The sequence below is a fragment of the Polyodon spathula genome, chromosome 16, assembly GCF_017654505.1.
Source record: "Polyodon spathula isolate WHYD16114869_AA chromosome 16, ASM1765450v1, whole genome shotgun sequence".
Taxonomy (NCBI): Eukaryota; Metazoa; Chordata; class Actinopteri; order Acipenseriformes; family Polyodontidae; genus Polyodon; species Polyodon spathula.
Genome location: NC_054549.1, coordinates 30,696,427 through 30,840,605, shown reverse-complemented (window position 1 = coordinate 30,840,605; position 144,179 = coordinate 30,696,427). Strand labels below are relative to the sequence as shown.

Sequence of the window (144,179 nt, the reverse complement as noted above, 5' to 3'; positions counted from 1 at the left end):
TACAATTGTTGAATAATCTGTGCAGTATTGTGTCTGACTCGAAACGTTGTTGGAGGCGGGGCGTCATTCAAGCAGGCACGAAGTAGATTGGCTGTTGCGAAAAAAACTAAAACATGGTTGGGAGTTTGACTGGCTGATTTTGAGGGAGGGTGTTGTTTGGATCCAGCCGATGACAGAACTGTGGACCAATCGTGTTTTCCCTGTTGATTTGCTGTGCAGTAGCTGCAAATTGGGCCTTCATTACAGTGTCCTGGATTGATTTTAAAATGTAATTCACAGTTAAGAACTTCACAGGTCCAGCGGGCATCTATGCAAAATAGAAGCCTGTTAGATCTGAAAACTGATTGGCTGTTCGCACTCAATCGTTTTCTAGTACATATTAAAACACCCTAAACACCCTGTATTCACTTTTCATTTGTTTAACATGTGTGTTAGACAAATACATTTAAAAGCACCAATGTTGTACTAGAGATCAGACATGATTTATGCTTAACTTTCCTTTTTTTAATAATTTAAATTATTTCTTTTAAGACATTATTAAATGGAGCATAGTTTTAAAACATTTCTTGTTTTATTTACTGAGATTGTCTGTAATTAACATGATTTTACTAAGTCAGAAAAAAACAACATATGAATCCAAATTAACATGTATTTATACTAAAGTAATACAAAAATGACTACAAAAGATTTAGAAGTGAGTAGTTTTTCGAGATTTACGATTATACTGCATTTGTATTTTTGAAATATCACTGTCCTGGTCACAAAAGCAAAGTTTGTGGGGAATAATAGCCATTTTCTATACTTTTGAGGCATAAGCAATTAGGAAATAACACTTAGTACCCAGGAACAAAAATTGCGTTACATAGTGTTCTTAATGCAGGTGATGTCAACCACATCTACATCGAGAATAAAGAATGCTAGAAACTCAATATGGTATGGTTTATGTCAGTTGATTGGTTGAAAGCTCCTCAGCAGTCCATAATGTTCATGTATAGCAAGGCTTTTTACAGTAAGTTGGAAGTCGGGTTGATTTTCTTGATGGGAGTTGCTTACTCTGGGAAGACCTGTGCATGTATGGCTTTTTTTTTTACAATCAAAGATCTAATGTGCAATACAAAAAAAATGGGGGGTAAGAGAACATCTGTCATAAAATAATGCATTTTAGATGCTCAAGAGAGTTATTTCTAATCAGACATTGTTGCAGTACATTAAGGAAAGGCTATGCCTATTAAATTAATTAATGCTACTAATAAGCACTGTACTAATGGGGTTCTAAAAAGGTGCCATGCAGGGTTAGAGGTCAAATATATAAAATATATATGTGTTTGAGTAGAAGGGAATGAAATACACACATAAATAGATTAGATACAGTTTTGAAGCCCATGTATAATCTAAAAGTCAGTAAGTCTGTAACAAAAACAGATATGAGTACTGTCTTGTCTTCACCACAAAACAATGGCTGACTTTAGGAAGTGTCAGGTGGCAAAGTTACCCTGCATCTCTTGAAGGGTTTGGCTATTTAATCTGATGCTGTAACATGGTATGACATTTATGAGTACAACTGAAGGGGTGAGTTAACACCTCTTTTAATGCCTATTGAGACACTGTAGGTGGGTGGGGGCGGGTGACTGAAATCCTCAGGGCATATTTGTTTATGTGGCAAAACTGTGATACTGCTTGATGTATGTGTGAGGATGTTGTGTTGATTCTCTCTCAATATACAATGTACAAATGGTGCGCTGATGAAAAATGAGTTTGTTAAAAAAAAAAAAAGAGTTGGAAGGTCACTGTACTGACCTGGATGGAAGAAGTGCAACATTAATCTTCCAGTGCAAAACAGGTTTGGCATTTAACTTCAGTTGTGTCCAAAAGAAAAATAAGTGCATAGGCTTCCTGACCTTTGTAATGCAGCAGCTGCAAATAACTTGGGGCAGAGTTTTCCATAATGCTTATTACCTTTGTCGTTCAGTTCCATCTCAACTGTCAAGTACTGACAACTTGTTCTAGTTAATGCCACCTTCAACAGATGTTGTAGGATGCTTAAGACCCGAAAGACTTTATGCATAAAATGACTGGAGTGTTGTGTTTGGCTTTCTTGGTTTATGTGTAATGTCTATAGACAGTTCTATATTATACATATGCCTCAGTAAACTGTGATTCAGTTCTGTTAGTAGTGCATGCACTTTTGATGAATGCAAACTTTTGTGGTGCAATATTCTGTGATTGTCTGTGATGAGGCAGTTTCTTTCTGTAGAGAACACACTGGTGCAACCTATGTTAGATGATTTCAGAAGTGTGTCCCTACTAGACTTACAGTGACATCTTTCAGAATATTGGAGGGTGTGATTAATGAGATTGAAGGCAATGTGTTAAATGTCTTGTGAAGAAAACCACATTTTCACAACCTAATGTGATGCTATGATGAATTTATTTGTCTGTGTGAATAACACTTGAGAGAAACATAGTAATGTTCTTGTTTTACATAAAAAGATGGCCTGAGCTTCTGAGATTTATTCATAAAGCAAAAAATATTTTCATGCATTGGTCATAAAACTAACTTTAAACAGACTTTAGTGGACTCATAAGTGACTTGGGGATAACTGCTTTTGAAAAAAATATATACAAAAAGGCATACATCTGTTTAAATATGGTGTTTTAACTGTATTCATGATGACTTCATTAGGAATAAAACACCTACATAATCTCTTGTCGTCAATTGCCTATTGTTGACATTCAGTTTTTGGATAAATGATGTAAAGCTTAATTGTATGCCCATAATGCAGGACCCACGCCAATTCCACAACAAGTACATTACCGGTATATTCTCCAGCTGGCAGGGTTCTCATTATGATCCTTGACTCAGGTTGGCATATTTTTTTCAGATACCTTACATCGAGAAATCAGAGGCATCGTGTTTCATTAGCAATAAGGCTATAGGTTGTGTTTGTGCCGTGCAAACAGACCACTTGGCACAATTAAGCAGCATACAATCTTCCTTACTGAGACGCTAGTCTTTCTAAGATTAAATTGTAGCTTTTGATTTTATGTTTTGTCTACTGTTCTCTGTGACATTATTTCCATTTGCTTTTTCCAATGTTGTCTTAAAAACACAAACCTATCTGTCAACTTACAATCTCATCTTAACACTTATTTTTACTTCACCAAAATCTGAAATGCTGAGCAAGCAATGTCATTATTAGTGGTTTTTCTTTTCATGTGTTACATAGATGACATTCAATTTTCAAACCTCTCTACAACAGCATATATGCATGACATAAAATAGATCTTGTCTTGGATCATATGATATGGTATGATCCTTGACCTGTTGTCTTTTTATCGTGATATCACCAATGCTTCTTTTGTTAACATTATGTGTCCCGGTATTCCCAATCGAATGCTAATATCTGGGTGTGTATGGCATTTCTTCCATCTAGAGTTGACTCTCAAATCCCTTGTTTCAAGAAAGCAGCTTTAAAAGTTTATTCGCCCACAACCAGCCAACACATCATGACAATGCTGTCAACTTTGTAGTGGATTTCATTTGAACCTCTGAATTTATTTTGAAGTCCTCCTACACGTTTACTGTGTCACTAATGGTTTTTGTGCCAGGTTAAAATAATATTGTTGTGGTTGAATTAACCTCAAGAATTGTTAAAAAAAGAAAATGTCATTGCTTTTTCCATTTGTAAAAAAATAGAAGACACTTTGTACAATATACAGAATCATTAAAACAATCTAATGTAATCTTATGAGTCTGTCCTTTTGTCTGCTGGTTTCATTACAGTAAATCATTCATTTTTCAAGCTCTGGATTTTAAAGCTCCTATTAATTCACATTAAAATCACTTACAGTAATGTCTACGCTGCATCAAAAACATAAAAAAAAACAAAATCACAGTGAACTAGAACTGCAGAACAAATGACAATGATAAGAACTACAAAGCAAACTTTGACACAAAAGAAAGACAACTCATGGTATGTTAAACAAAGATGTGATTCAGATTGGAATTAGGTACAAATCCTTGAAGAAATGCAGTGTATGAGAAAATACATTATGGAATTAATCTTCTTGACAGCCAGGAGTCTGTTGAACCATATCTGCAGAGAACAAAGTCATACATTATTACATGCTAACACTAACAATGTACTGGAAAAAGAAAATGCAAATGCATTCTGTTATTTATGGGTTTTTTTTTTTTTAGTTTGCACAATTAGGTTAGAATAAAATTAAGTAAAACATTACAACAACACATATAAAAATAGAAAAAGGTAATCCACATATTTATTTCACAACACCCCTGCAAATTGTTAAGGTGGCTGACAAAAAAATAAGAAAGTACAGCCACACTTACACAGAAACTTTGCATAGGTTTGATGAAACTTTGGTTCTAATTTTGATATATATATATAGATATAATATTATATATATAGATTATATATATATATATATATATAATTATCTATCCACGTGTGTCTACATGTATGTTTCTCACCTACTTTTTACATTTCTATTTTACATTCCCCTTATTGTACACATCACAATCAAAAAGAGTGGTTCTGGGTTCTGCTAGCCCTATATTTATGCAGACGAAGACTAGGTGGGGCAGAGTTGAAAGGTCACACTGTCACATGATTAAAATGGAATAAGGAACGTATTTTAGTGTTGGCACTTTGGATGCTTCAGACAAGTTCAAAGCAAGTTAAAAACCAGGTAAAGGTAGGTTAGATATATATATATATATATATATAAATATAGGTTAGAGAATATATATATATCAGACAAGACCCAAAACCACTGCCAACACAATGAAGTATAAAATGGAAAAAAGCTTTTCAGATGACATCAGAAGCTATTTAATCTTCACTTTTGATTCTGACAGCTTGATGAAGTGAGAGTATTGGTGTATTGACTAAGTGATGTTTTTAGACTAAAGAAATAGTTAACAAAAGCAATGCATCATTTTATTATCATAGTGCATGTGCATTAGATATTTAAATGTGGCTCCCAAGATATGTCATTAGATTGTCAATGCAGAATTATTATTTCTATTAAAGTAAAACATAAGAAGTTGGCTGATTTTTTGTTTGCCTGTCAGCTTGCTATCTGTCTGTCTTCAGGACCTATAGGCTTTAAGAAAATAATGGTGTAGACTACAGGGAATAAATAAAGGGCTATTTAGGATGTAATACCTATGGTCACACTGTTCGAATCAATCTAACTTGCCTTCTGCCCAAAGCATAACACAAATATCAGACTGTAAGGAACCAGCTGTTCTTATACAAATAGTACAGTAAATGCTCCTACTGATTACTGGTCAGTGCTGTGAGCCAATAATAACAGGAAAAGCCGAAACTCATTATTACCTTGCAGGAGGCTCAGATATGGCTCTACATTGCCTTTATAGAAAGTCAACATTTCACAAGAGATGAAAGTTAGCAACTAACTATGCCTTCCAGACATATGGGACTAAGGGTTGGCTCAGTTCCATAGCAAAGCAATATAATAAAGAGATATTTAAGAGTCTAATGGATTTTGACTTTAAGGTTACTGGTTGTAACCATTATACGCATTCAGTGAAGTTAGGCTTATAAGAAACGTTAAGTAGATTAACAGAAATATGATTTTTCTTGAAATAATGGATTCGATAGGTAAGTAATAGATACAAATGATCAGATCAAATTGATTTATAGTGCTATTGCTACGCCAGTAAAGTCTTTCAGACTATTGAAGGCTTTGTGAATGATAGATTTAAAAAAGAATCTAAATAAAAAAACCTCCGTGTAAAGTAAAATAAAAACATATACAGAAAACAGAAACAAACCTTTCTGTTTATATATAATATATATATATATATATATATATTATATATATATATATATATATATATATAATATATATTATCTATAGTATAAAACAAACTATAATTTTAAATTCTATAACTCAATGAGTCATTGAGTACATCCACAAAAGATTCAGTTTTTGTTTTCTTTGGCATTTAACATTGTGTCTTTCTTCATTCCTGCATGCAATGAGATAGGATATAGTTTAAACAATGAATGGCAGAATGATGTTCTGTCACTGTCAAGTGTATTTTGCTATAAAACATAATCTTACTGTTATGGAAAAGTATCATATTTAATGAATAATGACAGTCATTGACTGCTATAACATTTTCTCACTGGCATTAATATTTACAGTCACTTCCCGAGTCTCACTATGATTTAATATATATATATATATATATATATATATATATATATATATATATATATATATATATATATATATATTATATAATATATATATATATATATATATATTTCCGAAATAGGAATATCTGTTCATTTCTTGTTTTGCATTGTAGTTATATTTAAAAGCAGCAATACAACCATTCTAAAGAAGATGCATAGCAAATTAAAGTTACATGTAAAGTGTTTGACAAATATAGTTGCAGAAGGAAAACCTTATTTTAGGCAAAAAAATAAACTTGGATTACTATATTGAATGTTAATTTTAATCGGCGAAATTATGATGTTTAAATAAATTTGGAGTAATAGTATTCATGTTTCTTTAATATGAAAAGCTTTATCATCAGAGCTTTACTCAACATAATTTTTTTTATAAACAAAAACGGTTGAAAATAAGGCACTGATAAAATGTATAATTGCAATGTTATCGTGCATGTTCTGAAGAGTCCTTACCAAATTGGTTTGATGTAGTTTTAGTGCTGTGATCCATTTAAAAAATAGATTTACAAACTATCATTAAAAAGGGATTGCAAACAGTGAGTTTGTCATCTGCTTGTCTATAATAAAATACCATTCCCACTTTGTTGCAGTTTTTTTTTTTTTTTAAGCTTCACTGCAGATTCAGAAATGAAATGACTGCAGAAACAAAAGCTGAATGCTGTATTTTTGCAATCAAGCCCAGCTTTCACATTTTCACTGAAAGGTCTATGATAACTGATTAAGTTTATATGGTTCGAAGCTGAAGTTAAAGCTACCAAAACCTTCGGTTGAATGAAGACTCGAAGATGCAGCTGTCTACAATAAAAATACAGTTCTTGCTAAGCTCAAGTTTGACAAGTTGTTGACAGGTGAGCTGAAGATATACAGCAGGACTGTTATGTTTCCTCTGCACTAGAGGCCAGTTATCAGACAGCAGAGCTCTGAAACTGGGTGATGGAAAACTAAGAGTCTGCATTGGATTGTGGAGTCAGAAATAGACACATGAGATTGTTGGATCACTGATACTTCGAACTCTAAGTGAAAGTGGATTGAAGTTGAACAATTAACTTTTTTAGCAGTGAACATGTACAGTAGGTGCTTTCAGTGCTGTTATAGAGCATAATAACAATCTTTAGTTTTGGATGGATTCTAGGATTATGGTAAGAAGCCTACATTCAGATTTGGGGAAGGGGGGAGGTCTCAGAATAGACCAGTTTTGGGAGAAACCTCAAAACTTGGGGAGGGACCAGCCCAAGTGGGTTTGATCAGAAATACGGAGCAGCATTTACAAGGCTTATTTTCCTTTTATATTATTCAGTCTCGAGTTCAGCAAAATGTTAAGAGTTTTGCTTTTGTCTAACCAAATGAGATTTTCAATTTCACTTACACAGGGATGTGATTTGGATGTCTGATTAACTAGCACCATAGACAAAGAAAACTATATGTCTATAGTTCTGAGTTTTTTTTTATAGACTGTATTCCTAGGTAGAAATATGGTGGAGATCCATCCTGAAAAAAAATACTTGTTTTGAAAAAAAACTATGATTAAATAACATGTAATTGTTGGAGATTGTAGGGCTGAGGGATAAATAAGTGTGTCAAATAAATACATGTGCTTGCTTATGGAAACAGAAATGCAACTTAAAAATAAAACCTCAATGTGTCAGAAAAAAAAAACAACATTTTGACAACAAAGAGGGTAGAATGTTAAACTAGTTAAATAACGGATTGTGCAATAAAGATGAATGTTTCTTCATTGTATCATTAGAAAACCAAATCGCAAAAAAGCAAAGACATTAAAATGGGCAACAGATGGTCAACACATGGGGGAGAGAGCAGTAGTGATAAAAATAAAGGAGCTGGAGATGGGACAGACGGAGGAACCAGCTCGAGAGGTAGTGAACATGCTCCATGCTTTATACACTACCAGACTGAAGAGGATTTACTAAAATAAAGCTGCAGAGCTGCAATACAGAGATACAGAACTCAGAAGGTGTAAACAGGATTTTGTTTGGCAACATTAACAGTGACTGTAATTACAAGGGTCTGTGATGATACGGTATACAGCCGTCATATGTGTCGTGGAAATTCTAATAAAAGGAAGAGAGACTGTGAGTTCCAAACACACAAGCCTTTATTTCTTAAGTTTGCAAACTGAGAACACTCTCAACACACAGGGTGCTAGATAATCATAGAGTAGTGTTCCAACATACAGAGTTAGATCAGTTTCTTATATACCTTAAAACTGTCAGTAAGGCAGAGGGTTAGCCAATGATGATTCAGATATTAGCATATAAGGGAAACAATTTATAACTATGCATACATGGCATATAGCTAAGCAAGCAGATAACAGAATGGCTGTTTTGGGTGTATGTGCAAAGAAATGCGTCTGGTTCATCCTATTATCCATTGTCTCACAGCTGCAGCTGCAGTGTAGACAAAACTTTATCTTAAGCAAAGCATGCAAGGTTATGCGAGCAAGGTTATAGGAGTGCAAGATGCCAGTACTTTTTCATGTCGAGCCAATCCTATTTTCTATAACATTTCTATTACATATGACATTAAGGGAAATAAATAGGGACAGGACAAAATAAGTATATTTTATCTCTAGCTTTATCTGGTAATGAGTACTTTGCATTTTATCAGTCTAGTACTGTACCTGCACATACATTCATCTGATTTCTCTTGAAACTTTACAGGTTTGCTAGTATTCTGCAGATAACATGGACAACATAGTAAAGTTTGTGTTTTTGGCTGACTGAACCCTGATGTTAGAAAAAGCTTCACACAGAGATCTCCAACTATGTGGACAGCACAGCTCCTTTGCAGATACAAATGGAAATGCTGACATAGAGTGTGTCTAGTAAGTGTAAAAATGAAAAGCTAATAACCAATATTAATTGCTATCTATATAATAATACCAGGGTCATGAGTAGGCTGCAGCTTGTCAATACCTCTGCAGCTCGTATTATAACACAAACTACGGCTGAACAGCACATTACCCCAATTTGAAATCACGTAATTGGCTTCCGGAGCGATACAAGGTTTTATTACTGACCTACAAGGCCCTACATACTCGTGCTCCTGCTTATACTGCAGAGGTGTTCATTTCATAAGTCCCTAATTGTGCCCTGCTGTCGCAAGATCTTGTATTACTGGTAGAGCACAAAGTTAGACATGCCTTCTCAAACTATGTGCCAAAGCTACTAGGAACTCAATTGCAATAGTATTAGGGACCCAGATTATGTTCAATACCTCAAAAACTACAGTAACTTGAAGACTTATTTATATAGTTTGGCCTTTGCAACTGCTCAGGCCTGTACTGTATTTTTGTATTTTGATAGTGTAGTTTGTTTTCCATATGGACAGTGCTGTGAGGTGTGTCTCACACAAAAATCATTGTATAAGTCTGTTTCTTGTTGTTCTTGTTGTCATGTTTTAAATATTGGCTTCTCGTTGTTTAACATGTTACAAAAATGTAACTACTGTCAACATTTAAAATATAGATGTATTTTAATAATATGAAAAGCCTACTGACTTTTAAACCTCATATATAATCTGCCTTTAACTACCTTTTAACTACATTTTTCAAGGCAGCAGTCAGTCAACTAACATTATTGAACTGACCAACACTATTAATTCTGACGGGTTTTCTTTCAATGCAATGTAATTAGGCTATAAGGTTATAATATTAAGGTCCTAACACCACAAACAACAATATGCTTAAATGTCTACTTTTATTGAAGTGAAATACTGATAACAACAAAAAGCCATGCATTCATTCCATATTTAATTAACTATATTGCCGTGCCCTTTCAAATGATTTAAATGAGTGTCCTGCCTTTTATTTCCATCACCCTTTCATTAACTAGCAGATCTTACTATGTCTCTAAAATATCACGCTTGTTAAATACAATTTTCACAAGCACATAACCACCTTTAAAGCATTGAACCCAGAATGACTCAGCAGATGATTTTTTTAGTAATAGCCTTTTCTCCAGTGTTCATGAGTTGCATCCTGCTTAAATATCTTCAAACACACAATGCCAGGTGCTCCTTGTAAACAAAAATATGAGCAAGGTCATTTCAGGAAGGCGTAGAATATCTATTCATATTGCACATATATATATATTTTGCTTTGATAATTACATATTTATTGTCCACATATTATCAACACATTGGTTGAGATGCTTGAGATGCGGTAGTGTTACCGCATGTTACCATGGAAATTCATAGGCATAGGCAGAATAGCCTCCTGTTGAATATATATTATGTATTCAATATCTATGTATTCTTATTTTGTCGGCAGTTTCAGTAATGACTTTTGTGACACACTAGTTTGTCTTCATAAATATCACGTTTCATTTAGCATTGTTTATAGAAACAGCTATGTGTGATACCAAAGCATTTACATAAACAGTATATTTGCTATGTGTCTTTAGGTCCTAAACTTAATGAAACTGGAATGGTTATAATCTTCACAGGCTGGCGTCTTTGTTTTTCAGAGAACAGTCTTTGGCTGGGTGCAGACAACTTTCCGACAGATATTAATAGCTGAGCTTATTGATAAAACAAACCCCAAATGATCCTGAATCCTGATTAGAGGCAAACACTCACATAGCATCAGTAATGCAATCCTTAACATGGCTGAGCATTTATGTAAGGAGTCAGGGAACACAGCATTGCATGACACTTTGTATAATATGATCGGTTCTAAATTACTGAATAGACTGATTGTGTTTGGTTTCCGTTCTTGCAGCCTCCTTTTTTGGGTTTAGAAGTTATTCTAAGATGGGTCATATCATTTTCAGATGTTTCTCTTAATTATCATCCCAAATGTATGTCTGGATCTTTTGTTTATCAAAGGATTAAGTATAAGCGGGAGGATAATTAAGAGTCACACTTTTGTATTCGTCAGTTAGAAATTCCAAGGCTACAAGCCATGGAAGGTAGTTGTGGTTATAACCAAGAACACGTGGAATTCCAAATAAGAAAATGTGTGGAAAATTATGTTATTACATTTCTAAATCATTTGAACTATCAGTTTAATAATAGCTACCCTTTAACTCAGAAGTTTCATCTAGAATTGATTACTGTACACATTTTTTTGGTATCCCAAAATGTGTGTTATCCCGCTTGTAGCTTTTTCAGAATCCCGCCACTAAAATTCGGATTAAAACCAGGAAAAGTGAACATATTTCCCCTTTTTGGCCTCCTTACACTGTGCAGTATAAATTGATTTTAAGATGTTGCTGTTAACTTACAATGCCCTGAATAGATTAACACGTAGTTATTTGCAGGAGTTACTGACTCTGTATCTTCCAAACCGCACTCTGAGATCACAGAATGTTGGGCTGCTGATTATTCCACAATAGCAACAGGGGAGGGAGGGCTTCTTCTTGTAGAACTGCTTAATTATGGAATGCTCTGCCTTTGTTTGTCAAGGAAGCTGGGACCGTTAAGTACAGACTAAAAACGCACTTTTATAAAATGGCTTTCTTATATAACTTTAAAATTGTTGCTTTTGTGTTATTATTATGTGTATATTGTTAATTAAATCTGTTATTTAAATTGTGACAGTTGTATTCTATACAAATGTATTGTGGTTTGTTCTTTTTTCTGCTATGTACTGTACAGTGCTTTGGGATACTTTTGTATAAAAAGCGCTATACAAATGCAATAAATAAAAACATATAAAGTGTGAATCAGGATATTAGGTATACATGTATGTATAATTACAGCTAGTATCTTTGCAATGTTTAAATGCTTATACATTAGGTTTTTATATATATTGATCAATGCTTTTCATATTCTATGGATCTCCCAATGAAACTTTTTTTTTTCAGTAGGTCTTTAGAAAGTTTGATGTCAACACGGATGTTTTAAGTTGTTTCATCTCAGCTTTTACAAACCAGCTTGTTTCTTAAAGTGATTGCAGCAAACACAACAATGTAACAAATATGACCTCTTTTGAACTTCAATTAGCCAAATAGGTCTCCGATGTGCAGTTTTGAAAGAAACACATGCTGTTTTCACTTTAAAACATACTAGTTGGTACTACTTTAGCTTAAGGAAGCTGTCTTTTTCTACTGTATGCCTTATTTTTGGGTACTCTGTTTGCACTGACTTCCTGGGTCATTTCATATCAGAAGTGGCTTCTGGGTCAAAGCATGTTATTGGGTGAAAATATGTCAGTCAATAGGCGAAGCAGCTGGTTGGTAATGAAAGGAAGGAAAGCAGTGAAGGGGTGGGGACAATTTCATCCTCCAGGTGAAATGACCAAGTGAACTGATCTTTTTTTTTTCTTTTTTTTTTAAAACAAGTGTAGCTGCATATATCATGTTTTTTTTTTTTTTTTTTTAAAGATATTATATCTATAGCTACCCTCACTTTAACAACTTGTTGAAACTGACCAAGCAATCATGATTCCATGCATGCTTTCCTGAGTGATACAGTATACCAGCTCAAATGGAAACTATTATCTTTATTCTAATAAAGATAATACTTTGTAAAACACCTTTTTAAGAACTAAATATATCTTTAAAAAAAAAACTAAAAGTGCCAAAATATTTAGTTTGTTGTAGACTTTCACCCTGTGTGGAGTTTTGTCTGACTGGAGTTAGAAATAGTAAGTAAAAATATAGTGAATATAGTGAGTCAATGAGAAGTCCCCACAAGAGTGTGCGTGTGTGTGTGTTGCAATGTGTTCATTAACTTTATTACCATATTCTTTTTGTATGTGCAGTTCTAAGAATATCATTTAGCTTCCACTATATATTAGAATGAGTCTTCAAACTCACAATGTAGTACTGGGCACATCAGTATAGAAATTTATATCCCTAAAGAATCTAGGCATGTTATGCTTCAGGAATTGTCTACAAGCAGAAAGATCCTTTGGCTCAGTTATCCAATGTGATGTGCATATTTACAAAGAGTTGCACTTTACCACACACATCAATCGCTTTTTGTTCAAATCATTTTGGTTATGGATGTAATAGTGATTGTATATAAAACATGTGTTAGTGTGTTATTGTTGAGCTTGTGGCAATCATTTTAGCTGCTACTAGTATATTGTGTATCCTTACCTAATAAACATTTCCTGCTAATCTGTTTCATTTCGGGAGGGAAAGTCTAATATATAAAAATGTTATTACAAAATATGTACTGTACATACAGTACCATTTGCTTTTATACATCTATACAGGTACTAGTTTCATTTTTAGAACTACATTAAACTCTATTGTATGTAAGTGTAAGTATTTCTAATGTAAATATCTTTCAGATAAAATGTGCTTTCTTACAACTTGGTACCTCTGTGCCCATTAAATTTGTTAGTTTTAGTGCACTGTGACAAATACAATTAAGCCAAACCCTATTCCATTGTTATATCATCTCACCAAGAACGAATAACTCCTGCTTTTTTCATTTTAAATGTTCTCTTCTGCATCAGAGAGTGAATTACAATTTCATCTTATGAAACCCTTGGCTGCTAACCTAATATTGAAGGTGTTGCCGATTTTCCACCCCTCCCTCTTCCAATCCATCCCAAGATCTGTTCAGTCCCTAACCCACCCTTGAGGTACAGTCAGCATCACATTGCACATAACACATGTATATTGGTAGTAGGTTAACCCTCACTTGGCTGTCATTTGGATTAATGTACTGCCCAGTCTAGCGACGGTTGTTATTCATAAAGGCAAGGCATGGCATTGCAGTGTAAAATAAATCTGTATGGGTTTTTACAGTTGTTTTTGAGTATTCTGATTCTAGTAAACATAAAGATTTATAACCTAATTGCATCAAGATTATACAATAATCTTTGTTGCAACTCTGTGTGGTTTAAGTCTACACTTCTGCTCAAACAGCGCAGAATGAAACAAGCTGACTCAATGAGCCGAAAGACAAAAGTGAACATATAGACATGTGTTTAAAGTGTAACGCATTTCTTGTGAGTCAAATCCAGCTTGTGTATACCACGAAGAATGCTGTGTAAGTCGAGAAAGTGCGTGAGAAAAACAAGTGGCATGAGCTGATGTATGACTCATTATAAAATAAAACAAAACAAACCTGGTGTTCATTTCACAGAATAAAACTTGGACAACAAAAACACATATTGTGATATTATTAATTACCAATACTACTGCTCACTAACAGTGCATCTTATGAATTGTGTCTACAGTTATGGACACAACCACCTACAATTTTAGGATTGTGGCATAATAATAAAAAATCCCTTTATGAACATAGTTTAGATATCTATTTTAACATCACGTAATCAAAGAAACTATAAAATGATATCGCGAAAGACTACCGGAATGTAATATCACATGTTTCAATGTTATTTTTTATCATCAAAAGTATTTGGAAAACTACAAAGCGGTATTTAAATCAATATGTTAAAGTAACCTTATTCAGCAGGTTTCATTTGACTTTATGAAGCAACATTAGTTAATTCTATGGGCAGATACAAAACCTTCGGCCACAGCTGTGTGTTTTAGATTAAAACTTTAGGCGTTTACAATTTAAATCAGTATATGCAATTTCAAGTACCAAGTAATTTAACTTGAACTATGTCTATTTTTTTAATGACAATGATACTTAAAATCTTTTGAAGATTCCGATCAAGTCCATTAAAAATCGCATGGTTGAACACAGGGTTATCACTGACTGCAAAGCTAGAGCCCTAGCTTGCCCAGAGCAATATATTACCATGAGAGTAAAATTAGATCCCATAAGAAAATCATGCATAATGTCTTGCAGTTAATTACTTGGGACTATTTGAAGTTCTCTATTACTTAAGGCTAACAGAAAAACGGTTGACTAAACTATTGCCAAACAAGAAAATGCTTCATCCATTCAATATTTATTCTGTTCACAAGTCTTTGACTCATTTTCTGCTCAATTTCTTAAGGTCATACTATGCAAGAGGTCTGTAAAAATTGAAATCCTGGAGGTATAGCCATTTCTGTGCTGCCAGGTGGATTAGGTTGTGAACTTGTGTAGCAATAGGACATATTTTTCAGATTTTGATTGCGGTAGACAGGAAGGTCGCCCTCTTTAGTGATCAGGTAAGTGGTTGCCCTTTCTGGGAAGGAAGGATTGGAATTACTGTCAGCTCCACAGTGTCACTGTAACATTGCCTAAGGAATAGCAAATGGTGAGAACAGTGGCTACTAAAGTTCTCCATTTTATTTGCAAAAGAGAAAGGTTAATCTTAAGCAATGTCAAATTGAGCTCTGAATTCACCACCCTGAAAAATATAGACCATAAAATCTCTGTGTAAAATTATACTCTCAGATTTCAGATAACTCTTGGGGTAGGGTGACCAGATTGCCAAAGCTCATAACCAGGGCACATGGAACTAGAATAGTTTTAAAACTTTCCAGTTCAGGGCCACGTTTAATGACGTGTTATAGCCATATGTATTGTGATTTTTACCTTTAGTGTCTTTCATTTTGCGTACTTTTAATTTGGTAGTAATGTATATGAAAAATATAATTCTGTAATTATATTTTAATATGACCACTGAATGTTTACGTAATTAACGTAGGCAGTGCTCTCTGGCATCATTGAAGACCAGGACTTTTTAAAGTTTTAGGGAAAAATGCTGGGACATCATTAGCATACTAATGTAGTCAAAAGCATGACTTAACCTGAAACTCATCTATTTCTGTACATTTTTCAAGCAACTAGTTGCCATCATTTGTATAGAGGAATTGCTTACATTTTTACCAGGTATCCCTGATAAAGTGGCCAGTGTTGTACATTGAAAGCAAGATTGAGGTAGTGTGAATACACTACTTTGTAAATTAGTAAAAAAACATGTAATAATAAATTAGTAATAAAACGTGTCTCATTTTTATTTATAGCCAAGACGACAGTGTGCCAGATCATTTTTTATTTTACAGTGTGACAGTAGAAATAGCTTCTGCTGGAAAAGAATTTACACCATGATATTTTTGTGTCTGTTTGTTTGTTTTACTTTGCAGTGATCCAATAATTAATCAGCACACTAATGACACATTGTGAAACAGTATATTTTATTATTTCAAAATGTATTTATTTTTAGTTTGCATGTCACAGGATTAATTTATAAACCTGTTTTATTGCCTCCTTTCATAAAGTATGCCTGTTTTCCTTTAGGGAATACATGGTGCATTTCTGGTGAGTACAGTATATAATGAAATCCTATAAAGAATGTAAGCAATTAAGTCTTACAGTCCCTTTATTAGAACCACTGTTCGAAATCTCACTGCTATCAGATTACAGGTTGCAAACAAATAGGAGAATGGACAAGTGCTTTTTTTTTTTTTTTTTTTTTTTTTTTTCAAACTTTTGGCACAAATCAAGGTTAGATGCTACCCATCAGCCCCAGTTCATCCAAAACTCTGCTGCTCGCCTTGTCTATTCTGTGCCTCGTTTCTCCCACGCTACACTGTTACAAACAAAAAAAAAAGTTCTTAAATACTTTTAGACCCTGGAGTGAAAGAGTTACATTACATTCACAACAACCCCATATTGGCACAAAACACACATACAGGCATAAAAAAAATACAAAATAATAATTATTCATAAATTCATCTTGCGCTATGGTAATCAAGCAAGAGAGTTTTTGAAGACAGATCTATTACTGTTATGGTATATTCTAGCTGATGGAAATCAAGCTCATTTGGGCATGCTAAGTGGCTGGCAAAGCAAAAATTGTTTGAAAGATCAAAATATACAGCTCCAATCACTTGGCTGCAATCCACAGTGTTGTACAGGACACTCCCTACTTTCAATATAATATTGGTAGTAGAGTGAAGGCTTGACTGGAGCTGACTGTGGAAGCCTATACCGACTGTGCCAAACATGAATCAATTGTGTACTGTTTTTCAAGTACAGTAATTAATCTTTCAATGCAATTGTAGCTCTTTTGATGCTGCTTGACTCAAAGTGTAAATAGTTGATAAGCAGACTACTGAGTGATTAAGAAAATGGGTTTTGACAGTACTATTCTGTATATTAATGATTGCCAATCCTCTTTTTAATATAGAAGTACTGGTAGTGTTTTGAGATGCTTGTTAATGTCCAGTTATTCGGATGTTTTATGAGACTTGTGTGTTGAGACTATTATAAGTTTGCAAAAAACACGTTTGCTGTTCAGATCTGTCTTTCCTCAATTGCAGACACAGACCATCAGGTGGTGCTATGTACTAAGTAAAAATCACATTAGAATAAATAAAGGATATGAAATGAAAAAGCAAGAGATATGGTATTTCTGCCATGGACCCTTTGTTCTCCTTTCGCTGATGTACGCCCATGACAGGAATGCCATATCTCATGGTTTTTCATGACGTGTCTTATTTATACTATGCATACATACATCAATACATACAGTAAATACCTATTTTATTTTGTTATAAACATATGCCGTTGCACCAGTTCGTTTCTGAAGGACTCTATTAAGCTGTTTTGTTTTTATTTATTATAATTTACTGACATCGCTGTGCTGTCAGTACAGAGCAGCGGAACCTGATGTAGCCTACCGATATTTTTAATTACCAGTGATTGTATAGGCTTACTAGTCACTAATTAATAAAAACATTTTTTTAAAAATACATTGGTTACTTTATCTGGTCATTTATTTTATTTTATTTTAATGTTGCATGTCATATTTTTAATGATATATTGATATCCTGTTTATGCCACGAATATTTAAAGGCAACAGTACAGAGTAGGCAGTATATAGCTTGTCCCTTCTGATAGGTGGGATGAGTGTGGAGAAGAGTATTCTTCATCCCCAGCGTTAAGTCTTTTTGAATTTCCTTTATTAAAATATCCTCATCTTACAATAGTTTGTATTTTGTGATTATTATCGTTTTGCAAACTGTTGGTTTTAAATGATATGCTGTATGCTTATAAAATGTAAACATCACCTGTTCTCTTCTCCATTACCATACCTTCACACAATATCCTTGATTGTAATTTATTTTTTCAATTGCCTGCTCCTTAAATGAACATGAATATGCAGATGAAAAATTAATTGTTAGTACCCACCTTTCTCTAATTTTTCATTCTCAGCCAATTAGCGGTATGTACTTTAACTTAAACTTCTGGAATTGAACTGCTTGGTGTCAGCAGTAAGGTCATACAATACAAAAACAAGCAGGACAAAGGGCCTGGAAAGGATATAATCAGCCTTGATATGACAAACTATTACAGGACTGCAGAGAAAACACATCACTTTGTCTGCGGGGAGTTGCCCATTTATCATGGAGCAAAAAAAGAGTTTATAACATAAGATTAGGCTGTTTCAATCTTGCATTAAAACTTGTTTTTTTTTTTTTTTTTCATAAACTGCACAAAAGATCTATTCAATATCAATGATTTTTTAAATATTGAAATCATTTATCACACAGATGATATTACTATATAGTGGGGGTGCTATCCCCAGTGGCTCACTTTCAAGCACTTTAGCCAAGGCGTAAAACACATCACAAGGTAAACAGAGATTCACAATATGACATAGCAGGAAAAAAAAAAAAAAAAATCTAAATTAGGGCCATTAAGTAGCACCACGAAGTAGCTGGTTTATCACTTGGATTTAATTCATCTACTAATTTCACCATTACATCCAACATTTTTATGTATGTATGTATTTATTTAGTCAGTTCAGTCTAATTTGAGGCAATAGAGAATTTATTTTAGTCTTTACTCTTGGCTAAAAGGCCTTCAATACCTGTCATATGTGACACTTTGAAATTTGTCAGGTTAATGCAACTATTGCCATTCAAAATTTTTAGAGGGGGGAAAAGCAATTGAAAAGCATATTTGTAATTTGATATAATATCAAATTTATGCATATTACTGGAAGAAATACCAACCCATCATAGTCTGCATCTGTTTAATTGACCATTATGGCTATTGAAGTAATATAGCCTAGAAATATATTGGAAATATTATGATTCATTTCTCAATTACTCAAGCTGCCCCTGGTCATGCAGAATACCTCATGGGATAGAGTTAACAGTTGACAAAAAACTTGACAAAAACTCAGTCTAAGTACAGAGAATCAGAAACGATAGATGAAACAATCGAACATCCCACACACAGAAATCTTGAGTACAATTACAATTGTAATTGCTATAAGTTATAATGAAACATCTACTTACTCAGTAATTGTGTTCTTCATTGTGTGCTACAATGAAGGCTAATTGCACATTTGCAGATTTTACCTTTTTCCGTTTACCATAGGAAATATGCTCACTTTATAATGGAACACGTGAAAAGAGCTGCTATTAAGAATTTAGATTGTACTTTTGATGTGGATCATCATAAACTATAAGATATAACAACAGTTAGTACAGTAAATTGTCACAACCAAAACTAAATAACTAGAGAAGTGTTAAGGGAGACTTGAGGCTTGAAATTCAGATCTGAAGAGGGGGGGCCCCCAGCTTTACCAGTACAAACCACTCAAGTACAAAACCACTCAAGCACAATTCAATCTGGCACTTTGGACATATTTCACTACCTGTTGAAATGAGATTCTGTATTAGCAATGCATAGTTTTAGTTTATTTAAACAAGTTATTGAAACCAATGTGTGGCTGTTCCCAAACTGTCCATTACAATTCTGAATAAAATTCTGGAATTTGGAATTGTCCCTAAAATTACTTGCCACTAGATTATAAAATTACGAACAGAAACGTATATATAAGAAAATATAAATAAAAAATCAATATTGTATTTTGCATCAGGGACATGATGGGAGAAGTTGGAATGGTTCCGCCAGTTCTAAACAATGGTTGCCAATGCCTCCCTCTGATGAACAAGAAAAAGTCAACTTGCTAGTCAGCACTAAACAGCATGAGAGCTTTGATAATTTCCTAGGTTTTCCATTCTTCACTTGAAGCTAACCACTCACCCCCTAATCAAGAGACTAACCCCTCACAGTGAATCAAAATCTGGAAATGTGACACGTCTGGAGATTGAGATTTGGATCTCAAACTCACAATAACCTTGTTATGCAACTGCAAGGAAATTCATGGTTAAATTAAATTTAATATAAGCATTTCCCAGATATGTCATTCAGACTATTGTTTGTGTGGCATGCTGTGTGATTGGGTGTTAACACCAATTCCAGAAAATTCTTAACCAGATCTACTTCAAAGCTTGTTGATTGGGCCACAGCACAGGCAAAATGTGGTGTTAACTCTTTTGGAGCTTGCCTTCCAAAATGCTATCTGATTGTTTGGTTTCCTAAGGTGTCATAAAACTTATCAAGTCAAGGTACAGCGATTATGCAGTTTTACCATTATTGTGTAAAAGGTTAGTTAAAATGCTTTAAGAATCATTTTTAATTACATAACTTGTAGACTGAAGTTTATTGTGTTTTAAATGAATATTATAAACTAATAACTATTTTTGAATATTATCCTTCAATTGTATTATGTTGTGCTGTATATGCCTGTAATCATAATTTTGTATAGAGAATAAAACTGAAATGTACTGTATAGAGGCCCAGAGATAGACTGCAGTTCAAACAAATATACTGTTATTATAAATAAACACAAAATAAACTTGCACAAGGGCAAAATTAAGGGATATAAACACAAATAAAGCAATACAAAAACAAAACTTGCAAAATTAAGGTTTCCAGGCTGGGCAATGCCTTCACTGGATTCACAAATACAAAAACCTACAAACACCAACCTGCTTCCTCAGCTCCCTCCTCTCAAATGAGAAGCAGAGGCCTCCTTTTATGTCAGGTGGCTGGGCACTGATTGATCGTTAATTAACCTAATCAACTAATCAACCCCAGCCACCTGAACATAATAAACCCAGGCAGGTAGGGGAAATTAACCCAATCCCTGCCAATTTAAAAAGGGCAGAGCTTTGCTCTGCCACAGCTTCTCTAATGAATGTAACTAAAGTTAGATTGAACAGGAGGTTTAAATGATAAATGTAAAATCCTTGGATAATGAAATAGGTTAGGTTCAATTTCTAACACACCCTTTTTGTGCAACAGAAACTGTCTATCAAATACTGTGAACCAAAGAAAGGACCGACAAGGACTTGTTTACAATACAAGGGAATGCCTATACATTGGGTTATTTAAACTCAAAACAAGGATTTTCGTGGCTCTCTGGATTTGCTTTTTTCTCTCTTTAATGTCATCGCTCTCAACTCATCAAACTCTGAAGTTCTTCAATGAAGACACAATGATGTAATCTTCAAAGCTGTTCAGGAGAAGATGGGCTCCCTCTGGAACAATAAAAGCTTTTGCCTATACACTTCATGGAGATGCTGCACTGTACTGCCACACAACTGAATTCCACAGAGAGGACGACGGTGTTAAGAAGACTTTGTTTTAAAGAGTGCACCAACAGACTAAGTATTAAACTTATATTGTGCATTTACAAATAACTGAACTAAAGCCATGCTATTGATATTGTCACAATACCTATTGTGCGTCTATTCAACTAGATGCTGAACATTATACATGTGTACTTAGCCACTTGGAAGGTGGCACATGTATACGTAAAGTGTGACTGAACTGAACAATGCATGATGAACTACTAAAGACTATTTCACTAAAGCAGAACTCTATGACCAGAGAGGACATCAAGGATTCATTATGAACATTTAACAATGCATTACTTTTCCTTGAATGTTTTATTTTGTTTTTTTCTTTATACATATGTTTTTAACTATGAAGCCTAACCTTTATTCTTCTTCCTTTGAGAATATCAATAAATGTAATAATAATTTGGATTGTTAGGTTTCTTTTTGTCTTATAACAAATTCACATTTATGATTGATTTGAAATATTTAAACATACATAATATTAATTATTAATCTCTTTGCATCATTGTCATCATCATATTTTCAAATATTATGGTTGATAATTACATTATAAGCTATAATGGGTATTTTCTTTAATGGTAATTGGCGAGGACACAGTTGTGACATAAATCCTAGATATACAACATAAATATGCATGACACAACCCACAAGGGCCTCTGGTTGGTGAGAAATTGAAAATGCAGTTCCTGTTTAAAACGATATTGATGGAATATTGGTTACATTATATAAGGTGAGTAAAATATTTATATTGACACACAACCAAGTCAATCTGTTTTAACATCATGTTATACTTGCAGGAGGATTCCGTATTTTTTACCGTTCTCTGAGACAGCTCACGGGACAGGCTTTCTCCCATATTTTAAACTTAATATTTTTCCAAAGTAGTTTGCTAATTTGTTAAGTTCTAAATCATAGTGCCCTTAGCACAATACCGGAAAATATATATTATAGTTTAGGACCTAGGGGAAGCCAGTGGAAGACAACGCATGCGCTTCTCAGGGTTGGTAATATTGGCACTGCAGCTTCAGGAGACCAATTAACTACCTTGAACCAGCGCACAATATTGTCCTTCTAGCACAGTACTGGCTGCTGTCAAATCTGCAACCTATGCTTACAACCAGAGCCTCAAGGGCAGAGAGAATGTTTGAATTTAATGGCTATGAATATTGGTTGCCTCTGATGTGACCCAGACCTGGGGCAAACATATTTACTCTGCAATACAATGTTAAATTATTATTATTTATTTTTTTTTCACAATTCTCATTTTAAACTATTCTTTTTTTCCCATAAAGTAAACATTATTTGACAAGAAAACTGCTCTCTTAATGGCAGCAGAAGCCTATTCATTCATTTAAAAAAACTATTTCGGACACCGCTCAATATCTCCCTTATTTTGATAACGTAATGTTGACATGTATGTCATATATGATTTTGTAATTCACAGCTCAGGAAATGCAGCCATTTGCAGGCATTGCAGCATCATTGTATTTAAAAGGTAATCATGCAATTGTTTTTCAAATATGAAATTAACAGTCAGCACAATCATCTCCAACTCAGTGAAAATAACTCTAATGAAATGAAAGTAAAACTACAAATAAACTGCACTGAACACATTTTATGTATGTACTTGTTTACTTTTGTATTGACAGATTTCAGCCTAGTACATTAAACATTTATAGACCACCCCAAGGGTCGATACTATAGAATTCTATATATATATATGTTATGGTCTGCATATTTTATAAGCCACCTGTATCCCACAAAGATCCTTTCCAAATTAAGAGCCCTGTTTTGTGATTTAACTGCATGATGTTAAATAGGGTGAAAATTAATATATCATTGTAGGGACAGAAACAACAGTTATCTCAATTTTCTCTCCTTCATTTGGGAGCATTCTTAACACCTGCTTAGCTCTCACTTCACTTTGTGCCTCCTTCAATGACTTGGGGCAAAATATAGCAGAAAATTGAGTTTATGTTTGTTTAGGAACAAGTACATTATGAATGTTACATAGTTAGAAACTGGGCTGGGTTTTCCATATTATTTTATTAAGCTGTATTTAAAATGTTCATTCATTTAATGTAAACAGACATTTAAAGCATATTCATTGTGTAAATAAATGTAATTAAAAAAACTATAGATGGGAAATCTCATTTGTCCACAGTTAGTGTTACATTAAAATCTTACTTGATGCCAATGTATCATATTTACAGACTTTATATTTATCATTATAAAATGCTAAGGTGTGATCAGACAATCAGAATGGAGGATGAGCAGTCTGAACTACATGGTATAGGGCTGCTTAACGATCATTCGATTCCAGCAGTATCTGCAATCTTGAGCATTTTATTTATTTTGTTATAGCCCTGGCCATTGGCTGTTTAACACCTAAAGAATATTAGGGCCATAAGCAGGATACAGCAGCAAGTAAAGCATTAACTATTATAGGGTTTTTACACCTGTACATTAGCATATTAAGTGAGTAGGATTATATAGCTAATTATTGACAGAGTATCAAGATTTATGGGGGGAGTGCTGTAACTATCTTGCCAACTTAACAATGCATTAGTAAGACCTCATGTAGAATATTGTGTTCAGTTCTGGTCACCTCGCTACAAAAAGGATATTGCGGCTCTAGAAAGAAGAGCGACCAGAATTATTGCGGGTTTAAAAGGCATGTCATATGCAGACAGGGTTAATTTAATCTATTCAGTCTTGATTCAAGCATTCAAAATTCTAAAAGGTATTAACAATGTCAACCCAAGGGACTTTTTCAACCTGAAAAAAGAAACAAGGGCCAGTGGTCACAAGTGGAGATTAGATAAAGGGGCATTCAGAACAGAAAATAGGAGGCACTTTTTTTACACATATAATTTTTGGACTCTGGAACCAACTCCCCAGTAATGTTGTTGAAGCTGACACCCTGGGATCCTTCAAGAGGCTGCTTAATGAGATTCTGGGATCAATAAGCTACTAACAATCAAATGAGCAAGATGGACCGAATGGCCTCCTCTCGTTTGTAAACTTTTTTATGTTCTTATCAACACTTTTTATACTATGCTTTTTATTACAGTTTATATGACTTAAATATAATAACTAGATAGTACAGCCACATTGCATAGGCAGCATTTGACAAACTACTTAGGGATTCCCACATAAGCCTTCATAGTAAGACAAAGTGGGCTTATAATACTCTCACAAAGTTTAATATTGTGGTTAATAACCAATACTAAATGTAGTTGTTTTTCTTTGGAATTATTAAAATAGTGTAGTCTTTAACAAAGAGCACCACACTAAATTATAGTAAAATTCATTCGGCTCTTCATCAACACAGATCTTTGCTAAAAAGAGCTAAACAACTTTGAGATACAGTACTAGCTGTGAGCTCTCTAATGTTGTTTCATCTGTAAGGGAGTTCATTAATATTGCATTAACTCCCAATAAATTGAATTATTTTAGTTTTTTTAACTATAGAATATTGGTTGAAGCCATTGTGTAAAAAGAAAAAAAAAAGATGGTTACACTGAGTAACTGTAGATATGCGACCCTGGCCAATGCAAAGTGCACACTATCCTCTTTATCATGGTCACCTATTGCTACCTACAAAATTCTACAATGAAATTTCTCACATACAATATGCTGTATTGTTATATTTTCATAAATACAGCCTAATAAGTTAATCTTTTTATGAACTGTAAGAACAGGCTTTCGGGTAAATTGCAACATCCTTCGAGCTGTTCAGAAACTATAAATTGTTCTTGTAAAATGCAAAGTGTCCTATTTTTGAAACAGTGTCGGAAAACTGATAATGTATGCAGTCATAAGTTACACTCATACAAATTTGATATATTTTCATCATGGCTTCTGTCTCTCAAATCAGTTGTGCTGTATTTCAGTCATCATTTTCACCATGCAAAACTACTTTTATCAAGCAACAATGACCCACCTTTGCTAAGTTACAAGTGAAATACAACGTTTCTTCAACAAAATGTACATAGTCAAGAAATATATTGTAGGTGGCAGTATTATTTTACAAGCCCTATTTATAAGCTATTCGATTTTTAGATTTTAATAATTGACGGTGCCTGTTCTTTTTTTATTTTTGGTTTGGGAATAGCTTTAGATGCATCAAATTCTCCTGCAGCAGTGCGTCATTCAAGCATAGTAGGTTATTTGCAATGTACTGTAATCATGTAGTTACACTGCAAAGTCTTCATGATATCCTGTAATTATTTCCTGTCACTGCAAGTTGTTCCACATCTCTAACAATTCAGAGCCCTAACTGGAAGGGCTCTCTCGGGTAGCAATGGCATACCATTACACTGTACTACAAAACACAGCAAAGCTGTAAGGTAGGGTAGTGGCCAATCAGTAGTAATTCATAAACAGGGAGACAATTCACCTGGCTAGCAATTAGTAAAAGAAAGAAGTCGGAAAACAAATGATTGGAGGTACTTTAAGATGAAGGAGGAGAAGCAGTTTAGATATCCTTATCAAATTCACTTGACAGGCAAGATAATGCTGATTTTCAATTACATTTTTTTTAATAGTATTTTCCTATGAAAGCCACACTGTGCAGACATTTGATCAAACAAGCTCCTCAACTGCATTCTGGCCTCAGGTTTTGGCAAGTAGCATCCATGTATTTACACAGCCTTGGTGTGAAGACTGTCAGTCCTGTTTATTGGGAGCTTACTTAGAGATATCAATCTGTTGTATGTTGGAAAGTAGTCCTACAGTATTTTCAGTGACTGTAATGTGTAAATATAACATGCTTATTAAAAGAAGGTGTGGTTTGTGTCTATATTGTTTTGTTTGTTTTGGAGGAGGTCAGGCAAGGCTAATTTTCTGGTTTTTCAGGAGTTGTCATGAAGTCATTTGGCCTTGCATTACTGCTGTGCAAACAAATTCAAACTAATAAAACTCGACATGCTGTGGCACCAGGCGACAGACAAGATTGTAATTAATGTATGGTAATTTACATTTTATTAAAAACAGAAGTCACCCTCATGGAACATAAGAGGGGGTATTGAGTGACTGATTCAATATCACTTTAAAATATCATGTCCAGTGCATGTCCAGGATCACGTTGTTTCTCTAATGTGCCTTCCCAAAAGAGTTCCAATCACATATTTACTGGATCCAGAGAGTATGAAATAGGGATCTGGCAATGGAATCTACATGGGATCTTATCTGTGATTCAGACAGTGATGTCCAGTGTACAATTAAATCAATTCTCTCTCAAACCGGTGAGCTGCTGTAGCTATTTGGTATATATGCACACATAACTCGTCTTTGATCTTGAAAGCGAAGGGGCCAAACAGTTGGAAAGCTGTCATTTCCACTTCCTCTAACTGCTGAACTGAACAAAAACAAGACTTTCCACAGTACTGCACATGCTCATTGAAACCAGCAGGGGGCCAACATGAATCATTTATGAAATGAATACCAGAGAGGGAGAACAGGCTAGCCTGACATCCTGCACCAGAAATTCAAATCATATCTCTTTACCTAAAAGATATTCTCTCAACCCTAACCTTCAAAGTCACTTTCATTTGAAGTTTGTGAGGTTTGGTAGCAATGATGTAGGGCTGGTCTCCTCCTAAATGGAATGAGGTTTTGGCAAATATGAAACAATAACCAAAATGAGCTAGCAGAGAGCTTTACTTTAACTTGCATGTGTTTGCTTGAAGACTTGGAGGTTGCTGGTTCGATTCCTTTCTCAATCTTTCCTGAACTAACCTGAGGAAATAACTATACTGAGTCTACTGTTTCTTATATTTAGTAGAGAAATCCAGCCAAGAAGTGTAAACGCTGAATTGACAAAGGAGAAAAATAGTCTAAATACAAAAATACAATAGTAGAGTAAAACCAGATAGATAACATAATGTACAGAGAAGCATATAGCCAAGAGTACATGTTATTAAAATGATGAACAAAAAAGTCAGAATGCTACAAATAACTAGGGACACACTTGAGGCTGAATACAAATAAAAGACATGAAACATGCATAACAGAATGTGGAGAGAGGGCACAATGAATGCATTGAAATGGGACTATGTAATAGCTAGCAAAAAGGCACATGTATAATTCAGATATCAAACAAAATCACAGAAAAGGTGAATAAAAATACAGATTAAATAATCATAAGTTTTCAGTATGAAACGTGACACACTGTCAAAATGAAAATATTACAAAGTTAGTATCAGGTATGACCTCCCTGGGCATTAACACAATCCTGGCAGCATTGATGCATAGACCTGATCAGCCTCTGAATAGATTGCTGTGGGATGTTTCTCCACTCTTGCTGTGCAGATGTAGCCAGCTGGCAAAGGTCGGCTGGTCACAGTTGTCTCCTGTGGATGGCACTGGTGATTTGGTCCCACAGATGTTCTGTTGGACTCAGGTCAGGAGAAAAAGCTGGCCATGATAAGACCTTGACATTGCTTTATTGAAGTTGTGCAATTGTAATCCTAGCACTGTGTGGTCTTGCATTGTCCTGCTGGAAAATCAATACTTCTGGATTGGCTTGCAGGAACAGAAAAACTGTTGCCTCAAGAACTTTGTTAATTTATTGCTGAGCAGTAAGGTTGTCCTCAATCTGCACCAAAGGCGTTCTTGTGTTAAAGGAGATTCCTCCCCTCATCGTCACACTTCTACTGCTCCACCGACTGGCTTGAACTATGCAACAGTCAACATAAAGCTCACCACGACGTGGTGGGCTGGTGTGGTGACCTTTTGCCTTGCAGGTAGTGGCCTGTCCCTCACAGAGCTGGGTTCCTGGTTTCTCTGGTCTAGTCTGCTGATTGTTGAAGTTGAACATCTCATTTTCCGGCAACTTCTCTCACAGACAGACCACCTTCAACCATGCCGATAGCAACCAGGCAGTCTTCATTAATCAAGCTGGTCATGGTCGTATCTTTCACTGTTCTTGCGTAATTAAAATCAAGTCGTTTCAAATGGCTATTTATACAGATTCTTAATCAACTAATTTTGGCATAACTCAACTCAAATGCCAATCACTGAGCACCTATGTTTTTATGAAATTACATGACTTGAGCTCAGTATTTTGTTATCCCAAGGAACAATACTACTCAAACAATCAACAAACCTGATCTGCTCACAATTTAAAATGTAAGTAACATATATATATATATATATATATATATATATATATATATATATTATATATATATATAGATATATATATATATACTGTAAATTCCACTATAATTAACCAAATATTTGATATTTTATAAACTACACACATTCAGTCATGTGTGTAGTCATACCAGTAATTTATGGTCATTAACGAAACATACATGGTCGTTTCTTTTTGTTTGTATTTAAAAGAAAAAAACGAATTTTCATTTTTAAATTTTTTTCATAGTCCACCTCCCATGGATGTTTGTAATACACAATGGTTACTAAGTTACCATGATTCTGCTGTTTACTTGTTTAATATTATATAAATATATATTATCTATATATATAAATATATATATAAATATATATTATATTATATATTAAGCAAAACGCAGTTGCCTTGTAGCGGTTTTCTTCTCTGTAATAAAGATTGTAAGTGGGACGGGGGAGGAGTTTGCTGCTCAGTTATCCTGCAGTCAACAGCCAGGCGTGTAGCAGAGCAAACCTACTCTGTTCGGACAACAGCTTGCATATTTCAGTACCATTCAGGAAGGCTCAAGCGAATGAAAAATATCTGCAGTATTTGACTTGCTGCATACGTACGTCTCAAGAATCGCCTTTTCTTAGATCATCGAAAGGTAAGGGGTGCTTTTATTTCTTATGTTGCGTTGGTCTTTCTCAGTTAAAATTTATGGCTTTTTAGAAAATGATAAATGCATGCTAGGAAAAGAGCACTGAAGTGCTCGTGTTCTTTTGCCCTGACCACTGCTCAGCAGAGGGAGAGTGATTTCTCTGAGGGCTAATGTCGTTTTAAATGGTGAAATATAACTCTCTAGATGTTTGGCATTTGCCACCAGGTTTAGGTGTTATGCACCAGACACTGTAATAATTCAGACTCACGAACTAGGTAGTGTCAAAACTGGTATGCTTTTTACTCTGGTATTGTCAGACAATTCATTTACGTATGTATTTTGTTTTGGTGGTAATATAACATGTCAAAGCATAACTTTCACAGAAAAACAAATTTCTATCAAAAGTAATCAAATATATTACTATTCTGTACTTTCCCAGCGTACTGTACCTGTGCAGTAGGTTTGGGAAGAATAAGGGGCCAGTAGCACAAAATAAATTCCTAAGTTCTTTTGCTGAGCACATGTTTATTGAGAATACACATATTTCATTTAAAAAGTGTCTTCTGCCTGCTTCACCATTCGTTGATTAAAAGTGTTTGGCTTGTGGGTGAATTGTGCTGTCCATTTCCTCTGCTTTGGAATAATAATAATAATAATAATAATAATAATAATAATAATAATAATAATAATAATAATAATATTCACAATTTAAACAGCTGTAATATAACATTCCATTGTATTGAATTTATTAGTGATTTGGGATGATGGATTTATAAAACAAATAACTACTCCCCCCCCCCCCCCGTTTTAAAAAACACAGTATTTTGGCAGTATATTAATTTTGTATGCTCAATAATAAATATATGTAGTCACCTCCTGTGTGTGTGTGTGTGTGTGTGTGTGTGTGTGTATATATTATTTGTATTTGTTTATTTTTCTCACACTGAAATATGAAGAGATATTTTCATTTATTTCTGTGGAGAGTAGGCACATTGCATGTTAATAGCTTTTTAAATAGGTATTTGACAAATCCAAGGGAGAATGAATAAACCCTAACAGGAATCACAAATATTCTCACCAGAAAGCTAAGAACTAATATAACATAAGCTGTTTGTAATTGCATTCTTCACACTTAGTCTGGCAAAATGATGGTTATTTTGTCACTTTGTGGCTTGATTTCCGAATCAGTGACTTAGTAAACCCACCATGCATCTGCTGCCCTGTCAATTCACGTAAAGCTAGCCATCTGCCGAATAAATATGTGACTTTTCACATTATATCATAGCCTCTGTAGTAAGTCAATACACAGTTCATAGTTGAAATTGTCTGTTCATTTTGCCTGGCTTTAGTGTTTAAGTATACCTGTAGTCATGTAAGCATAGGTACAGACCTACATGTACAGCTACGGCCAAACATTTTGCATCACCCCATACAAATGAATTAATTTCAATGGAACCTGCTGAATAATGTTACGTTAACATATAGACTTGCATATAACTTTATAGTTTTCCATATACTTAACGGAAACTGACAAAAATGTAAACATTTGAAATTTTGAAATCTAACATGAAATACTGTACTACAATTATAGCTTCCGGTAGACAGTTTCTTTCATTAGCACACCTTCTTTATTGCGTATGCACTGTTATGTTCCATTGCAGTAACAAGACATAGGTGGCTAAGATTGTATCGTCAGTGGAGTGATAATAGCAATGCTAAATGGAACAAGCAATTTGGTGTAACAGCAAGAACTCGGTGTGGTCTGATGGGGTCAGCTGTGTGATCTCAAAGTGTACATTTAGCTAATGCCTCGACACCTTCTTATTGCTCTGTTGTTGTCGGTGCTAATAGCTCTGGGTGAGCCATAACCATTCAGCATTCACAGCCATGTTTCTTTCCGCAAATACTTTGATTAATGCTGCATTACTGCTCAACAGTCTCAATCCTCTGCACATTTTAAGTGAATTTGGCTCAGACCCAGCTCAGATGCTGGTTCGGCAGAATAATCTCTGAATGGAATATGGATTTAAATATCAGCGGAGACTCATAATTACTGTATATATATATATATATATATATATATATATATATATATATATATATATATATATATATATATAAAGCACACACAAAAACACACTCATTTAAGCACTGATGTGTTTATTTACCATTGAAGCTTAGGTGGTACAGAGCTTTTCAGTACGGTAAGTAGATGGTTAACAAGAGAGAAGGTGTACAAGTCCAGACAGGTTACAGTCAGGCAAAGATAGACAAGACCAAGCAGGCACAGTAAGCTAAGGAATAAGACTGCCCTAATATGTGTACCTTATCAGATGAAGGGATGTCTTGACATTCTCCACTTTCCACTGTGGGCAAATTGCTTATGTAACACTATGGATTTGCCCAAAGGGAATATATAGGTCATTAGCCTTTTCCCAAGGAGACCAAAAGGCTGCCATGTAGTTTCAGATTAATACTTTTTATTCCTCCATTCAGGACAATAAAGGGTACAGAAGATCATGATCTGCATTCACTTACAAGCAAATGTCATAGCTATATTGCTTGTATCTTATTTGATTAGTTTTATGAAAGTAATGACACAATTACACTTATATTTTACAACAAGCTGAGATCTAAGGTCAGTGTGGGAGCAAGTTGAAGGAATTATTTTATGCATTGACCTTTATAGTTTAAACGTTTTTCTTCAATGTTGAAATGGGCAGGTGGATAATTCAACTCCCCCACCCCCACCCCCCAGTCAAGTAATCCAGTTTGTCTACTTCTGTTAGACAAAACCTCTAGTTCAGCATTTTCTGTCACAGGCTATTATTACAGCACACTGACATAAAGTCTCAAAATATGAAAGGGCTGGATTTATTTAAAAAAGGAATAAAGTACTTTTCCGCTTGATGATTGTCAAGGAAACCTATTTCATTTGTGGTGTAACAGCAGATGGTTATTTGTGTTACAGTAGAAGTCATAGAGAGGTGGTTATAAAGCATTGTTTGACAGCTCATTTTGATTTGGAAAATGCTTGTCTCATCAAAATGTTACTTTTTTGCTCTTTAGTGTAATGCTTCTCTAAAATGTGCACATTGTTTATGAATAAGTAAGACATTTCACTGTAGTAGGGCTTTGAACGGGATGAGAAGCAATGGCATTATCACAGATCCACTGAAACTAAGCAGACCTCAGTTTCACAGTGCTGTTTTTTCTGTTAAGTTCAAACCAATCCTCACTCATGATTTCACTAGATGTGCTTACAGTAGAAACAGAAATATGGAAAACATTTGCTGTCATAGTCTATTCAATGTTTCAAGCTAACTGCATTTGTTTGAACAATAACCGTGTTGGTAGTCAATATTGAATCTGTCAGTGACTGAATTAGAAAGATGTATTTAGGATAAATTGTTCACATAGCTTTTCGTCTAAAAAAGCAACTCAACTTTCATTGGGACCCCTAATTAAATCTCTTGATATAACTCCATTTGAATCTGAAGGTGATTTAGAAATCAGTATATTTTTTTATCATAATTGTTTAGGAAAATAAAATGTTCTTATATGAATAAACAAGTAATATATCATAAGTAATAATAATCCTTATTTTTTTATGGAGCAGTGTGTATCTATGTACCTTTTGTTATATAACATAGTTTGATAAATATGCACTGTAATATCAGCATTTCTGTTATTAGAAACTGCATATTCTTGGTTCTCAGTGCCCTACTCATGACTTCCAATGCTCTTACCTGGCTTTATGCACAAGTTCAACAACATTTTGACATCCACAGTTTCTGTGTTGTCATGTTTTCTAATTTGTGCCATGGTTGATAAAACTGAAATCATGTTGTATGTGACCTGACCTTTACTTTTCCCCATCAAGATATATCTGAAGGTCTTTATAATATTGATGTAATCTACTTTACATAATGCAAATTTTTGTGTTAATACAGTCATTTGCATTTAGTCAAACATTTATCTAGAAGTCAATGACAGCATCATTCTCAAAGTGTTTTTCTTACTAAAGTTCTTAGCTATGAAAACGTTGAAAGTAAAATGTTTGACTTTGGCCTTTTACTCAAATCCGTATTGATTTATTTTTAATATCCAGGGTTTAGATTTTTGATTAAAAACACATTCCAGAGCTACACATTTTGAGAGCACTCAGAACATTTTAAATGACAGGCAGAACAAAACGTGTGGGCTATTGATTTTACTTTTATAACTCTGGTGCATTAGAATGACATGCTGCAATACACAAAACTACTCAAAATAAGTACTAAGGGCAAGCAACAAAGAAAATAAGTCAAAGCCAATAAGGTAGTGATGGGGAGTAATTGACCTGCTCAACTCTTCATTCATCAATTGCACAGAACAGAAAAAGGAGACAGGAAAAACCCTGCCGGTTTTGCTCTCTAATAAGATACCCCATATTTAATTCGAAAAAATATAAATATTTAAGAAATAAATCCCCATTGTTGAAGGCTCAATTGTCAGACCACATGTAAAACATCTCCAGGAAAAGGCATAGGCTTTAATGGAAGTTGAGGTAAAACTACCAGATGGTAGAACCTTCATTGAGGGCACTATCATTATTTTAAATTATTATAATCTTTTTTTTTTTTTCCCCAAAAAAACATTTAAACCCTGAATTAATCTGATACCCTTCTGTGGAGTCATTTAAATAGCATCGACAAATTTAGGGAAAGTAATGCTAGACAGGATTTTTTTTAAAGAAGACTTTTCATTATATGTCATTGTTGCTTTAAGTTTAACTGGACATGTAAGGGACTTGTAACATGTAAAGACACGCTGTCTGGAAACTGAACTATTTGTTGTTGTTGAAGCATGAAATACAGGTCGCAATGTAGAGCGTATTCTGAAGTTATACAGTAGCTGTGCATCTCGTGAACCAGCATCAGCGAATCAGATGCTAATCTGTGCTGTTCTTCATTAAACTCATATGGACTCCACTAACTAGAGATCCAATTATTGGGCAAGACATGGGAGATTTGTGAAGACCTCTGTGATTTTAAAACAAATTCCTGAGGTCTTAAGATCAGTGAATAGATGCTATGTCATCTTGGTAGGCTCCCACCACAAAATAAATATGTCTTTCATTATATTCAGGTAGACTTCAACTACCATATGTCCTTTACGTGGTCACTGACTCATCCCAGTACAGATACAGCCTTACAGTATGAACTGATGTCTCTAGGCCTAGTATTGCACATTCTGCTTGTGGAGGCAAAATGGTTGATTTCTAATGTATCAGGAGACCTTTCAAGCTTTTGTTACAGTAACATGCTACAGTATTTATGTTGACTACAGTGTTTGTTATTTTGTTGTTAAACTGCTACTGAATTGCTAGAAAGGTAAATGTTTCTGTTTTTCATTTAAGTGGAAGTAAGGAATATAGACCATTTCATAGATTTCATCTTTTTTTCTACAGAAGCCTGAAGGCCCATTTGTTTATACTTAAGCACTACAAATTATAGAGCATTATCATCTAGATGATGTCCTTGAACTTGAACTCTGAATACATTGGACATGGTTGGCAGTTCGATTTTTATGCAAAAGATTTCCAACATTCCTAATGTAGGCGACTATATGATTATGTGTCTCACTGAGTGTATCTAGTGTCATAGCTGATGTTTTAGACTACACACGAACGAACAGTATACAGTATGCTCTTTTACTCGTTTTAGAAAAGAAAGTCACAATGTATTTCAAAAAGGATAACATTCTTTTTTTAATTTTTTTTTCCTTGTCTTTGGCTTTGGTACAAGATAAAATGAAGTTCAGCAATGTTAATAATGTCAGTTTTATGAGATACTTTTGGACACATTTGAGACATTTTATTATGAGAAGAACCGTTGGTGTCTATCCCTTTGAGGACAGACACATATGTATATGTTTGCACACTGGAAGTGAATGGGCACATACTTATTAGTTTGCTGCACATAATTCAGCTGTTTGAAGTCTTGCAGTATTTGCTTTTATTCAAATGCAATTTATAACAATTTACATTTTTGAATAAGTTTAAATATAAATCAGTGCATTTGATTTAAATATAAATCAGATATGAATGTATTCCTCTGCAAAGCAAATGGCTAAACTTTTCAACTTAACCTTCAGTTTCCTGATTTAAGCCTTGAATCTGTATTCCATAATGAATCTGTATTCCATAATGAATCTGTATTCCATAAGTATTTCTTCCTTTTGTTTTTTGTTTTTTTACATTTGTCTAAATGTTTGTCAAATTCTTACAAACAAGTCTCCATTATTTGCAGGGTGTTTTAGGTTACAGATACAGTAAACTCTTGCTAATCTGAATGCTGGTGATATCTGTAGAAACTAGGGCTGTAACGAAGGGTACATTGACATCACCATAGCTACTTATTTATATTTGTTTGAAAATCCTATTATTTTACAAGTAATCCATATACATGGAATAAAGCATTCACATGTAGTGCTTTTTTGCTCAAACCTTTTGCTCAAAAAACAGGAATAAGAACTGTAGTTATACAATAACCTTATTATTATTTATATATTTAAGTAAGGTTTAAGATGGTTTGGCCAACGCACTCCAAATTTGTCTGACCCTACCCTATGGCAAAGTACACTCATTGGCCCAGGTTTGGATTCACATTTTGTTCTTGCCTTGCACTGCCCTTTTAAAAGCAAGCTTGACCTCTTAGTCTCAATCACAATTGTTTGAAAATGGGCTGAGATTGTCACGCATCAGCCTGCTATTTCATACTGTCCAACAGAAAGTGCAGTAATCCATCAACAGACAGGTGGGTTCCATTATAACAGCAGATGTTGACATTTGGATACTATATAGTAAAGGAAAATAAACTAATATTCCTTTTTTATTGCAGTGAGTCAGATTTTTGGAATACGATAAATAATTAATTATATTGATGTTGGGTTTCCTTACATTATTATTGCATCCTGCTCTTGTCAGTGCATCCACAGATTGATGACTGGGCAGGGGGCTATAACATATGATAAATGTCTGAAATTAAATTAGATCAATATTGGTAGGGGACTCAACATGAACACAGGCTGTGACAAAAGTGTATCCAGTGATAGTATTTTGTCAGTACTTTTTGTTTAAATTTCTAGGTTATACTTTCTTGGTAATACAGTATGAAACCCATCATTTCAGGGTATCCTCAGGAGCTCAGGGAATGTGGGTTACTCCCTGAAGATACATATAAACCAGTGAGAAAGTGAGAATGTTGGGGCTGCATCTGGATGGAGGAGTCATGCAAAAGGGTAAAGTTGGCTAAAGGGCAATCCCTATTAGCCATTCCCAATGAGGTTATTGGAGGTAGCCTAATAGAGTTGGCGCATCAGCTGGCTATAGCAGGGGAGTGCCAGAGGTTCCAACTGAAGCACAAGCCTGTAAAATGGGCGTGGTGGGCACAGTCAGCGAGCTTGCTTGGGAAAGTGCACACAGTGGCAAAGTCTAAATAGAACCCTTATGCCATGCAGCTGCAGCTTCAAAAACAAGTGACAAGAGCACTTATCTGCAAAGAGGATTCAGACGGGGTTATAGAGGACTCTTTCTTCACAAAACAAACTCAACCCATTGAATTAATGGAACATCATTTATTTCCAGTTGAAAACCTACAACTTTGAAATATAGTATACAGTTGGTACAAAGCTTTGATAATATTTCAAAGTTTTCTTGGCAGTCTTTGTTGAGCTGCTGTGGCCCCAGTTTCAGGGCTGGTTTAAAGACAGACAGACCTCCACACCTACTGTTATGGGGAATGGACCATTACATGCTGCAGACCGGTTTCAGCCAGGCCAGTGATTTTGATTGTATAAAGACTGCATTGTTTTGGTTGGTAGGCCTTATAAACTACTGCTGATGAACATGAAGAGTAGCTGCCATTGCAGGTCTTATATATGATGGCTATCCCAGAAGGGTCTTAAGCTTAGAGAAAGCTCTGAGAGTGTATGACGGGGTGTTTTGCACTTATATTTCTCGAACTTGCTTTGCATTGCTATTCTTTGCATAGAAAATGTCACACAACATGGGTGTCTGATAGATGGACTTGATGTTCACCTATGTAGAGTATGGAAGCATTCTGACAAAAATGGTAAAGCCCCTACCATACTTTAAAATGGTATACATATGTGTAAAGTTATGACTAAATCTATACTGTAAATACTACAAAACAATAAAACATGCTTTAGCTCATGGAAAGTTACTGGGTGAATGCACATTTCAAGCAACATCTGATGACAGTAGTGATTATCTGGGATAATATGCTAGCTGATATATTTCTTCTAAAGTTTAGTTAATAATGCAAAGGGGTTAAATATTTCAAAACAAATGTGATACCACATCTCTTGAGTTTACACAGGTCAAACCTCCAAAGGTTTAATGTATTAATGTTTTCCTCAGAAAAGTACATTTTTAGCTGTTCAAACTTCATGCTCACTTTGCATTGAGTCACTGTGAGAAGAAAAACAGTTGTATGGCAAACATTTGTATTAGGCTATAATATATTTGCCTAGCATTAGACAGACATTTTACTCAGCATATTTGTGATGACACAAGGTTGTATGAAGTTGGCTAAAGCCAGACATAAGACTGAAAGCAAAGAGAAAAGCTAAGTATTTTGTTAAAAACAAAATGTTACAGTTTAAAAAACGTCTATAGTCCTGCTAGTAAAATGTTGCAGTTTGTATATGCTGATGTTAATGTCTAGAACATGGTTATCAGGTGAAACGTCATAAAGAACAGCTTCTCATAAAGTGACACATGGGCTGCAGCTGAACCGGTAAAAAAAAAACCTGACAATGATAGATAAATTGATGGATGGCTATAGTAGTAAAACTCGCTGCATTTGACTAAGACTGACTGGTCTGTTTTAGTATCCATTAAGGTGCATAACCTCCCTTATTATAATAAGGTTAAGTGAACTGGATGATACGCTTGTATACACCACAACACCATCATGCGTGTCTGTCCTTGAGTCTGTAGGGGAACCATTGCAAAGCAGCAGAAAACAATATTCAGACTTAATCTCCTACAAATGTTGTGCCACATGCTACATTCTGCATCAAAGAACCCAGTTAGACTAGTAGAATTATGTTGCCAATAAGATTTTATCAAAGTACAAACACCTTCAAAACTGATTTCAATAGATGGAATTTTTTAGGAGTAGAAATTACCTTTATACTGTAAATACAGTATAATTGTAAATCTCGAAAAACTACTCACTTCTAAATCTTTTGTAGTCATCTTTGTATTACTTTAGTATAAACACATGTTAATTTGGATTCATATGTTGCTGTTTTCTGACTTTATGTGAACGAAAAGACACACATTTGCCCATTTTCCCATTGGAAATAGTGATATTTTGAAATATCACTGTCCTGGTCACAAAAGCAAAGTTTGTGGGGAATAATAGCCAATTTCTATACTTTTGAGGCGTAAGCAATTAGGAAATAACACTTAGTACCCAGGAACAAAAATTGTGTTACATAGTGTTATGGAAGATAAAATAAGTGTCTCAGAATGACACATACTGGTTTAATTTCCTTACACCTAAAGTGTATGAACGTAAGAAATAGTTTGGGCACAATATTTGTTAATATGATTATAAACCATATACTGTTTCGGTAAATTGTCTCAAAAATGTATATTACTCAGTGAAATCAATGTTTTGTTTTGTGGTATAGCATTTCTGTCTGCACAACTGAAACTTTGCTCTGTTGATGATCTTTCCACTGTATTTCCATATACAGCCCAATATCAAGCAGGCATCACAATGTGCTTAATTAGAGACCAAGCACCTAGCATGTCCCTGTTGTAATCTATCAGTTTGCATGCTGTTGCAGGACCATGGACAGAGCCATACAGTACGTTCAGGTCTTATTGATGAAAATGTAATGTTGTACTGAGTCGGCAAATCTTTATTTAAGAACCAAAATCATTATGTTAGAATTCCAAGGGAGCTATTCATATCTGTTTTTTCTATAAGTGCATATACATCCCCAGATAATGCTGCATGCTCAGCAGAGTGAAAAAGTATGAACATTTTGGGGGGAAGTACAAGGGACTCTCTCTATTAATATTTTTGTCAAAACAGTGTGGATTTAACTAGAATCTTGCTGAATTGTTAATTCAATTATTTCTTAATCATAGCATTTAAAAAATCTAAGAAATGGTCATATTAGTTACCATAAGCATATTTGTACTGTACTCAAATGTAGAAAATACACATACACTCAACTCATGTACTATTAACCCTAACAAGATCAACTTTGTGAATTGCTATTTTGAGCCCATGCAATTCAAATACATCTTTATAATATGACTGCTGACCCATTTATCAAAATTATAGGGCTACAGTGATACCATCATTGTAAGATTTAAGATTCAAATTAAATGAGCAAGCCAGCAGTCAACTTTATTTAATATGTATCAAATCAGACCTAAATAAACAGATCCATCTTCTGAAATACTTTTCCCAGAGTAGTTGTCAGATGTCATTTAACCCATTTGAACTAGTTTAAGTTGGAGTGCCCCAACCAGCTTGCAATGATGTTAAAGGTTATAGATAAAATCTAGCTCTGTAGTGGTCACAAGCAAGTCTTAAGTGCTTTTAAAATAAAAAATAAAACATCTTTCAGTTCCCACTGATTCAACTGTTGTATTTCTGAGAGCCCTGGTGAAATGAGTGGTGCAATCTCTGATGCCTCTTTGGTGTACAAAAAAGGTTGTCTCAGAAAAACTAGCTGATGTGCATTGATAATGGTTTGGGAATGTGCTGTTGTTTCATATCTGCAAGTTGAACTTGGGAGTTTTTGTCTTGGGGAAGTATAGCAAATAAATAAATAAATACAGTATATGTTCACATTTCTCTTTTATTAGGAGTTGATCTCAAAACAATACTGATTGTTAAATTGTGAAAAAATAAATAAAACTACTGTAATATGGTACTGTAAATTACCATAGAAAATATATGGTATAATATGATTTGTAAATGGTAAATTAACGAGTAAGTGATACTAGTTAAATGTATAACTTACTGTAGGTGCTGCATTTAGTTACATACTAACACAATATACATTGACGAAAAGGTACTGCCTGAGGTGTTTGAAAAAAAAATGTCATTGAGATTAGAAATAGGATGGTAGCATGTTGCCAAGGGCTGACTAAAGTGTTTGCAGTGCAATGCTACAGTAGTTGTAGGTTATCCTTCAACTACTTCCTACAAGATGCTGACTGTTGATTTTTAATCAAACATTTAAGCCTTGAAGCGTTTGTTTGTGATTTCTCAAAATGAGGAACGCTGTAACATTGATCGCTCTACCCTACTCACATATAAAAACTATTTTAATTCAGCACTGGTTTTCCTATAACATTAAAGTAGATAAGGTGCTGACTGTGTAAAAAAAAATAAAAAATTGAACTTTCAGATCGAGTTGCATTGGATCACGTTCTACTTCCTATCAGCCAGAATGACACATGCTTTTAATTGCCAGTTCTCTAACTAGAAATGGTATGCTCCATGTTCACAGATTCAGTTGTTCCATTCCAATGGTCTGATCCATGTTCACAGATTCAGCTGTTCCATTCCATTGAATTCTGCCATCTAACTAGTTAGTCTTCTGTGCTGTCTTGAATTACTCAAAATGTATTACGCTTTTAACAAATGCATAATAGAATGAAATGTATGTTGCTTTTGTTTTAGGTTTTGTAATTCATCCTAACTCCAAAACACACAAACACAATTCTAAGCTAAAACTCATGAGAAACTAAGTCAATTAGACAAAAGTTTCGCCTAGTGCCTTATTGAATACGTGTTATTATTTTGGATGTTTCCATTGTCCAACTGTTTTTTTTTTTTTTAAATACGTAAATAGACCTCTATTATTTTGGGAGACAAATATTTGAATAATTGCATGCATGTTCAGTATGCTAATCCAAAACAATATACAGTACAATACTGAAGGAGACAACATCAAAATAAAGACAAGAAAAACACTAATTCACACGAAACCATGAAAGTGTAGAAAGAAAGAGGAGACACATATATATATATATATATATATATATATATATATATATATATATATATATATATATATATATATATATATATAGACTTCTTCTGAAGAAGGGTCTGCCCAGCGTTTCGATAGGTTGTGACATCACTTTTATATCTTTAAATCTATATTAATTCTAATTAACATTATTGTATATAAACTTATATTTATATTTTTATGCAACAGTGGTGCTGAGGATCAGCCTTGATTTGGCCTGCTCAGAGCATCAGCATGCATAACTTTTGAATTAATTTTGTTTATTGATTTTTATTTTTTTTACTTGTATATATTTATTGGAATTAATTAGTTCTTTCTAATTAGTTCATTCTTTTCTGTTGAGTCCCGCTGGCATAATCGTGTTCAGTCTATTAATCAGTGCACTTTATTTTATTCTTCTATATGTCGCATTGTCTAATTTTAGCTGTTCTAATACAACAAACTTTACATCATTTATGTCATGTCCTTGAGTGCTGTACTATTGGTTCATTCATTTTTTTTTATATTTCTAATTAATGAAAGAAGGTTCTGAAGTTGTTCCAGTCTCTCCAATATATTTTATTTCATCACATTTTTCACAGGCTATTCCATAAACAACATTGCTATTTTTACAGTAGATATTAGTATTTAGTGGATATGTGTTGTTCTTATGTTTAATTATATTTTTACTTTTGTCCATGTATTTACACACTTTACATGTACTAGTGCAAGTATTTGTAGAAACTATTCTGTCAGTTATTCTTTTATGTTTACTCTGAACTAAAATATCACCTAAATTAGCTTCTCTTTTGTATGCTACAACTGGGGCCTTAAGAAATACTTTTTACAATTTTTCTGAATTATCTAGAATCTGCAAGTGTTTCCAAACTATATTAGAAATACTGGGCAAAAATTTAGAGTAAGTCATTACTAATGGGACTCTCTTGACCTTTTTGTCTTTATTTTTATAATCTAGTAGATCATCTATTTTTAGTTTATCCACTTTTCTTAACTCTGTCTCTATAATTATTTCTTTGAATCCTCTGTTTTTAAGATTTGTTTTTAATACATTTCTGTTTTACATAGTCACTTTCTTTAGAGTACAGTCTTTGTATTCTTATTCCTAGACCCTTTGGGATTGCCCTTTTAGTGTGTATTGGATGTGCAGAGGACATGTGTAAATACTGGTGCATGTCAGTAGGTTTACAGAAGAGGTCAGTCTCAATTGAACCTACTTCAGGTTTTACTATGGTATCTAAAAATTATATTTCTTTTCTTGTCCATCGAAGGTACAACTTAATATTACTGTGTATTTCATTTGCCATTTTATGAAACTGGAAAAGAGATTCCCTTGGGGCATGTGGACTCCAGCAACACCAGTATGCTGATGAAACACAGCTATATGTCCGTGTCTCAGGCAATGTGGAGGAGTTGAGGGCTGGACTGGAGTGCTGCCTATCAGAGGTGGATACCTGGATTAATATTTACTGGTTAAAATAAAACCCTTCAAAAACAGAGTCTTTATTATTGAGATTGACAATGATTCTCAAGCTGCTTGAGAACAGCTTTACCCCTCCAAATACCACACCTAATACCAAAGCTAGGAACTTGGAAGTGATTATTGAATCACATTTCATTTACCCCCCAAATTAATTAGGTGGTTATTTTGTCTACCTTTCTCTTGCGTAAGTTAAAAGTTATTAAGCCATTTTTTTTTTGCCAGGTTCCCTTTTTTGGACAGTTGTGCAAGCCCAAAGCTGGATTACTGCAACTCCCTTTATTCAGGCCTTCCTGTGGTCCAGCTTAATAGACTTCAGAGGATTCAAAACATGACAACATGTGTGTCTGGGACTGCGCTGTGCTCTCACATCACTCTGGTTCTGAGGGAGCTACACTGGCTCCTAATCCGTGAGAGAAGATCCTTTGTACTTAGTCCAGCCTATCTTCAAACTGTTCTTCCTGTTAGAATCAATACCAGGACTTTATGCTCGAATGGTTCCCTCCATACCCCACCCCCTCCCCTCATGAAAACTGAGTCCAGTATAGTTACATTAACCAAGTAGTATTGCAACCTTGTCTTACTGTTCTTAAAATACAGAAGAATTCCAGCTTGCTTATAGAAGTCGTCCTTTGGTTGTCACATAGCTGCTGGTGCTGTGTGCTTCACCTGATCTTGCTTCATTAAAGTGAAGCAAGCATGGGCCTAAAGGCTGGCGCTGATCCACAGGTCCTCTTGGTGAGATGAAGAGGACGTGAGGGAGAAGAAGGTGAAAGAGAGAGACAGAGAACTGGACTTGAAGCAGCACTTCTTCGACGATGATGTAGAGAAGAGAACAATCCTCTCCATGTCTTCTCCCTTGCTAATATCTGTGATATTGGTTATCATACAGAAAGCAGACAGTTATTACAAAAAGGTTACCAAGAGGACATTTTCATTCGGGGTCTGCAGCAACAGTGAACATCTTGGTTAAAGAGCCTCTTGGACTGCAAAGAGTCTGTGTCATGCCACACAACCCGGACTTTACTGATCACAGAAATGTACACTGGGAAGTGGCAAGTCAGCCTAAAAGGATCTTTCCTAAAGAGAGATACTGCTCATGTTACACAGGCTGAAATTACAGAATAAACTATACATTTAAAGTAAAAAACTGCTTTTTCATTCCACAGTGTAGCAACAAATGTGTTTTTTATTTATTTTTTTTTAAATTCATATCAATACAGTTTATTAAAAGATTGTATCAACATTCTACACAGAACATCTACTCTAAACTAAACAATGGAATAAGTTGCAGCTTTACATAACATAATTGTACTAAGAAAGATTGCTTTGGTCATTCAGGAGTGGTTTTTGGGTACTTTAGAATGAATGAGGTAAATCATATTGTCATTTCTATTATCTTTTATTGAAGGTGTATATCAAAGCTGTATTCTAGATGCCATGCCTGATAACATACTGTGTTTATAACCAACGCATAGCATTCAAGAGAATATAATCAGAAAACGGCATAGTGGGTAATAAATCCACACATTGTTCAGGCATACAAGACATGCCTTCATTTCTTTCATATTAAAAACAATTATGAGCAAATGTAAAAAGAAAAAAAAAGGCTTGTTTACAGAGATATGTGCTTAACTTCTGTCTGGAAAAAGATTGCCTGGCAGATATTTGGAATCAATAAAGTTGATCAAACTATACATTTCTTATCAGAGCCTTTGTCCTGTTATATATAATTTATGTTTTTATTTTGAATCATGTACGAATTTAAATACGAATATAAATTATATTTATATAATATATATATATATATTATTATATATATATAATATATATATATATATAGATATATAATAATATATATATATATCTATTAGATATATATACGATATATATATGGGCATTAGGTCTCTGTCTGCTTTTTAAAAGTCTGTTCTCCACAGGTCACATTAAAAGGAATGCATTATGTGATGACCTTGGTGTAAATGAATACGAAATTGAAAGACAGACATATGGGATTTTTGGAAACAAAAGAGAATCATTGCTTGAATCATTGACCTTCCTGCATGGCTCTTCCAATAGTTCTTTGAGGATGTTGTATGTGCTACTGAAATACCTGTGTTTGTATTATTAGACCACTATCAATACAAATAATAAAAACAAAAAACAATTATACATCACAACTGAAAACTGTGTTGACTTTTTGACTAGTGGTAGTGTGTGTATATATATATATATATATATATATATATATATATATATATATATATATAGATATAGAGAGAGAGAGAGAGAGAGAGAGAGAGAGAGAGAGAGAGAGAGAGAGAGAGAGAGAGAGAGAGAGAGAGAGAGAGAGAGAGAGAGAGATGGTTCAAATCGCAAACATTTAAATGATATTGTTAAATATGTGAGTTAAGCTCTCTATAACATTTAGGAAGACTGCCCCAATGGAATGAGTTTTGTCCAGTGGCTGCTGCTCTAGTGTAGCCGCCCCAGCCTCAGAATGTGAGATGTGATGCTAGATGTAATAGAAAACTTTCATCAGAGTAGATGCTCTGTTTACTGTATATAACCCAGCCCTAAAATCCAGGGCAATCCTCTTTTACTTTTAGACAGAATATCAAACAAGAAAACTGAGTTAAACAGACAGATGGAGACACTTGTAGTTCTTGACTGTTACCAGTAAGTGATGTACAGTCATTCCGTACACAAACCTGTCCAAAACCATAAACTATTGATAGCAGTGACATATCCATCTATTGCATCATTACAAATAAGTAGGCCAATAAATAAATGAAAACATGCGTGTGTAAGCTTTGCATGGCCTAAGGTACACACTAGAGAAAATAGTGAATCTGCTCAAAGATGTGTAAATTAAGCCAGTGGACTGCTGACTTACATAAGCTGCACAGATCCTCTGTAAACGAAAGATAGCACTGGTGCAATTAAAAGTGGGTTTGTCAGACAGAAAGCTACCGTTAGGAAAAGTAGACTTACTCACTGGAATAAAAGTCATTGTAGTCATCCCCAAATGATTTATGTCTGTAGGAGGTTTTACAGACTAAGTCAGTGTAAACCTTTTAATTGATGGCTAGAAGATCAAAGTTCTGAGGCTTTGGCAGGGATAAAGGATAAATCCCTGATAATGCACTACAGGCTGGCAAGAGTAGAGAACAAAGGGTTCAACACAAGCACCATCATCCTGAAAGCATTTAGACAACTGCTTTTATATTTGCACCTGTCATCCAAATTCTAAAAGTACGGCAAGGTCAAGAAGATTACAGAACTCACTACAGTTCTGTGGGGATTTGAAGATTGTGCTTTTGAAATCAGATAAGCATGTATAATCTGTGTGCATGTGTGTGTTTACCTCTGGACAAAAAACTGTTTTAAAATGTACTTAATTATATTACTGTCCAATTAGCACAAAGCCATGGGAGATTTTTAAATATGCTGTGGGTTTTCTCTCCACAGAGTTCGGTAAGCCAATAAATAATCTAAATCTTACGCAAATTATCTGTTATGCTTAAATTAGGTCGCTGCATAATCTTCTTTGTTCAAGACTGGATAGATTCAATTCTTTTAGCCTGTCTGCACATGACATGCCTTTTAAACCCAGAATAATTCTGGTCGCTCTTCTTTGCACTCTTTCTAGAGCAGCAATATCCTTTTTGGATAAACTGGCTTTGTGTTAAAATCCACAGCACTGAAGCTTATGTGACCCTCAATCATGTTCAAATTTACATTAAAATAGGAGTGAATTTGTACTATTCTTCAATAAACACTCTATGGACACTGCTTAATCGGAACCATGTACCAATTTCTATGTATTTTTAGTTTTAGCAGCAGGCACTCCTTAAAGCTTTATTGACACACTGGCCTCTGTTACTTTATAAAAAGCTATAACAATACCAGAATTATTATACAAATATATGTGATTTTATACAATAATAATAGCAGTTGTAAAGCAAGCAAAGTGAGTCTGTTTTATAAAGCAGCACATGTTTTTTTTTTTTGGTGAAAAACTAATTATAAATGTTTTACTTAGTTTGATGAAAGGCTTAAACACATCAGCACTATTCGTTTGCTAAAAACAGCACTGACAAAAAAAATGAACTGAAAAAGAAAAGGCATACATTATAGTGCTTTATCTCCCAAGAGCTTTTCATTCCTGGAGGTCTGACTGACTAAGCCTGACTGAACATCTATTTAATTGAGACCTGAGAGATCAGTGCCTTAAGGTTACAAAAGGGGTAAAGAACTACAAAGATTTTTTTTTTTTTTTTTGGGGGGGGGGGGGGGGGCTATCATGTGTAGGTGAAATTAACATTCTTTATATCTTTTATACTTTGTTATCTCAACTTGTGGCATGTAGCAATGCATGTAAAATGATTAACATTCTTTCCCTAAATGTAGTATTCAGTATGTTACATTGTAATATTTTTAACGGGTAGTTATTTGGTGAAATCCTGTTGATGCAAATATATTGGTGCTTTTGGGATGGTTTTACCATGGCCTTTAACTGGTTACAAATTTCGGCAATTTATTAAAGGCTTGCTGCAATTATTGAGTTAAGACAGTTAGGTGTCATTTGCTGTGGGGAAGTTGGCCCCCCAGACGATCTGAGACGATCTTGTGCTCAGAGTCTCAAGGCATCGGCAGCATTCATTCATTATTGATATCATGAAGAGTCAAAGGGAAATGTCGAATATGGTTGCCACAGAAGGAAGAAACTAATAATATGTCCAGGTAAAATCATTTATACATTCTCTAAAGAAAAGGTACCATAGATTTGAAAATGAGATTTAAGCTCACATGTAGGGCTGAGCTGTGCGTTTTGGGGTTTCAGTTTTACCTTATTTCGATTTTACATTCTTGTAATTTCTTTAAAAAAAAAAATACAGCCCATCCTTTACGTGATCAGGGTGAATACGGCATTATCAATAGTATTCAGTATTGCCATTCTCGCAGAATATAATTTAAACACAAAATGAAAAAAACGTGGCAGTGCATCATACTAGTTTTAGAACGGTACTGGAATGCATAGCTGCTCTATAAACTCAACACTGTCTATTTCACAGTGCACAAGCAGAAAATGATATTAAGTTGGTACTACAGTATTACATATATCCTGGTTGACATTTACTGTTAGAATTACTGTTTTAAAATGTTACATTGCTTACATTTGCATTATATGGAATTAAATGATTAGGCAATTCTACACATAACAATCAATTGATTTTTTTTTTCTAACATATTTTCGCCATATGCAAATGTTGCTGTTAGTTCGGCAAATGAAAGGTTCTTTTCATGCATGAAAAGGGTAAAAACATACCTGTATACAGCTACTGGAGACTGAGTGATCTTTTGGTTATTGTGAGCCAAAAAAACATTAGACTTACAGACTGGTGCTGACAAATTTGCTAAGATGAAAGCGAGACGATATTCCCTATATTTAGTTTATTCATGATTATCTGTGTAAACATGTTGTTTTTAACACTCTGAAATAAGGAGTTAGACTGCATTCTTACCCCTGGCTCTTTTTGTAAAGCCCATAAAATACATGACATTTCTTTTTATTTTTTTCAATGATCTGTGTGAAAGGATAGCGTCACAGCCAAGGCTAGTGTTTAACGATGCTGTTGCACACTTTTATTAAACATAGAACAATGAAACAAACACAAAGGCCAAAATAAAAGGTTTAAACAAAGCTAAACCACACTTGTACGCTGAGCATTCGCCTTCACTACTAAGCTACGTTTGACGCACAAATCACAAAAATAACACACAGGTTACTCACCCTGATTCCCTCTCCCAAAGAAAGGATTTCTGGCTCCTTGGATCTGTGGCTGGAGCTTAATCATCAACTTTTCAATTATTCACTCCAGCCACATTCACAAGTAGAGTTGGCAGGAAGAGATTAACTCCTTCCCTGTCAACTCAACACAAGCCATGTACAGGGCCTCTGCCCTGTCACACTCTGAAATGAGTAGTCTAATTAGTGTCCCTAGCAGCTACTCTAAAACAATTTTTAAAAATTATGTTGTATCACTGTTTGTTTACATTTATACTTAACTGTGATATTGGAAGCTGGTAGCAGACAATTCGGTTAGCGTTAAAGCATCTACCCACTTTTAAAACAAACGTTCAGTGAAAACGACAACCCTAACCTTACACATTTTATACAATAAAATGAGTCTTAGTAGAACGACATTTCCGAGTTTGTTACAAACCAGTGCCATGCTTTAAAAACATTTGCATTGTGCATTTATTATAATTTATTTTAAGAATAAGAACAATGTTGACAAAGCGTGGCATGCTATCTCGTTGTCTCATTGTAAACTGGCCCAAATACTGCCTCAATACTCTCAATTATAATGGTATTTGGGACAGAGAATGTTCACAGTGTTGACACCCCCCAGTATTTTTCTGAAATGATGCCCCTGAAGGCAGCAGCCCCACTTTGTTTCCTCAGTGGTTTACTTCAATCTCATATAGTTGAGACTTACCTCTTTCCTGATCTCATGAAGCTTCTTTCATCCTCCTCTTGATGGGTTCTCTCACCCAGCCTTGGTTGACCTCTGGCAGCTGTCAGAAGTCTCAACTTGGGCCACAAGGCAATATCCTTTTCTGCACTTATCATTTCCTTAAAGACATTTTAACGCTAAATCATTCTGTCACCTCACACACTATCTATAATGCACTAGAGCTAATAACCTGAGTACCCTCCACAATACCCAATAGTTGTAATAAAATAACATGAAGTACCTCTGTGTATTACGAGTACATTTTATATAATATCTAATATCCAAATGTCTGTCTTTATCAAGTATTAATGTCATTGACTTTGAAAGAATCCTGTTGCATATTTTACAAGTGTTTCTGTGTCAGGTTAGTATATCAAATATGTTATTGTTGTTGTTTATTGTAACATATACAGTGGCTCTCAAAAGTATTCACCCTCTTGGACTTTTACACATTTTATTGTGTTATAACATGGAATCAAAATTGATTTAATTACGAGTTTTTGCCACTGATCAACACAGAAAAAGTCCATAATGTCAAAGTGAAAAATAAAATCTACAAATTGTTCTAAATTAATTACAAATACAAAACAGAAAATAAGTTTCTTGAATTATATATATATATATAATATAATATATAACATATATATATAGAATATATATATATATATATATATATATATATATAATTAGTATATATTCACTAGTGAGCAATGTTAAAACAAACAATTTTCCCTTGATGAAAAACACATTCTTCTTTTAAAAAAAAAACAAAAAAAACAGTGTAGGCTAGTTATGTATTTTAGGACCCCAAGTAGAAATATATGGGTTAATTTGAGGACTTTCTTTTTCTTTTATAGAGCTCTTCCCTCAGGTTGCGGTTCTTGTCATTTTGTGCCATATTTATTTGTATTGTTCTTTATGTTTTCAGAGGCTGTATGTTGAACCCAATGTCTTAGTTGTTTGGATTAGTATATCTCAGAGAATGTTATTCATTGCTACTTATGGTCAGTGTTTGTACTACTTGACAGCTACTTTGATCTTTTTGAATTTGCAGATGTGGTAATGCATGTGGGTGGTGACAGCATGGCTCTGTGAAGCTATGTCACCAGATGGATGAGACCTTGCCTACCAATCTTTAAGAAAATACACTCTCATTACACAGTACAATGCTTCGCCAATTATTATAGACTCGATCTCTCGATTCCCAGATATCATCTACAGGATAGTGACATTTTGCTTCTTGTACATTTGTTTAATTTCATTCAGAACTGTACTGAAGACTATTCAATTGTTAATGATACTAATTGCCAACTTTTTTTTTTTTTTCTTCAAAGCAGACTGCAAGCTACAGTAGTCCATACGGACATTATGCATGTATGTTCTAGTTTTGAGGGCTGGATTGTCGTGTTCTGCTACAGCATAGTGTTGCTATTAACTGCAGCAAGATATTTTTAGAATATTAAGTATATAGCACGTTTAGCATTCCTGTGATGTTTGGAATATGTTTCCTAAAATAATCTTCAATATAAAGTACTGTATATGAAATTATTATGTGGAATTGAGTGTATATGTTCAACTTATTTATGAAGGTCTCTAGGTGGGTTTACTTTGCATTTATCATCTTTATGTGTTTTTAACCTATAAGTAAGAGAGCAGAGCTGCCTCCTTCATTATTCAAGTGAGTGATAGTAGTATTTTTGTCTCCCTTGTCTTGAATGACAAATGTTCAACAGACAAATTCTTTGTCAAAAGTGTATTAGTGGGGTCTATTTACAAAAAAAATATACTGAAATCAATATTTAAAATGCAATTAAGCATAGAGTAGTTTTTGCACATTTTCCATCTTCAAAACCAATTTTCATAAAACAACTATACAATCAGATTTGGGTCAGACGAAATGTACAGCATTTTAATTACAGAATAATCCTTGTTTTTAAACTTTATCTTGCTTTGCGTTATCATTTAAAGGAAGTGGCTATTGTTCCAATTGACAAGTACTGAATTATATACAAGAAGAGAATTACATAGTAATAGTAATAAGAGCAAGCAAGCTCTTTTGTACTGACAAGGAATGATAAAATACATGTTTATAATTGCATTGCGGTACTCTAGGGTCATGAGATATGCTGAGATATTACAACTGGATACCTAATTTACATCAGCAGCCATTGTAATATCCTTATATTTTGTTTTTCATAAATAATATATGTTAATGTTTAAATCTATAATCACCACCAAAAGGAAGAAATGTCAGGTTCTATTACACAAACAGCTAATATATATATATAGTATTTGTACTGTTATTTTTTTGTAATGGGGAGAAAAAGGGCACTTCTAATAGGCTATATTTTATACAATCAAAAGGAATTTGGTTCTTGTTCATTGCAGAATGTAGGTGTCCTTTCCTAATGGCATGCTCAATAAAATATGAAAGCACTGATACAACAGACTTGAATCTTTGTGGGACTGTCATTTGATTCAGTTAATTATTTATACGCAGGGATGTAAATTAATGTAAAAGAAGTTTAATTATCATTCATAATCTCAGCAGTAATATAACCCTCACCATTTAGAGCTTAGTGGCATGTGAAGAAGGCAATATGATATTGAAGCATTACAAAAACCAAAAAAAAAAAAAAATTAACTAGTGCACAGTATAAGGAGCCTCAATGGCTTTCTTAAAAACTATTTAGGAAAACACACACACACACACACACACACACACATATATTATCCTTCTGCTAATAGGAATCACTCACATGTTTTAGCTTTTGTTACTGCTTCACTATACATTGGTAGAAACTTGACACGTGATCTACATTACGTATTTCATTTTGCTTGTAAACCAAAATGTCCTTTATGTATTTATTTGCTGTTTTGATGCAAATATTTGGTTTTGCGCATTGTATTTCAGGATTTGAAAGTATTATTTAATTTTGCAGATTTATATGCAGTTTTGCAAATAAGAAGACAGTTTTTTAACAGTTTTTGTAACTCAGCAAATGGTTTCAATAAATGTGTTAAATTAATTGAGGAAAATTGTAACATGAATTAATTATTTATGAGAGCTGATTAAACCCCATAGAAAAAAAAAAAAACTAAAAAACTAAAAAAATGCTATTAAGACGTTTGTGAATTACAGTGGAATCAAGGAGCAAAGTTTTTTAGAGAGATAATAACACACCTCCAGCCTTAACTTCAGTTGTACCATCAGGCCATACTTAATTAACCATGTGGTATGGGCTTCAGGAGTCAAAAATGTGAAATGTATTTTTACATCATAGTGTCATTCACAAATCTACTTTGGCTAGATTCTACAATGAATGTGTAAATTCAAGATGAAATGAATGTGCATTTAACAGGGTAAGGGAGTTCTTTGTGAACCTGTGTGTACTGGAAACAAAACACTATTGACTTCCTAGTAGAAAAAAGTTAGTGATCATATTAGGTGAGGTCTTTCTCACCAGAATGAAGCCACCAGGCAGTGTGTCTCCCACATTATTGAGTGTCAGCGACCTGACCAAGCAGCTTTACATGTTCTTCACATCCAGAACTTTACAACGACAGAAAGACATCCTAGAAATGTCATTGTGGCCAACACTTGGTCACAATGGGATCTATTCAACTGAGCTATACAAAGGCATATCTAATACTGAACATCTGAGAATCAATGTCATGAAAATCATGCAAGTCTCTTTAGTGCATCTCTTACTGTAAAAATATGTAAGGCCAGAAAGACACCTGTTATTAATTTAAACAATAGTGGTGTTGTTATCGATTTAATGAGATCCAATGAAACAGTTGTGGAATGCATGATTCATTTGTGATTATTACTTTGGGATTTAATAGTTGAAACACATTTTTCCAGGTTAGCAGGCTGTTTTGCATTTTAAACATGAAATAAGATACATGACTAAATACTTTATATTTGCTGAAAAGTTAACAGCAACTGTCAACCCTATAATGCTGTAAACTTTGATTTTACCAAAGTGAAGATTGATGATAAAATGTGAGAGGGAAATGCAACATGGCAAATGGTATATGAGTGCCTGTTTTAGGCACAGTATTGATTATCGGTACTATGTTTTTTTTGTTTGTTTGTTTGTTTTTTTTTGCTAGAGAATAGAAAAACAAAGTTCAATATTAAAATATTCTGAGATTTTCCATCCTGCTGCAAACTATTTGTAGTGCAACTTTCTCTACGTTTATATGGTTTACTGTTACAATCCAGTACAATTATTTTTGTGTTGTGAGTCATATGCATGTCCAATATATTCCTGCAGAGATAGACATGAAAACAAGTTGCTGACTGTAACGTATTGTAAATAATTAATTGTAAATTAACTAAAACAAATCCGCTTTCCAATCGAATAGCATAAATAAGTGCTGATGGTTAAAAACAAAAGCTGTGAAATCTGAACAGTGGGGTTTTGTTGCATATGTCTGAAGAATGTGATCAGGAATGGTTCATAAAAATAAATAGCCCAATGGGTATCATTGATGCATTGATGTAAAGTGGATTATATATCTGCTAATCAAAAGACTGGTTACATCTTGTGATCAGTTGTCCTTTTATGCTAATCGTACTAATTCAGTGAAGCAATTTTTCTCTACAGTCTTATTTCATTAAATACTATTTTGAGAGAGCTGGTAATTCCAGTAAAACTGGATCTTAAATATCACAGTTGCTGAAATGTATTGAAACTTGATGGCTAAAAATAAGAAGCCAGTAACAGTCAGCCACTCTGGAGACCTGATGTTTGAGACATATGCATACAGACAGATATATAAAATGTTCCCTTATGGCCTCTGTGGCTTTGTATTCTCTTCATTTGGGTTAAATATCTGTAAAGCTGCCCTGTTGTTTCCTGCAACAGACCTTGAATAAAGAAATAAAAACCATCATCTCAAATAAACCCTAGTTCAGCTGTGATTTTGTGGTGCGTAAATACAGGGGGTGGTCTTGTAGCATTCTTGGAAACATTTCCATGTTTCTGGTAACATTTCTGCACAATGAGTCATAAATGAAAGATTAGTTCCCGTTCAGTTGGTTAGTGGGGATAACAAGTTTGTCAGCAAAACTTTCAAAGCGCGTGTTTCTGCATGCGAACCAATCGACAATATTTGATTTCCGTGTGAAACTGTAAGTAATTTATTATTGTTTTTCTTCACCGAGTTAATTCTGTATAATAAACATTTGATAACTTTTGCTATTTAAGTCATCAAATAAGATAGTACAAGGAACAGTTTGTGCACAATTTGTTGTTGGATTGTTTTAGTAAAAATAACGCTGCAGTTATTTTATTAATTGTTATTTCAATTGAACTAAACAAGTTGTACGAGTGTAGTGTCCAGAACTATACTGCTGCCCCTTTAAGTAATACAATGTAACCAGTACAGTAGTTGCGCAAAGGCAATGCTTCCAAAGGTACCACGAAATGTTCCTGTCAGGACAACTGATGAAGTCAGCACCTCACTTTTTTTAAAGTAAACAAAAATGCTTATTCACTGCCAAATATGTACTACTTTAGATGATGTGTAATGACTGCAGTATAGGATGCTGACCTTAAGGTTAGGGTTTCGGTGTAGGGAGAGGATTATTCACTGTTTTAGTAATAACTAATAAAGTGTGTGTGTGTGTGTGTGTGTGTGTGTGTGTATTAGTTTAAAATGTGAAAAAGGAAAACTTTTGTGTCGGTTTTGTTTTACTGAATATGACTTTCTAGTACACAGGTGCCTAAAGGGTTAATAAAGTGTTATAAATGTATTGACTTTTTTCCCAAATATTATTATGTTATACCAATTTCAGGGGTAAACATACCAATTTCAATAATTTCAAAATCTGCTACCTGGATTTCACATTCATTTTTGCATCTGGAGAAAGAAGTTAAAAAGCTTTTGAAATTGAGCTTCATTTCATAGCATGGCATTCTTATAAAATACATTTACAAACATTTGGCTTGCAAAGCTAGAGTTCTTGATACTTTTCTTTTGATTAAAAGTGTACATTAAAGTAAACTCCTCTTTTGGAAAAAAAAAAAAAAAACAACAAAAAAAACATTTTAGTGCTAAAGTGTACTACATAGCCAATAAGGTTTTGCACAGTAAGACTGCGCTCATAATGTTTTAGATAGAGCTGTAAAATAAGTGACACACATACCAGACCTTTATATGTCTATTGCAATAGCTGTTAAGCCACAATTGACAGGAGAGGCTAACTCTCTTCAGTTTTAAAAATCTCCTGATTTGATTAGCTTCATGCTTCATGGATGGTGCAGTGTTTAGACAATGTGAAATTTATAATTACTGGATTCTGCTAAATGGAAGCCCCCAGTAAGCCCCCTTAGTAATAGAATCATTAGCAGAAGGGCTGAATCCAAATAAGGTGAGACATTGCTGTTTTTCTTTCATGAATAACATCTTATTATACTAGTACTTTATTTTTTTTTAATCAGTGAATACGAAGAAATGTATTTATAGTATCATCTCAAATAAAACACAAGTCAACATCAGCCGCTCTGTCAATAGTATCTGAGCAGAAGTGTAACATTGCAGACAATCTATACCCAAGTGGTTACCTTTTCTAGCTGAATTCCATCCCATCAGAAATTTTCTGAGTGCTAGTTTCTTCCACAGAAACAATTGTTTAAAATGAGATTGAGAGACTGACTGCATTGTTGTTTGCATGGGAAGACAGGTTACTCTTTAAATGAATACTACCTGGAAATGTGCATCATACGCATTACTGGACATTTCAGTAGCAATTGTTTGAATGAGGTTTAGTTGCTAATGAATAAATAAAATAATTGGCTGCAACCACATCTTTTAGCTTGAGAACCACGTAAATAAAGGATATTTCGTGTTAAAAAAAAACATTATCTATATAAATGTTATATTATCCGTCATGTAAAAATAATAACATGAATTGTATTTATGGTAGCAGCAATAGAACACTAATGCCCGTCTTTTGTTGTTTGCATTAATCATGCTTAGTCATACAGAGCCAGTGGAACTGGTGTGCAGGGCAACTGTTTCCTCCTACTTAGTGCATGTCTCATGGCTGAGAAATAAGGTTAACTCCCGTGCTGCGAAAACCTGAAAAGGTCCTAATTATTATTCCAGGCTTTTTTCAAGGTTTCTCAATGCAGTAATGACATGCTTTTGTGTACACATCATTGGTTTATAACACACAGCTCTGGTCATCTCTCTGATACATCCTGTATATAAATAAGTATTCCTGTATAATTTGCTCCTGAAAAACCTTGGAAATGTGCTTACTGAATGAATGAATGTGCAGTTGCACAACATTCAGGTTTGTTTAGTTTGTTTTTAGCACTCCTGTAACCTTGGTGATGCCTTGAATGTCGTTCAATTGGCTGCTACTTTTTGGCTGAACCATTTTGTTTAGCCCTCAAAAACAGCTTGTCAAGCCTTAATTGCATACCTCTATACAGGCAGTGCTGATTATTTTAATTTGTTTTGTAGATGTCATCGTTATTTTTATTTTAAGCGCTTTACAGAGGTAGGCTGCGAACTGTGCATTATATGCAGAGTCACTTACAATAGGACATTGATTTAATATCTCATGCGCAGGAAGTTAAGTGACTTGGTCAGGGTCACACAGTGAGTCAGTTAGTGGCAAGGTGGGTTTGAACTGGTGACCTTCTGGTTTCAAGCCCTGGACTTTAACCACTGGACCACACTGCCTCTTTTTTTCCTTTGGATGGTTCCAAATTAAAGAGCTTTTCTTTCATTCCTTCTATACCTACATATAGGGCACATTTATGTTGCTGCAAAATTAATTATCCTGAGTGCAAGATTGTATATAATTAATAGGGTACATGTATACATATACAGTAACTGAATATTAAACGGTTAATACATAGTTATCACTGAGTATGATTGTGCTTGTGTTGTTTAGGCATGATTTGCTGGTTAATCATCTATTGCGGCAAAAGCTGTTTGCAAATTCCTGAACTCCATGTGCTATTGATTATATCCCTGTCTAAACACAATGGGCATCCCATTACAGGTATATTAACAACTTTAAAGCGATTTCTCAACTCTTGGAAAATAATCTTCAGATCTTAAAAGGACTATGCATATGAATTAGTGTTTGGGTGTTTGTTACAAGATATGCATTGCAATGTTGCTCTCTGTGCTGAGCTTCTATTCATTTCATTGAGCAACGATGTGTTCAGCAGATTTGGTGTATACAATTGAGGTAATCTGTTTTATCAGAACCTTTCTCTACCCGAGTTACATTTGAATGGTTCAAAACATGCGAGATAAGCCCAGAACTTTGGAAGTGACTCCATCCAAGTTAGCACATTAATTCAAAGCAATTCCACTTTATCATTTTAATCAGTAGGCCAGTTTATTGAACACAGTAATGGCAATTTACAATGTTTCTATAGGCTTGTGTTTTAAGGTGTCTTCCCATGAATATGTAAAGCCTTTGCTGAGTAGGTCTGATTTATGTGCTAATTGTTTGGATTCTCTGAGGAATACAGAATAAAGAAGTGTATTTTCTGATTGGGGTTGGTGCAGACACATGTGCTCAGTAGATAGCAGTTACGCATCTTGTCCCAGCTGAGACAATGATTTCATTATCACATAGCTTTAAATTCAACTCAGCTTGTTGATCAGTACACTGGGAGTGATGCTTACATTTGTAAAAAGTGACTGAACGTAACGAGTCTGTAAGTATATTTTTGGGTCTTGCATTATTATTATTATTATTATTATTATTATTATTATTATGATTGTAGGGAAGAACTTTTATAATACTATATAGGTTTTGTCATCTGGCTGACATCAGTATTTTCAATCTTTCTTTGATTAGCATACAAATGTACAATGGATATGGAATGCAAATGCACTCTGTTGTATATTCTTGTTCTGTATTACAGTTTTAGCTTTATGCACCTTTGCATTTGTTTTCTGATTAAATCTTGCACATTTTTCAGTATGGCAAAAGGAACATTTTAAATATATTAACCTGTGCAGCGTATTCAATAGAATACTGTACTTTAAATTAAAAATAAATACATAAACAAGGAGGGTAAAACACAGATAATATTTGGCTTTTTTTTTTCTTGGGTTATGCAAACCATTGATCTATAATGTATTAAATGTGATTCCCAATGTGGTTGAGAGCAACACAATACAAGGTTCAAAACATCTTGCCTTTCTGTGATTTAGTATTGTTGAACATTATATAGCCTACCATGTGCAGTCAGTTCAACTTCAAGAAATATTACAAAGTTTAGCGGTTCAGTCATGGAGATGAAAACAGAAATGAACAAACTAACACAATCTGGTTGCTTGGAACAATGTCAAGTTTTAGTTCTCGGTTGTGGTTGAACAACTGTCTTAATAGATCCTAGCAACAGGAACAAATGCATATTAGGTCACTTATACAGCACCTCACTAGTCTGTTTGAAAGTAAAGTATTATAAAGCTGGATCACTTCACTTTATCATATCATACGCTGTACGGGTTTTTTTTTTTTTTTTTTTTGTTGTTTTTGCATTTGTCGTTAGTTTACAGACGTATTCATTAATGGGTGACACATTTACAATCTCCACATACTGCAGCATTTTATAATGTAAGGCAATTGATGTGAGCAAGGCTTCGTTATGTGTTTTTGTTTTTGACTTTTGTATATTTAAAGGCTTACAGAATGGCATTGTGTGTAAATATATTTGATGAATGTATTTGTTAAAGGCATTCAGAAAATACTGTCTGTGTGTGTATCCACTTCCCATAATACTCCATCTAGCTGGACAGGGAAATGATTACCTGTATCAAAAGGAAACTGGTTTTATTTTAAACTTTAAGATCTTGAATTCTACTGCACATTCTCCATGGAAACCTGTCCTAACTCAACCAGATCATTGACATTATTTGGAACATGGACAATTAAGTCTCTTCGTAACAGTTTTATCCATGCATGGCATGCAATTGACACTTGTTTCAACGTGCAATGATTCCAATGTGAAATAAAATGTTTTGTCTTTCCTGTAAAAATAAGAGATGATTACATGTTTTCCATCTCTTTCTGTAGTGTATTATTATGACAAAAAGAAATAACTTACCCTGATTAGCACTAAATGTGGACCGTCTTGCCCAAAGTAACATTAGGTAGCCCAAGATAACTGGTAAACAGGGTCTGTGAAACCAACCAAAAGTGCCTGGGTACATAGTTGGCCTAGTTGAATGGTTTTGAGATTAATTTATGACAAGAGAGTTCTGGAATTATGCAGTTGGAAGACAGTAGCCTAGAATAAAGTTCATGTTATATAACAGGTAACTCAAAATGTCCTTGAGTTGTGTACGGTGCTCAAACAACCCACACAGTCTCAGACACTGTATACTCCACACACAACTACCAGCCTACCCCTTGTTATAATGTCCTCTGACTGCAGCTCAGTGAACCACCACTAGAGCACCATCTCCCTATACTGTAGCTGTCATTGTATCCACTCCTCCATCACTCCTTTACATCAAGAGTGTCAGTCATATCTTCACCAACAACGAGGTTCTCTGTGTTTTACGCTAGAGGGCAATACCTAGTTAGAAACTGCTCTGACTATAGATTAATATCAGGGTTCAGGTCACAGGCTAAAACTAATGAATAACAAAAGGGCAAAGCTAACTTCTAGCAAACTCTTTTGTGTAAGGCAATAGCTCAAAATAAATAAATTGTGCAGTAGCATATATCAATAAGTTAAGAAATGGATACATGCATTATGCATGTGCAGGTGGTTTTATGTTTTCCTAGTTATTATAAAAAGTAAGCTGTCGTTTTCTTTTTTTAAGGAAAGAAAAATATACGGTAGGCTACTATTTGCTTATGTCAGTAATAGTTAATAAAACAAAACTTGGGGTAGCCTACAGTTTGACACATAAAAACTGGATTTGATTTATATTTTCCCAGGACATTTGGCAGCTTTAACTTGAAATAAACATGACAAGAAAGGTTTGTTTTCATGTTTAAAAGCTGTTTATAAGCCACTTCTCTCGCACATTTTTTTAAAGAACATATTCTGTGGTAGAAAGGTAATCCTTATGCAGCAGTATGCGATGCACAGTAATATTATGACCTTGGCCAAACCGAACATGCAATGCAGTTGTTTTGTTTTCACACATTGCAGAGAAAAAAAAACACAATAATTCAGTGATAGTTTCTAAAGAAAACGGCAGGCATTTTTACTAAAGTGCATGTGTGTATTAGATTTGTCAACTCCTCGTTCTTAAAAAGCTCCACATGGGGTTTGTATTTGTCTGTGCAGGAGTGGGAACGCAGCTTTTGGAGCTTGAAACGACAAGTAAGAGAGAGTGAAAATGACCAGTAAATGGACCATCCCAGCTAAGTACTGAGCAGATATGCCAGTGTTGAATAATGAACGTGAGCGGCTTGAGTGTTTTAAGCCTGGAGGTAGCCAACAGGAATTTAGGAAGTGAAAGAGAACAGGCTATATTGTGATGCTGGCTTCTCTCGCTCTGTCTCTATCTCTGTATTCCCTCCCCTCCACTGACATTGTGTGTGTGTGGATTTTTTTATAGACCACAATATTTTGTTTTTTTGTATTATGACAGTTTGACTGTGTCCTTAAAAATGCATATTCCCTCTATTTGCGGGGTAGCAGCGTTGTTGCAATTGACCATGACCTCATGACATTAATATGAACCTTGTTTAACCGTTTGAAATCTACATGTTAAGCCAATGTGTGTCTACTTTAGGATTTTACAAGAAACACATGTCTTTCAAAATAGATTTGCTTGCTTTTCTTGGCGACCTTGTTCCTGCTGTTATCTAAATAAAAGAACCTAAAGGTATCCTATACTTTGTTCTGTGCCTTCTCTAGCACTGAACTGGCATAGTCGCTCTACATTCAGTGATATTTTGGAATTAAAGGCAGGTGTTTGTTGTTTCTGTACAATTTAATTTACAGAGGTTTTAAAACGCATAAATTATTTTGGCCATATAGATTAACCTGCTAGTTGATGTCACACTAAAGAGGCGCATTTTATATTTATTGTGCACGTTTGCACATTTTGGCGGTTGACTAGCAGTGATTTTTTAAAATATTTTTGTCAGAAAAAAATGTGGTTTTAAGCCGTGGTATGTATCGTGATGTCAGGTGACCACAATCTGCCTCCTACCGTACTGTTGTTCTTTTCTTTCAAACATTTCTTGCTATATGAACTCCATCTGTTCCAGCTATTACCTCTTGGTAAAGCATGCCAAAAGATACAAGGGTGTGTGAAATGAAAAGGGAACTAAAAATAAATCATGAGCACAACTTGGCAACTAATGCAGTGGGTTGACTCTCATGCCAATAATGAATTTGAAATGGTGGGTGTGATAAGTGCGCTTTTGAAGAACAGATCTAAGATCTAGATTTTTTTTTTATTATTATTATTATTATTATTATTATTATTATTATTATTATTATTATTATTAAGAAGCAATGCTGCTACAAGACTTTTGTTCTATGATTAAATGTTTTAAATTCCCAGTAACCCAACTCAAAACCTTTGACATACATCAATGCTAGTGGTACAGTATTCTATTTAATATGATGCTGGCAAGAAATCAATACTTGATCTTTAATCTCATTACATACAGTCATTAGACAGGGTGTTATTCCAGAGAAAATGGAAATGCTAGCTGTAATTTCTCATCATATTAAACATTGGACATTAATATGCAAGTGCTGTGCTTTTCAAATAACAAAAGTATATTCTAATGAATGTACAGATGAGGAATGTATCCCTTCCTCCCTTCTCAGGAGAAGAGGAGACTGTTCTTTTAAATATGGTATATATAATATATATGGATAATATATATATATATATATATATATATATATATAGGAGAGAGAGAGAGAGAGAGAGAGAGAGAGAGAGAGAGAGAGAGAGAGAGAGAGAGAGATTAATTTGTAAATAAAGCGGTGCCAGGGCGCCAACAATGACAACAATACCATTCTTAAGAACCGTATATTCAAAATCATCCACATTTATTTGAAAGAGTGTTGTATGTAGTAGTGTTACATCTACATCATTCACATATAAAGTAGTAATATGTGCAGAAAAAGTAGTTGTACGTGCAGAAAAATGTATTCCAGGCAACAGCAGGACAATAGATAAATATACAAATATATGAATAAATAAATATTAAAAATATATTAAAAAGAAAATTGCACAGGAATAGCTGAGGTTGCATCTAACACAAATTTGCAAATTTCTCTTTTGACCAGACCTACAAGTTTCATTTTTAGTACTTCTTTAACACATCTCGCTCTCGCGTTATTTTCTCCTCGCTCTCGCGTTATTTTCTCCTCGCTCTCGTGTGATTTTCAGACACTGCGAGTTGGTGGACGGACAGATAGCTGTTGTATTTTCAGCAGTTTAATATCACTTAAACTGAGCAAATGGCAATACTACAGCAATGATTTTAATGTTAATATTGAAGTATAGGCTAAAGTATTTTTTTTTCATGTAAACTTATTGTTCTTTGTTGAAATGTATTCATTTTATCAAACAGAATACATTTTTTGAATCAAGTAAGCTGTACACACACAATGTATACACAAATTATTGTACACCAGATTAAGTATTTTTTTTTTTGTTTTTTTTTTTACTATACTCCATACAGTATAGGCCTATGTGTCTCTGGAAGTGGGTTTACCCTAACTCGTTGGTTAATTAAAACACAGCGTGGATTTTAAATATCCAGTAAATTAATTTATATGTGTGTAAGCAACAACTGATTTTCTTAATTTGTTTTTATTTGTTATACAAAAAATAGTCCACCAGGCTATGCTAGGATATGCTATTTTTGGTGCAACAATGGGAAACAAAATGATAAGTGTCTGGGAATTTCTCCTGGGGCAAACTGGAGCTGGAAATAGTGCAGGCCACAACATTGTTTCTCACAGCAAAAAAAAAAAGACCATTGTTAGGTCTGAAAAAGTTTATAAAGAAAGACACGCCCCCTCTTTATTTTTAATACATGTCTAGCATCCACCAAGAATGTAATTGCAATATCAGGTGACATCAATCACAGAGCGTAATTAATGTGTATTGATAACATTTGGTGTTACTTATATATATATATATATATATAATATATATATATATATAGATAATATCTAATATATATATCATATATATATAATATGGGAATAATTGCATAGTCTTTATACCGCCTGGTAAGGGCCATGGGGAAAAAACGGGCAACAAGCGAGGGTGGCATTAGAGTGAGGGTTAAAAAAAACAAAAAAACACACACAACTGTCTATATTTGCAATAAATTTTAACGTTTTAATTTTAGTTGTACAATTACAATATCTCCTGGTCATTTTAATAAAACATTAATCTTTTTAAAAACTATAGTACTAGTTCTTAAAACTGATGCTTTAGTTTGTTCTTAAAACTTTTGACTACGTACTTAAATCAAATTCAGTCTTGCAGTCAACACGTTTTAACGTACTTTGTTTGAATTGCTAGAGCAGTCAAAAGGTTACTTAACGATTCCGCTCCAATTTTGTTGTTGGCGGAATTGTAACCAAGATTATTAACCTGGCGCTAATAAAGTTGACCGCGTTGTTACTCCCTTATATGTTACGCATATAAATGTAACGATGCGGACTCCCTACCGGCGATATAATGGTTGAAAATAGCACTTTTTTCATGACACATTGGTGACATTTTTCAGATAATAGCTGGCGGTATGTTGCCAGTGACGTTATAAAGGGGGGACAGAATAACGTCTTAGGACAACTGTATGACATTATATATATATATATATATATATATATATATATATATATATATATATATATATATATATTATATACACACACACACACACACACACACACACACACACACAACAACATATACACAAGTTATTCTGCACCAGATTGTGTTGTTTTTGTACATTGTCACAAAACTATATACAATCATCACTCTGGTTACAAACGGTAGTGACATCTACCATCAGCTCTACAGTGACAATATTTATGAATCAATGGATTCTACCACCATGCATGAGCTTAGAGTTATAAACTGATACAGAATACACAGGTTACATCAAACACAGCGTATACCTTATTTGTACAGTACTGTATTGCGTTACTTAACTACTATAAAACTGGTACCTAATGTGTATGTTGGTGATCATATATAATTGTGCACAGCAAATTTTCCGGTACTTTTTTCTAAAGGCAGATCCTTGACTTAAGAATTAACTTTAAATAATTTACTTTACTGATGTCTTATGAAACTGCTTAAATGGCACACAACCACTCTAATTAAAGTGCTTGGGCACCAATGAAACAATATCTTTTTCATGCTGTATCAAGGCAATAATAAGCCATGCGGAATTTTTTTTTTCTGCGCCTTCAAGCAGTGTTGCCAATTTGGCAAATTTCTCGCCAAATCTAGTGACTTTAAGGGCTGACTTGGCAAGATTTGATGTCAAAAGCCTAGCTACAAATCTAGTGATTTCCAGGACAGTCATCTGAGAATTTAAGAGATGTAAAATTGGTAAAACGTTTTGATTATCCTGTATTAGCAACGTCCTTTTATTAGACTCACCCTAGGTGGCCGCCTGTTCTGCCGGCCCTGTTGACTTGATATTGAGCCTGTACTAAGAGGGCTATAGTCAGTAGAAGTATATTTTGTTGTAGAACAAAATCGGCCTCTGGACATCTGGACTGATTGCTGGCTTATAGAATGGTAAAAACACACAACTCTGTAATCCAAATATCTATGCCTGTTGGCTTTCCAAATCACACTGAAATGAATGTCCACATATTTCTGTTAAACTGGTTTAAACTGGTGGAGAGATTATAACAATTCTGCGTGTTGATTTGATGTCCAAGAACTAAGGGAAGTGTACCCTAAATTCATGTAATAGAGATGTGTGTGTGTGTGTGTGTGCAGTCAGGAAGTTAAAGGGACACAACAAATGCGTATTTTCGGAAAGGGATACAACAACTGTATTGCTAATTTTATAAGTACAATTGTTTAATACCTTTTAGAAAATGTGACTTTGAAAGCACCCTTCACTGGAGCTATACCATTAGATTAAACGCCATCCATTTCAACACCTGTCAAAAATGAAATGGTTAATGTCCTTCGGTGTAATCATGATTGCTGCCAATTACTCAACACAATTCCCTTGAAGATTGCTCATCATAGTGCTCCAGGTGCGCTTTTGTCAATGTAATGCTTTTAATGATGCTATTGACCATGACAAATTTATGCGAAGAATAGTTTTCACATACACAATTTTGTAAAGAATCTAAATTGCTTAAAATAACTGCAAAAACAAGTATACAGTTAAAGCAGTGTCACAGACTAATGTGAACGTTACTGCCATTAAAAAAAAAAAAAAAAAAGTATTGGTTACTACAAACTGCATGTAATAAAGAAGAAACAATGTAACATTTTTTGTATTGAGTAATATTTTTAACTATATCAAAAAATGAGACCAGCTTAGAGAGCTGACTGATAGCTCACAGGCAAAATTAGCCAAGATTTGTCCCACTTGGTATTTTGAACACCTGCGACCAGTGTGAGCTGGGCATAAGAATTATTATCACTGTATATTTCTTGGGTATATAAATTAATCATGGGGATCATGAACAACTACTTCAAATTTCTGGACTGTAACCAAGAAACACATCCTCCCAAAGGATGTCAAGCGACCTATGCATCATTAAAAGAAACAGTTTTGATTGTGTGAGCAAATAGTACTGTTGGCCTACTGTTGAATATGATCTTCTTGTCTAATGATAACCAAACACAAAAGATAATTTTACATTGACAACAACAATAGAAATGTATGACTTTTGGGTTCCTCTGGGCAAGACATACATTACCATGTGTGTTATTTCAGTTTGAATGGAAGTTGATATTATACAAAGGGAAAGGGGACAGATGACTTGTGTTAACAGAAATGAGCATGAATCACATCCCCTGAGCAGCCACATTAGTGGCTACTAGCCTGTGGGGCTTGTTAGACATCTACTTGAAATGTCTTTGAAGGGTGAGATGTTCTTCCAGCCAGGATGCAGTGAACTCTCTTTTGTGAAAGTTGTTGAATGTGAAGGTGGCACATTATTTTTGCTATATACATTTAGCATATACAACATTAAAACAAGTAATGAAAGCCACAAGCGCAGTAGAACACTCCGTAGAATGCTACTAGAGCTGTAGCTATGCATTGACCAAGCTTGATGCTTACACAATTTACTTTTGTATAAGGCTAGATTGATTTGGGATTAGGGCACTTGTTTTTAAATATTAGTTTACAAACGTTTTATTCTGCAGAAGATAAAGATAACATCTTCGGAGCAGCTGCATAGGCGTAGAAAATGTCTCTAGCTACAGACAGCCTTCAAAACCAGAATGTAGGAAATAAGAGCCTGCCAAAGACCAAGATACCAACCTTATTTCTTAAGATTTCAGCTCTAATGACTGGTGACAAATCACTCCACATTTTCTGATGGAAAACATTTGACATTATGAAAATTAAACATCATGGTTTACATAGTAGATATTTAGAATACTTTTTTTTTTTTAATTACTTTAATTTTTTTTTGCTTTATGAATGTGTGTCCAGATGTTACTCCTATCCTATGAATCGCATTTGAAAATGTTACTGGTAAAGAGGAACATATTGTTGATTAAAAATGTGCATTGTTTCCTGTAAATTCTGTAGTATAACCATGCAACAAACAAATGGTTACCTGAGATACCGTGACAGGAAATGAAGGATTAGTTAAATATCACTGAGTCCCCTGTTGGTGGTGGAAACTGTTATAGCACTTGTATTAAAAAAAAAATCTATTGTTTTCAGTATCTCTTATACAAAACGAAATCCCTGTTATTGACTGCCTCATCAGTAGGGTTAAGACTCATTAGACGTCTGTTGAGGAAAATGACAAAGAAAAGGCAGGAAGTTAACAAATAATAATAAAAAAGCTAATCTATAATCCTGATTTAGAAAATGAAAGAAGAAGGTCCTTGGGATTAGATTGTAGAAGTGCATAATCAATTCCATCAAAAATTCATATTTGGCATGGTGGCACAATATGGATTTCTCATGAGATTTAGTAAATACTAATAGAACCTTTATATCGAATGAGCTTTCTCGTGTGGTTAGTAATAAAAGGCAACACTTTGACACAGCCCCATTTGGTAACACTGTATATTGTGGTGCTGCTTATTAATATGTTATTCATGTTTATAAATATATAACACATGTTTAATAACTATGTTATATAGTTTTATTTATGCGGCGTATAACCATAGACAGAATTATGTTTTTATAAAGCGGTCAGTTCTTAGCTACCTATTCTACTTTGGGATGTTTAACCATGCAATAGGTATAGACAGAATTATGTTTTTATAAAGGGGAATTTTACAAAGGGAACTATTGAATATTTATAAACCATCCATAATGCTTTATTAACACTCTATAATGCTATATTATATATTTATAAAACACTAATAAGCAGCACCTTAATATAAAGTGTTACCACCCATTCTAATAAAATAGACCTGTAGAAAATCAACAACAATCACACCTTTCACACCTCCCCATGTACAAATTAGTAGTAACTGAGGGACTGGTTTTTTGTCTGGTTTATAGTTATGGAGTAGTATATTAAATCACATAAAGTTCTTCAGGGGATACACAATGTACATAAGTCAGATTTAAATATAAATATATGCTATTCTAATATACAAGCTTTACCATTAAACTAATATTGGTACCAACTGTATTCATTTCGATAAGTGCACTACTTATAGTGTTTTACACTGTACTGAATTCATCCTGCAGGGCTTTACACTATATAAAATAATACTATAAAGGGAATAAAACATATGGGAATATTTGACTTTCATAAATTGCCTACTGCACTTCTAATTTAGATCTTACTGCTGTGTGCCTGAAGAGAGATTGTTTTGGGCTTCTATTCTTGATTGACATTTATCAGAAGCTATGGGAATTAGTTGCTTGGGCAGATGCTAATAAAAATGAGATTAATTGTCTTAAGCTTGGAGATTTCTCAGAGGTTTGATAATAGTTTAAGACAAAGAATCAGATATTTCTGATTCTGTGTGTTTCTAAACAGAAAAAGCCACATTCAATTCCGTTATAACTGTAAACGTTTTATTCTAATTGTAAGATTTCCATACGCCATAGAATTGTTTTCTCATTAAATACTAACACATAATAATAAAACATAACACAGTGTCTGATTATGGTGCTTCAATGTATTTAACTTCATGTTGTACTTCATAAACAAATGTGTCCAGTTTTGGATAAAAATAAATAAAAATAAACGTACATTCAAACACAGTCTTTGTTTGCTTAGCTATATAGCACATGTATAGATTTAATTATAACTGCAGCATTGTGTGTTCAATAATTGTGGCATCTTCAAGTACTTTAGAGAGTAATATAGCCTGTGTCACACTTTTACTTTATTTTACTCTGTATAAGTTACTTTCAGGCAATTATGCAATACATGATATATTACATTACCAGATTGTAGCAAGTAATAAAGAGAAAATATGTAAAATAGTTTCAGGGAAAAAACAAACATTGCTCTTGGCAGTGATTTGTACTAGTTTTTGATGTAATGCTTTAAATGTTTTTTTTTTTTTATTTCTTTGCTCTTAGGATATTGTTTCAAAATCTAAGTACACTAAATATCAGTGTCAGATGATCTCATCCTCTGTTCCTACCTTAGGCATGCTATCTTGGCTTGAATGTATTTGAATGCTTGAATTATGTATTAATCACCAGCCAATTTCTCTATACTTGAACAAATTGTACAAGATTGTATTTTTCATTATCCATTGCCCTTTTTTATTTTACAGATAAAAGGTACTATTTGCAGAAGAAATTTTCTGTTCTGTGGTGATTGGATGGGAGGGATCTTTAACCTTGGACACGGAAGATGTTGTTACTATGGAAACTGCTAATACTGTTGTCATTCAAGGACTGCCTTGCAGGTACAAGGTCCCACTCATTATCTTTGATTCAAAACATTATCTGCATACTTTCTTATTTATTACAGTAAGAATCAACCTGCTTTAATACAGCCATCTACAGAACTTCACATCACATGTACATTTTAAATCAATTTAAAAAAAAAAAGGTTTACTTATTATTATTTTTATTTTTTTGGATGCTTCTCGAGCCTCCTCTGTTGAGAACCACACTTCATATTAGCTGCTAAGGTATAGTTTTGTAGTGAAAAGTGGAGTCAATTCGAAAGATGAAAAGACTGACAAAACTCCACAATGTTTGATATTTATACCTTTGTAAGCAATTGTTGACTCCCATTTGTTTTACTTCTGTCCAGTGATAGGGGTTTCCACTCTATCATTGCTCATTCCCTCAGTGGGGGGGTGGGGGGAGTTGCATACCACGCTGTACCTAGCAGGGCGCATCCATCTTGTCTTGCAGTTCCCCTCCCCTATCACACATTATCTCTGTTAATCTGCCTTTTGGCATTTAGCCCATCACCCATCTGTGACTTTGAGTCGTGTTAGGCTATGCAAAACTGCACATAGCTGGTTTTACAGATGGGAAATGAAAGAACTGGAAACTTACACAACACTGTATAGAAACTTAATATAAAAGCGTATCAAAGCAAGTGAATTAGTAACCATATTAAAACGACTATAAAAACACATTCACACACAATTTAAACATAATGATTAAAAACAACTATAAAAGACACAAATACACATAATGTAAAACTTATAATTAATAACTTAATTCTTCATGCAGAAAGCCATGACTACAGTTTACTTTGAATATTCTGATCAATGTGAATTAAAGATTGCTAAATTACAAGCTTGGTTTTTTCTCACCCAAACTAAGTTGTATTAATATCAGTCAAAATTGTTATAATAGTGGAAAACACTAGTGGAGGCTTTGAGTAAATTGTTGATGCTCATAAAATTGATATCTGTTGTAACTCCTGAATGTGTGTAAGACTTTTACACAGCAGTGTGTGTGTATATATATATATATATATATATATATATATATATATATATATATATATATATATATATACATGGTATTCTCTCTCAGACAATGTCATATATATTTTGATCACCACCTTTGTTCACTGAGAAAGGAGACATAGTTTAAAACTTAGACACTGTATTAGATTTATTAGCAATAGTGCATGTTTTTTGGAATAAGAAAGCACATTTATAAGTTTTTATATTTGTTTTCTTAAAATACGTTATACTATATTGTTATACTATATTGTTACTGTATATGTTATTGTATATTTGATTTAAATAATACTGTCTTGCTAAACACTAAATACAGTATATTGTTATATATATAATCATGGTTGTACTTTGAGCTATGAAGTGTCATATAATTCCTTACTAGGTATATTGAATACTTTGCCACTTTATAGATTATGAATAGTATATATAAAACGCATCACTAAGCATGTATGGGTTCAAATTTACTCTGGTGTTCCTACATTTTCTGATTTGTTTACAAAGATGATAATAACCCCACACTAAAAACACCTCTGATTTCAACTAATTCTGTAGAGAAAGTTTACAACACCTTTACATAAAATGTGAGGTAGCTATAGTTGTGTGCATTTAGCACTGTACTGTAACTCAAATGTAATTGCATAATAGATCAGTTATAATATTATATGGAATTTGTATTAGTTGTACAAATCAATCCATTCTATATTTCATACAATACCTTATTTCTATCATGTTCATGCAAATATAGACTGAGGTCTTCTCCTTGCTCTCATAAAAAGTCCTTTTAACTATTAGCATTAATCATCTTTTATTACCCCAACTGCACATCTATGATTCTAGAGACATATAACATTTTGAAATAAACCTGTGAAGAGTGTTATGCATCTAGTGAATTTTAATTTCCCTAGTGTTCCTTTGTTCAATGAGGCAAAATCACCTCTATGTTAGTTACTATGCTTCTTTAAACAGAAACCTTTATAGCTCCCTTTGGACAGAGTTCGCTTTGTATTAGTGGAGTAAATTAACTTCCTCAAGGGACCTGCAACATGGCTGCTGATAACAATGTCTAGATTTGTTTTATTGAGTATTTTGTACCATGCACTAATACAATAAATGCCAATGCTACATCTCCAGGGTAAATTGCATTGGTTGCATTTCTATATTGTTCACAATATTACTGTTGTTGATGTGAAAAAACATATAGTGGTTGCACTGATAACAATACATACACTACTTGAAACAAAACAGATTTAACACATTATACTGGAAATTGAACTAATTGTTGCTTCCTATATACTATATATGTTTTATGAGCATATATTTTTAGTCAGATGGAATGGGACTTGTATTTAGATAGAAATTTGTCACCACAGGACATTTGGATAAGAACTTTCTGCAAAGACAGTAGTGAAATCACCCCACAGTTCAATTAGGATTGTATTTTTTAAATAACAAACATTTGCAATAATATGTAGTACAATTCTTTGAAATGTGTTGAAACATGTGGTATACAAGTTTTTTTTCGGTAGAAATTAAATTAGTTCTGATTTCTCATGTAATAAAGATGTGATGTAATTATCAGGTATGTTACCTTTGCAGCTTAGGGTTTGTTTTGAACCCCTTCTAATTTGACTTTCTCCTTATGACAGCTCTTTCTAATTTTATATCACTACAGGCATGTTCATCCTATCAAAGCAGACTTTTCCCTTAAATGTATTTTATGGTTTACTGCATCTAATTAAGTGTTTCCATTGCATACACTAGGGTTAATTAATTCAAGAAAATGACATTCTGATCAAGGTTAGAAGGTAGATGTAATGTTTAGCACAGATGTTGTAGGATTTGACTATTAACCCTTGCTTTTAGGCTCCCTGACAAATATCTCTCAATGAACACACTATTTATAGTTATAACTGAATACAGTTCCCTGTTCTGGCCACATCCATATTGAGAGTGTGGTTTTCCAATGTATGTATTATGAAACAAACATTACCAAATAACTCATTCTTAGAGCTTATGGTACCACATAGAAATGCTTACCAATGATAATATTTCTGACCCTGCTCTTAACATTTGCCTGTAAGCATTTGTTAAGGGTTGTTTATTTTTACTGAATTATGACATCAATTAATCACTTTCCTGCTCTTGGCTCGGTGTTTTTAGAGATATTACTCATCTGGAGTGAACCTCAGCTAGGCTTTTTCGGACATGGCCAGCAACGATATTTAAGTCTATGTGGGGTTCTATGGATGTTAAAATATTGTTTTTGTTCAAAGTAAAAACAATTGATCCAAAAAAAAAAAAAAACAATAAATTAAAAAAAAAAGCCTTTCCAATGTTCTCACCGTGTCTTAAAATATTAAATTGAACCCATTAAATCCTTAACAATTTCCTAATGCACTTAATCATTTATTTATGTAATGAAATTAGCTTCCTACCTGGGAAACAGCACTTGGTTACAGAACTTAAATTTTACAGCTCTTGTTTGTTTCTCATATCTTGTTTTTGTATAAGTTTAGCCGGTGATTTTGCTCATGTAAGAGCCAGGTTAGTTAACTACATTATTATAGTGTTCAGATCAACAGGTAATTAAAATGAATCGCCTTGAGCTGCATTAAAAAGCTCATTGAAACAAATGCAGCTTTAGACTTGTCAAACCTAAACTCTGCTGCAGTTCTCAGAAAAAAGCTGTTCTTAGAAACCTCTCTCATAAGTACACTTTGAAATAATAATTAATGTATTATATCTATAGGACATCCAAAGAGCGAGAAATTAAGGGTATCCCATTGGAGTCTTGTCAGGAAGTCCATTGCTCAAGGCAAAGTGGAGATTAATTCCCTTGTTAGCATTCGTATGCACTATCAAGCAGTATACACTTTGTCCTACTCAAGGTTACAAACCTGTAAAAAATGAAATTAACATTATTCTGACCAAAGGGTTGTGGTGGTGGTGGTGGTGGGCGGGGGGTCTTAATTAAAAATAAATCTCTTATACAGTAGTATACATTTGAATAGACAGCTGTTTAAAAGGAATGTTAACCATTATTGATCACCAGCTGCTAAAATACAAGTTTGAATTATGCTTTATTTCCTTTGCGAGTAAAATGCTTTACATAAATACAGATATACAATGCTACTCACCAGCTGATTCACACATTATCATGTGTAGTGTTCTAAAGCTTTCAGACTATAGATGAGTTGTGGATACTGAAACCAGCATCTGGGTTACCGTGGTACACTTCTTAATCAAAAACACCACATAGTCTATAGTATAGAGAATACTGAGAAAACTGTATATAACTCACAGACATTTTTCCAAAAAATTGTAAAAATGTGCATAATATAACTTTAACATCCGGTTACTCTACAGCACAACCTGTGATTAACGTCAACCCAAACATATTTGTAACAGTCGCAGAATCATTACAATTCCAACACACATCCCTAATTGTTCAATATTGAACTTAACAAGTAAAGACAATTACTGTAGTCTCAATAGTCTCCTTACCATCGAACACAGGATCTATTAAGCCCCATTGAGATCTATTTGAGCCTGCTGTCACCACTATCTATACCTATGCTGTGTTGAGTGTGACATGCTAACACTAATGCCAGGCTGTAGACAAGCTATAGTAACAGATGCTGCCTCACACTGTTTCGATTGGATATGGGTCCTGCATACCACTGACTGAATGGATTTGTGGATGTTCCTACACATTGAGTGGGCTGAGGTTTATGATTGGTTTCCAAAGGTTTCCAAAGGTCCATTGGTTTTAAAGCAGTTTCTGTCATGCAAGTTGTAGAGTAATTGTGTGATTGGGTGAGCCCAGTTGAGGTGTAAGAGTAGACTTATTCCATGATAAAATCGCTATGATAATACCCTTTAAAAGTGTACCTTAATAAAAGTTTAATGATTCATAGTGAACGCATAGAGAAGCATAGATAAGCATTTGACTATACGTTTGCTAGTTAAAACCTTGAGAGTAACATTCCTGGTACTTGCAGCGTTGCAGCCTGCAAGTATATTTCAGCCACATATTGAGTATCTCCAATATTAAGACATTAAGGGTATATATTGACTCAAGGCGCTGTAGTAAACCCAGTAAAGAAGTTATATATATGATCTCAATTTGTGGTTTGCCACGCTAATTGCTTTGAAATGTTTTTTTTTTTTTTGACTGATTGTCTTCATTTGTTAGCACTAACACTTGCTGTAATCTAATCTAAATTGTTTTTCCCAACGCAGAGAGACATGCATTACACGGACCAGTGTTCACACAAGAGCCAAGTGACATTACATTTCCTTTTGATTCTGAGAACAGGAAGGTGTTTATTAATTGCAAAGCACAGGGAAACCCACCACCAGAATACAGGTATTGTATTTATCCTTTTCAAGTTCTGCCTCTTCAGTGCTATTAAATTGATTGTAGATTATTATATTGCTGTGTTTTTGAATTTCTGTATTATATCAGTGAGTTTAATAGGTACCATTAGATAACACCTACTTTTTAAGACACAATCAAGGTTAATAGATTCAATATATGTTGTAGGATATTGTTAGCGCTAATGACTTAGCATGATTTTATTATAAAAGTGCATTTAAGAGCAGAGGAGCTGGTTTTAATGATAGTAGATTAGTGGATTTAGGGATGCATGTCTATGCTGATGACACCATACACACATTGAGAAATACAGAGTGTAGCAAAATTAAAGTACAGCACAGAAAATAAAAAAACTCCTATTATGCAATAGCGTTTTAAGTAGTTACATATTATGTATTCTAAATGGGTTATTTAACATCACAAGCATGGATGTATTCGCTATAGGATAAATGGTCCATGGTAATAATAGCAATAATAACATGAAAATGTAAGCCAATTTTTATGGATAAAATATGAACAATCTCCACATATTTGAATAGGGTCATTCATAATTCATGATCTAACAATAATTAACACAGTACATACTATTATTCATTACTGGGATTCGATTTTATAGTCTTAGTGTGTTAAATGTTTTCTTCTCTTAGATTATAGTAAATATTAGTAGGGTGTGCCTTTTTTTTAATACATTATTGCACAAAACTACTTTTCTACTAACCCTTTTCTGTAGGTGGAAGCTAAATGGAATAGACATTGACCTTGGTATGGATTACCACTATAGTTTGGTGGAAGGTAACCTATTGATCAATAACCCTGACAAAAACCGACATGGTGGAACTTACCAGTGTTTTGCAACCAATTCATTTGGAACCATTGTGAGCAGAGAAGCAAACGTTCAGTTTGCATGTAAGTTATTTCCTGTTTATGTACACTTATTTATTTTAAAAAGGTCTTTCCTTCTGTACAAGAGTTCATTGTTTAACCTTGGTTAAGTTTGTCGAAGGTGAACGTTTTGATTCTCACCCAGCCAGAATTAGTTTTTATTTTTATTTTGTTAGCTCCTCAGTAGTTGCAGTACTTCACAGCCAGTAAAATGATGGTTGATTTTAATTGACCTGGGCTTGTCACAGAAAAGAACTGAACAAAATAATTCCTCCCAGGACACAAGCAAGGTTAACTTTATCAACACACAAGAACCATTTCTTAGTTTTTTACACTTTACATTCCATTTTCTATTTAGACATTCAGCCTATACAGTAGCTGTCGCTGTATGTTCCATATTGCAAAGCAGAAACATTTTAACACTACAGTATGTATTTTACTTCAACGGAGGAATTGCCTTGACATAGGCAGACCTTCAAGTCTGTACCCTATGTTTATTTTATCCAGTAAACAAATCTAAAATATTTATAAAAATAAATTGATCATCATTCTAGAGCAGCATGATCTAAAACCACTGAGTAAAAATGTGTGACAGATGTCTAAATATATCCAAATTTAAAAAAAATAAATTGTAACCAAGTTTTATCACAACTTAATGAGATGGTCCTCAAGATGTTTGAAAACTGTTTGACAAAGTGTAATCATGTTGCATTTCTCAAGTGCAGTGTAATTTTTACAAAGTAAAAAACAACATTATTTAACTACTGTATAAATATAGCAGTGATACATAGTGAAATAGCTTCCTCCTGACTCTCCAGATAATGTTGTTGCTGCTACAGCATGAATGATCTTTTAGAAAATGTTCCATTTAAAGAAGATGTTCTATAAAATACAAATAAAAACTATATTGTCTACCATGATGATATAATATTTGTATTAATATTACCTCTCTGCAATAAAATAGCTATATTAACATTAATTCATAACATGCCTGAAGATGGTGTTCTTAATTGAACTATTCCCAATAGCATTTGCTCTGTGGTAAATTACGAATCATACATCTGCATATGATTCGGAAGTTTGTGGATGGTTGTGCAAAATAGTATATCATACGTAGATCATATTTTGAAATATCCCATAGTCATGTTAACACCCCATACTTATTACAATGAAGCAAACATGTTTATATATTATTTATCTTCTAATTATTTTGCACAGCAGAAAAAAAAAAGTCAATACAGTATAGATATTAAAAGGACATATGGCTTCAACTTGTGTACTACAACTGTGAACCAGCTCAGGGGTAATCTAAAACCCAACCTGAACAGGCAACATAGAAAAAATATGCTGCCTCACAGCTTCTTCTGAAGTTATTGTTCTGTCTGTTTGTTTTTCTTGTCCCATGGTGCTCTGCTGGCACAAGTTCCCTTAATGTCTGTGTGCTTACTTTATCCTGAGGCACAGCTTTCCTATTCCAACCACGACTGTGTATTTACATACAGGTGCAAGTCAACAAGATTTGCTTGCTGTTGAATCTCTGTGTGCAGAGACTCTTTCAATTGCAGTTACCACATCAGTACTATCATCTGCCATTGAATCTGGAAAATCTTCTCCTCTTGCAATCAGTGTGTCGAGAGATTGGGTGTGTGGGTGGAATGTTCACAGTTGTTCAGCAAATGTGGAAGTTCTATAATTAAGCAACATAACCCGTGTGGTAAGGCCTGCCTCGTGCAGATAAATTTAACATAACGAGAAGGGCCTTGCCAGGCCAGGTTTCGAAAGAATATGGCAAACAAAATGTCTGATATATATATATATATATATATATATATATATATATATATATATATATATATATATATATATATATATATATTTTCTGTCTGTTTAAAATCAAAAAAATGTTATACAGCACTAGATTTTGTTCAACTCGCAGTTCCCAAATGTTGTCTGGTAACCTTCAGGCTTCAGTATCACAACGGTGGATGATGTCAATACATGAGTATTTGCAATAGCCTAAACAATAATACTATACTAAAAAAAAAATACTATCCTTACAAGGAGCTGTTCTTCAGTTCAGCTACCTTGTACACAAAAGCAAACATGGTTAACAGTTTATTAAAAAATGCAGAGATGCTGTGTTCTAATGACAATATAAATAATTGTACCTTATTAGAAACATAATAATGCTCCCTCAGGAACAGAGGTTTTTTGGTTGTCTCTCTTTCTATTAAACTTAACTAAAATATACATTTTTATTAAATCTTGGAATCGTCAGAACATTAAATAGTTATTCAGAAACCATAAAAAATGTTTTGCTTTTTTTTTTTTTTTTAAATGTATGTTAAGTGTTGTTTTATTGTTATGTATTCTACTTAGAGAAACATGTTCAACATGTGTTAAGCTAAAAACTAACAATATTGTGCTACTAGCCTGATGTAAACTTGCTAGTCCTTATATGAAGTGCCCAAGTTGTAATCAACAACAGTCCCTAAAATGGGCTTAGATTTTATTTTGCTAAAGAAAAAAAAAAAACACTGTTATAAATTTAGATTTAATTTTTTTTTTCACAAAACACCATCGTAAACACTCATACAGATCGATCAATCACCTGTTTGCACCTTGTTACTGAGCAACTACTGTACTCTGTGCTGAGAAACTGATACTGACAGCACCAGACAGGACTTCCGAACAACCTCCATTCCCAAGGCGTTTGCAACTCTGAGGTTGTACTGTATATTTAAAACACGAGAGAAAATACATGTTCTAATATAATTATAGGTCAAATATATCGGATTTACAGTGTTTTCCTTTTTTAAAAAAAAAAAAAAAAAAAAAAAAAAAGTTCCTTTGCTGTTTTGTTCCTCAGTGTACTGTAATCTGTAATCTGAAATGCCCATCTCAGTGACGTCAAACTTGACGTCATCCCTCCCCCATCCAATGATATGCAGAGTATGGTGGCCTAGTAAATCAAAGAAATTAAGTGTGTTTTTATTGTGTTGACCCAATCACAGGCCCAGAATGACACTTCAGTATGATCTTGTTTAGTCGATCACAGTCCTAAAGGGTTAATAATCTACAGTCACCAGTTTAAAACATAAAACTTTAGTTGACATTCTATACTGAATAGTGTCTTTTGTCTTTGTTACACTTACAGTTTGGATGTAATGCAGTAATCTGTTTGGCAGATGCAGTGTTCAGTACAAAGTGAACGAGATAAACGTCTATCACCCAGCTATGCAATGCACATGAGCTGTTTGAGTTAGCTCTCAGAGTCCAATGAGTCAACGATGCATACATCTTCCGTTTTCAATGTATTTCCCTGGTGGTAAAATGGGACAAAAATCCTCCCACTGCCAAACAGATTGCTGTATTACAACTCAAAGTGTTGGTCTTTATAACTTCAGTTCCCAGTGGTTCTGGGATATTAATTTTCAACATTAGAATGTAGACTGTCAAAGAGGAAGAAAAATATTCTATTGAGCCAACATGCTGGTACATTAATAATCTTCTGACATGCAGGATGACAAGCATTTTAAATGAATCAGGAAATTCAGCTCAATGGATGGGGGATGGCTGAAAAGATCAGTCAGACAAAGGTCAAGTACACTTTAATAAAAATAGTTTTAATATGGTATTTTCCAGATTCATTTTGGGATATTTGAGAGAGAGAGAGAGAGAGAGAGAGAGAGAGAGAGATCCCCAAAGCAATGTATTCCTCAGCCTGTATTGGTGTTTGATGAGAAGTTAGTTATTTTACCTCAAGTGAGTTCGGAATCCATTACACATGTCAGAGAAGGTGGTTATTAATATTTTGAAATGTTATGTCTAAATTACAAGAGGGTTTCTTGTTAATTATGAAAAAACATACAAGACATTTGTTGATTAATACACCATAATACTCAATTAAACGCCATGATTTGTTTTAATCTTGCTAATTTTCCTATGTGGGTGTAGAGGCTATTGGTAATACAATTTCTTGCAGTTTGGCGATTTTCTTTAATGTAAGTTGTGTTCTTCCATTACATATAATAGTTTGCAATTGTGCAGGTTTAGTATTTCAGCATTTCAGAGAGCATGCTGATATCTGGAGGATCATTTTAATTTGTACCGTCGCTTGGATAAACTAGAATTCTGTTAATTTGACCCCCAAACATTTTTGTTTTGGTCTTTGCTTGTTTTATTACACCTGCTTATAAATACTGACCTCATGACTGTAGCTAATGCTTGCAACCCAGTACATAAATCTGTGAATAAAGTGCCTCTTTCCCTCTGCCATGTAATCTGTCTCCACTTAACTTCCAAGTGTGTCCACTGGCCTAGTCCACTTTAGTTCCCTCAACCTATTTTTATATTTTAAGTCCTACCATTTAGTCTTAGGTTTAGCTATCCATCTGCCATATTATGCACCACTAGACTTTTTGGGGATAAGTCAAAAGTTAAAGAGAAACGTTTTGGCTTGTGAACCTTTCGCTATGTCTTACCTTGTGACCTGCTTGCCAGCGCTAAGACCTCTCTGCTCTGTTAGACAGGTATGGAAGAGAGAATATAGGTTAGACTTAATAGATTTATAACTTTTACAGAATAGATCTGTATACTTGAAGGCTGAAATCATACATTTTTATTGAGCTGCAGGGGCTAGTGGCAACAATAACACAATAGTTCAACACAATAAAATCCAATATGTTTCAATTTTCTTATCATTATTGGGTAGTGCACACATATTGTAATACCTCTCATGTTTTAGGCAACATGAAATAGGTGAATTGGGGATATATTCAGCAGTGACTGACTGGATCTGAAGTAATATGCATTTACAGTATATGTTACTGACTGCTACTAAAAATGCTTTTAATCTGCATGTGCAGTATCTTTCAGTTATGCCCTTAAAAATGTAATAGTTGCATGGAAAACAGAAAAAAACAGAAATAGCTGAATGGAATACTAATGGGTAGCTTGCTTCTAAACAGCAGGCGCAAATCAAGTTCAGTAATTCATGTCAGAATAAGAGTATATCACATAGAGGGGCTATTTTAATGATATAAACAGTGTTTGATCATAATGCTTGCTGCTTCACTGTGTCATTAAAATGGAGTGCCAGAGTATGCTAATAAACTTAGTTTTAAAAGCAGAATTATACAATTTTCAAAACACTTGTGACAAGGACTTGTGCTATAATGGAATAAAGTACAAGATTTATTAAGGCAGAAGATTTGATAAATACATCTAAACAAAGTCTGTAAAATCGTTTTACATTTTAAGGTTAAAATACAACAGAACACAAAGTCTGCCTGTTGTCTGATCTTTTCAAGAAAGCCTGGTTAAGGAACACAAAGTAATTGAATAGGCATGTACAAAGTGTGTAAAATGGTATGCTTCAGATGTATTTGTAAAAATCTTAAGATGTGTTTCTGTGCTGCAGTCTATAAAATAAAAGCCCTGCTACATACAGTCTTCTGTTTTGCAAAGGGAATTAATGTCCAGTTAATGAATGTAGAATTTATAAATTAAAAATAAACCCTGTGTTGTTGTTAATTTAATTGTATTACATGTTCCTTTTGTAACATGCCCCAAAAGTTGTAAATATGAAGGAGTCAAAATGTTTTAAGCTTATTTAGGTAAAATAATGTTGTTTGTTTGTTTTTTTTTTGCTTGTTTTTTTTTTTTTTTTTTTTTTTTTTTGTTAAATGCATTTGTCAGTAATGGTTATGGTTAAACAAATAACTTATTATTTATTATTTATTATTTATTGTTATTTTCATCCAGATCTTGAAAACTTCAACAGTAAATTAAGAAATGCAGTGCCAGTTCGAGAGGGACAGGCTGTTGTACTGCTGTGTGGACCACCTCCACATTCAGGAGGTAAGGAAGTTAACTATATTATAAACCTCCGAATCATCTCAGCCAATCAGATTCTGTATCCCACAGTAGGATACCCTCTAAAAGCTAACTGAATTCAGAAGCTCACTTTAAACAGTGCCATACATCTCAAGCAGCCTGTCAAAGATTTTGCAATAGTTTTTTTGGACGTTTTTGTTCCTTTCTGCCTCATTAGGGGGAATAATACTAAAAAGTATGCCAATATGAAAGTGCACATTAAGTGTTTTTTTTTAAAGGCCTAAATTAGTCTACCTGCTGTTTGATGGCAGGGTATTAATTTGTTGGACCAGCCAGTCATGATGAATCAGCTAAAAGCTAGATATAACATATGGAGGTTATATTAAAACACCAAACTAGAAAAAAAGTAAGCTGGAGGTATCTCCATTTTAAGGGTGTATATAAATGACTGGCACTATGTACTGGACTATCAAATAATTTGTTAGTAAGAGTTTTAGTTATTTTGTGTTTTATTTTATGTTGAAATTAGTGTTAGTTAAGAAATAGTTTTGCTTGTAAAAAATAAATAAATAAAATAAAAAGTTGACCAGGCCCATTAAATCTTTTTATTTGAGCACTGTAACACACAGCCCTGCTTGCATGGCCTGGTTTGAAACAAAAGGATTCGGGGCTTCAAAATGAGGTCCTAATCATGTATTTCCAGGATTGTAGCCTGGAACTAGAGAGCCATGAATGCGAGTGTTTTGCAATGTTATTGCTGCGCTCTATGACAGACCTACCTAGGTGCAGTAAACAAACATTTTCAGACAAAATTTTTATAGAAGAAGAGAAATAGCCAAATTGAAGGTACAAGTCCATATTTTCCAGTAAATATATATTTGTTGTTCTTCTTAACAATGTTTATGGATCACAAGCCAGCTGTTTGGGTTAGGTTGCCATGGTCGTCAAGCAGCCATAGTGAATAGCTCCATCTTGCATCACATGATCAGGGCCCCTGGCATGAATAATTTGAATGTGTTTCTTTTTTTTTTTCTTCTTTTGCATATGTTTCAATTGTAGTTATTTTTGGTTGTTTTTGGCCATAATTCCTTTATTTATTATCCAATGTGTTGATTTTTTTCCCCTTGTTCCCTACATGTTTAAGTTTTATTGTATACTGTCAGATTTGAGCTGGCCATGCTAAAATACATTTACAATAATTACATACAATGATTTTCTAAAAAGCATCTCTTTTTCTGTGGTTTTTGTTATCTGTACTAAACAGGCTGAGTCTCAGACTTTTTTAACTTTTTTTTTTTATGGAAGTAGTGTGTGTACATTAATTTCATGTATGCCATGTACCTGTAAATTTTATAGATAAAGAGTTATAGGCACAAATCTAACAGTAAAAAAAAAAAAAAACTGGTGAAAATAGCTTGGACCCTAAAGAGTTAATAATATTACAGTCTCTGCAATATAAAATAGATTTGGTGGAACCAAATGTATATGCATATAACTGTTCCAGTGCCGCATCTCATTGGGTTCCATTTGAGGACAGTCTCTCCAAGGTGCATATTGCAGATTATCATAAGTGCAGTAAAATCATGTTGTCAACAATGGAATTAATAGAACTGTGAGAGGAACAGCAGCAGAGCAGCTGCAATCAACATGTTGAAAATAGTATACAGATGGATTGGACACCACAGAAATGCTACAAAACATGTGGCAAGCAACTAGAGTGCCTTGTCTATCAGGACACACAGAATGTGCAGTAAATAAGTGTACCGAGTAATAAGATGGCATACTAAGTTACTGTAAGTAATACAATGACCCTTGGGGTGAATAGCTGAGTACAAGCAGTAAAAATAGTAACAGAATTGGAAATGGACAAGTCCACATCGGAATGTTTAACCAATTCACTTCGCAAGGATCATCTATACAAAAGCTGTTAAATATTTTATCTACTGAAACTGTGTACTAACATTAATGGTAAATTATTGATTTGTACATGCTATTCAAAAAATATATGAATACTGTCTCAGAATACTGGATGCACAAACAGATTTGCTTTGCCTACCCGTAATATATGTTGTGACATAAAAAGTTGTGACATTAGTCATTGATTACCATCTGTCTTCCAACATTATGGGTGCTCAGCTAGACCCAAGTCCCTACAGAATTTTACCATTTAGCTAGTATGATATTATTTGTCTGCCAAGCTACATACTTGGGATAGTGGGTGCATATTGGACATCTGGTGAACTTTTCTTCTGACATTTACATACTGTAGGATCTCCAAGGGAGAAGCATCATACTTTGTTTATTAAAAATACTTTTGCTGATCTCTGTATTATAAGGTCATGCTGCCCTGGTTGTGGTTGAGATCCTTGTCATATCTTCATTTATATTGTCTGAAGTTCTTAGCCCAGAGCCAATTCAAACTTTAAGTATTTGTTACTGTATGTGAAGCATTATGTATGAGGGTGGGGAAAATAACTTCTAATCATATTAGGATAACAATGGTAATTTATATATAAATTATACATTCATAGCAAGTATTATAACATATTTAACGCAACTCTTTTAACCTGTATAATACAATTCTTTATTTTTTTTAGAACTAACATATTCATGGATTTTCAATGAGCATCCAAACTTTGTGCAGCAGGACAATCGGCGATTTGTGTCACAAAAGACAGGAAATTTATACATAGCAAAAGTGGAAGCATCAGACGTAGGCAATTACACCTGCGTAGTCAGGAATGTTGTAACCAACGCCATTGCTTTGAGTTCTCCAACTCCTGTAGTACTACGGAGGGATGGTAAGTCTTTTTTATTATTATTATTACATACATTGCTTTCACAGACACCAATCTCAGACTTCAGGTAAATCCAAGTTTACTTCCAATCGGGGTTTGTGCAGCCAGACAAGTACTATGCGTTGTGTAGTATACAGCAAATAATAAATGAAACAAAGGTACAAAACAAACCAATAATGTCTGGCAGCATGGAAGTAGGTAATTAAAACACTACATTTCAGCTGCCAAGACCCAAGGCAGCATTCATTTTGCTCAGAAACCTTAAGAAGGTTAATCAGCATGGTGTTTAAACAGCACTGATCCCAGTAGAAGAATGAGGCAAACTGGTGAATCATTGATTCTTATTGCTGCAGGTAACTTGTCATTTCACTTATGCTTTTCAAGGACTCAAAGGCAGAAATAAAATTAATGTTATTACTTAATTTAAAAAAAAAATACTATGAGTACAGATCTATTAATACAGCGTTTTTGTAGACTTTTTAAAATCATGTTCTGTGTGAATTTAACAGAGGTGATTTTTTTTTTTTATGGTTTTCTGTTTTTATGGAGCTAAATAAGTGACAACAGCTTTTGATGGAGAAATGTCGCTAAGCTAGGTCAACAAGAATTTTAATAATTCTGTTTCATTTTAACAGCTGTGATGGGAGAATATGAGCCCAAAATAGAAGTTCAATTTTCAGACTTAGTTTCTGTTGCTAAAGGCTCATCAGTAAAGCTGGAATGCTTCGCCTTGGGAAAGTAAGTCTGAACTGTTTTTAATTAATGCATAAGCACTGAACAGCCACATGAATAGCAATCTGTTTAAGCAGTTGCTGCTAACTAAGTAAAACAACAACATGCATCACTGATCACAAACAGTCTATTAGTGAAATAAGTACTTATTTGGGGACTATTTGTGGACCTTGTTTCTGTGTTTTATTATTCTTTTATTTATTTTTGTTTAAACCTGCCTAGCCCTGTCCCTGTAATAACATGGAGAAGAGCAGATGGCGCCCCTTTCCCAGGCAAAGTCAAAATGAATAGTTCCAGTGGGGTCCTTGAAATTCCATACTTCCAGCAAGAGGATGCAGGTGCATATGAATGTATTGCTGAAAACTCAAGAGGGAGGAATACTGCAAGAGGAAGGCTGACCTTCTATGGTATGTTCTTGGATTGATTCACATAAAACAGTTTCCACTGAATTGCAATGGGTGAAAACTCTTTACACGACTATGCCACTGTTAAGGGACATCTGTAATTTTTTTTTTATGTTTAGTTCTGTACTGGTGCCATGTATTGCTGTGTTATGCAGTTACACTTAAGCTTGGAAGTTGAGGTTTCTTGTTTTAAAGGGAAAGTCTTGTCTGCATCTGGCAAGTTGTGCCCTTGAGATCTAGCATTGCAAGTGAAACGAAATTGCAATAGAAAGTTGGAAGAGTGCCAGTGCACAGATTTCTCTTTCATTTCTCAACCGCTTGACCTGAGTTTTTATTCTGATATAGTCTCATTGTTATGATCAATGCCAGGGCTTTATTTTTTATATGTTCTCTTGGGCTACATTGGGAATCAATTATTTTCAATAAGCTGTTATATGCAATGGGGTGAGCTGCTATCTCACAACGCCATGGACACTGGAGTGGGATTCAGTTCTACTATTCTAAAGCCCCTCTCTCAAATTTAACTGATGGTTGATTCCAGTTTGGAGTTCTATGCATGTGTTATGAAGTAAACTCCAGACAGTGCAACATTGTCAAAGGCCAGTTGAATTCTTTTACTCATGGCAGAGAAAGACGACGCTTAAGATGTTGTACACTGGTTTACACAGACTGAAACCTCAAGGAGACATACCAAAATGGTGACAAAATAGTCAATCGGGGTATCAGAATTCAAGTAAGATAAATCCAATCTAAATGAGACTTAATTTTTAACTGTCACATTTTAATTTGGTAAAAGTGAATCAAGAGTTGATAATCTAATTAAATGTGTCAGATAACACAATATACCTAATGGCATCATCGCTCTAAATGAAGTTGTCTAATTATTGTCAGAGTTCACTGAAGCAATCCTAATTAAAATGGTTGTTCTATTAATTATATAGTGAGAGTAATTTAATAACTATTATTTTCTCATACTGTGATAGGGTATTATGCAGACAAGATTATCCAGAATTAATTTGTACCAATTAACCTTTTATGTTTTGGGCTTTTGTGGTATCCAAAGATGCTAATCTGTTGTTAAGCTGTTAAGCACAGATAGCATAGGGGAAAAAAACAAAACATTAAAAAAAAAAGAAAAAAAAGAAACATGTTTGTTTGCCAGTTAAAAGGACAACATTCAGTAAAGGATGTTTCCCTAAAGGCATGCATGCTCTGTTACCATTGTACTGTCCGTGTGACAACCTTTATTTTTGTATTTACTTTCATCAACAGTGCAGTAGTGCTTATGCAGCAGGAAACTTGTTTTAACATTGTATTATTTCCCCCTACATGGCTGGGCCTGCCGAATCTACTGTACCTAATCCAGGGCAGACAACATGGCCTTTACGTATCAGCGTTTCTTTTCTTACAATTATTGTCCGTTAGACTATTAAGAGTTGAGATGACAATTTAACTTTCACAAAAGATGAACAAAAAAATCACAATTGAGTATATATATATATATATATATATATATATATATATATATATATATATATATATATATATATATATATATATATGTGTGTGTGTGTGTGTGTTTGTGTGTGTGTGTTTTTTAGTCATTGAACAACTTCTACTACGACTGTACACATGTCTCACATGTCTTGGCTTGAGAATGCATGTGTTATTCCCTCAGAGGCTGACCGCTTCAATTATGTTATCACAGTATATAGCTAAAGTGGGACTATAACCAGATGGTTTGTCTACAACTACTATAACATTACAATAATTATTTTACTCTTCACTCATAGATTTTGAACACCTGCAATGGGTCCAGACACTGAAAGATTCCTATATGGCTATTGAAGACACTCTTTTCTGGGAGTGTAAAGCTAGTGGGAAGCCAAACCCTGTGTACAGGTGGTTGAAGAATGGAGACCCACTGGTATTGGAGGGAAGTATGCATTATTTATTGATATGTGCCTTGCTTGTTGATTAGAAAATGTGCTTAAATAATTACACAGCTAAAACTTTTAACATTTTTATACATATATTTCACCCTATAGGATATATCGTAGCTTTAGTATAGAAACATTACACGATTGGCTGACAATAAAGTGCTTAGATTTAAAAGTGTATAACAAAATACAATTATCCTTGATTAGATTGTTGTATAATGCACCCAGTGCACACACTTTTTGATTGTATGTAACAAAACTGTTTTACTTGTCTTATAGATCATGTACTTAGAAAAATTAGACAGCAAGGGAAATCAATAATACACTGGAATGGCATGTGTTCTAAGAAAAGGTCATGCAAACTTCTAGGGCAGATTGAATTAAGTTTATTGAATGCTACCAAGCTTATCGACAGCTTGCTGTTTAAAGTAATTACCGATTTTCGTCATTTCCCAAGTCGTGGCTATTAGGTTTGCCACCTTTTCCATAGACCAAACCCAGACATATTTTTAATTCATCCTAGCTCTATTAAAAGTGCAGTATACTGTAATGCAGTTTAACACAATACCACCAGATTTCGGTGCAAATCAATAATCATGCAGTATACACAGTATTGTGCTCTTGAGATTTCTAGCAATTGCAAAATAAATTCCACTCCAAAATGTCCCGTTATAAAATATGTCAAAGAAAATATTAAAGGAAGGTTGCTGTTTCTTTTGCTTTTTACTTAAAACTGGACATTAGGGTGTCTGGGTTTGTTAATTCCTGCCACCCAGACACAGATGCCAATTCCTGGACTGTCCAGGTCAAACCCGGACAGGTGGCAACCCTAGTGGCTATACATTATACCATAACAATTGCAGTATTTTTTGTATAAAAGATAGCTAGCGTGTTCTGTACCAGCAGCTACATTTATAAAGCAAATAAAGTTTTATGTTCTGTTGTTCTTTATTAACAGGACAGAATTCAAGGAGAAAATAATTGGTTAACAATTACAAGACTCAATTTAACTGATTCAGGAATGTATCAGTGCTTAGCAGAAAACAATCATGGGACCATATATTGCAGTGCAGAGCTTAAAGTTATAGGTAAGCAGATTTTTTTTTTGGTAGGAGCATGACAATAGAATGTGCATGGAATAAAACTTAAAATTACCAAGAAGTGTGTCTATGCATTTATGGAAATTGTAAACTTGTCTAGCACCCCCCCCCCCCCCCCCCCCCCCCCTCCCCCAAGGTGATTCTAGCCAAACCTTAATAAATTAACCTTATTATTTGCCCTTTTTTGGCAGAGACAGATACGTAAATGTTTCAATTTTCAAAGGGTAATGTGTTAACCTGCTGTTCTACCTTGGCAGTTATATAACTACGCTCTTTCTGTCTCAGCTTCTCCACCAGATTTTTCCAAAAGTCCAGTGAAAAAAACAACACTTATCCCTGCAGGTGGGGAAGTTATTATTGAGTGCAGGCCCAAAGCCTCCCCGAGGGCAACGTTCTCTTGGAAGAAGGGCAGTGAGGTTCTCAAGGAAAACAAAAGGTAAACCAACTGAGAAAAAAGGACAAATCACATTATGAAAATAAACTTATGCCATTAAAATATATCTGTTCTCCTAAAAATTATGTAAATGTGGCATGCTGTATTCACTGTTAAAGTAGTTTTTTTTTTCCTGGCAACAGGTATTTTGTATGCAGCATATAAGAAAAACACTTACTATATCTATGGACCTTTGTATGAACATTCTTTAGCACAAGTTCATGGTATTTACAATGCTTTACCATGCTTGCATGCAATGTACAGTGCTAGCCTGTTCATACTTTTCTGCACTAATCCATGCTTACCTTGGCAAACCTCAGTAAATCTTCATAAGGGTCTACTTAAAACCGCGGTATGCATTTGTTTGTATCTTTGCCTGAGTGTGCAGGGGTTGGTCCAGTTGGAGAACAAGGGCATAAGTATAAAAATAAATAAATAAATAAAAATTGCCTATAATAACTCCTGTATTGAAATTTGGTCACAGATTTTATGGAGCACCGGTCATTCTACCAAAACGTGTAGAGCATGCTTACCTTAGTTGGTATTGAGACACTGGGATAAAGCAATACAAGCTTTTAGCAGCAGACATGTTCTGCAGTGTTGCACAAGTAAATGTCAATTTCCTACAGCAAGGGCAGCGTCTTGTTGGAATGCAGTGCCGAAGGCTATTACTACCATTACCTAATGTCTTTAAACAAACACTTATTGGAACTTGACTGATATATTTTTGTGTGATCATCTTTGCAAACACAGATAATAATGGCTCCAACAGGAACAGTGAAGCAGTGCTGATTGCTAGCTGCAGTAAGCCAAGCAATTCCAGTGTACTTGATGATGAACTGTAGCAAGTGTCTGTAATTAGAATTTATAAAGAGCATTAAAATCATTTTATGTTGCAACAACTCTGGAAACTATATTGATCGTTTAAAAAAAGTAGTGGCGCAGGCATACCTCTGTTGTGAATATAGCTTGTCAAAAAGGTGCTTTTTTTTGGCTTTTTCAGGGCCAGCAAAAACGCAGTGTTAGAGCAACAAAACAATTAAAATGCCAATTAAAACACTGTACCTGTAGACACTGCATGACATAGAAAAGACAAACGCATTAATGCTTCCCAAGATCTAAATGGTTAATTTCCATTTTTTTTATTTTAGAGTCATTGGCAAATTTGTGGTTGAAACTATTTCCTGTTTGCCTTCAAAGTTCATAGCCCAGCAGAGGTTTGATTTACAGAAAAGACAAGGTCACCCTTTCAGTACTTGGTACTAGGAGCAATATTTTTTCTAGTAATGATTCAATTCATCTTTTCTATTTGAGACATTAGTTTCCTCTATGGATTGGAACTCCCACATGGACTGAACAGATAGGCTGCTTCTGCTTATAATTGACAGTTGCGTTTGACCCAAACTTGCTAATGGTATCCAGTAAAGTTTTATATGTATCCCTGCAATATAGACACAGTGTATATTGCATCATGCTTTTGTATAGTAATCCTTAACACTTTACCAATAAAATAAGAAATTATTTCAGGTGACCAACTGGGTGTGGATGTTGAGGTCTATTGGACAATGTTGTCCAATGTTTTTTAAGTCAGTGGTCATAGTCTAGCCTATAGAAAACCCTATAATGGAGAAGTCCAAAATGGTAGTCCAATAAATCCATGCCTATTTTTCTTTAATATCCCCTTTTGTTTATATCCGTCTTTATTCTGTTCTATAACCTCCAGGAATGGGTTACATGAATTTTATTGCACTGATGTAATCACAGAGACTTGGAGAAAAGACTTCAGTCATAAAGTCATTCCAATTGTATTGTGCCGTTTCAGACTGCACCTTTCCTTTCCCACTCATTTTTTGATGTAATATGTATTCAGCTATTTAAGCCTTTTAAGAAACAACAACCTCAATGAAATAATATCTATGAAACAGTAACTAATAAACTGACTGTATCAGCCCAACAATTATACTTAATCACAAGGATTATTTGAAATATGCAAATGAAGTAGAGGATTGTCATGAATATAGTTAAATGACAATATAATCCACCCATAGTCCTGCTGTAAATATAAAGATCAGAGGTAAATAATTAGTAGCAACAAATATAAAAATGAATGCTTCTTTTAAAAGGTTTAAATATATAGAATATGTTTGGGCCATTTCAAGAAAATTGTGTGACTGATCACCAAAAGGTGGTTATTGGTATGACAATCATTTACTTGCCTCGCTTAAAAAAAGATTCTGCTGCAGTTTCAAGCTCTTTCTCCCATCATCTTCTCTGTTATGCTGGGTACTTTGTTATGAACTAAAAGAATCATAAATATCTGAGCATCATCTGTTGGGATAAATAGTCCTGTCAACAGGGAAGAAGTGAAAGCGCCTGTAGATTTCTTAGCCCAAACCTTTTTTTTTAAATTATTTAACATTTATTATGAGATTCCGTTCTGTGACATAGTTTTTCATACACCTGATAAATCATTTAAAATATTTTTGGCTGGGGAATATGTATGGTGCTGACATTGAATGGTTTTCAGCCAAATACACTGAACATAACTGGTTACACATAGAATTGGACATCCTTCTCAAGCATTTTGAAATCATTCTATAATGAATTAACTATGTACCAGCCTCTACACATAGATAATTGGTATTGAACGTCTATTGAACTGCGTTGTAAAAGTTCAATGCACTTGTATATGTATTTGGTGATCTGTGGCTTGTTCACTGTAAAATATGTTTGTCACCAGGATAACATTTCTTGAGGATGGGAGCCTTCGAATCAGCAATATAACCAAATTAGATGGCGGAAGGTATACATGTGTAGCGACAAATGCATTTGGCAAGTCAAGCAGCACAGGAAGCTTGGTGGTAAAAGGTAAGTCTTTAGAAGTGCGAATTTAACGTATTTTCAAGATCGTGTGGAAATAAATAAATAACCCAAGCATGAAATTGATAATGAAATATATAGTTGTTTTATGTTCCTAGTTGTCTGACAGTAGCATAACTCATTCTAGGCTTTTGTCAGCTGTGAGTTATTGGTCGTGTGGCTATGTCCAAGAAAATCATTTGGCACCTAGTAATGAAAGTTTATGCAGTATCACTCTAAAGTAACACATGAAATGATTACTTTAAAAAATGAACATGCTGTGTTCATTACAATTAATAACTTTAAAAGTATGCAGATTATGTTGAAGAACTGCTATTTTTATGAGAAAATGAATTTTTTCCAGTTCTTATATGCCTTTGTTGAATATGTCACCTAAATGTTATTTATTTCCCATTGAGATATTATTATTAGTAGTCGCAGTAGTTTTGCTATTATTATTGTAAGCTAGTTCAGCGTTTTGTAACTGGAAACTCTCTCTTCTACATTTACATTATGTGGTACAGTGAAAACCACTTAGAGAAATCACTGGTAATTTAATGAAGAGCAAATTGTAATTGTATCGCTTTCTGTTATCAAAATCAAATTACACAAACATGATAATATTATAAGGTTCTCACCTTACCATCATTGTCAATTTTTTTATACTGTTAATTAGAGTAAGTTTCTTTTTGTTATTTTTCTAGACCCAACAAAGATTATTTTGCCACCTTTAAGCATAGATGCAACTGTAGGGGAAAGCATTGTTCTACCATGCGAAGTGTCCAAAGATTCAACACTGGATGTCACATTCAAATGGTTTTTTAATGGGAAGCTAATAGATTTTAACCGACAAGGGGACCACTATGAAAAAATTGGAGGAGTAAGTATTTAAAGCCAATCCCAGATAAGACCACTGTGACACTAGTATTGAAAATATGTTGATTGAATACAGCAGGTTTGAATGTGCAGGCTTTGAGTCTCTGCATTTCTTAAAATGTATTACTGTGGGATTATTTTTTTGATAGAAAAAAAATATGTATCAGATTTTCTACACTGTATAGGGGCTTTTTGTCTTGGAATGACTGAGGAGAGTAACATTACTGAATTCAAACATCAATAGTGTAAGTCTGCCACATGAGCAGCCAAAAGAATGGGTGTCTGGAAACCCTGAAATGGGCCATGCGTAAAGAAATGATAGTTACCCCAATATATCCCTACTAGACATGGATTGTAGAGTAAAGTCTTGGTGACAGAAATAATGTTAACTGCTAATCCGTTATGTGATTCATACTATGATCAGGAATTGGTTCCAATTGGAAATATCTATCACCGATGCAGAGCACTTAAATTTCTGAAAACAATTTAGCAGTGAATAATGGCCATAGTACATAGCTGTACCATGAAAGTTTCATTTGGGATTTGGAAAATTCTCAAATTTTAAGGATTGTGAATAATCTAGTAACAGCTGTATACATTTCTTATACATGTGTTTTAATGTGTTCCATAAATTGTTCTTTCGAATGACATTTTATATTGAATGTCCTTTTAGAGTTCTGCTGGTGATCTGATGATCAGAAATATTCAACTGAATAATGGTGGGAAATATGTCTGTATGGTGCATACAGTTGTGGATACCGTGTCAGCAGCTGCAGACCTAATTGTTAGAGGTATTGTTGTGGAATATTGTCTGTTAAAAACTATTTGGTGGTGTTAAAACGTGTTTCATTTCATGGTTATTCACTTGTCAGACCATACGATGGAATGCAAACATGCACCCTTTTTTAAAACTTTAGAATCATTGTTTCCCCGAAACGATACTATTTCAGCAAAGAATATTCAATTGTAAACCCATTCAAGAAGCAAGGGTATGAATTCAGGTCCCCTCAACTGATTAATAATAACAGTTCTGCTGCTTTGTTACTTGTCAATTGGCTTTGATTAGTTTTATAATATAAACAGCTGTACAGTAACTATATTTACTGTATTTCACTGCAGTATTCTCCAATTGCTATTTTTTGCCCTTCTTATTAACATCACTAAAAACAATTAAAATTAAAATAATACAAATGATGCCTAAATGTGTCATATCAACTGATGTTGCTCATTGTGCAGTTGTGGCAATATGCATTTAGAGATACTGAATCAATCGTTGAGTTCTCATGACAACACTTTTTTTCTGTGACAGCATCAGGCTGGGCATTCACCTTCACTGAATAGTTACAAACAAAACAGTTTAATACACACAGGTTACACATACCTAACTCCTCCTCCCAGAGGAAGCATTTCTCATCCCGTAAATAAATGTGGCCACTTTCCAATTAGCATCAATTACCAAACTGGGGAATGGCCACACGTGTGTGTGCTGGCAGTGACAGATTTAACCCCACCCTTGCCAACCTTACATTCCCACACACACTATTTGGTCAATAATAATAATAATAATAATAATAATAATAATAATAATAATAATAATAATAATAATATTTTAAAAATTCAGTTAAAAAAGATAAGTAATGACACACATTACCAGTCTATTAGAGTTTGGGATGTACCACAGCTTCTTGACAATTGGTCATAGCAAGTCCACAGGATATATTGTGCACTCAGCTATGTTAAATCTTTGTTCAGATTCAGAACTGGAGAAAACAAGCACATGTGATTTTTCAGACCAGTGTTACACTGTGTAGCCAACATCAACATGCATTGCATGATCTTCAAGGGAGAGGGTGTCAATGCTTCCTATTGGGTACCACTGTATCATCCAAAGAATAGATTTCTGTCAAGCCAGACTGAAATCTGTATGTGGTTTCATTTTCTATGTCAGGTCCACCGGGTCCTCCAGAACACCTGCAAGTGCTGGAGATTGCAGATAAAGCAGCCCAGTTATCCTGGAGGCCTGGCTCTGACAATGGAAGCCCCATTACCACTTACACCATACAGGCAAGGACACCGTTTTCAATAGGATGGCAAGCTGTTAAAACAGGTAAAGACCTCAAATATATCAAAACATAGCAGGACAACCGTTTTCAATTTGATGGTAAAGTTTTATATATAGTGGTAAAGACCTATTATCAATATATATATATATTATATTAGGGATATATTAGAGTATATATATCAATAATATATATAGATATATATATAATCCCGACAGTTCGTTAAATGATTTACACTAAATAAAGTCAACTAGAATTGGCTTCAAGCAATTTTAAAAATGTGATTTATTTCAATTACTTTTGTTTTGTTATTATTATTATTATTATTATTTTTTATTATTATTATATTATTATTATAATTATAATTATTATTATCATAAAGTTCTTCTTACTACCTATGCCTTATATGGTCTTGAACCTTCTTAACTTCAAGATCTGTTAACCACATATGTGACTGGTCGTTCCCTGAGATTAGAAAATACTAATCTTCTGACAGTCAGTTATAATGCCCCTTGTCTTTGGAACTTGCTCCCGATTTATATCAGAAATGTTAGCACAATTGAATCTTTTAAATCCTGTATTTGTTTGGGTCTGTTTATTTGTAGCTGGGTTATAGACACAGGCTTTCTTATATTGTTTGAACCAACTACTAAATCACAATGGAGTCAGTTTATTACTCACCTTAATGCATTTCAAATCATACTGTATATTTTCTTATCAGTTCCCTTTAATATATATTTAATATAAATCTGTAATCATTCTGTAAGTATGAGCATTTAGTGTTTTAATTTAATTTAAACCACGTTAAAAACTATATATAAACACACACACACACATAAATTAGTGTACATGACTATATTATTTCTTTTGGCGACACAGTATTTGTCAGGTTGAGAAGAATTTATATGTTTTCAGGTCCCAGTAATAGACTGTCAGCATTAATCTACCATTAACATTTGTATTCACTTATTTGTATATATGTACGTATGTATTTTTAATGACATACCTGCGATAGGAGTTGAATTTCACTAATGAGAAGAATATTCTGTATAAAACAGGATATGATTATTTTGTTACATTGCATATCACTGCCTTACATCAGCTGTGACAAGAAAGAGACAATTATTGCAAAGCGGTGGGTTTTTTTTGTTTTCTTTTCTACACACACTTCCCCGTCCATCTGTTACCAGGGGAAATCAGGAAGCAATGAGCGCATCACACAAACAAATTAGATGCTGATAAAATCCTGAAGTATTAATAAAAAAATACATTTAAGAAAAACTAAATGTCAAGAAATAATAAAGACAAATGCACGTTTAACGTGCATTAAAACATTAATCTCCAAAGAAATGAACGTGTTAATTGCAGAACTTAACTGCGATTTGTGTATATTATATATATATATATATAATATATATATATATATATATATATATATACACACACACACACACACACACACACACACACACACACACACAGTACTGTGCAAAAGTTTTAGGCAGATGTGAAAAAATGCTGTAAAGTAAGAATGCTTTCAAAAATAGACATGTTAACAGTTTATATTTATCAATTAACAAAATGCAAAGTGAGTGAACAGAAGAAAAATCTACATCAAATCAATATTTGGTGTGACCACCCTTTGCCTTCAAAACAGCATCAATATTTCTAGGTACACTTACAAACAGTTTTTGAAGGAACTTGGCAAGTAGGTTGGCCCAGGGCTCTGTGGGGGCCATACCATCACTTACAGGACTCCTTGTTCTTCTTTACACTGAAGATAGTTCTTAATGACTTTCGCTGTATGTTTGGGGTCGTTGTCATCCTGCAGAATAAATTTGGGGCCAATCAGATGCCTCCCTGATAGTATTGCATGATGGATAAGTATCTGCCTGTACTTCTTAGCATTGAGGAGACCATTACTTTTGACCAAATCCCCAACTCCATTTGCAGAAATGCAGCCCCAAACTTGCAAGTAACCTCCACCATTCTTCACTGTTGCCTGCAGACACTCATTTGTGTACCGCTCTCCAGCCCTTCGGCAAACAAACTGCCTTCTGCTACAGCCAAATATTTAAAATTTTAACTCATCAGTCCAGAGCACCTGCTGCCATTTTTCTGCACCCCAGTTTCTGTGTTTTCGTGCATAGTTTAGTCGCTTGGCCTTGTTTCCACGTCGGAGGTATGGCTTTTTGACCGCAAGTCTTCCGTGAAGGCCACTTCTAACCAGACTTCTCCGGACAGTATATGGGTGTACCAAGGTCCCACTGTTTTCTGCCAATTCTGAGCTGATGGCACTGCTGGAGATCTTCCGATTGTGAAGGAAAGTAAGCATGATGTGTCTTTCATCTGCTGCAGTAAGTTTCCTTGGCCGACCACTATGTCTACGTTCCTCAATGTTGCCCGTTTCTTTGTGCTTCTTCAAAAGAGCTTAGACAGCACATCTGGAAACTCCTGTCTGCCTTGAAATTTCTGCCTGGGAGAGATCTTGCTGATGCAGTGTAATTACCTTGTGTCTTGTTGCTGAGCTCAGTCTTGCCATGGTGTATGACTTTTGACAGTAAACTGTCTTCAGCAACCTCACCTTGTTAGCTGAGTTTGGCTGTTCCTCCCAGTTTTATTCCTCCTACACAGCTGTTTCTGTTTCAGTTAATGATTGTGTTTCAACCTACATATTGAATTGATGATCATTAGCACCTGTTTGGTATAATTGTTTAATCATACACCTGACTATATACCTACAAAATCCCTGACTTTGTGCAAATGTACCTAGAAGAATTGATGCTGTTTTGAAGGCAAAGTGTGGTCACAACAAATACGGATTTAATGTAGATTTTTCTTCTGTTCACTCACTTTGCATTCAGTTAATTGATAAATATACTCTATTAACATGTCTATTTTTGAAAGCATTCTTACTTTACAGCATTTTTTCACACCTGCCTAAAACTTTTGCACAGTACTGTATATATAATCTGTTTGTGTATTGTATTTACAATTCCATTGTTTTTCATTGAGCAATTTGCTTTTTATTACATTATGTGTAGTAATATGTTCTATTCAAGATTATTTTAAACCTTTTTAACAGAATACCTGGAAGAAAATATACATAGCCAAGTTTTGTTTTTTGTTCTCCAAATCATAGTTCCTGAAGTCATACCTGGAAATATGTTGAGAACAACAGTAGTAGATTTAAACCCTTGGGTGGATTATGAATGCAGAGTGGTGGCGAGCAACAGTGTTGGGATTGGGGAGCCAAGTGCACCATCCAAACAATTCAAAACCAAAACAGCAGGTATGTGCGTTGTGTAACACACAGAGTGAGAAAACATATATTACACTTCAAGCAATATACCAAAAAGTATTGCACAGAAACAATAAGAAATACTTGTAATCTAACACTGACTAAGATCAGTGTTACTGGGCAGTTATTACAGTGATTAATTAACCAAACAAAGATGAGATTTCTGTTGATTTTTAAATATTAAAAAGTGGGAAGGGGGATGGATTTTATTTGGCCATTTATTTGTGTCGACATAATTTATTATTGGCCCCTTTAAAATAAAAGTATTCAGTTCATAATGCATTTGGACTATACTGCTTAATGCACCTGCTCAGAAAATTTTGAAGTGTTCCCCATCAGCTGACCCTCCAGAGACATTCCAGATCGCATTACTCAGGTAAAAAGAAGCATTTACTGCCGTTAAATGTTTACAGTGTACCAGCCCACTCTAACAGCATACCAGAATCTTGCAACTAGCTCAGCTCCGCCCGGCTAACCCCGAGCATCCCCTTAACCCGAGCATCAACCCCTTATCATAACCCCAAATTAAACTCAGGGAAAAACACCCATGGGACCCCACATGCCAAACAAGACCCCCATAACGTGCTATAGGCAGTCCCTATATGCTGACTCTTTCAGTGCCTAAAATGTGAATTACAGTTAATGTTTGCAGTAGTATTTCACATGAGGTAGTGTGGGCCTCTCCAGGGTAAACATTATCATTCTAAAGGCTGACATTGGAAAAACAGTGTGTGATTTATGCTTACATCCACAAAAATGTAATGCAAACTGTATCAAATATAAAACAGATAGGGTCCTATCCTGGGCAAAGATCTATTCTGTTTAGTCCTGTCTTTAAATGCATCTCACAGTTTGGAAGACTGTACATCACTACTACTGTACATGTTTTTTAGGAAAAGTAATCAACAAAAAATAATTTAAGTTGATTATTATTTATTAATGAATGTATTTATTTTGAAAATACACAGTCCCTGAGGTGGCACCAGCTAATGTGAGTGGGGGTGGAGGCTGTCGGTCTGAACTTGTCATCACCTGGGAGGTAAGGTGACATAATGTCTACCTGTATAACCACTTTTATATGGAGTTATTTCACCTACAAAGAGAAACAGTAAACCCACATTCAAGTAACCAGTACATTTCTATTTAGATTCTGTATAAAAACATTTAGAGCAAATAAGTGCCAGAAATGCTGTTTTGAGGCAATTCCCACAACCAATTCCTGTTTGAATCCTAAATCCTAAAAAAAAAAAAGACTTGTCACTGTGACAGCTGGAGAATATATTCAGTTTTATATTTCATTTATTTATTTCCATGTTCTGTTTATTATAAAGATATTGCAGACAGTCTGTTGCAATCTTCTGAAAAACACCCAGAGGAGCATCATTTGTTAATGATAAAATCTTTTTAATTGAATTTTTTTTATTTAAGGAAAAGATGCCCAATACGAATCAGTGGCCTCACAAAAAAGTGCATAGTGCCTCAATGTACAAGTAAAAAACTATGACTGTGAATATCGAATGAAGTGCATGAAATTTTGAATGAGAACTTTTTGTAAAGTTCAAGGTGCTTTTGAACAATAAAAGCATGGTTCCCAAGGTCTTTTAGCAAATGTATTTCCAGAAAGTACAGATAGATGCAAATTTCCTTTAAAGTCAAAGTAACTGTCTCAGAAATCATAATTCAAATGTAACATTGTTCCTTATCCCTGGAGATCTAAGTTTAGGAATTTTTTTTGAAATTATCGATAAAAGATCTTCTCGGATATTCATTTCTTACTTTTTTGCTTATTACCATTAGCTTTGTGATGGATATCTGTTTGGTGACATCAATTAGATTCAACCCTATGATTTGTCTTTAAACAAAGATGAAGGCTGTACAAAATCTTTTCAAAGTATTTCTGCATTTCTCCTTACATATTTCAACCATTTTGACTTCCATTTTTTCACACAAAGCCTATTCCTGAAGAATTCCAGAATGGTGAAGGGTTTGGGTATGTCGTTGCTTTTCGACCAGCTGGTACAACTACATGGATGCAGACAGTGGTGGCATCAGCTGAGGCTGCAAGATATGTTTTTAAAAATGAAAGCATTCCACCACTTTCTCTGTTTGAAGTCAGAGTTGGTGTCTACAATATTATTGGAGAAGGGCCATTCAGTCAGGTTACCACTGTCTATTCAGCAGAAGAGGGTATGTGTATTTTTAACTCATTTGAACCGCCCTTAGAGTATTAGATGCAATGATCAATTAGCTCTTAGTTTGCAAACACTTTGAATTGTCCCTAGACAATTTGATTCTTCTGGTTTTGGTATTACTCCATACAATTTTTTACAGCCTTAGATTTGCTTCTGTATAAACTACACTTCAAAGAGAGTAACACACACAAAGTCAATGTAAGTGATGCATCAATTATTTTACTATTAGTATGATCTGTTTTTTCTACAGTCAGCAGAAAATAATTAATAATTAGATATAATATTAATTTAAAAGTAGGCTGTAAAAAAAGAAAAATACAAACATAACAAACGGAGAGACTACAGCCCCTTCTCACAGATTTTTGTTTTGTGTTTTTCACATCGTTATGGGATGTTTCTTTTGAGAGCGTGCTGGTCGCCACCTTTTGAAAACTCTTCATGGAAACATGTGTATTCACCCCATTCTGAGTTCAGTAGCATACTTGATTTGCTTTAAGCAGGCAGCATTTTTAAAAAACAAAGGAATTAAAAAACACTGTAGAAAATAAACTGTTACTATATGTGTTTCTGTTATACTGCATATACGCTTTTTTGGGCGGGCCCTTGTTTACCTTTGAACACCAAATCGTATCCTTTGGTCACTCTAGAGCCAAGTATGGCACCAACCAGAGTACTGGCAAGAAGTTTGTCTGCTTCTGAAATTGAAGTATACTGGGATCCTGTGCCATGGGAAATGAGCAGTGAAAGGATTCTAGGTTATGAGGTATACATTTCATTTGCTTGACAATGAGATTATTTTTGACATGGTAAAAAGGTTGTCTGTACAGTGCAATTCCCTTTCCCCTGTTTAGTTTTGGAAATATGTATTTCCCTTTTATGTTGTCATAAATAAATAAATAAATAAATATACAAACAAGTGTGTGTGTGTGTGTGTGTATATATATATATATATATATATATATATATATATATATATATATATATATATATATATATATTATGTGAGTGCCAGCGCTACAAAAGTGTTCGAAAAAAAATTTCAAACACGAGGACAGCTGCATAAACTAAGCTCATCCAGTGGACGGTCACAGCAAAGGGGGAAAAAAAGACACAAACTCATGTTAAAATCAAATCCACATTCATACAGAGTTCTCAATAAAAGCAAGTCTTTGTTTCATATCTTTAAAACTTTACAGCAAACACCATGTTTTAAAGATATGAAATAAAGACTTATTGCTTTTATTGAGAACTCTGTGGATATGGACTTTATATATTTAGGATAAATACAGCAATTTACGAGTACTAATGATTCTTTACATTTTAATATTCAGGTTGTATACTGGGAAAAAGATGAACTACAACAGCAGAAAGTCAGATCAACAGAAGCAACAGCAAATATTACAGGCCTAAAGGGAAGCACACTGTATTTTATAGAAGTCAAGGCTTATAACAGTGCTGGGACAGGGCCTCCAAGTGCTCCAGTAAACGTCACCACAAAAAAGCCACGTACGTATCTATCTGTTCCTGTGCTCAGTGCAAAGGAAGTACAGCATAGCAAATGAATGGGAATTACTTAGTGGCATTGTTGAAAAATATATTGTAAATGTGTTGTTTTGTATTAATACACTACGACTGCATCTATGAATGGGATTTAAGATAGGAATATTAACCAACAGCAGTTTTTATGGGTGCAAAACACACACACACACAAATGCCACAAGCAAGTTAATTCTGTTTTGTACTGTTTCAAGGAGACTCTGCTTGTAAGCTTATTGTTATTGGAGAGAGTATGTAATTTACATCTACATAATAAACAAAGCATCATAATTGTAATTTAACTTGTTGATGCAGTGTTCCATTTTAGTTTATAAATCCAGAAATGTAAGTTTTGGAGTTTGTATTTTTTTTTAAACAAGTTATTTACATCAAAATGCAATTACATATTTCACACAACATGACGTTGATTTAATTGTAACACATATCTCTTTGGTTTGTATTTTAGCACCCAGTCAACCTCCTGGAAAGATTCAGTGTAACTTGACTAATTCAAAGATCTTTTTGAACTGGGAACATGTAAAAGCAATGGAAAATGAGTCAGAGGTTATTGGATACAAGGTGAGTTGAATGGTAGGCATATGCTTGACACAAAGGAATACCAACTGCTGTCAGCTTTATTTATTATTCTCAATAGTGTTGTTATTCTGTAAGTTGTCATAAAGGGTTATTTTTTCTAATACACACATTAAATAATTATCAACTGTTCGTCACAGGATATGGAGGAGTGGTGATGGTGGTGTTGGACATCATTACTTTTATTTTTTTATTTATTTTCTTTGTTTTAATTTTCACAAATTTAATTAAAGATACACCTTAATAAAATATAAAAACATGTATAAATAAAAACAAAGTATACATCATGATTTAACTATATATTAATCTTAAACATCCATTTTTGTATTATTATTTGTATTTACATTATTATTTGTATATTGTATTTACAGTATAATTGTAAATCTTGAAAAACTACTCACTTCTAAATCTTTTGTAGTCATTTTTGTATTACTTTAGTATAAATACATGTTAATTTGGATTCATATGTTGTTTTTTTCTGACTTTATGTGAACGAAAAGACACACATTTGCCCGTTTTCCCATTGGAAATAGTAATATTTTGAAATATCACTGTCCTGGTCACAAAAGCAAAGTTTGTGGGGAATAATAGCCATTTTCTATACTTTTGAGGCATAAGCAATTAGGAAATAACACTTACTACCCAGGAACAAAAAAAATAAATACATTTTTTACACGGTGTAATAATAATAATCTTTATATAGCACCTTTCATAGTGGACCACCATCACAAAGTGCTTTACAATATACAATACTAGGGTGTGTAAACTATGCATCAGCTGCAGAGTCACTGACAACAACGTCTCACCCAAAAGACGGAGCACAAGGAGGTTAAGTGACTTGCTCGAGGTCACACAATGAGGCAGTGGCAGAGCTGGGATTTGAACTGGGTACTTTTTCTAGCCCATTTCTTTAAAAACTGGACCACACAGTCCTGTGTGCCGTTACTGCCTCATTAGCGGCAGTAACGGTAGCGTAAGTGAATCCCACGCTATTTTTTATTAACTGCCTATTTACTGTAAATACCTCCCATGCCCTCATAAAAATACAATAAGATAAAATAAAAATACAAAAATACTTCTATTACTGCACAGTGGAAATCTAATCAGCATGAAGGATATTAAATAAACAAACACAAAAAAAAAAAAATATTTCAGAATATTCAATTCAGCATTAACTCAAAAATCAGGTTACTGAAAGAAAATTCTGATATTTTACGCTTATATTCATAAAGAGCTTCAATCTAGCAGAAATATTCAAAATTAAGAATTAAACACAAACTTATAACAGAACTCTACGTTTTCTTTTTTCATGGTTTGTCGACTGTCACTTACAATCGGTAAATACTTTGAAAAAAAAAATTCACAGTCAACAGAAACCACAGGGCATGTGAGACATGAGCTGGTATTCTGGCACCTCAGCCCAAACAGGATGTGAACAGTATCTTCAGAGGTGTCAGAAATATTCTGAACTGCATCTATCACACTGTCGCTTAGTTTCATGTACCACAAACAAAATCATTCATTTCCACTTCCCTGAGCAGAGGCATGTTCACAATACATTCCTTCAACATATTTGTTTCCCGATGCCCAAGTGGCTATCTCCAGTGGATTAAACAGTTGGCCAGGAAGTCAGGAGAAATTCTTTGCAGCGTTGTTTAATTGTTATGTGTGGTTTAGGCATTTTAGAAACAAATGTCTCTTCGCTTCCATCACAATTTTATTTCCCAAATGACTCGCTGCAAATTATACTTCTTTGCAAGTGCTAGTCAGAGCTTCCGTTTCTGTTTAGACCATGTCTATGGTAACGGCTGAGTTTTGACAACTACGATTGCAAGTATTTTCTGCATAAACCTCCCAATTAAAAAATGTAATTCTATGTTTGCTTTATAATTTATAATTTTTTGTTTTATATCTTCATTTTGTTTTATTTAGTTGTATATGTTGCATTTCATATTTACGAAAAACAGGGCTCTAGATATCATTATACCTTTGAGTAGGTGGAACTTTCATGGTTGCACAGTTTTCAGGAATGAGGGAATTGAAGACAGTGCCTTTGTACGCAGCATTAGAAAAACGCAGATCATCTTAGCTAGAGGCTTTGGGCATTTGTAATACAAAAATGTAATCTCTCACTGGTGAATCCTAACAAATGATCATTGTCTTGAATAGCATGATGGCTTGTATTATCCTTCCCAAAAAGCAGTTGTATCTGTGCATTAAATGACCAAATTTCTTTGCACTATTCTATCTGTATTTTCATATATGTAATTGCGAGCCAATTGCTTCAGTGCTTACTTTTAAGATATGGACATTTTATGCTGTGCACCAGTATGTTACAAACAGCAGGGAAGAACAGATCAAAATCTTAGAAAGGAATCACTTTTTTTCTTTAAAATGTCATAAATAATTAAATAGTATATACCCCATAATTGAGAACCGGCCTTAAGATATCAACATTTGAAGTAGAAAATTTGCTTTGTGATAGTATTCCTAAACTGCTTTGCTTATACAGATTTAGAGCCCAATTCACTGAAAACTGCTGGGGCTTGTTAAACCACTCTCAGATTGCAATCTGCAATTTAAATATTTTTTTTGTTAAACCCACCCAAGTAAAATGTAATAGAATACCGCATTTGTATGCAGAATCTCTGCCACACAGTGCACTCTTCAATATGTCTGACATTGGTAACCATGCTTATCACGCGCAATATTTAAGACTTTTAAATGTGTGGACTGGCAATACACAAATGTTGCTCACATAATATGACAAGCAATTCTTCATCACTTTTAAAGCCTTAAAACTATAGCCCATTACTAAAAATACAAGAAGATATAGAACTTAGATACCATGTATGCTCAATACGGCGGCCAGTCTTGACTGCCCAATCTTATTTATACTAACGGACAGTTTTACTTGCCAAAGGCTAATAAGAGCTCATGCTCTCCAAAGAGCCCACCTCACCCCCTGTCCCTATTTTTTTTTTTTTTAATGTTTTAATATTATGTTACTTGCCTTACTTACATTTAATAAATAAATATCTGAACGCGAACTAATACGAAAAGAAATTACATATTGGTTCAGCCTTTAAGATTATTACTTATCCAAGTGTCACTTACAAACAAGTGTCTTAAATATGAACACACACTTTTTATGCAAAATGATTCTTTGTGCCCTATCTGTTTGCTTCTAATCGGATTTTGCTGAAAGCTTGTTTACAAATGTCTTTATTCTGAACTCCACGGAATATGGAATATGAAATTATGAACATGTTTTTACAAGTCATTTGTTCTAAATAAGACAAAATAATCAAAATAGAAGCCAATGAAGATGATGATCTGTCATAGAGAGATACTTCTCTCTAAACACAAATTGAGTTGAAATCTTTCTTTTGGATCAGACCTTTCAGAACATCTCCAGGCCTGATGTATATCTTTGCACCCTGTCCACCAAGACCCAAAAAGCAATGCAACTTGTGCAAATTTAGCGCCGGTGGGACATGGAAACACCATAGTGAATTTGGCGCTAATGTTACAGTTTGTGTGTTATGTTACACATAATTGATTTAAAGGTTGAACATTATCAGTCATACTGTGCTACTGAAGTGTAAATGAGAATGAATGTGCATTACCTGCACTGTAGACACTTATGTGTCCACACATATAATCTAAGGTGAACAGTTTAACATCATTTGGACATTTACAGTAGGTTATATAACTTTGGGCAAATTTAGACAAGATTAGCACTAGATTTGGAATTCTTTACATGGCTGGTTTCACATACCCTGGCTATCACACATGTTTGATTAATTCCTTATCTAAGTAAAGTAGTTTTGGTACCTAATCAGGGTCTTAAAAAGCAAATTGGGGTCTGTCAATCCAGCCAGCAATGTACTAGTGTTTTAAAACAATATCTATTTAAATATTTCTGTCAATGACAATACTCTTTTTATTCTGCAATTTTCCCTGTGTAACTTTTGTTTCACTGTATATTTGCCATCAGAATACAAACTGTAAAATTCAGCAATGAATTGTCATTTCTAGGTCATATATCGGCCAAACTGGCACAGTAGAACAAATGTTGTGGAAACAAATAAAACATCAGTGGAGCTCCAGCTTCCACCTGGGGAAGACTACTTCATAGAGATAAAAACGTTCAGTGATGGAGGGGATGGCAGTAGCAGCGGACCTATTAGGATTCCAAAGATGTCAAGTAAGAAACTAGTGTTGTTTTATCTTAAAATTAATTTCAGGTAAAACAGTCTCTTGGGATATGAAACGACTCATTAAATGTGTGCACTGCCACACAGGAAAATAAATCGTTTAGAAAGGAAATGAACTGGACCATTTACTGTTAATAAAGTCTATATTATGCATGTTGTGTTAGTTCATATTGGTACAGCTGTCATCCTTATTCAACCCCAGTCATTAATATATATTTTATAAAGGCATATTCTAAGATAACTACTCTACTCTAGGGGTTACTGCAGTGAAATAGCTGTCCTAAATATATAAGGAATAAAGTAATGCATGACAAATACCTGCAGAAATGTGTTTCCTCTTTATAAAAACAATGAAAGTGTCTGTCTGTAACACTTATGTTTCTCTTTTTATTTACAGGCTTGAATTCAAAGGCACAGAGTGCTTTCATATCTAATATCGGCACAATGACAGCTTTTAGCACAGTTGTGTTTTCATTAAGTTCAAGATTAGTGTTATTGTGATTCAATTCAATGGAGTGCCTTTTATGGCACAAATGGTTTCAAACTGGAGTGAAAGGAATTCAGAAAAAGTGATTATCAAAATGCATAGAACATAAGGAACATGGACTTGATTTACCATAACATTTTTGAAATGCCTTAAAAGAAGATCCAATGCACTAAATCATTAGATAAACAAACATTTAACTTGGAAAGTAAGAATTATCATATTATGCTAAATAAACAGTGTATGGCCGTTGCACGTGTAGACAAGACATTTGCAGGTTAATTGGATCATGATTTTAGTGTCAATAAGGCTGAAATACTTCTTTACTTTGGTACAGATGAGGGCAGTTAAGTAAAAAGTAGTTGTCCCAGTCATTGTCCCAGTCATTGTCCCAGTAGATTGAGGAAATCCAAGTCTTGCCAATAATGAGTTTGCTTTAGAGTAATCATGGTTTTTTGGAAGAGTTTTTCTATTGTGTACTGCAAAATGCATCTGTGTATTACATCTGATTCTGGATATAAATGCTATGTTATTTTACATTAGGTACCCAGGATTTTTACAGAGGGTATTTAAACCTCTGTTGATATTTTTTTTTCACTGTACAGGTAACACTTGAAATTGATAGCTCATACTTTTATATGAAAACAGCATAATGGAAATGTTAAATCTCAAGCAAAGTTGTAATCCAGAAGAATATTAAACTCATGCAACACTGCTTACATTTGTAATAATTAACTGCAGAAAGTAATTACCAAGCAAGTCAGTGTAATAACCGTGACTTCAAATTAATGGATTATAAATTATATTCAAAAGATCAAATAGAAGTGGTAATTTAGGGAACATCAGCTGTTTTACAGCATAACCATCCCGATAAACAAATAGTATATAATATTCTGTGTTACTGGAGTGACCTAGTGCTTCCCTGTGCTGATAATATACACCAACTCTAGATATGTGATACAAGGTTTGATGTCATTATTGAATAACTATTGCATTCTCTTACTCATATTTGCAGTTGATTGTTAAATAGAAGGTGGTTTTGCAAATCTTTGAGTTTTTTTCTTTTATTTCTCTCTTTTCAAAAATTCTGTTACCCCTTATTTTTTATTTATTTTTTCCAAATCTTTCAGACATAGAAATATTCTGGTCTTTGTTCTTGTTTGAAGTTGTGTCATATTGCTGTTTAATGACGTATTGTACTTTAGGTTTGCTAGGATGCTTTAATACTGTTGTATTAATTCAATATCTTCAAAAGTACACATCTCTGTGAGATACCTTCAAAATAAAATATTTCACATTGAAAACAAATGAAAATGTATTTTTTCTTTTATATCAAGTGATCATATACAAGTTTAAACAACTTTTGTACTGAGACTCAAGTAATGAAACTACTTGTTTCAATACAAACTATTTTAGATAAACAAGAATTCTTGTCCCACCCAAGATATACTGCAGACATACACTTAAATGGAAATTTTTCTCCCTCAGTCTGTTATGGTATATTAGTATATTATAACCAATAGAGCTGAGCCATACACTGTTTGTCTTGAAAAATGTCATATTTATCAGATCATTGTTTTGTTTTTACACTGTTTGACAGCCAGAGGTTTCCTCTTTTGTAGGGTATTTTCCACTGTACTGTTGGGTTAGAACTATGTGTGACTGTACACAAAACATTGTAAAATATTGCCAAACCATTTTAACCCTGTTTACATCAAAATGAAATCTCTACAACTGAATAACTTCTTTCATGAAGGAAAACCCTTTGAGCTACAAGGAATGACAGAATGATGTATGCTAAGAGCACAAACTTGTTCTCAGTCGGCGAGTTAAAATTATTTTATATATATATATATATATATATATATATATATATATATATATATATATATATATATATATATATATATATATATAGATATATATATATAGATAGATAGATAGATAGATAGATAGATAGATAGATAGATAGATAGATAGAAAAGGTGAATGCCACGGCAGGTGAAGATGCTCTAGATTTATGTTTTAAGCTGCTTGATTTTTCTGCACAACAACAAAGAAAAAATCCCATATACAGGCCCATTTGCCCTATATATGAGAGTGAGACCGAAATGCTTTATAATTGTAAATATGGAACACCAGATACATGGTGTAGTGAATGCACAAAATATAAAGTGCCACATTTCAGTATTTTTAGTAGAGGTGCCTGCAAGGAAATGTCAGATAAGCATTTAATGTTGCTTGAAAACCATCAATGCTCCTGAGAGCATTGATATAATTTGATAAGAAATTCACTGAAATGCAGCTAGAATAGAAATAAAGAGGACCTGCCAAGACTTTGAAGAAAAGGTACTTATACACAATCTCAGGTATTGCAGTGTGTTATCTACAAAAGGGGTCAATTTATATTTATATATTTAAAAAAAAAAAAGGTCAGCATGGTAGAGATGCAAGTGTCAAAGTTAACCCACAACTGGGGCAAACCTGGACCCCATGTTTATCAATTGGAACGAGTACAACCAGGGGTGATTCTGTTGCCCCTCTTCTTAATATTAATTATGTGCAGTTCTTTTGAAATTGTAAAGTATTATCTAGCAGAAACAACTGTAATATTTCTTTCTTTATTCAATGAATAAATAACCATGGCAAAAAATACTTTCATGAAACATGACATCGTTCAAATCCAAGTGAATGAGCTGTCATTTTTTTACATTGATTTGTAGAACAAAATGCAAGGCTTTTCTTTACAGTAATTAATGATTATAAAAGAAATCTGAGCCTTTAACATGTTTTAGCTAGCAGCATTCTCCACAAAGCAGTGATTTGATTTGTATAATGCATGCAGTATTTAAAAGCAAACAATAAATGAAAGTATGTCTCTTATGATTGCACCATATACCATTTTGTAATATGTATTTCATTGCTTGCTTTCCTTTCACTGGTCTATCTGACTTCAAGTACACAAAGGGTAAGATACAACTCTGGAGTGGTTGTTTACACTGAGACAAGCAATAAACCCTTAAATTATAAAGTCAGTGTTGTGATGCAAGAAATGTTTTCTATCAGTGGTGAGTTATATTATACATTGCCCTTTTAGATTACACAACATAGCTATTCAATTAGTACAAGTCATTTTTACTTTTATATGGAAACTATCTATTTTCTATTTGGGTTTAATATATGTTTGAATAGTTTTACTGAAAACACTTCAACACATATGAATAGAACATTCACAAGTGCATGGTGGTTACTAAAAGCTTTCATGTTAAGAAAAGGTTCCATTACACTGGCGAAACAAAATAGACTGACGTTTATTAAGAGTCTTTAAAATCCATTTTCTTATCCTCAGATGTTTAAAATCTCATTGTGGTAGATTAATTGTAATGATAAGAAATGTAATGTATTGCATAGTGGTGTGTACAAATCTAGGTTATAAGTATAAAATGAATGGAAATGGAACCCACACTTTTAAAAGGATCTTGGGGTTATAGTCAACTCGTCATTAAAAGTATCTTGCCAATGTAGTAAGGCAATTAAAAAAAGCAATTTGAATGTTGGGCCATATAGGTTACACTGAGATTATACAATGACCCAGTTTTAGTCACCTCACTACAAAAAAGACATTATTACACTCGAGACAGTACAGAAAAGGGCATTTAGGCTGATCTCAGGACATAATAACATGAGCTATGAGGAAAGGTTAAAACAATTACATCTCTTCATGCTAGAAAAAAGAAGGGAAAGAGGGGACATGACTGAAGTCTTTAAACACACTTAAGAAAGTTTGCAAACGAGAGGAGGCCATTCGGCCCATCTTGCTCGTTTGGTTGTTAGTAGCTTATTGATCCCAAAATCTCATCAAGCAGCTTCTTGAAGGATCCCAGGGTGTCAGCTTCAACAACATTACTGGGGAGTTGATTCCAGGCCCTCACAATTCTCTGTGTAAAAAAGTGCCTCCTATTTTCTGTTCTGAATGCCCCTTTGTCTAATCTCCATTTGTGACCCCTGGTCCTTGTTTCTTTTTTCAGGCTGAAAAAGTCCCTTGGGTCGACACTGTCAATACCTTTTAGAATTCTGAATGCTTGAATTAGGTCGCCACGTAGTCTTCTTTGTTCAAGACTGAACAGATTCAATTCTTTTAGCCTGTCTGCATATGACATGCCTTTTAAGCCTGGAATAATTCTGGTCGCTCTTCTTTGCACTCTTTCTACAGCAGCAATATCTTTTTTATAGCGAGGTGACCAGAACTGCACACAATATTCAAGATGAGGTCTTACTAGTGCATTGTACAGTTTTAACATTACTTCCCTTGATTTAAATTCAACACTTTTCACAATGTATCCGAGCATCTTGTTAGCCTTTTTTATAGCTTCCCCACATTGTCTAGATGAAGACATTTGTGAGTCAACAAAAACTCCTAGGTCTTTTTCATAGATTCCTTCTCCAATTTCAGTATCTCCCATATGATATTTATAATGTACATTTTTATTTCCTGCGTGCAGTACCTTACACTTTTCTCTATTAAATGTCATTTGCCATGTGTCTGCCCAGTCCTGAATCTTGTCATTTTGAATGACCTTTGCTGCTGCAACAGTGTTTGCCACTCCTCCTACTTTTGTGTCGTCTGCAAATTTAACAAGTTTGCTTACTATACCAGAATCTAAATCATTAATGTAGATTAGGAATAGCAAAGGACCTAATACTGATCCCTGTGGTACACCACTGGTTACCACACTCCATTCTGAGGTTTTTCCCTTAATAAGTACTTTCTGTTTTCTACATGTTAACCACTCCCTAATCCATGTACATGTGTTTCCTTGAATCCCAACTGCGTTCAGTTTGAGAATTAATCTTTTGTGCGGGACTTTGTCAAAAGCTTTCTGGAAATCTAAATAAACCATGTCATATGCTTTGCAATTATCCATTATCGATGTTGCATTCTCAAAACAATCAAGCAAAACAAAGTAGAAAAGTTGTTAGGAAATCCCTTTTTCAAAGTGAAAGTAACAAACTGTATCAAAAGAGTTTGATTCTAACCTGAAGGTTTTGTCCGTCCAACATCTTAACTCACACAACACATGACGCTTAGTTTCACTGTGTCAGAGACTGTGACACTGGTCCCTCCTCCTACCCCCCTGGATTGGCTCTCTATCTCTAAACTTGAGATTACTGTGGTCACTGCTGTATTGGAGCTGGAGCTGACTGTATTTTTCTACAATATATATTTTTTCTCCAAATAACGAGTAATAGAAAAACTACTAATTTTTACTTGTACTTGGGCACAACTCAATTTTTTTTTTCACAGCAAATAAATGCATGGAATAGCCTACCAAGTGAATCAATAGGATCTAAAACCCTGAGAACATTTAAAAAAACGTCTAGAACGTGTCTTATTAATGCGGTGTTTACAAGGGACGAGACTTGACCAGCTGAACAGCTATTTCTTGTTCCCAAACCTTTCTTACAATTTGATCCTAAGATTGGTAGAACATTTCAAACTTGTACCTTAAATGTGTGGCTTAGCTTCATCATTAAAAATGTGTCTAATTTCAACCCAGTGAGACACAACCACACAATCAAAGTCTGTCAGTTTGTCTGATGGAAATGTGATGTTATTCACAACTGTGCAGTCACATGCAGACAGGCTTAAAATACACTCATAACATCTTTGAGAGCAAGATATAATAGCAGAAAGTCTTTGATTGAAATCAGTTTTATTTCCATTTGCTAATTAATTCCTAGGTGGTGAGGTTCAGAAAAGATATGAATCAGAGCTGACAACGGGAATGGCAATTAGATGGCTACATTTAAAATACCTTCTTATTAACAGTTTATCGTTCTGGAAATGATATTCAAATTTATTTTATTTATTTATTTATTAATTTTCTAATTTGTTAGACATTTCAACACTGATGGAACTGAGTTCTTATTTGACCTCTTCTATTATGCTACAACTTGAAAGGGTGATTAAAGAAACCTTTTGAAACGACAGTATAACTGATGTGCTAAAATGTAATATTTCTATACAGTTGCTGCTACAACTGAATATGATAGTATTTACTCAATGTTAATTACTTTGAAAACTCTGCAGTAATTTAAAGGAAGATTGTATTTGACTATTTAAGATTCTGGCTTTCCATTTTGTTCAAAAGAGAAATACAATGTTTGTTTGTTTGTTTTGTAATTAGCTGGAGTTTATTTGCAGTTAGAAAAACTCAAGCTTCGAAAGTTGTTCTGTAAATGTTTCTCAACTTCATAACATTATTCTAGATGCGTTCAGAGCAGCACAGCAGAACAGACTAATCAGCCATACAGAAACTCGACTGAATACACAATGTATTACTTGCTTTCAACAGCAGAGAATTTCTATTTAAAAACAATTCTGACTTGCTTTCTGTATTCAGCGCGCTTAATGTTAAAAAAAATATATATTTATACAGGAAATTAAAAAGGGGGTCCTGTCATACACAAACACAATCATACATAAAACAACACAATTAATATTTGTGTGGTCCAGCCTTAGACAGTAACAACAAATAAATAGTGGAGCAGTAATACAGCAGTTTTTATTATTTTATTTTCAATGTGGACTAAAAGAAAAACAACGGTAAGGAGTTTTAAGCAAATCCCTAATACACTCTTTATAACCAAAAAATGAGAGGATATCAAATTCCATTCTAAACCATGTGAAAAAGTGTTTGGGAGTCGATAAGAAAAGTCCAATTCTCCTAATTGTGTCCTTATTTTTGGGACTACCAAACTACCAGAATCATGAGATCGCAAACTATAGCCAGTATTGACCTTTTTGACCAAAGCATCAAGATAATTAGGAACCAAATCTTTAATAAAGCAAAAATGAAGCAATACCAGTGATAAAGCCTTTGATTTGTCAATGAGAACCATCCTAGTTTTTACAACATGAATTGGTAGGCTATCAAATAAGCTAAATACAGCTCAGTTGTTGTCCCACTAGTTACAGGCATATCACTTTTTCCATATCAATGGAAAGAAACAAAATTGTTATGATTTTAATGTATTAATAGTCAAACATCTGGAGAGTTAATATTGTTACTCGCTGCCAAACCTGTTTCAACAGAAAAAAGAGCAAGAAAGAACACAATGGTAAGATTCACATTGAGAGTAATTCTTTATTTTATTTAGATGTTATTTTTTCTAGATTTGAGTAATTACTGTCTCATTATTAGAAGGCCTGCTGTACCCCCTAGTCTGATGCCCCAGGTTGAGAACCTCTTATACAGAGAGGTGGCTACGTCACTGTTTTTTTTTTTTAAGATTTAAAATGTTGATCTTGTGGTAGAAAATTGACATAAATAATATTATTTCTGTCAATTTCAAAACCCACACCGATAATAATAACAATAATAATCTCCCTGAATCTTGGTCCCCTTAAACTGCTTCGGGCCCTGAGCTTTTGCTTAGTCTGCTTCAAAATAAATACTTGTGAGGAATAATTAGCATTTTTTTAAACCAGTGATGGGAAAGCAGGCATGCATCAGTAGAGTACAGTAGCCATTTGTCTAAATGTATCTGTAGCACAATACAAAGGTCAATTTAGCAGGAGGGACTTCCTCAGTTTACATGTGAAACAGGCAATGAAAAAAAAAAAACATCACTGGATTGCTGCATGAGCCAAAGAGTGAACTACATGATGTGCAGATACCACTAATGAGTGAGTAATAATGAATACTTGTCTGGCAGGCTGTATACCTTGACCCAGGTCAGAAAGCATGTCCTTACTAAATAAGAACATTCTCAGTGGTTGAAGCTGCAACTGACAGATTAGCTTGTTAACCATATCTATAAAGGTGCTGGTCTGACCCTACATATCTGTTGCCAACATTTTTAAGGAGTTGCTTTCTCTTTTAGCCAGTAATAAGAATAGAGGACTACATGTAAAAGTATATTCTTTAATGTAACTGTACAATATCTCTTGAGGAGAAGATCTGACAAGGCCAGCCCAGGGGAGTGTTCCATTACCCCACAAGGGGACAAGCTTCAAATAAAGTGGAGGGTGAAGCTGCACCTCGTATTGCGTCAGTAACAGCTAAGTGAGTTTCCTTAAGGTTTAGATAGTCTGGGAGGAGAGATCGATAGGAGAGACCTGTTCTGTGAATGAGAATAACAAATTTGTGCTGAGCAAACTAGTTCTGGTGTAAAAAAGAATACAGATCGGCATATAATGTTTTTGTTTGCTTGTCTTTCTAAACATATTTATGATTTGATTTTACACGGCAGCACAATTCATAAATACTGTTTCTCAGTTCTTATATACATCAACAAACAGTATGTTAGCTTTCTTTAGAAGATGTGTAAAATTGACCAGATTTGCATATCTATTACATATTACATTTTATTTAACAATAATGGGATCAAAATGTATGCATAAATTGAACTGGAATCAGATTTACAGATACCAGCACTGCTCGACATCTATTTTTTTGAGTGTCCTTATTTTCAGTCAACATAATTTAATTGGTAAAAGTTTGCTACGGATCAGTAAACTTATGCAGAAGAAAAGTGAATATAAATAACAGGTTGAAATAGGATTTCATATTGTTACTTCTGAATCTCAAATACCAAATTTCACCACCCTTGGCTATTGTAGTTATTGGCTAGGTTTAATGTACCACAGGAATAGTTTTGAATCAAGAGGCTCTGGTATTGTAAAAGTAACATGAATACAGTAGATTCAATTAAAAAACAAGATTACTGTATATTTCCATAATCAAAACTTTTTTTTTTTTACAAATTCATCAATATTCTGCAAGAGATGAACAGTGAAGAGTGCTATGTACTGTACATACTATACATTCCCTCATGAGCACATTGTAGATCGTGAATGTCATCTAACAAATCATTTGCTAAACAGCTACACACAGACTACTTTATTTGACATGTTCCCTGAATCTCTGTACTGTCACGGTTGTTCAGCTAACAGATATATCTATTACCATAGTGCAGTATTTAATGCCACATGCCCCATTTCTTACAATGAGTTGCGGTTGTACAAAACTATTGCATCTATTTACCAACAAAAGCTAATCAAAATGCTTTTCCCAAGGTTACATGCATAGATACGGAGCACAGATCGCCCTTTTGAAACCTCAGCTTGGAGTATCAGCTTCCACCTGTCCTCACAATGGTCTTTTTTTGTTGATTGGAGAAGGCTGGCAGACGTCAAGAAATTGACTTCTAAAAAGCAGACACCTGCTGCCTTCTCTTACTTGATGTGCAGTAATATAGCAGAGGAGGGTAGGAAGTTCAATCAATACTTTTTTGGTTCACTGACATATTAGCAGCCATTATATATTTTACGTATGAGTTAAGTTAAGGACTGGCACATGTGTCCCTTTAATGTTTGAGTCTAGCTGCAGTAGTACAATTAATGGAAAGACTGCACATTTTTCAAATTATGCTATTTTATACTAAACTGAAAACCGTTAATATACTAAAGGGAAAGCTGAATCAAAAATTTCAATGCAGAGTTCCTGAAATGCAGTATGATTTATTTGTACACCACATTGAGCCTATTTTAATGCTATATATATATATATATATATATATATATATATATATATATATATATATATATATATATATACATATATACACACACACACACATACACACACACACACTGTGTATAAATGTGCTTACTAAGGTGTGTGTACATTAGTTTGTATTACATGCTCGATTGAGACTGCAGTCTCTTCGGGGGTGTCACATGTAGCCAGAGTTGTGCGTTTCTTTCTTTTTCTTTTTTGAGCAGGGCTTTATTGAGAGCGGCGTTTTTTAAAGGACGGTGTCTATTAAAAAGCTGTTATCTGACTGAGGCGTTAATTTGAGGATGGACTCTACAAGGTGTCAAAAGCATTCCACAGGGATGCTGGACCATGTTGACTCCAATGCTTCCCACAGTTCTGTCAAATTGGCTGGTAATGGAGCTCTACTCCAAATAGCTTGTTCCATCTCATCCCACAGATGCTCAATTGGATTGAGATCTGGTGACTGGGCAGACCACTGCAGTAAGCTGAATTCACTGTCATGTTCGTGGAACCATTCCTAGACAATCCTAGCCTTGTGGCATGGGGCATTATCCTGCTGAAAAAATCCATTAGCATATGGATACACTGCTGACATGAAGGGATGCACCTGATTGGCAATGATGTTCAGATGTCCTGTGGCATTCAAACATTGCTCCACTTTTATCAAGGGGCCCAATGTGTGCCATAAAAACAGCCCTCACCATCACCAGCCTGCAATGTTGACATGTGGCATGATGGATGCATGTACTCATGTGATTTTCTCCATACTCTAGTCCTCCCATCAGCGTGAAACAGCAGTAACTGGACTCATCAGACCAGGCAATGTTTTTCCAATCCTCCAGTGTCCATTGTTTTTGTTACTTGTTACAGTTGCCCATTGCAACTGCAGTTTCTTGTTTTTTGCTGAAAGAAGTGGAACTCTGTTAGGTCGTTGGCTGCCATACCCCATTTGTATCAAGGTACGATGAGTTGTGCATTCTTTTATTGGTCTTTTCGCACCAATGTGGTACTGGACTGTCAGTTGACTAACTGTAGCCCGTCTGTTGCACTGCACAATTCGTGTCAGTCTCCTTCGGCCTCTTTCAACAATGAGCTGTTTTCGACCACTGGCCTGCCATTGGCTGGAGGTCCTTTGGGTGGCCATCATTGATACACACAGGAAACTTTTGAGCATGAAAAACCCAGCAGCGCTGCAGTTCTTGACACACTCAAACTGGCGCGCCTGGCACCTACTACCATACCCCATTCAAAGACACTTAAATCTTTTGTCTTGCCCATTTACCCTCTGAATGGCACACATACACAATCCATGTCTCAATTGTGTCAAGGCTTAAAAAACTTATTTAACCTGTCTCCCCTTCAAATACACTGATTGAAGTAGATTTAACAGGTTAAATCAATAAGGGATCATAACTTTCACCTGGATTCACCTTGCCAGTGTATTTCATTGTGCTCCTAATGTTTTGTACACTCAGTGTATATTAAAAATGCCTTTTGTATCAGCAAAATGTGTACCTTTCTATTGAACGCGCAGTACAATAAGCATGCAACTATTTCAATTACAGGTTGCTGTAAATAAACAGCTACAGGTTGTTAAAAATGCAAATCACAATCCACCAATCTTGTTTGAATCAAACCACTCAGCTTTGCTATCCATGCCAGGAATTCAGCACCACCCAGTCTGATCCCCTGCTGATGCACACATTGCTGCAAACTAATTTATATTAGAAGTGCATTGCAAAGATTATCAAAGTTACTGAAGCAACTTCTGACTGCAAGTCTATCAAATACAATCGTTAACACAGACCAGCAAGGTGCCCTTGAACAAAAGCAATGATGTGCACCGTGTCAATGAAGCCTGACATAAGATAGGTGTTCACTAAGCTGAGGAGCTCACTAATATGAATACCACCCACAGTCAAGTAATCCTATTTGTCAGGGTACCTCTGTGGAGAGTGACTTGCTCTGCAATCAATGTCAGATTGCTAATATATACAATTCCCCACCATGCTTAAAGAGCTGTTGATAGAAGTCAATCATAATTCGAGTATGAAATATGTAATATCCATCCTAAGGCCCTGCAAAAGGATGATGTAAAAAGGGAACTATGCGCAGATAGGCAAAGACAGCCAGAAGACAATATTTTTAACCTATGATACACAGGAGGAGAAAATGTTTAGAGCTCCTGGCCATTCAAATTGACTATTCTGTGAAAGAACAATCATGTCTGAGATCATATTAATGTAACTAAAGTTGCTCACAATGACTTTTTTTTTTTTAATGGACCCTGGGTCAGATATCTATTGTACCAAATAAGACCATGTACACTTGTTAAATCCACTTGTTGTGAAAATAAAGGATGGAATAGAACACCCTGAATTGAATCAAAATGTATGGCACCTTCATAGCTATGCTTTATAACGTCTATGGCAACGCCACAGTTTAAACTACTTGTGACAGAGATCGAATGGCGCTTGGTGTTAGATCTCCTTCCCGACCTGTGAGGGCACAAGAAAGAAGGAACAGAGTAACCTTAAGCAAATGGCAAGACAATTTATTCTGTACGGTAGATGGGAGTTGGCCATTTAGGAAAGGGGTGTAGCTATGGCACCCAAGCTCACTGACCCGAACGGTAGACGCCGTGGCATCTGAGGATTGGAGGAGCAGATGCGCTCATTAACCTAGGGGTCATGGGTGAGGGTATAAATAGGAGGGCGTGCCTATGTGATCTTTTCCTTTGCATATGGTTAATATAAACAATCTAGAAGGAGCCTGTATTGTCTGTACCAAAACTGTGAGTGTTCTGTTCGTCTGTGTAAAAACACTGTCTTGTGTTGTTTCTCATAGAATACTGAGCACGATCCGAAGCTGCAGCCATAGGCCAGTGTAAAACCCAGACATCACCACTCACCTTTCCACTAAAATCACGCACTGTCGGAACTGTGTTTGTGTTTTGTGCTTTGTGTGGGTGAAAGAACCAGACTTTGGGATACAGGTCAAACTCGTGGGATTATAAACAGGAGTGATACATGCCGCTGTACCACTTCCATCACTATTATAGTTTGCAGGTTTGCCATAAGGTTCTGGACATTACAATCATTAATAAACACCCTTGCACCTGTAAATCATTCGTCTGTGTAATTAATCCGCTCTGCACTGCACTCACTTGCACGTATTCACCACTTTGCCACACTACTATAATTCAGAAATGAAATAATCAAGAAGCAGCACCTGACCTCTGGAATAAATATACTTTCAGTGCAAACATAAAGTAAAATGCTTGTCATGTGTAAACATTCCCTTGTTTATCACACATCGCTATTTGACAAAAGAACATGTTTTTAAATATTTAAATATACAGTTTGCTTCTCGTTCATTTTGATTATTATATAGAGGCTAAAATGTTAATGTTCCATGAATGTACACACATCCAGTAAGTAAAAGCTTTGTCATGTTGTTTTTCTCATGTGTATATATATATATATATATATATATATATATATATATATATATATATATATATATATATATATATATATATATATATAGTTGTAATATTATCTTTGTTTAGCCCAGCTATAGTAGTAAAGATCTCTTAAAGTATCTAAAAGTTGATTGAATACCTTCCTATGTGTTGCATACTGGAAATATGCTGAAGTAGTGAAGATTGACAGTGTTTTCCTCAGAGATCTCCAATCTCAAACTTGCCATGTTTCTGTTGTTAATATCAATTCCAATTTACCATCCGCCTAAACCCTCAAGTAAAAAAGAACACTTTTCAACTTCTTTGCATATAAATCATGTATACAGCGTTGTTTATTCATGGACAGTGAACATGGGTTTAAAGATATTGAGCATGTCTTTAATGATATTACAATACGAAGAAAAAAACAAACAAAAGGGGGCTTAGGTAGGCCTGGGTGTCCTCAGCTCACCGCGCACCAGTGACCCCTGTAGACTGGCCGGGCGCCTGTGGGCTTGCCTGTAAGCTGCCCAGAGCTGCACTGTCATCAGGCACTGTAGCTCTGAGATGGCTGCACAGTGAGTCTGCAGTGTTAAAAAAAGAGTTGGTTCACAGCACACGCTTCGGAGGACAGCATGTGTTTGTCTTTGCCACTCTTGAGACAGTGTGGGGGTGGTGGCGGTGAGCTAAGCCTAAAATAATTGGATATGAAAAATTGGGAGAAAATAATAAAATCATTGATGATTACTAAATTTTAAAATAAATAAATAAATAAAACAGCATTTTAATCAAAATGTTGTGTATTTTCCAGTAAACAGTACTGGGAAAATATTGAATAATAGACAAAAATTGTGTATAAATCAGTAAAAACTGATGTCCTGTTAAAAAATAAATCCTGTAATTTTTCGGTAAAATTCGGAATAAACTGGAAACGCAGAACACTATGTAAAGGTGACAAATTAATTACATTGAGGTCATACTGCATGCAACTTTAAAAATCAGGTCAATGACTTAAGTTTCATATTGTAAATGCTGACTTTGATATTATAAATAAAAGACATTGATCAAAACACCAGAATAATTTAATAAACTGCATTTGTACATCTCTCACTGTTATTCCTCTAATGCTGCAATATACATTATATTTCCCACAGTGCATTCATTAGAACTTAGCTCATATTAAACAACAAGAAGTTGTAAAGCTGACCACCCCTAGGAAATGGTACCGGCCATATCTGCTAAACTGATCATGTGACATTTTTATTTAATTTTTACATGTTTTTAGCTAAAACCTTTTCTTCTTGACATAATAGCACAGCATGTTAGCAATGGCAGCCCACAACTGCAGCAATAACTGGATCAAGTGTAGCGGTTAATACATTTGATGTCACATATTCCATTTGGACAGCTTAGAAACAATATAGTTGTCCATTTATAAAATAGGAAGATGGTGTAAAATGAATATCTAACAGAAATGCTGAATAGCCTAAGGCTACTTTTTGTCCTAACACGGAACTGAGTAAATCAAACATTCTCTTCACCAAAAGCACATTCACTGTACATACTAAACTCTGCAGAGCAGTAAATGGGGGAAAACCAGTGCATTTTCAAGTTTTCCCGTCTGATGTATGAATATCAAATGCACCTTGCATCACCAGCTCTGCATATGTGACCTTTGTATATACTGCATGCAGTTGCTCTGCCATCTGCTTTCTTGACAGGGTGATAAATGCTTGTGTACGGTGGGATTGTGGTCAAATAGTAAAATCTTCTTATAGTTTTGTTTAAAGGAAATCTCTGTTACACAGTTTAAAATGGAGTATGGTATGGATCAGGTTTTACTGTAGTGGTATGCAAAACTGTATTTATAGTTTTAAGCAATTGTAATTTAGCAGAATCTTAGGGTCTTAGCTGATACTTCATTAAAATGCCAAAGCTCAGGACAGCAGAACAGCTAGATAGGATGACTAGCTCAATAAAGGTAACTTTCTAAAACAGAGGACTAGGTCATGGATTCAGCTGGTTAAATACTAAACTGGGCATATTATTTTACATGTCTCTAGTTCTGTTTGCTATTTAATCCATAAAGCAACTAGTTAATATTGAGGATGTTGGAAGGATCTTATAAGTCTTATTATTTCCCAATTATGATGGATCTGGGGGGACATTCTATATCATTAACACCTACTATACAAATAGCCTATTACTTATTATTCAAAAGGATCGTTTATTTATTTATTTATTTATTTATTTTTGGGTGTGCTTTTGTTTCATTAAACATTACTCTGCTGCAGTGCCTGTGCAAAGTGGAAATCTGCTTACTGTGAGGGACCAGACCAAACAAGGACTGTTTTATTTATGGCAATTTAAATGCAGTTTAGCATTAGGAGAAAAAAATCCTCTTGGTACAAAAAATGTTTTTTTTTTTTTTTTTTTCTGAAGCTGACAACCACACATAAAATATGCAGTATACAGATCTTTCATCTGATGATGTGCTCACCCCAGGATCAGTCATTAGTGACCTCTCCTGCTCACATCCTCTCAGCAGATAACATGACTCAATTAAATCTCGATTATAAACAACAATTCACTGTGAAGATTTTTGTTATGTCAAAAGCGCTTTGATCAAAGTACAGCACCTAGCAAGGCACATGAAGTCCAATACATGTGCCTTAGTTATTTGAATAAGAGTGATTCAGAGGTCTAAATTGGAAGCAGTATACAGTTATTACTATTTAATACCTGAGTTATTGTCCACTATAGGTAGGGCTCTTTGTTTAAGGTTTTTATTTTTGATCATGTGATGCCCTTTTTTGAGTTGACACAGTTCACTTAAACTCTTGCAAAAGTGTTGATTGTGAAACAAGTTCACTTTAGTTTTTTTCTCCCATAACCTGATTGACTATGATTCTGTTTCATTGATAATGTAATTTTTTTTTTAAAAAAAGACAGCTCCTTATTTTTAATTCAAACTGAACGCAAACAGCAAGTAAAGTTAAATTGATTTAATTAAATCATAATTAAGAGGAAACAATTATTTGCAACTCAAGCTATAACATTTTTGCAACGAGCCATTAAGATTTTAAATCCTGGAAAAGCAATTTAACTAAACTCGTTTTTTTTTTTTTTATGTTCAGTTTGAATTAAAAATAAGGATTTTTTTTTTTTTTTCATTATCAGTGAAACAGAATCATAGTCTCATTCAAGTTACGGGACAAAAAACAAAAGTGATCTTGTTTCCAAATCAACAATTTTCCAAGAGTTTAATTAAGAAAGGGAGTTGGTAAAATATAACTTTAAAAGGGACATCACACTATCTGAACTAATCTATCTGGACATACCCACGTGCACATACAGTACTGCAATCTAAGATCAGAAGAACAATTTGCTGCATACATCCTATAGTATAATATAGATGATGAATTTCCAACAGGTTTTCAAATCAGTAGTTGCAATTTATACAAAATAAACTAACCAACAAGTGAACATGTACATTACTCGTTTTAATTGTTTAAACAATATAACTTTTTGCACTGATAAAGCCGTAAAGTCTTACTGGTATAAAAAAATAAATGTATGTATGCATATATCTTATATTATAAACAACTATAGTAATACTAGAAGTGTTAATTTTATACTACGTATCATTCTATCATGTATTTTAATTTTGTAGTGTGATTCTGGGGGGGGGGGGGGGGGGGGGGGGGGAATATTGTACCAATATGTGACGTTGGTTATACACTGCAGTGTATGTTGCTTAAAAAAAAAAAAAAGCAATACACATAAACCCCAACAGTGCCCAGGGATAATTTAACCAGCCCCATTTGCTGCCTAGAAAGAGACTGGAAGAAATTAAATTGTCCAGAACATTTGACTGACTGTGGGACATTCAAGTTCAAACTCGAAAAAAATGAGACAAGTGTGATTTACTGACATACAGGGGCTTGACAAACTTGGAATTGATGCCTAAAGTAAATCAGTACGTTAATGAGGGTTGTTAGTCAAACATGCATTAACACAACATATATACTGTATAATATTCTGTATGTTACATTAGTTGTTGAGTGTCTCTCATTGGAAAACAGATGTCATATAATGCCATTTAGGCTGTAAAGCAAAGCTGATGTCAATGCACTTTGTAATGTCTTTTAGTTTGGAGAAGTTCTAGTGTGCAAAAGTACATCTCTTATAACAGGAGTACGTATAATTATTAAACACAGAAATGAAGATTGTTCTTTTTTTTTACTTTAAAACTGTATCTGTAACTTCAGAACAGTGTCTATGCTTGATATAATATTTGCACACATGATCCCATCTACTGAAAATCCAGAATGTGATTAGTTGAGTTCATATGTATGAAATAATAAATTATTTTAGAAATAAAAAAACATATTCCGAAAAATCAAAAGAAAACTTTTCAGTGGGTTTTTATTCAACATTGTATTTTTTTCAGACAGTAAACTCTTCTAAATAGAATTGGTGGTTACTATGGGAGCTCATTAGCATAATATGCAAGGTGCATGTTATTGTCTTAAAATGTGCAGTCATTTTTATTCCAAGAATTTAGTATCTGAGGTTCAGGATAGTCTTCATTTTAGAAGGTAGTCACTACTGAAAAAAAACAAGGATTATTATTTGAGAATGTCAATAACAGCAAAATTCAGGACCAGTTCAAAACACTGATATGCTACTTTATCAACTACAAACCTAGAACTTGACCAACATTGTGCATATATAGAGTTGCTCGAGACAGTTCCAGTTTTAAAGTATCTGGAATCAATAACGTGGCTGCAGTTTACTGATATAGCTGTCAATAGTTATCCCTATCAAAGCACAGACTAATTTGATTTCTGTCTTTTGTTTTATTTTTATTTTACCATACTTGCTAGTATCCTTGATTGGAAGAGTGGAAAGTTATTGCATATTAACGATCCAGTTATGACGATTAAAAAGATCAAGGAAGACATTGTATTGAATTGAAGCTAGCACTACATGTTGTACATTGGTCTAACAAGGACTTTAATGTATTCAAGATTAAATAAATTAATTGAATAGAGATTAAACAGTTGCATTTTAAGATTCTACACTAGCTTTAACACATGTTCAGATGTTATCTATAATGGTTTCTGTCTGTGACATTTAAGAAAATATTACTATATGTATACTGTATGTTTATATAGGCTTCTAGTTTTAATTTGACAAGGGCCCTTTGTGTTGTAGAAATATGGCAAACCTCCCAAATTAAATTTGATTCCATCTCAGATATCGTCCACTAGCAGTTTCAGAGAGGTGCAGATACTTTGCTACCCGAACTACCATCCATTTCCAAGATTTAGATTAGTTTAAGTAATTACACAATAACAGCACAGCCACTCTGGCGTCAGTACAGTTCTGGTAGGCCAACATTACTGCCCATTAAAAGGTCAAATACTCTTACACTCTTGTCAGTGATGGTATTATGTTTCAAATTCAATTCAAAATGCTCTACATAATGTGACAGCATATCAACCCATTAACAAAACCCAACATAGAAATATGGTCTTAATTTGTTAAGAGACCCTATCTGATTACTAATAACATGCCTGCATACTCCCCTTGCTGACTAACATGCTTTTCACACCAGCCAACCAGGGAAACTAGTGACCCGTTAAAAAGCATACGCTGGCCGGTCCGTAAAATAACATAACTTCAAGGCAGGTCCATGAGCAATCAATCAAGGCACATTTTAGTCTTGCTTCATCTGAATAGCCACTATTCAAATTATGCGAACAGAAACTTCAACTTGAGTTTAAAGCTGCCAAGGTATCTTTCTGATGTAAATCTAACCTTCAACACACTTCCACAGTCGTGGTTAGAATAGCATCTCTCTTAAAGCTGCAGCCACTTTCATATAGACACAATTATCGCATGCAAGGCTTTAAGTAATACATTTTAAATCTGGCTTTGAGATCTTGTTATCTCCTACACTACTATAGTAAAACTGCTCACTAAATCTTGCTCCTCCCTACAATCAGGATGCAGGTTGAGATTAATGTTATAATAAATGATAATAATAACAGTAATAAAAAAATGATAGAACTCTGAAGATTCCATTATATGCCTTAGGTTATATTTTAAGGTATTGCCAATTTAAGGCAAAATAATTGTTTAACTACAAACTTATACGAAATCTAATAACATGATGTAATTTTAATACACTATTCGCATATGCTAGGGGGATTATTTCACCACACTGATTTCTACTGCAGTAATCAAAAGATGAATGCAAAGCAAGCAATTAGAAACGGAAACCAATTATGTTTATCTGTTGAAACACAAGGACCTCTTTTCTTTATATTAATTATATATATAATATATATTATATATATATTATATATATATATATATATATATATATAAAGCAAGAGTTCCTTGTGTTTCAACATATATTATATATATATACGATATATATATAGATATATATATATATATATATATATATATACTTTGTCTCAGTGGGATTGAATATAAATGTTTATACTGTGGAGTGAAACTTGCCTTCTTGTTGCCTTCTCTGCTATCCAGTTTTAAAATGTTTTTTGCATATAAATCGTAATTCAGTAATTGTATTTCAAAAATTATAAAATACTTTTATGACTGGAATCGTTTAATTACATATTATGACAAGTTTAATCTTTCTGAATTCTTGCAACTGGAAACCTGCTTGAACTGCCAATTTGGACATTTTACCTATTGTAGGTAACCGAAGTTAGACCAAGATCAGTGCTCATCAAGTCTGTGAAACCAGTCGATATAGGACCGCAATTAAATCCAAAACTTAAATCCTGTTGAAATTAGTACTGTTGTGGATGAATTCTGTATTAGAGTTCTGTGGCTGAGTGACTAAAAATAAGAATGGAATTGTAGGGTATTAGATTTCTGGAAGGCTGCTCTCACACCAAAGTGCAATTTAATTTGAGAAAAGCACATTATCGTGGCTATCCTCAGATTGACATACAGTAAGGATGGGCAATAAACTGGATCTTATATTTAGTTCACAACAAACATTAGAAGGGAGAATTCAACATCAAATATATATATATATATATATATATATATATATATATATATATATATATATATATACACACACATATATCGTATTACTTCAATTTGGTGCCGCCCCCGTATTGATGCCGTTGTCATATATCAGCTTTACAATAGAGGCCGCCCTCAAAGAAACGCCGCTATCAATAAAGAAACATTAAGGGATTTTTTACTTCCCCTACTAAAAAAAACACTCAGTAAACAAATAGACGCGCAATACTGACTATGTACATGTAACGCCCCCAAGGGAGCCTTAATCTATCAAGTAAATTACAAACTAATGTGCACGCATATAGTAAGCACATTTTATTTAATGGTAGTACAGTTCTGAAAGAAAATGCAAGATAAGCTACGTACAGAACAGCAGCCCTTCTGAAGTTCTTATAGGTGGTTTTGTTGTTTTGTTTTTAGTTCAATTGTAATTCCCGTACTCAATCCCGTGCAAATAAAAACAATGTGCTTACTATCTATGAGAAGAATTAGTTTCGGTTTCTCTTGTGGAGAAATTACAAACTAGCAAGTTACAGTGAGGGAAAAAATAACTGAGTAGGATCTATTGTAGTTTTTACAGAAAACAAACCGATATTTTGAAGTAATTTTCAATGCAGAAAAACATCTACGCCACACTCTTGGATTTAACTACCACACCAGCATTGTCCTCTCCCCTCCCCCCCCTTAACAACCAATACACACTCCTGATTCGCTGGTACAACTCCCACTTCATAGGCTCTCGGTAACTGTCACCAAGAAATGTTAATAAAAATGGACATGTTAATAGTTTATATTTATCAATTAACTAAATGCAAAGTGAGTGAACAGAAGAAAAATCTACATCAAATCAATATTTGGTGTGACCACCCTTTGCCTTCAAAACAGCATCAGTTCTTCTAGGGACACTTGCACACAGTTTTTGAAGGAACTCGGCAGGTAGGTTTGCCCAAACATCTTGGAGAACTAACCACAGTTCTTCTGTGGATTTAGGCAGCCTCAGTTGCTTTTCTCTCTTCATGTAATCCCAGACCGACTCGATGATGTTGAGATCAGGGCACTGTGGGCCATACCATCACTTCCAGGACTCCTTGTTCTTCTTTACGCTGAAGATAGTTCTTAATGACTTTCGCTGTATATTTGGGGTCGTTGTCATGCTGCAGAATAAATTTGGGGCCAATCAGATGCCTCCCTGATGGTATTGCATGATGGATAAGTACCTGCCTGTACTTCTCAGCATTGAGGAGACCATTAATTCTGACCAAATCCCCAACTCCATTTGTAGAAATGCAGCCCCAAACTTGCAAGAAACCTCCACCATGCTTCACTGTTGCCTGCACACATTCATTCATGTACCGCTCTCCAGCCCTTCGGCGAACAAACTGCCTTCTGCTAGCCAAATATTTCAAATTTTGATTCATCAGTCCAGAGCACCTGCTGCCATTTTTCTGCACCCCAGTTTCTTTGTTTACGTGCATAGTTGAGTCACTTGGCCTTGTTTCCACGTCGGAGGTATGGCTTTTTGGCCGCAAGTCTTCCGTGAAGGCCACTTCTGACCACTTCTCTGGACAGTAGATGGGTGTACCATTCTCCCACTGTTTTCTGCCAATTCTGAGCTGGTGGCACTGCTGGACATCTTCCGATTGCGAAAGGAAGTAAGCATGATGTGTCTTTCATCTGCTGCAGTAAGTTTCCTTGGCCGACCACTGCGTCTAAGGTCCTCAACGTTGGCCGTTTCTTTGTGCTTCTTCAAAAGAGCTTGGACAGCACATCTGGAAACGCCTGTCTGCTTTGAAATTTCTGCCTGGGAGAGACCTTGCTGATGCAGTATAACTACCTTGTGTCTTGTTGCTGAGCTCAGTCTTGCCATGGTGTATGACTTTTGACAGTAAACTGTCTTCAGCAACATAAACAACTATAGTAATACTTTCACCTTGTTAGCTGACTTTGGCTGTTCCTCACCCAGTTTTATTCCTCTTACACAGCTATTTCTGTTTCAGTTAATGATAGTGTTTCAACCTATATATTGAATTGATGATCATTAGCACCTGTTTGGTATAATTGTTTAATCATACAACTGACTATATGCCTACAAAATCCCTGACTTTGTGCAAGTGTACCTAGAAGAATTTATGCTGTTTTGAAGGCAAAGGGTGGTCACACCAAATATGGATTTGATGTAGATTTTTCTTCTGTTCACTCACTTTGCATTTAGTTAATTGATAAATATAATCTATTAACATGTCTATTTTTGAAAGCATTCTTATTTTACAGCATTTTTTCACACCTGCCTAAAACTTTTGCACAGTACTGTGTGTATATATATATATATATATATATATATATATATATATATATATATATATATATATATATATATATATATTATATATATATACGGAACCGTATATATCTATAGAATATAATTAATGTCCAACCGGAGCCTCCTAACCCATAAGATGACAACATGAACAATATGTGTTATTTCAAAACCATGTTCACTGATGTCTGTCTACTTGTTCAGTTTAAAATGCTACATGAATTAAACTGAATTCCACGTGACTCATAAGAAATAACACATGCTGGAAATGTAATTCCCATGAAGACACTGAATACAGGAGTGGAACCATTTCTCAGAGTTCTATTTTGAGATGTTTAACAGTATCTCTAGTTTTCTGAAAAATCCAATCTGTTTTGATTTTAAGCTTGCTATACTGGGAGACGTTAACTCAAATTTAAATGCCAGTATTAAGCAATTGAGTTGCAAGACCTACCTTATGGCAATGCACCTAATCCTTTTATTAAGTAAATTCAATAAGAACCATGTAATTCAAAAGAGGAATAAGTACCTATTGGAGTAACCCAGCTAAAATGAGTCAGTTGCAAATTGCCATGCCAGATACATGTCACATCATAGTCTATATGATATTGGCCCCTCAGCAGTTGCTCTAATGGAGCTATTATACCTAGTGGATGCCTTTTACCACATGTGCCTGGGAGGTTTCAAATGAATGAGGTCAACAGTTCATTAAAGCAATGATAAGTACACCTGTAGTCTTTCACCACAGGATATTTAACTAGTGTTCTTTAAAGCGGATTGGATTTCAGTTTGCTCATACCAATGTTTTTGTATTCCACCTACCGTTAATATCTAAGTTGTATTAGTTATAGTGGATGGAAATTAGAAACGTGTAACTGATTACATATGTTTGTTTGTTTTTTTCTGCGTAATGTAATAACCCATAACATTTTTGTGCAAAATAAAATTATTTGTCTGCTGTAAACTAAATTCCATACAGGTCTAATTATTTTTTTTTTCTTCCCAGCCCATTTTTACAAATTACTCAACATCGATGATATCCCTTTCACACAGACTAGTCCTGATGGCTCAGAACCGGCACTGATGAGGCGTTTTGGTCCGTGTGAATTGTCTATACCGTCACAGAGACGTCATACTTCATGCCATCTCTGAAGCACTTCTCGAGGTGTTGACTGGCAGGTTTGAAAGTTGTACTCACATAATCCCCTTGGCTGTGTGAAAGAGTTATGACAGTATTAATTTGCACAATTTCGTGCTGAGTAAATGAGTATTTTAATTATATTTTTTTAAATTATAATTTTCTCTGAGACAGCTCAGTAGATGCATTTGTGTGTGAAAGTGGTATTAGACATAAGAAAAGGTGTAGTTAAATGTTATTGAGATTGTACCTGGTTTCAATCTTTGCTACTGCCTTTCTGTGTCAGATTGTGAAAGTCTGTGGTTTTGTCTTTTTTTTTTAATGTACAGGAACTCTAAAAATGACACAAAATTAAAAGATACAATAAAAGTACTGCTGCACCTTGAAGCTAAATTATACCATGAGGCTAGGTAAACCCGAACACAATTTTCAAACTAATCACAAAGACTTAATTCTTAATTAAAACAGTCTATCCAGATATACCCAGACATCTTGCCCACAGCATAGTGTTGATTATGTAAGCCTCTGACTATTTGACATGGTCTTGCCTAAATAGTTTCAGTCATTTAAAAAAAAGTTTGCATGTTGATGATGGTGTCAAAAGCAATAGATATTATTGTCTGCCACATAACTACTGTTGATGTTTTAAACATGTTATAAGACAATTGGGAGATTTAGTTTGAGACACTATTGTTACACACTATCGTTATGCTTATGTGTTTATAATGTGGATCTGCATCGACCACGCAAAACTCAACTGTTTACAGATTAAAATTTGTTTTTAATTGAAAGCACTTTGGAGATTATACACACAGCACAACCTAATTGTGCGATTTAAAAGTTTAACCAGCTTTCAATTGAAATGTGTCAGTTCGATGAGACCTTAAAATAAAATTATTCAGAACCGCTGTATTTGTCCCATGATATATATATATATATATATATATATATATATATATATATATATATATATATATATATATACACACACACACACACACACACACACACACACACACACACACACAGAGCCTATAGAAAGTCTACAACCCCTTGAACTTTTTTTTCACATTTTGTTGTGTCAGTGCCTCAGAGTTTCATGCATTTAAATGAGGATTTTTTCCACTTATCTACACACCATACTCCACACTGTTAAGGGGAAAAAAGTTTTTATTGAGAAAAAAATTAGATATTAAAAATACAAAACTAAAAGATTATTTCATTTTATTATTTATTTTACAATATTCACCCCCCTGAGTTATTACTTGGTGGAAGCACACTGGGCAGCAATTACAGCTGTGAGTCTTTTGGCAATATTTGACCATTCTTCTTTAGAAAACTGTTCAACCTCTGTCAAGTTCCTTGGGGAGCATTGATGGGCAGAAATCTTCAAGTCATGCCACAAATTTTCGATTGGATTTAGGTCGGGGCTCTGACTGGTCCACTCACGGACAGTTACCTTTTTGTTCCTTAGCCACTGCAATGTAGCTTTGGCTGTGTACTTTGGGTTGTTGTCATGCTGAAACGTGAACTTCCATCCCAGATTCAGCTTTCTTGCAGAGGGCAACAGATTTTTCCTCAAGGAGTTCTCTGTACTTTGCTCCATTCATTTTCCCCTCTATCCTGACAATTGCCCCAGTCCCTGCCGATGAGAAACATCCCATAACATGATGTTGCCACCAACATGCTTCACAGTAGGTATGGTGTTCTTTGGGTGATGCGCTGTGTTGGGTTTGCACCAAACATAACGCTTTGCATTTAGGCCAAAAAGTTCCATTTTAGTTTCGTTAGACCACAAAACTTTTTGCCACATGGCTACAGAATCTCCTTACTGTTTTTTGCATACTTCAAACAGGACTTAAGATGGGCTTTCTTGAGTAATGGCTTCCTTCTTGCCACCGTACAATACAGGCCAGATTTGTGGAGTGCTTGGGATATTGTTGTCACATGCACACTTTTTTTTGACTGCGGATTATTAATTAGTCATAAAACAACTGTATATGTCCCCCTTTATAAGTCATTTTTAAGACAGAATTATCAAGGTCTTTCCACCAAAATGAAACAAACTTTTACTTTTGAGTCATTCAACTAACCTTGAGTTTATATTTATTTTCTGACGTACACAGTTTTTCACAAAAAGAAATGCACAAATTGCATTTGGGTGTAAAGACCTTGATAAATCAGTCCCATTGTGTATTTCGATAAAATCTTTTTTGTTGATATTAACTGGTACCTTGATATTGACAGGCTTATTCTCTGTTTGCACTTTGCTGTCAATCAGTATATATATTTTCGGTTCAGGTCTGGGGGCTGGAGTCAGTTCTTAGGAAAACCATTTGCTCTGCTGTTGCAGAATAAGATAATCACCTGTAAGATTAGGAATGGTTCCGGAATGTAATACTAATAACCTTGGGCAAGTACCCATACAGTTAATAACTGCTCACCATGCCTTTAGGCTTTTGACACTATCAGAATCTCACTACATTTCTTTTCCACAGCTTTAATTCACAGACCTTGAACTCTTATGAACTTTGTACTAATATGTGGTACATTTATTAAAAACGATGGTCTCATTTCCTTCTATTCAAAATGGCTATTCCCAGGAGAAGGTACCACTGTATTAGCAAAAGCATCAACAATGTAGGATAGTGTTCTAAATTCGTAATTAAAAAAAAAATGCACTACACCTTTGGAAAGGCTGTTTTAACATTGCAATAGAATAGAGAAGTATGTAGATGTTGTATGAGAACATAAACATTGATACAAAAAATTATGAACATATTTAAAAGTCTGAAGATATTCTCAATGCTGGTTGCCTGTAAAGCTGTTGGTACAAAATGAGAAGGAAACAACTAATGCTCATGTCAAATATGTTTGCAAGGGTGACACTTTGAACAGGCTGCATTATACCTGTTTCTTTTGTATAAGATTGGTCTATGGTAGCAGCAGATAGGTTTAAGATTGCACTAAAGTAGCTGTTCTTTTCAGTTAACGTTGAAAAGCTCAGAATAGAGCAATGATTTGTCAAAAGGTTTAAAAAGCAGTCAATCTGATTGTTATCAGGCCATTAAATGGAAATGATCAAGGGTTATCGTTCCCTTTGTATGAGCCAGTAAGATTGCATTTGTAACCTACTGGCATGAGCAGAAAACTCTTAAAATCCCCAAACACACTTAATCCATCCCCTTCAGGACATCTTATTATTAAAAAGACCAAAATGTGTCATATACCTGGGTTACCAGTTTGTGCATACAGTATCCGCATCGGGTAGTTCTTCTCTTTTTTTTTTTTTTTTTTTTACTGGCTCTTGATTAGGTTGTTTTATATATATATATATATATATATATATATATATATATATATATATATATATATATATATATATATATATATATATATATATCATCATCATCATCATCATCATCATCATTATTAAACAAATAATGTATTTGTTGTCAGTTTGGACTGCAATTCATTTTATATACCTACCTAACATCAAATTCATACAGTATATGCAGATATGAACAAGGTATTATACTATTATTAATGGAAAGTACACATGCTTCACCTTTATGTTCCACTGCTTTACAGCAATACTTGAAAATAACTCATTTTCCATTTTCAGCTGCCTATGATATTCTGGGCTTTCAGGGAAATAAAATGCTGAGAATCTTATACTCACTAGACTTGAGTGGCGTTATTTAAGCTTGTTTTTTCAGCTATTTTTAAACAGTGGTTGGAATTTTTATCATTTGCCTTAATATGAACTTTCATGGACCATAGCACTTAACCAAACATGGCATTGTCAGAAATTATAGTGATTGTTCAATTATAGAATTCATTAAGCAAATGATGGACATACTATATATATATATATATATATATATATATATATATATATATATATATATATATATATATATATATATATATATATATATATAGTATCAGGACAATAGTCTACTGAAATATGTAACTAATGCGCCATACCAAAATTGTATCTACCATTTGTCTTGATTGTACCTTGAAAGTATATATTGTACTGCCCTTTGCAGTACTACTCATGTACTAATATGCCTTTCGCTCCTTAAGGCAGTTTTATTGATTACATTCAATGATTTTTAACATTTCTTTTTATTCCCAAAGGTACCAACACTATCCAATAGTTTTTTGTACCAGTATTATGTTTTCTGTGAAGTAATAGTAACTAGTCAAAGGTTGAAAAGTCCAGGATGTTTTTTTATTCATTTCTGTTAGCCTTGTGCCACTTTGTCACACAAACACAGAAAACAATGTGTATTTTTTAGATACTGCATTGGTTTCCCAACTGATTTGCCTGTGATTGAACCTGCCATTTTTGAAAGTTGTTTCTGGGTCATAGCTAATCAGCTGACCTTCTGACAGTCCTGAAGTTTTACAGGCGACCCCTTTTCCTCATCCTTACCAATGTAACATGTCAGCATTGGTATTTGCCAATTAGTAGTTTGACTGTAAAATATATAACCATATAATTGAGTCTCAGCCCTCAAGAAAAAATGGCAAGGTACTTAATTCCATATGTCTTTGGGGTAAAACGTTCTTGTAAGTGACTCTGCAGCTGATGCATATTTCACACACCCTAGTCTCGTATCTTGTAAAGCGCTTTGTGATGATGGTCCACTATGAAAGGTGCTATATAAAAATAAAAATTATTATTATTATTATTATTATTATTATTATTATTATTATTATTATTATATAGAAAATAGTCATGAATCCTTGATGTGTTATTCCTTTGAATAAACATGTGTTTTCCAAATTGGACTGCTGTGATTACTGGAGGTGTAGGAGGTTAGAATTTGCATCTCAGGATTCTGTCGCCAGAACTTTGATGCAAATAATAACCCAAAAATTAATTGCAACCCATTATTCTCTGCAGTATATATGCTGGTCATACAGGGTATTATAACTTATGGGGCTGTATTTTCAAAACATTTACTCCAGTCTTTAATTAACTCCTATTTTTTTGGAGAAAAGAAACTGCTGATTTTATAAAACTAGAATCAAACAACAAGCACAACTATTCATGACTGTTTACATGCAGTCAAGCTGTTTGCTTCTCAGTTTTATATAATTTACATGGAATTTTCTCCTTCCAAAGATCAGGAGCTAATCAAATACTGGAGTAAAGGCTTTGAAAACATGGTCTATGTAATCTAACATAGGTTTTATACAATAACTTTAAAAATACTGCCCTGAAGAAAACATATACCACAATAGAAGGGTTTAGTAGAACCAAGAGACACCAAACAATAACAAATCTAATTTCAAACTCAAAGCCAGGTAGAGACCAAAAGCACTGTTCTGGTTAATGAAGTACCATTTCATAGAGTTATTTTATTACAATAAGAGGAAGAATGTGATTGCAAATACAGTACTGAAGCAAAGTGACTTGTCGTGTACCTTGAGCTTCCCTTTGCAACCCCTAATCATCCATCTTCCATCCATTTTTTGTGCATCGTTGTGTGTCAGCTCTCCGTATTCAGAATATCACAATGTGCTAATACACTGGAAATTTTATTTGAACACAGATTTCTGTGACAGACAAATGAGATCTGGTATACTAATATTCAGAATATCGCAAATAAAAAAATAAAAAAATAAATACAAATCTGTGCATTAAAAATGTAATGACTTAGCATGTTTGCAAATTGCCGGGTGGCAGCAATTTTGTGATTGGTAGGACTTAATTACCCTTGCTGAATGGCTGAAGTGAAAGTGCAAGATGATGCGAAACAAATCCATGTAGATAAGTCAATTCATCATTTTTATAGATAGCCAGTTGGGTATAGCAGCAGTTAATGAATAAGATGGCTCAGTTATCATTATTTTGCGAGCTGTAAGAACAGGACATACTAAGGTCCATTAAAATGTCTCTTTCATGCTGTAACTTAATATCAAGCCCAATTGAATTGAAATTGACTAAATTAAATAAAAATTAACAGATATTTAACACATTTTAAACTAAATAACTGGTTTTCAATGGACTGTAAATTAAAAGGTTAATTGAAATATTTACCCATAATGGACAGTAAAGAGCACGCCACAAAAGCCAACATGTCACCAGTGGTCTTTGCATGGGCAACAATAATATCAGTAGTTTCTACTTACAAACTGTCCCACCCATTCAAAGTGGGGACCCCCCTAGTTCAGAATTAAGAGATAATTAAATAAGGATAGATTCAGCACACAGATGATGACTATTGATTATTCATTTGTGCTGTTCATGATACTGACTCTACATTTGTTAAGCATTTTCCCTTCTATATCAATAGACAAACAAAGCTAAACCAATTTAAATTCACCTCTGGCATAATAATAAAGGGTTGTTGATTAATTGCAAACTAATGTACACGAGCGCAGACACAAATAAAAGTAATAAACACCCTTGGCTGTTATTACCTTAGGTAAGGCAGTGCAAGATTAGTGCTAATCTGGGTCTGTGAAACAATCTGCCTGTTATTTTAGGCTCAATAAACTGTAAAACATAATGTAGTTTTGCAGTTGATCCCTGGTTTTGATGGTTATAGACAGAATAGGTTAATTATCAAATACACAATTAGATACACCTTAGGTTAAAGTATCTCATTAGACTTTAAATATGTTTTCACATCATAGTTGACCTTCTAAGAAGATTTTCAAAAAAGGCCAGTGATAAGAAATAAAATGCATGTTCTTGTTAAACAAATACAATGCAGTTATTGTGTAGGTAAAATTACCATGTCAATTGGTGAGTTGTGTAAAACCACACTGGAGTGACCTTATGAAGTGGAGATAAACTGATTTTATCAGCAGAAGATTGGCTGAGGAATCACTGTAGGTCTGACGTTCCCAAGTTGACACACTGTACCATATATAAAAATTATTGCCAAATGGAAGTCTATCCTGTGACCTATTACTGAATGCCTCCAGCTGTGAAAAGAAAGAGCATTTTTAAAAAGACGTGTTTAAGTTCACTCACCCCTATAACCTAACACAGATTACATGCCACATCTTAGATCCTGTATTCAGCATTTAAAATGCAGTTATCACGTGGTAAAACAATGACAGGGGGTTGTGGAAAAATGATCAATCCAGTCTGACGTCTTTATTCGAGGCAGAAATGCTATGCTATCTCTATGATTTAAAAAAAAAAAAAAAAAAAAAACATTTAGCAGAACGGAGACAGGAAGAAGGAAGAAGGGGCAAAATAGTATTGTCCTTTGTGTTAATATTTGTAAAAAGAGCAGGGTCCATTGTGTATAAGCTGTAGTATATCACATTACCAGAATGAAAGGAACACATTGTGAAATAGATTCAGAGACACAGTGGGAGAGTTTTTGTTCCAGCTTTTGTTTTGTTTTTTTATCTTGAGTTATCATGAAAACAATTGTTTAAACCCATACCCACTATATCTTGCTGCCCAGAATTTCAAAAACAACATAGGTATCAACTAGAAAATAGAGATAACTTGAAACTAATCTGCAGCGGTCAAAACATGAACAAAATACAACAAAATTAACTGTAGATGTGTCTGGATGATATCAGAATATCACAAATACAGTTTTATTTTCAACAGCAGAACAGAACACATCCAATTCTAAAATGCATACATTTATATAGTTCTGTATATAACATCAGTTGCTGAATTCCATAGTCAAGAGAATAACAACTACAGACCCTACATCACATCTCTCTGATTGGAATCTGGGGATAATCAGATGGTAAATATATGATGGTCTCAGAATATATGTCACCATGTTTCACTGAAAAAAATGTTCAGTTTATTTCCACTTAGATTATTCACTGCTACGTTGTTCTATCGCATAGACCTATTCAAATGAAGTCACGTTTTGCAGTATTTAAAAAAAAAAAAAAAAAAAACATTTGAATGCTCCTCTGCTGCTGATGTACAGTTGTTGTGTGTCTGCCCATGGTCACAGCATACCAACATGTATTGATTCTGAGCCCAACATAACTGAGAAATAAAGAAACAATCACAGATATGCCCTGGAGTCTTTATCATCGTCTTCAAATCCTATTGCATTTATAATAAAAATAAAATACTAAAATCTATATTTAGGTTTTCAGCCAAATGTTGGATTCACTAAATTGATACTGTTAAATATGTGTAATGTTTCTAAAGTATTGCCTCTAAAGTTATTCAATAACAAGGTAGACCTCAACAGGGAGTCGGTATTTTATTTGTTTTTCTGAAGTGTCTTGCTAATTAGTGTAGAATGAGATCATCCGGGGTAAGGTTAACTTACAACTCAGCATGTCTAACATTTAAGGAAAGGTCTCCAATTGGTAATATTATACACTAATGCATTTCCCTTTTCATTGCTGGAACTTGAACAAAGCATGTTGTTTCTATATTTAAAAGTGCTGCTTTATCAAATTACCATTTCCCAATTAATTAACAGCTACAATCACATCACAACATTCTCCAATTAAAAAAACTACAAATCATAACTCATAACTTCGACTGTAATTAAGCATATTTTGTGGGGATTTCAATATGTTAATGAATTGCCACATGTGTTCTCTTTATAAACTTCAGTATAATACTGTATTCTGGGGTATACAAAATTACCTTTAATGTTGCATGTGGCTGCTAATATGAAAGCATTCAACAGCTATTCAACATCCTTTTTTCTGTTTATTTGTTGACTAGAAAAGCAGAATAATGGACCCTTGGCAGCATGTGTTGCCTCGACTATACCATAATATAAAAAGACTACTATTAGCTAAAAGAAAATGTGCATGTACTCAAAAACACCAAGTAAATTGCTATACATTGCACACAATGTACTCTCAATCTACATTACCATAGATTGTACTAGGAGTGTACAGCTCAGCAGGTAAGATGTAAAACATATGTTATCTCTTCTTCTGTCTGACAAAAAGGGAAGACAGTGATAGTTTAGTTTTTTGATACCAAATACTATGAGACCCCACTATTAATATAATTACTTACTGTACGTGTCTAACTGAAAAAACCAAAACGACAACAGCCTGTGCCTTTCTTAAGACAGCAGTTGAGGTTCTGCAGTGCTTGTTGGCTGACACACTACAGTAATTTCTGGATTAGGTCTAGCATTTTTGGTTTCAGTTGACAAAAATCATGGATTGTTAGGGATTGGTAATATTTGTAAAGTGCCTTAGTGAAGAGAAAATGAGTGTGGAGATTTAAATATATAGATGAACTGAAAGTTAAATACGAAGATGGATGTTTAGATAACTATTTCAAGGTTTCTTACATGCGTGCAACCACAATATGCACTGTGTTTATTAGGGCACCATGGCAAACACCGATATCACACTGTATGAAATGTTCCAATGTTAGTATAGATTCTGAAAAGCTTTTTTTTTTTAATTATTATTTATACAGTATTTCAATATGTGTATAACCATAACTTGTGTATACTGTCCCAGGGGTAAAAACAATATACAGCACTGTACTGTGTATAGGTATATATGTAAACACATAGATGTATATTTTCAGTAACTTGAATATGGAATTAATTAAATAATGAATATATCAAGCATGCCAACATATCAAGCATCCTACTGAATTTTAATTATTTATGTAGGAAAGCGCCTTTGCATGTATCCGTTGTCAAGGTGAACTCGACACAACTTGTCCACAGACTATAATATTATAAACACTTCTTGAGACCATATTAAAATGTTATTACTGTTTATAACACTATCAAATGCAGTGAAAATAGCAAAGCCTTCCAGTGGCATATAACAGGATAATGGTACTGAATCTTTAGCTCAGAATAGTAATAGTCTGACACCTTTTACCTTGTCGAAAATAAAGATTTTTGCCCAGATTCAATGTGCCTTTGTAATACCAGAACTGAATTGTTCAAAGAAATCAATATACCTTTTTTTTTTATTGTGAGGTCAGAGTTCTATCTTTTTTTAATGATCCTGTCAATAATAGAATTATAATTTCTAATTTGATTTGTCACGTTCTAAAAATGTCTTATTGTTATTTATTTATTTATTTATTTTAGATTTGGTGTTAAATATAATGACAAATGCTGGACGTGGATCATTGTATTATACAAATAGGGGCATGCTAAATATTTAATGACATCTTGAAATAAGCTTATCAAAATTAGATTTTAAGAGCAGGGACAATGACGTCTTCAAATGAAGAAAAAAAATAATGAAATTGATCGGATTCATTAATATATTGACCAAAAAGACCTTGTGTACTTGAAATATGTTTGTTTTGTGGTATATGCATGGCAATTTATATATTCAATACATATATATTAAAGTCATCAAAAGTCTGGATGGGGCCAATATGGTCTTAAACATTGTAATGCTTTACTCTAGCATCTTCATTACGTGTGTTTGATGAAAATGGAGAATATCACCTACTTGCAAGCCCCTAAAGTAATGATCTGTTTTTTTACTGTCTGGTTTGCTGGTTTTCATTTTTGAAATTTTGATTTTCTTTATCAAATGCTATCTCGGCAGTGGTACTGTGACACTTACATGTAGCATTTATAATAGATTCAATCTGTTAAAGTGATGACCAACAGCTAAATGAGTGTGATGGATTAATGTAATAGATGAACAGGTGCTGACTGTATGGAACATTTTGGATTTGTTTTCAGTGTTCACGCCCTAGGGCAAGCCCGGATTTAGCGGATAGGCAAAGTAGATAAACTCGTAGGGCGGCGAGATTCAGGAGGGGGCAAAATCAGAGGCAATTCTTTTAAGAAAACTGACTGGCATCAGCTTGCTTATACCCTATGTTGTTTGTTTTTAATATGTAAACTGTATAGTAATGTTGATAGTAATGGCGCCACCTAATCACTACACTGATATTTGGGATTTCTGCTTGAATGGGATAAAACTCTGGGAGACGGTTCTTCCCAATGATATTTATGTCATTTATTTGGAACATTACTTTGTTTAATTGGGACACAGTATTTTAAAATGATGAACAGAGATCGCTTTTCAGATCAAGACAGGTTCTCATAGCACAGTAAGTACGTGATTACACTGTGACTTGCGTAGATTGCTGGAATCTCCTGTGGTTTTTCAGGCTGCTGTTGTGATAAGATGTGATTTCATTATTTTTCATTTCATGCAGAAATAAAAAAAAAATGACTTGTATTTTAAATGATGTATTTAACATGTAATCACAATGTGATGTGATGTCATTCTTTTACTTTTAATTTAGAAACAAAAACATGTGACTAAGGTCATCTCAAATGCCTCTCATTTAATTGGTACAGCCGCTTAATCGGGATATTTTTACTTCTCTCGAGGTGTCCCGATAATGTGTCACCGTCTGTAATGGAAATATACTTTTGCGTATTTTTGTGCAGCGACTCTAATTGCACGTAATGGCTTCAGGGTAATTTCTTTGCTCCTAAATACCACCGTAATATGAGGCTTTCTTGCTGGGATTTTGCTATAAGGTTTATGAATTAAGGTAAACATAGAATTAACTACTTTGTTATGCTGTAATGATGAGATCAGACTGTTTCAAATTATAACAATGTTTACCATTAGTTCCAAATACCCACATTACATTCTACATTGAACGTTACTATTTATATAAAATATGTGCTACTAGTATCAACAGAGGTAGACAATTGATCAGATTACCTCAACCCGTGGAGGGTCCTCGGACTGATTCACTGATGGCTGACACCGATTCATGTTACATAAATTGAATGAAAAAAATGTCGGCAAGGGTCAGGATGCCGCTTCTAACACTAACAATAAAGCATGAAACACTGATCCACAATGAGAACATTAGTGTTATGAACAGAAAATGCTGTCACGCTTCCTCATTATAAGATCTGGTACCATTTTAGTGTTTGTTTTTTGTTGTTTTTTTTTTTTACAAATGAACTTCTGTAAAATCCTACCTGTGGTCCACAATGACACAGGATTGATTAGTCAGTTGATGAACTAGCACAATCCAACAAGTTCTAAGGAAAAAACGTGAACCAAATTTCTCTGCTAGGTTAAAATGTAAGAATAGCACACTGTGACGGGGTGAGTTAAAGTGTATATTTGTATTTGGGCATGGGAAATGTACAAATTAGTTCATGTGCATACTATGCCTGGACTCAATTGAATGATTGATTAGCAATTGATTAGCACAGCTGTATCAAAGAGGCACATATTTCTCACTCGTGGTTGGCGTATTCAGAGTGGAGAACAGGAGAGAGTTGAAAGTATAAAATATAAAAATAATGACAATTGCTACTCGTGCTGGAAAGACTAGCACAACACTTGTTTTGGGTCTGTTGTTTATCTCTTTCATTTGGCCATCGTGCCATTGTTTTGCCATGTATCAGTGTTTTATTCTGTTTTGTTAAAACATTTACTTTAAAATAAACCTGAGTACCAGCGCATTGCACTCACAATACTGTGTTCTGTATTGCCTGGTCTGACGTACCCGCAAGCCATCAGCCTTTCCTTGCACACACATTCGTTTTGATAAATATATATGTTATACTAATATCTGTTCATTCACAAATGTAATGCTGCAAAGAAGCGCAAATGCAACCAACATTATTATGAGCGGTCCCCCTATATCCAATAACAGGATCAGTGTGTCTTATAGTTCTGCAAAGGAACACAATCCTTACAGAGACAGGAAAGTTGATTACATACAATTAATCTTAGATTTAGATGCATCACTATAATAGAGGGGCGGGAGTACCCGCTGACATAAGAGACTGGAGGTTGTGATCAACACACCAGGCAGGCGTGCACAATTTATTTACAAAAATAAATAAAAACGAATGACTTTTAAACAAATAATAACAATACACAGTCAGCTCTTTTGAATGCTTTTTGGCAGCAACCCGCTGAAGCTTCTTAAGCTCCAGCCTCTACAGGACTGAACATTCAGGCCAGGTGCAGCCTTTTACACACCTGCATCATTTAAACCAAACTTAATTATTCATTAATTGGACCACCAATCAAGGTCCACGGTTTTTTCAATTCCCGCCACATTCTCGCGTGGAAATTAAGTGTTACACATAAAGGCCTAAACTTAACATACACATTTAAACTATAGAATATGGGGGTGAATGAAAATAAGTACTGTCACCAAATAGGTTAACACAGTAACTCATAAAAAATAACACTAATTACATGTGCAGGGCTTCTGCCCTGTCACAATCACCGAATGAAATAAAACAAGTATTGTAAAAAATAAGAAAACATCTCATGAAATATTTAGAATTTCTCTATTTACTGAAGCCAAATCTAAATATGTTAGCTACATAAATCTCAAGGAGCCCTGAACTTCATCGTTCTTGCACATCGTTTGAAGATGTTAGTGAGTTTCTCGAGTCATCAAATATCTCTTATGTTTGTGTAATGTTGTATCTTCTGAGATTTGTATTAGAAATGTAAATAAATGTTTTAATAAGTTGTTAGTGAGATCAAAGTGAATGTAAAATAAGTCTG

The 144,179-nt window shown here is 34.3% G+C and overlaps 1 protein-coding gene across 1 annotated transcript; it reads left to right on the top strand.

Moving 5' to 3' along the window:
• Positions 1-29,234: 29,234 nt before the first annotated feature.
• On the top strand, positions 29,235-108,385 carry LOC121328214 (contactin-4-like). The gene is made up of 23 exons (XM_041272763.1): positions 29,235-29,361; positions 69,349-69,483; positions 74,749-74,875; positions 75,615-75,790; positions 81,533-81,628; positions 84,202-84,405; positions 85,038-85,140; positions 85,357-85,541; positions 87,332-87,465; positions 88,437-88,566; positions 88,864-89,014; positions 91,752-91,879; positions 92,575-92,750; positions 93,420-93,537; positions 94,695-94,853; positions 97,949-98,098; positions 99,076-99,146; positions 100,060-100,294; positions 100,947-101,062; positions 101,631-101,805; positions 102,302-102,414; positions 106,471-106,639; positions 107,047-108,385. Exons 2-23 carry the CDS (start codon positions 69,429-69,431, stop codon positions 107,148-107,150), a joined length of 3,075 nt encoding a protein of 1,024 aa, XP_041128697.1. The 5' UTR covers positions 29,235-29,361; positions 69,349-69,428; the 3' UTR covers positions 107,151-108,385.
• The last annotated feature ends 35,794 nt before the right edge of the window (positions 108,386-144,179 follow it).

What these genes read in the sequence shown, in the direction of transcription:
- LOC121328214 (XM_041272763.1), top strand. Translation starts at nt 69,429, where the DNA reads ATGTTGTTACTATGGAAACTGCTAATACTGTTGTCATTCAAGGACTGC. An exon ending in TGCAGAGCTTAAAGTTATAG is followed by an intron (nt 88,567 to 88,863) that starts GTAAGCAGATTT and finishes TTTCTGTCTCAG; the next exon opens with CTTCTCCACCAGATTTTTCC. An exon ending in AGGAAGCTTGGTGGTAAAAG is followed by an intron (nt 91,880 to 92,574) that starts GTAAGTCTTTAG and finishes TTATTTTTCTAG; the next exon opens with ACCCAACAAAGATTATTTTG.